We start from the raw sequence: 130187 nt of genomic DNA on the forward strand, positions 1-130187 counted from the left end.
AATGCCTTTGGAAGTCTTGCACCATTAAATAAGTATTTGCTAGAGGACATTTTCTAGTGATTTTTTTCCCCTCTTTTGAGTGATGGTATTGTATTTCCGGAGGGTTTTTTGTTGTTTTGTTTCTTTCTTTTTTTGGCTGCAGGCTTCCTTTACTCTGTATGATAAAATTAGGAAATGTTTAGGCTTCCAGGGTTACAACTGGATGAGTTGCAGGTTGGTGATAAAGATGTTCCTTTCCATTCTATAGAAATGGAAAGTAGAATTGGCGTTTCTGGAAGCGAAAGTGTTTGTGTAGTGTGTGTGTGTGTGTGTGTGTGGTTTGTTTTTGTTTCTTTTGTCTCTGCCAGACAATTGATTACACTGATAGTTCTGGAGAAAACCAACCCACACTTGAGAGTATCCCCATGCCCTGAGAGTGTCCTTTGGAATCCTGGTCTCTTCTAATCATACAGGCACAGATTGATGTGCCTCAGCTCTCCTCAGTGCTGCTAGTAGGAGCAAAACAGATCCCTTGCAATACCTGTGCACATTCGGTGGATAACAAAATAGTATATTTTTTATTTGAAAATTAAATTTTTGAGTTTTTTGCTATCCTCCTCTTCCACCAGAAGAGCCACTTAGAAGTAATGTGCAATCATTCTGCTATGATGGAAACTGCTAACTGAAAGTCTTTTATTTCCCCAGAGCACAGGGATCCCATCTCTGGTAGCTGAAGCCGATGTCACTCCCTCACTTGAAAGCTGCATCAATTTGTTTATAAATTGCTAACTGACTTTGATATGGGCCCTATTCTGAAAGTGAATGATAGGGGAAGCATCCAATGGTGGGAGTTTTCTCTGAACGTTTCCTGTCGACATTGATGCTGATTCATCTCCTGCCCTTTGCTACTGAAGAGCTTGTTTATCTGAGCTGCCAGACGCGTGTTGGTTGGCAGCATCCGCTGGACTCGTTTGAGTAGAAGTGTCAATGACTGATGCTGCTCATAACCTGTTCCCCAAGGACTCCTAACGTTGCGAAGTTCTGTCAAGCTGCACGCTGCCGCTGTTTACTTGGTGTGTGATCTGCTGATTATGAAACAATTAAGTACATGTCTTAAAGAGCTTTCGGTCACCTTGAGAAAAGAGCTACTGTTGACGTAAGATCCCTTTACTGAGATGCACTGGGAGAAGGCAGAGAACTTGAGGAGGAGGCGGGTAAGCCTGATAAGCTCTCAAAAGATGAAATACAGGTTTAGAATACTACCTCTGATAATCTGTTAGAATAAGTGTCATGTTAGCTCTCTATGTGGGGCTGCCTTACTTTTCCTAAAAGGCAGTGGTCTCCATGACCAACACTACACAATGAGTAGAACATGTATTACATGTATTAGCAAATTGGCAGGATCATAAGTGTGATTAATGTCATGTGGAAGTGCAGAGAAGTTGCTTTTTCAACACTTGTTTCCATCTTTGCTTTTCCATTTTAAGAGTGAGCTTTTTGTCAGTTGCTGGCTGTTGTCTAAATGGCATTGTACTTGCTTGTCCCCTGTTCGGTGGCTGCAAGCATGAAAATCTAAGAACTATTACTGACCTGATTACATTTTCCTGGATGTCTGTTCCTGCATTTCTATTATTTTTTCTTGAATTCTAATCTAGTGACTGACAGTAATGACAGGAAATGATTAGTGATTAGGACCATGTTGAGGATGTGTCACGTTCTTGTGTCTGTGACGGTGACATGCTGCTGGACAGCTCTCACACATCTCTTACTGTTTTCTAGTTGTTTCAACGATTGTTTTTTTTTTTTTTTTTGGTCTGCTTGTTTAGTTTCTTCAAAAAAGCCCCAGAAAACCAGCTGTTAACAAATTGATCCCAGGAAACAGTTTCCTCCTTAGCAGTTTCTCCTAAATCAGAGGTCCATAAAAATCTGCCCTGTCCACTGCACAATTTTTCAAGAACACTTGCTTCACAGAAATGAGAGGGATTTGGGCACTCTGCCTCAGCAGTGAGAGGGTCATTACTTCCTGATGTGTCTTACTGCAGACTGGGTCTGGTCCCAGGTGGATCTGGTTCCGGGTTCTCCTGAATTGCTGCTGTCAGTGACGAGCTCAGCTTTGCCTCAGGCCTGCTAGATGGGGATCTCTCTATTTAGAAAAGTTCTTCTGGGCTGTGCTGACACTCAGAAGGGATGTGATACGGTCCAAGTCCTCAAGCACGGTGCTGGAGCCCTGGCAGAGCATCTGCTCTGAGGGTTTTGAGGCTGCGTGTTAATGGCAGCGCGGTGCTCTCCCCGCGCAGGGCGTCCTCGCTCCGCGCTGCTTTGCCGCCCTCACCTTTCGCGGGTACCTGTGGCGCGGCCGCGCGGGGCAGTTTGGCGAGTGCAGGCCACACCTCCGCCTCTCCCCGCAGAAGCCGCAGCGCTACCGGGAGCAGCCTGTCCCGGGAGCCCGAAGCCACAGCCTGTACCGGGAGGCCGGCGCGGCCGCTGCTCCGGGGCACTGTCTATCTTGGCTGCTCCTCTGTCCAGCTTTCCCAGGTCCTTTCCTCCCATGCTCCATGAGTTGCTGCGAGGCCCGGTGCCACCCCGAGTGCTGCCTTTGCTGGCCGCTGTGCTCTTCCAAAGGAAGGAGAGGAGGGAGACGGGCTTCTTCCACCAGCGGGTAAGGTGAACCGTGGCACTTGCTGCGGGACCGCATTCCTTAGCGCTCTGCTTGCCAGCAGCTTCCTCCTGCCGCGTGTGTGGAAAACCAGCCGTGTGCTTGGCAATAACATACCAAAACGTGGCTTACGGGAGGAAATTCTGGGTAATGGTAGATTCCAAGTTTTTATTTGAGTTGGAGCCTGCGTGCGAGCGCAGAGGAGGTCTGTCCCTTTAGGTTTGGGGGAAGAGAATTAAACTAACTTTCTAGGGAGGCAGCACCTTACTGGCTTTTTTTCACTGGAAACAAAAATGTATGTTTTCTTTCAGAACATTCTCGATTACCATTCCTTCCCTCTTCACTGTTTACCTTAACCCTGCAATGCTTTAAAACATGACAAAGATTAACTACGATTTAAGCCCGTTGTGCTTATAATGTAGTACTGCCGCAGCAGATAAGGTAATGGTATGGTAATGCGTTGTGGTTATTCCCCTGTGGCTGGAACAGGGAGGAAGGGATTTGTGGGCAGCTCCGCTCACTGGAGGGCAGGAGCGAGGTGAGGGGACCAGGGCACCCTGACCCCTCTTTGCCTTGCTGCTTCCTCCCAGCGTTGAGAACCTTTTTCTACTGAAATCAGTGCATTTGAGAGGAGTCGTCTGCATCTATAGAGAGACCATAGCACTGACATGCCACTGTTTAAAGACAGTTATTCTGGGTTACAGTAAGGACTACTGGATTCTGTAACCTGCAATGTAGTCCCTGACTGCTGCATCAGCACCTTTGGCTTAGATGCAAGGTGCAGATAGTTGTGGTTTGTGGGTTTTTTTTTTTTTTTTTTTTTTTTTCATTCCCTCCTCTCTCTCCTCTCTCTTCTCTCTTCAGATCTACCCTCTTGAGCCCTGGAGAAAGGGCCTAAGACATAGTAAAGTAGAAATTGGTTGCTTGTATCTGTCCTGTGTGTACATCACAGACCACCAGCATATAGAGCTGCTGTTCCACTGGGAATTTCCCATAAGCATTTCTTGGCTACCTTTCCTTTGGGATCAGCTAAATCACACCTGATACTCCCATGCTTCGTTACTCTGCAAGTTTACCTTATCACGGGTTACAACACCACTCTGCCGTAGCTAAAATATAACTAGCAAAGGTAGGAGGGAAGGTTCTGGCATAACTGATAGCACAGGCTTGGGAGCAAAGTGAAACGCGTTGTGGTCTTATATGGCCCTTATGTACACCACACCTAGATATTTGGCTGTGTAATGACTGCCCACAGAGGACCTTTGGTTGGGGACCGTTGGAAAGGATTGCCTCTCCTGCCAGCACGTGAGTCCTCGCTGGGGCGTCTCGGGCAGCGAGAGGCTGTGCGGGCTGCAGGGCAGAGCCTTCGCGGCCTGCGCCTCCTTTGCTGGCGGTGTCCACAGCTGAGGCCATGGCGGAGGGCAGGTCGCGCTAGCAAAGGGTTGCTTGGGCGGTGGTGGAGGGGGGATCGCGCAGTTTTGCTCATCAACAGCCTGGAGGGCTGCAACACCCTTGAGCCGCTCGTTCAAACAGTCTTCAGGACTTTGAATTTCCCTGTGTAGCCCCTTTCCCAGCTTGGGGAGGTGAAGGGGGTGCGGGCAGACTTTGCCAGAGAAACTAGTGTCAGTGACTGAAGAAAACACGAGTGGTTAGGAAAGGCTCACCAAGGAAGAAAAATTACCCTTTGAGAAGTAGAGTTCCAGGTAAAATAAGTACAAAAGGCAAAAGTTTTGCTCCCAGAAACAAACAGGTCATCTTCAACATGTTAGTGTTGCAAATGAGCTCTTTAATGGTAATAATAATATAACTTCAACTTGTTTGCACAGCCTTATTGTGGCACCTGAGTGTGAGATCTTTGCATTAGCTTATCCATGTAATTTTGCCCGAAGGGATGCTTAACTTCATTGGGTGCTCAGGGTGCATAGCAGTCACTTAAGGTGAAGATGTACAGTCTAATATGCATGTCTCGGTTTTACCGTGCTCTTATTTTGCAAATACTAGCAAATATCTTAAAGCATTAAGAAATGAAGAGAGTTCTCCAAGTATGTGGCAGCTTTACCAAGGTTATGATCTGTCTTTATAAGCTAGGAAACATGGTTCCATTTATCAGGTAGAACCTGTTTGAGCAAAGTTCACCCTTTAGTTGTTTTATTTTAAATCCTACTTATGGATATGTAGGGCCTATTCGTTCTGCATAAGCATATATCCTATTGACTTTAGTTCTCAATAAATATCTAGCATATGTGAAAATTTAATTCTGTGGTCTCAGGTTAACCTCACAGGAAATGAGGAATGTACAGTTAGCAACCACTTATAAAAAGCATTTTTGAAATGTGTTTTCAGAATCTAACAGGGTTTGAGTTGGCCAGAACTGTGCCATAACTGATGGAGCAGAGGCAGGATCCCATTCAGTTCTAGTCTTGCACAGTACTGGGTCTCCAGTCTCTGCGCTACTTTGTGAGCCAATTTCTCTCGTCTTCCCCAGCACTTCTCCTGCTGTCATGATATTCTAGGATTGAGTCTTTTTTAGCTTTGCCTTAGAGCATTTAGGTATTAATATTACCTTCCAAAAATATTATCCTAGAAGCTTTCAAGAACAAGGATTACATTTGGATCTGTGCTGATTAAAGCAGCACACACAGTGCTAGTAGCAGTAACAGTCCAGAAAGGATGTAAATTTAAGGATAAAATATTTTCTTTCTCAAAGGGCCATGAAGTATGTATTGCTACAAGAGAAGGACCTTTGATTTTTTTTGTTGTTGTTGTTGTTGTTCCCTGCCGCCAACTTTTAAACTGTCTGTGCTCTTTAGCTCGTGCCACTCAGCTTCTTGGCACGTCTGCTGTTGCACAAATATATGTGTCCTTGGAACACTCTCTTAAACTATTCAAGTCATGCTGAAAATTATTTGGAGTGGCTTCAGCCTATTTATCCGTCAGCAGCAGGGAGTTACAAATTTATCTGTAATTAGAGGAAACCTTAAATAAGGGACTTTTTCTTTCTTTCTCTCTCTCTAAAGACTGAAGAGTTAGCCTAAGACATCACTCACTGATTTGCTGGAAGGGAGTTAAGTTTTGTTCTAGTCTCCTGTGGTATTGCTTTTATTCCAAAGCTGGGAGTTATTTATAGGTTATGTGGGGCCAGCTGGTCTGGTTCATATCTCTGCACCTTCCCTGACACTAGTGTGGTGTTAGAAGAGGCATTGAAGCTGAGCTGTGTTGAGTTTGTTCCTGTCTTTTCAGTGGGAGAAGCACCCTTACTACGACCTAACAGTGAAAGTTCTCCGTGCCAGAAACATCAGGGGTACAGATCTGTGTAAGTATTTAATCAAGGTGTTAAGAAAGCTGATATTCTGTTCAGTGAATGCCTGCAACACAAGTAGTACTGTTACGGGAACTTCGTATTGCTACACACAGTATATTGCCCTTATTTATATCTAAGAAAGAAACATGTCTCAAGAAATGGAATAGCGATGAAGATCTTGAAGTTAGTTCCCTTTTTCTTAAAATTTGAATTGTTCTGTCATCTAATACAGTATTAGATATTTGCAAATGAAAAGTGTTCAGGTAAAAGCTCTGTTTCCTGAAGTAAGTTCATGGCAAATGAACAGAAGGAAGTTCTTAAGGAACTAAATTGTGTGATGGTGAAAGAATGATTTTGCTTTGGGCCTGATACCACACAGTAATCTTTTCTGAAAAGAGAAGTTCTCCATATATTTCATACAGCAGTTCCCTTTTTACAGAGCTTTATGCTTTGGATGAAATTAAAAAAATATATATTAACATGTGGCAGTCAGTTTGCTGTTGTTTAAAGATATATTTGGTTCATTCTCCAAGCTTTTTCCTAAGTTCAGCTTTAATTTTACACACGTTAATGATTGCAACAAGAACCAGAAAGCGAAGAGCTTTTGGGAAAGGACACATTTGAGTAGAGTAGTTCTGAGATCTCTCTGCATCTTTGCTGCAGTGTCCAAGGCAGACTGCTATGTGGAACTGAAACTGCCCACTGCGTCTCCAGCGGTATCGCGAACTCAGGTTGTCGACAATTCGGATAACCCAGAATGGAACGAAACTTTCCAGTATCGAATCCACAGTGCTGTCAAGGTGAAGAGCCTGCTTTGGGGAGCTGGTTGGGCTATGTATATTTGCTTGCTCTTCATATTTCATTCAAAACCAAAGCATCTTTACCCTCAAAAACATTTCTTTTTAACTAAGATGGCTCTCAAAGTATTTTCAGTGGTACCAAACACTCTACCATACTTGTCCAGTGATAATGGCAGCGGTTTGTGACTTCATACTCTTTTGCAAATCACAGCTAGAAGAATTTTCTATGAATGTCCTTACAACTCAGAAAGAGAAGTTATGATATTACCTGATAGAGTTTGAGGAATTTGCCTGACAATGGAAACTGTTATTTCAGGTTTGCTTCTACTTCCACATTGTAGCTGTTGTCTTCTTGTAGCTGTACCTGCCCTAAGGTCCTATACAGTATGTAGCATGATCAGCTTATTAAGAAAAACAGGCGCTAGGCAAATTCACATCACTGCCACTTAGCAAGACTTGACCAAATGAACTATCGTCTCCAATGATGGAGGAGAAAAGCAAAGTTCAAACTCCTAGCCTGGGTCACATTACATCTGTATGCTGTCCCAGCAGGTTCTAATGAAGAAATTAAAAAAGTTTTCAGATTGTCAGCATTTTTGTTAAAATGAACATTAGAGGCAGAGGAGAGAAAACTTTAAAAAAAAAAAAAAAAAAAGAATATTTTAGCTTGGCACCATTGCTCTAAAAATTATTTTTGCTTTGCAAAGGGATATTTATTAACAAAAAATGTTTTTCCCCCACTGTTATACCTTTCTGTAATGATTTGATGGCCAGCCAAAGCGTTGTGTGTTTGCAATTTTCTTGCAGTTTGTCCAAAATTCCAGAGCATGCAAGTATCTTATTTCCCTGCAGGCTCTTGAGGCCTCAGCTTGACTCCAGCTTTGAGGCTACATCAGCACAGGTCTAAACTAAGCCTTGAGCGTGTCCTTGCTGCAGGGCTGTTGGGTGAGCTGTGTAGCTCCTGTCTGTTTCCATTAGTTGCCGTTGGGCTTTCCTGCGTGCGGAGGTGGTGCTGACAGGAAGCAAGGAGTCCTCACGCATCCCACCTGAGTCATGCTGCGGCAGCGCAAATTGCTGCTCCTTCCTCAGGCAAACCTGTGCAGGGCTGAGGTGCTGGAAGGCATCCCGTGCACGGCAGCTGGGGCAGCTCTCTTGTTTGGGCACTCAGGAAGGTTTTTAGCTAAACGTGGTTGTTTAGAGCATTTGTGCCCAAGGGTGCTGTAAGCCACGGAGGAAGCAGTGAACCCTCCTCAGAGATGGGAAATGGGAGATAAATATATATTTATATATTTATTAATGTATATATAACTTCCATTGCATCCAACCATCAAGGTTTTCTTTCATCATCATCTCTTATACAATGCTGTTTTTCTATTTGTTTTTAGAACATATTGGAATTGACCCTTTATGACAAGGACATCTTAGTTAGTGACGAGCTCACTACCGTGGTCTTCGATGTAGGGGGTATAAAGCCAGGCCAGCCCCTGCTTCGCACCTTCTGTTTGGACTCTGAGGTCAGTCCAAATCTCTTTTCAAAGTGAACTCTGAAAAGCTGTAGATCATTACAGAAATTGGACAGTACTTGAAGTGAATCTCTCAATTGCAGAGGTTTGGTGTCTCTTTGAAACCACTTTGAAAAACTGTCATTTTATGGGGAAGCTGTTATTGCATGTTGGTCCATTGGGTCTTGCATAGCTAATGCTGAATGGTATTTGGGTTCATATAGGCTGTGGCTTCTGCAGGGGCAATATAGTTGCTGAATGTCTGAATACCTCTTGTATTTGATCTGCCAGGAGGGATCCCAGGTCATTAGGAATTCAGGCTTCTTATCTGCTTGGATTTAAGTGTAAACAGGAAGCTGGACAATCCTGATCTGAAATCATAAATTCTCCCTAATTAGGGTAGTAGACTCTCACTTGGGTGTGTATGTCACTTGGGTACCTATATCGTTTGAGGCACTGACATAAGTATGTGTTGATTGCCCTGACTAGGCTGTAGAAGCTAGAAGGGAAAATCTTGCAACAGAAGATGACAGCATACGTGTGCGTGCGGTCATCTGAGATTATTCTACCATCCTAGTGATTTTGTCTTCTGTAGTTTCTTTGGATGTCCAGCTGAAGAAAACTTGGGATGACTGGTCTCTTTCAGAAGATGCTGAAACACCCTTGGAGTGGATTTTCTTTTTTTTCCTTTCCAGTAGGCAAGAAGGGTGTAAGCAAGGCTTAAAATGCAAAGCATTTGCAGTTAGCAGTCACTCTGGGGACTGAGGGCTTGCTTATTCATTTGATCATACCAGTTTGCAACAACGAATTCGCTTCCTGCAAAGGTTACGTCTCTGTTTAAGTTAAAAACCTAAGAATAGCTTATCTGATAGATGCTGTCTTCAGTTATGTTTAAACTGATCTGTGTGGGTGGCACTGGCACATATCAGCTGCTCTGAGCTCCTATGTCACCTGCTCATGGCCTGGTTACAAAATAGCGTATTTGACCGAGCTAAAGCCCTGTCATGAGTCGGATCATCTGAGCCTGCCTCAGACAGCCTACCCTTGTAGGCCTGGATTAAAGGTGAGGCAGTGCTGGGCTTTCTTGAGAAGTCTGGGCCTTGAGCAAGTGGGTTTGGAAGCAGGCTAACTGGTATGTGCTTAGGAGGGAGGTGTTAGTCATGCAGTGCTACAGATAATTTAAATAGTTTGTGAACATGGGAAGAGGCTCCGTGATATTTCGTCTTTCCACTAACTACGTCCAATTTCTAGAATACTAAATGTGGCCCTTAATCTGTTGCTGTGGAACTAGAAAGTGCACCCTTAGTAAGGAGAACAGTATCTATGATAGGTTTTTAACTGGAAGAAAGCTTAATCTGTTTGAAGAACTTGTTTTAATCATATTCAAGGTCAAAGATGACCCATGTCAAACTTGTGTTTTTAAAGGCTAATGAAGAGCTGGATGTAGAATTTTACGTGGAAAAACGGTGAGTTCTAATAAGGAGTTCAATGAACTTGTGCTTTGTGGATGTGTTGCCTTAACTATATGTTCTGTGCAGTGATAGTCTTGTCCTGTAGTAAGACATGCTACTGTCTTACTTTTTTTGTGCTTTTTTCTGAGTTGGTTCACCAAAGACTGATCACAAATGTCCTTAAAATTGCAATCACTAAAATTTTGGATTTTCTGAAGGAATTTGTTGGATTTTAGGGGAATGACAATGCTACAAAGGAACAACTTTGATGTTTTGAGATGAGCTAATTATTAAGTTGAAGAAAGCTTCCATAGTTAACCATGCAGAGCAGCCACCTGAGTAATATATGTGTATGATAGTCTGTCTAATCTCAACTTGTCCCTAGGTTATCAAAATAACTAAGAAGAGCTTATAGCACATGCTTAAAGTTGCAGGGGAATTTCTTCCTTCAGTAGTGATTTCTTTTTTTTTTTTTTTTCTTTGTGAAGGGGAATATTCTTAATGTTGGAGTATAATTTGCATAGATTTCTCTCACAATGAGGACCTTCCTTTTTTCCCTTGTTATTTGAGCAGTTAGTTTGTAAAGTAAGATGAGGCAAACTAAAACCACAACTGATTTATTTATCTTATTTTAACAGCTCGGATGCCCCTACCAAGATTCTGACCAATGGAGTCCTTGTGGTGAGTGTATACTAATCAGTTAGGTAACATACTGTAATTTACTTCTCAAAGCATTTTATTTTATTTTATTTTATTTTATTTTATTTTATTTTATTTTATTTTATTTTATTTTATTTTATTTTATTTTATTTTATTTTATTTTATTTTATTTTTTATTTTATTTTTTATTTTATTTTAAATTCATTTTTTATTTTTTAATTTAATTTTTTATTTTATTTTGAATTAACTTGAGAACTGCACTTCTGCCTCCCACATTGTTCCTGTATGGAACAATTATTTACAGTTTACGGTTTTTCTAACTTGTCACAAATTCTGTGTTTTGAAGTTAAGAACTAGTTACTGTTTTGAAGGCCTGATAAGTTAGGAGGGGTTGAGCTACTACAGTAGCTCAACAAAGATGTGAACTTGAACCTTGTAACCAGAGCTGCTTTCTTCTTTTTACAGGTTCATCCTTGCTTGTCTCTGCAGGGCACTCTCAAAAGAGAGGAAAAATCAAAAGAGAAGCAGCAAGGTAGGGCTGCCTGCAGAATTTAAGGCAGGTCTGCTTTTCGGCATATCTGCCCCTTGGGAGAGAGGGGAGACTCGATACTCTGGTTAGAAAGTGCATTTTTATTTGCTACCTACAAAGCTGACTTTTTAATTTTTAATATATTATTAACAGTTAATATAATATTAAAAATTAAAGCCAAATTAGTTCACTTCTGCAGGACACTACATGAGATAATCTCATGCATAAATTGCATGCTGGTTGAGATTGGGAGGGACTTCTCTAGATCTGATACAGACCCTGACTTGAGCAGGGTCAGCTAGAGCAGCTTGCTCAGAGCTGTTTCCAGGCAGGTTTTGAGTATTGCCAGTGATGGAGTTTCCACCTCTTTGGGCAACTTGTTCTGATGTTCAGCTACCATCGCAGTGAAGCTCTTTCTTATGTTCAAGTGGAGTTTTCTGTGTTTCAGTTTGTGCCTATTGCCTCTCATTCTGTCACTGGGCACTGGCAAGAATTCTTGAGAATGGCCTTGTCCTCTTTAACAGGTCCTAGCATATATTTATAAACATGGAAGCTTGAGGTTTTTTGCTTGTCTCCTTAGTCTCAGCTATATTTTTAATGATAGTATTTGATTTTCAACATACATTTAAATATTTCCTGTGATCCAAACTTCCAAGTTTAATGTCCATATTGCCACACAGGGAGCTGTGAGGTCAAGCTGTCTGTTCCAGGGGCATATGAGAAAGAGCTGCATATCCCTTGGGGACCTGACTGTGAGCAGGATTATGGAACCTCATTTGTCTTTCATGTGGACAAAGAAATGCATCCAGAATTGCAAGTGGAGCTGGAGCAAACCATATCTGTCCTACAGGTGAGTAGCTATACCAACAGCCACATTCAGCCACCCTGTCTTTGGTCCATAAGAATGTTCTGAAACATGAATTGGACTGGCTTAAGTTCATTGTAAGAACTCCAGATGTCTGGGACATGAGAGTTTGGTGTATTATTCAAGTAACTGGGCAGAGAACATGAGCTGAAGAGCAGAAATCTGGACTTCAGTAAGCAAAACTTCAGAGACTGGTAGTTGAAAACAGGGTAAAAGTCAACTACAGAGACAGACCCAGATGGCAAACCTGAACCAAACTGATGCTTGGTAGCAAGTAAAGCAAATTGCTTTAAACACTGGTATAGAGCCCAAGGGTCTTCATCTGACCATTTCGTTCTTGCTTGAGGGAGGAGGGAGACAAGAAAGTAGTAAAGTCACTTTTCCTATGCCCAATTACTTGTTACTGGCCCTTCAGGGAGAGCGTAATGGGCTGGGAGTGTTTGGGCTGATTCTGCTGTTTTCTTGCCAGTCGACAGCTGGCAAATAAGTAGTTCCTGGTTCTTATCCCTCTCCAGTGCTTGCTGTGAGAGGTGACAAGTTCTTGTTTGTTCAAGCGCTGCCTTGTCTCAAGGGGTGAGGTCTGTTGTGGATGTAAACGTTCCAGCTCAACTAGCAAGTTGTGGGGGTTTGAGTGTTTCCCTCTGTTGAGTGTTTTTTAACATTCCTTTTTTTTAGCCTAGAAATATGCATGCACCACTACTTTAGGAGAATTTAGTAGCCCAAGATGAGAGAAAAACTTCACGTTACCTGACTATAAACTTTCATTTGCTCTGTTTGTACATATGACTTTATTATTATTATTATTTATTTTTTATTTTCATGCCCATATTTGTCCATTAGATCTTTATCTCATTTTCTAATTTCTAATGTTTAGCACTCTGCCTTACTGGTATCTTCCCCAAATGCTGCTCTGAAGAAAGAATACTAGTTTCTTTGTGAGTTCTTTGACACAAATCACTACAACTATTGTGAGGAACGTTACATATTGGGAGACAAAAATTTGTGTGTTTAGCAGATACACATGCACACAAATATATTAAGAATAAATATGTGCATGCACATGTATGAGTGTATGTATATAAAAAATTAAAAACAGCTGTTGGAGCTTTATTAAAGTGATAGAAATAATTGCAGCAAAGATCTTGTAAGCAGAGAGCAGGAAGGGGGTCCAAGATCTCAATGGGTATCCAAGACTGTTTTGGAAAAGATTTAGTTATAATGATCGTCACAATGTGACTTTTTTAATCATATGACAGAAAACTGAGATGATATTTGTTTTATTTATTAGGATGGTGTGAACCCTGATATTGAGGAACATACTACAGCTCTGGGGCTGGGGACTGTACCGGTTAATTCCCTTCCTAATGGACAAAAAGTTGACAGAGCTGTTTCCCTAGGAGAGGTAATGTAAACATTCTGCATGTGCTTTAACATGCTTGGGATAGTTATTTTCACTACACTGCCTGTAGGCGTTTGGAAAGTTAAGCTTTACATCATTTTTAGGAGTGCTGTCTTGAAGATCTAGAACAAAACAATGAAATTGCGGTTCGTTAAAATGTTATTTTAATGGTCAGGACTTGGAAAATATAATGTTTTCCACCTTCCAAGCAAGCAATCAGGATGTGAAAGTAAAATATCAGATAAGGGGAGAAGCAAGAAGTTTTCACAAATATATATTTTTACCCTGCTTTTTGAGTAAGTATTTATTCACTGTTGTAGCTCTTGGAAGTATGAAGGAAATACCTTTCCCTTCAGTAGGCTGAAGGGAAAAGTGTTTCACAGATGTAGTTTTGTGGATGAGGCTGCTATTTTAGTTTAGTATGTGGTGACAATGTTGTAGGCTCACCTGTGAAGTTACTGTTGATTACTTCTTGACTACATCATTTGTTCTTTCTTTTCCCAGGGACAAAGTTTGGATATGAGTTTGAAAGCTGAAGAGATGTGAGTGAGAAGCTCCAAGACCTCTAAAAATTAGAAAAAGACCTTTACTCCTGTAGAGAAGGAGCTGCATGACTATTGTTGTTGTTCTAGACAGCTCCGTTGTCTCAGTCCCTGTTTTCTGGGCTTGATCTTGTTGGGTATTGGATTGGTGTCAGTCCTTCTGGCATGCGAACAAATTTTCTGTGTGTTCCTAATACTTGAAGTTTATTAATGTTATCATCATCCTGATATTGATGCTAATATTATAGCTTTATAGATGCAAGTAATTCTCAGAATATGCTTAGTGTTGTGCTAACAAACATGAAAGGGCAGCTCAGAGTGATAAGAGCTTGAATTATGAAACGAAGGAGGGTGAAAGAAGGGAATGGAAAGAAAAGAACAGCTCATAAAAGCAAGTGGGTGGCTAATGAGCTGATAGGGCCACTGTATATAAGCTCTTTACTTACTGGAAATCTCTTTCTCCTTTCTGCAAAATTCCTGAAGCTTAACTTGCATGACTGTTCGACATAAACTTTGCATTTAGATATTAAAGAAGTTAAAATAGGGAGGTGTTTCATTTTTTATTCCAAATGCTGCTGTTACTCTTTACTAGCGTATGTCTAAGTATTTTGAATGGTAGTCATCTAACAGTTTGATTCAGTGATTAAGTTCAGTGCTTAAAATGTGTGTTCACAGCAACTGCTTTTCTCTGGAAGTTACAAATCCTTCAGAAGTTCATAATTTTACCCTATTTTGATTTCTGCTTCAGGACTTGGGATCTTGATGTACGCCTGGGTTTTGATCTCTGTAAAGAGGAGAGAGAATTTTTAGACAAAAGGAAGAAAATAGTCTCCGAGGCCCTGAAGAAGGCACTTAACTTAAAAGAATTCCCTGCAAAAGATGAGGTATTGAGCCCAATACTTTACAGAGACTTGCAAAACTTGAGACTAGAGAGGCTTGGTTGATAACCAGTTAAACATTTTAGTATTCTCTATGTGTAACCAAAATAACTGTCCCTAGGCATGAAACGTACTCAGCAGGACCTGAGAAGCCTGCTGCAACATATTTCTTAAATTTTGAACTGCTTGATTTTTTTTTTTTTCAAAAAAAATTGAAATTTCGGGATGTGTGTTTGTATTTCCCAGAAGTTGAGTTACTGTATCTGGGGCCTGAACTCTGAACCAAGCAGGTGAAGTTACTTTCTGAATAGTTAAGTTGAAGTTCATTCCACAAGAGCAGAATCTAATTGATTATTTGAGGACACCGCATTGTTCCTAGGTAGCCTTATATCTTGCCCTGTGAACTTTAGGTGATGCTGTTTTGAGAATGATTTATTTTTTTTCTTTCTTGGTTCCAATGAGTGTACTCTATGGCACGCAATTAAATGCACGGGATAATTGAATGTCTAGGATAACAATTTCAATGAGAACCTTTCCTGTGACCATGCTGCTGTATTATAAAAAGCAACATATTTCAATAAAAATATAGTGAAATGAGTGCTGCCTGGAATCAAACCTCAGGCTATGTGGATAGAACTAATATTTTTCCGCTTCTTTATATAAGAATGAGTCTTAAAGAGGATTAGTTCTGTAGCTTCTTGGGGAGTTAGGCGTCTCTGCTGGTTGTTCCTGTGTTTGCTGCCCGCAGGTTCCAGTCGTGGCGGTGCTGGGGTCCGGGGGCGGCATGAGGGCGCTGACCTCGTTCTACGGCAGCCTGGCAGCCCTGCGGCAGCTGGGCCTTCTCGATGCCGTCACGTATCTGAGCGGCATTTCTGGCTCCACTTGGTAAGCTGCACTCAGTCTGGATTCCAGGAGGTTATAGGCAAATATGGCGATGTTCATGCAAGAACACGACCAAAACTGCATTTATGCTGTATATAGACAGTGAAGCGTTTTGCTTGTTCTCACCTGTGAATTCAGCTGAGGATCTCAGATATTCACTGCCACTTCTTAGCCCTACAGCTGTTGGCAAAGTTTATGCATATGCTGCTTTTGCAATTCTGGCAATTGAATTCCTGGAGCTTATTACATGAATAAAGCTGCTATGTGATGCCTGTAAACTAATTTCAAGTACATTCCACATTTCCTAGCCGTTTCCAAGAAAATAAACAAGGGTCATGTAAGTCACTGTAAACAAGTCTGTGCAGGCAGCTGTCTCACTGCCTTCCAAAATGTTGTGTGCAGCTGGATGGAGGAATAGCACCCACTTGCCTCTTGGGCAGGCTGGAGCAATGCGTTGCCATGTCAGGCATGGCCAGAGCATTTCAGCAACTCAACTCTCGGAGTGGTTAAAATCATTCTTTGCACTAGCATATGTTGTTTTTGTGATGTGCAACCTGACAGTGTCATCCTCACTTCTGGAGCTTTGCCTGTTAATCCAACTCCTACGTATGGAGTCCTTCTAACCTGCTGCCAGCCTTGTGATTTGGCTGTCCCTTTTGATTCAAAGCCACACTTTCAAACAAACTTCGTCAGCTGTTCATGAGGACAGCAAGTCTACAAAGTAGTGTTTCTCATTTAAGTAGAACTCTGTCCTCATGAGGCTATAGCCCTCATCACTGTATGCAGTAGCATCCTTGTTGTCTGCTTACCTTTGGGGTTATTGGTACCTGGAGTTTGATGAACCAGCTCATATGAGCTATCATATGATGTTTGGGGCATCCTTGAAAGGTCGGCTTGCCTCCAGGGTGAGGCTGTCTTATGGGTCTCGGGCTTTCTCCCACATTTTAGAATTCGGAGATCCGTTATTAAAGCCCCTGTATTCTCTACAGTGTTTTTTCTTGGAGCCGGGTTTCTCAAAGTTTTAGTTCACTGTTGCAGAAGTTAATAATATCCAGTTAGAATTCAGTGCTTACACAGATGTTAATACTGATGATCTTAATGTAATATTTTCAGGTGTTTATCTACATTGTATCAAGATCCTGACTGGTCACAGAAGGACCTTCAAGAGGCAATCAGCAGAGCTCAAGATACTGTGTCTAGCAGCAAAGGAGGGGCATTTTCCCCTGAGCGTCTGAAATACTATTTCCAGGAGCTGAATGCAATGGAGAGTAGCGGACGGAAAGTTTCCTTCACGGATTTGTGGGGCCTTATTGTGGAGTACTTCCTGCAGCAGAAGGTAAAGGAGTTCACATTTGGATGAGTACTGCTGTTTGCCTTCCAGGTGGGAGCTCTGCATACTCGCATGTTGTATGTCCAGCTTTGTGAACTGTTCTAGAAGGGAACGTATTACTGAATGTACAATGAGTTCTCACCAATTTTGGTTTCCCAATACTCTTCTCGAGGAAAGCATCTTGAAGTCTTCCTGAGCTCTTGAAAAGAGCTATGTAAAGAATCCAACAACTAAGTACTTATTTTGAATGACCGTTAAAAACAAATAGCTTTTGTACTGGGTGGGTTAAACCTTGAGAAAATGAGATGTTATTTTTGTAAAACTGTATTGCCGTTATGTTAGTTGAGATCAGTACTTGGAGAAGTGACTAGCTTGTTAATAACATCTGACATTCTAAATAAACAACTGCAGAAATATTCTGTCAGAATGTAACCATCTACATGGACAGAGGGAGGAAAAGGGACTTTGAATTGGCAGCACTGTTACAGTTGGAGATGCTAAGATGAGCCTCAGAATATCGGAGCATAGGGACAGCATTTGTCTCATGCAGTGTGCTTTTCCTTCCTTACTGGAACCAGGAAGACCCATCAAAGCTCTCTGATCAGCAAGAAGCAGTGAAGTGGGCCCAGAACCCCTATCCCATCTATGCAGCTGTCAATGTGAGACCCAATATGAGCAGTAGTGACTTTGCAGGTATGAACATGGCGGGCTTTGTATTATTGTTTTATTATTATTATTTTATTATTATTATTATTATTATTATTTTATTATTTAAAATATATAAATTCATTTCACCTATGTATTTTCAGTACCCTTTTGTTGAAACACAGTACTTGATGAACAAGTAGCTGGCAAAAGGAAATTTGGCTTAAGTAACAGATGGTTTGCACAAAAGTAATCAGACACTGATTGGTGCAGTGTTAGTATCTTGATCTGCAAATGCTTTCATCATATCTGTAAGTTTATAGCTTGGCCCCTCTACATGCTTTCCTTTCCCTGAAAGGAAAGTTCTTTATAAAAAATCTTTGTGTGAGTGAGAATTAAAATGTTTGGTCATTCAGTGTTGACATTCAAATAGTTAGGATCTTACACGTGTAGTTCCAGATACGTGATTTGTGTAGGATTCAGATAAAATGATGCCTTGGTAACCTTGCGGCAAGTATCATCAAAACTGTGGTGTGTAACAGTCTGGGTTTGTGCTGATTGTCCAACTGAAGTACAAAGTGAAGACTTCTGTTCCAGGACACTTGAAGTCTTAAGTATGAGGTGACAAGTGATGATAGATATAGTGAAAACACAAACTGTTATGTCTATTTATGTACCACTTCTTGTTTTTTCCTTTTATTTTGGAGGGTGTGTGTGTATGTTCAAGGAACAAGAATTTTAAAGCAGAACTGGAATATGATCAGTAAATATTTGTGGAAAGCTTTCAAGCATGAGGGGGCATTTCAAAAAGCAAATAATAAAGCCTGACAACAGGTCAAGTGAAATGTAAAATCAATAGTGTAATGGTTGTTGAGAGATAAGTAGTGTCATGAAAAGCTTTGAGAAGTGAAGTAGGTTTTTGTTTTTGATGTGATGGAAAAGGAAGCCATCAGAATGGTTGAAAGTGGAGGCGAAATAAGCAGGCAGGTGAAAAAGTGGCAGGAAAATCCATAGTGATAATGAAAAGTTGAGACTTTCTTTTTTGTTAGCCTTGTGTGAAATCACATGAGTATTCACACCTACATGTACTCTGAGGTAAATAAAGTTCTACTTATCTGTTGGCTCATTCTTAGAATGGTGCGAGTTCACTCCCTATGAAGTTGGGTTTCGCAAATATGGAGCCTTTATCCGAACAGAAGACTTTGACAGTGAGTTCTTCATGGGACGACTCATCCAAAAACGTCCAGAGCCCAGGATTTGTTTTCTGCAAGGTATGATCATACAGTGGTGAATGAAAGAGGGAAAATGAAAAGGAGTAATTACTGCCTTTGGGATTCATCAACTTAAATCTCTGCATTCTTGCAGAGAAGATCCTTTCATAAAGAATGTGAAGGGGAAAAAATCCAAACATTTCTCTAAAGGTTTAGATGCAAATTTATAGTATTATAGATGGATATTCTCAATCTCAGGCTTTAATGATGTCTAGTCGTTACTAATGTACAAAAGTCCAATGAGTGTGACAAGACTGACTCCAAAAACTAGTGCTTATGTTTTTATTATATTTGCAGGAGTTTTAAGTCAGCATTACTTGTGCATCATCCCATTCCATTCAGTTCTAATGGTGCTCACAGGGCTTAGGCTGTCCAATGTAGCATGCTGCTTCATTGTACATTATTAAGGTCTTTGCTCTTTATTCTTCACTGTCTGAAGTGTGTTTATTTATTTATTTATTTTTTTAATGATGATTTCTGCTTAACTTACACAAGGATAAGCTAACAAAAGATATTGGTAAAAAGACTGCTTAAGATTTTGGGAGAAGAATACTTTATAGGACCCGAACAGAAATAAGTTTAAGAGGGTGACTTTAGTGTTCAGTGTGAAGCTGAAACCAGTCAGATGTTGCTGAACAGAACATATGTGCCCACTTGAGATCCTTTCCCTCTACAATGATAAATTGCAGTACATTAAAATCAAGAAGGTTGGGGAAGGCTGTTGTTAACTTTAGAGTCCAGACAAATCATCCTGTGCTTAAAAATCGCTCTGCTTGAGGTAGTGTTGTTTTCAGTTAAACCTGATCTCAGAATGATGCTTAGGGTCCTTTGGTACTTACCTAAATACTTGTCCATAAGTGTGCTGTGGTTACCATATTAGATGTTAGTCTCTATGGCAGCCTAAAACTAGGGCCTTGGTTATGCCCTAGCAACAAATCAGTTCAAACATGCTGTGTTTTTAGTTTTTTTTTCCATTCCCTTGCTGATAGAAGAAGCTACCTTTTGTGTAGATGTTTATGCATTAGATTATTGCATCAAAAGGTATCCCTTGACCTACTCAATGTATAAACCCCAACATCACCTGGAGGAATAGAATAGCTACAAGTGGCAGTGGAGTTGCAGGACTTCCGCTGCACTGGTTGTGACAAGCCTTCTGAGAATTAAATTCTGTATTTCCCCTACAGGAATGTGGGGCAGTGCCTTTGCTGCAAGCTTGGATGATATCTGCCTCAAGGTGGTTGGTATAGGCCTGGGCTTTCTAGATTCTTTTAAAGATGTCATCAAAGTTGTAGGTAAGAACCTCCTTTTAAACAACTGGCTTTCAAGAACTTTCTGTGTTTAGAAGGGTTGTGTAAGTAACATGGCATCAGAATGTGCTGTGTAATTTTTAAGACTACCATGAAGAATCATTTTAGATAGCTCTTGTGTTGTCTATCCTTTCTTCTCATATATCTAGTGAGGAGGGTAATTGTCACTGTTCAGTACATTTTCTCTTCCTCTTTATTTTGTGTCTGTCCTTTGATGGCTATGAACTTGATAGCTCTGGGAGTCATGTTTTGATCAGAAACTGCAGTTCTGGGGTCTCCCTTGTGACAAAAGAAAAAGAAAAGCTGGACTGCTAATGATGAGGTGAAAAATAGAGTTTCAGTTCCATTGTTCATCCAGATTTGCAATCTCATCCAGAATTAATCCAGAATTTGTTCTCCACTTGTGTGGTGCCCCAGTAGCAGTGAAAGGGAAATGTATGAAAAACTGTTGCACCTAAGTCTCACCTCCTAGTAAGTTGTTGGGGGAGATTTTATTTTCCTCTGCTTTTGCAGCCTTACATGTGTGTTTTGTTTCCCCCTTCCCCAGCATTTCTGTTGCAACTTTAAATGCTGCTGTAAGGAGTGTTGATGCCTAATATCTTTATATGAAACAGAAGGGATGTTGTCATTTGATTAGAGGAGTGTCATTGTGTGGGATTGGAATTAATATGAACAGTGATTATTAGTAATGCTGTTCATTTTAAGTAGGGCACATAAATTATCCCACTATAAAATGTGCAACTGTTTTAAATGTCATTATAATACCTTTTTATAATGTCCAAATGATTTGAGGAAAAAAATCAGCCATAGGCCAACTGGTTGAACTTGCGAGTGGGGAAGAATCCATTTAAAATGCTTAAGCCGGATTATCATTTGTATTCTGTCCCCTTCCTTGGCCTCTATAGACGACTGCCGAAGATTCCATTTTCGTGATCCAACACGGCTGAAAACCCGCCTGGTCATACCCGGCGGCCCCTTGTTGCAAATGTTCCAGGATTTCTTCACATCCCGGGTCACATGTGGAGAAACCTTCAACTTCATGCAGGGATTGTATCTTCATAAAGATTACGTCAATGTGAAGAAGTTTGTAGCTTGGAGAGGTGAGTCTGTATCTGGAATATAAAATAGCATTAATATTCTGCAATAGGCAGGGTTGTAGAGCATGTATAAACTAGGCTTTGTTCTACTGAAGTTTGTAAATTTGCAGCTTTTCAAACCATAGCACAGAATTTGATCTACTATGTATCTTCTGTCTTATGAGGCAATCTCATCAGATTTTATAGGCCTGTAATCTGCTTTGCTTTCTGAATAATGAATGATCTATGTGTGTTGGTATAATCTCTTTTTTATAGCCCCCACATAGGATTCATTTGCTCCTTATAAGTAGAAGCATGTATTGAAGCACTGTAGTTACTTGCGTTATTTGGAGTGTCTTCCAGGCACTCATCTGGATGCATTTCCCAACCAGCTGACCCCCATGGAGGAGAGCCTGTATTTGGTGGATGGTGGTTTTTCTATCAACTCTCCATTTCCTTTGGTTCTTCAACCAGAAAGGGATGTGGATGTCATCTTGTCATTCAACTTTTCCTGGGAAGCTCCTTTTGAGGTGAGACATATAGCTGGGGATTATTAAATGAGGCACAGAATCATACTCATAATGACAATAGATCTGCTGTGATGTTGAATACACACCTATTCTAGAGAAAGTGTATTAAAATAAACTTATGTCTTTAAAATAGTTGTTGTACCATGCTTTCTATTGTGAATGTCATATGAGATTGAATGCGAGTAGTGTAATACTATTCAAAACCTTGACTTTGGAAGCCTAACTAGATCATGCTACCTAAAACAAGAATCTCTTTAGCTCATTAGATCCTGGTAACATAACTGCACTTTTTAAATTAAAAGTGACTTTTGATAACTTCCTTTATGTAAGCAAGTTATTTCTTGTATTTACAAGTTCTTTATTTTTAAATATAGGTAAGTCAAACTCAATGTATTTAGAGAAGCAAAACAAATGTTTCAGCTGCAAACTGACGATGTTTGGCAGCAGTGTTCCTCAGTTTTTACTCTTCATTCTTCTCTAACCAGAGTGGTTATGGGTTTTTTCTTTGTCTAGAAGGAGGATGTATATTTTTGTGTGTATGTGTTATTAAAAAAAATCATTTTGAGGGTAATAATTGAGGAATTTGAGGAATAATTTCATTTGAGGATTGTAGCTAGGTAACCTTAGAGGTGTTGTTGACGGTCAATTAAAAATATTTTTGCTTAATAACAGGTTTTAGAACTGACCCAGGAATATTGCAAGGAGCAGGAAATTCCTTTTCCAAAAATCCAATTGAGTGATGAAGACAAAAAGAAGCCAAAAGAGTGTTACATGTTTGTGGATGATAAGAATCCAAAGGCTCCCATTGTGCTTCATTTCCCGCTGGTGAACGACACCTTCCAGAAGTACAGAGCTCCAGGTAGGGGAACTGTTTGGTAAAAGTGCTGTGTTAAAATCTTCTGGGTATATTGACTGGGGAAATTTTGAGCACACTCAGTGTTCCTCATGTCCTCCTCCCTATTAGCATTCCCCTATAAATTATTAAATCATTACTTTTATTTAAGACAAATCAACCTCCATCATTTTTGGGGAAGAAGGAGTGGGAGAAGTAGTGGGAAATTGAAAGACTTCAGAACTGGAAGAATCAAAATAGGCAATATTTTGCTTCCTTCTGAACCCATTTCTGCCATGAGAGTTGTGTTTTTTTTTTTTTTTTTTTTTCCCCTCTCTCCTGATCCTCCTAAGGATAGGAGAGTGCTGTAAATCAGAGATTAATTCCTAAATTGATATGTTTACTAGGATATGAATAAACCATTACACAGCAAAGCACTGGGGGGCTCCATATTTATGCCAGATCACATAGCACAGTACTAAGGGGTCTGTGCCCTTAACAGTGTAAGGTCGAGTGATGAGGAAAACAATCATTGCTTCAGTTAACATGATTAATATAGGGTGTTAGGCCCACTTCTGTTAGACCAGAATACTAGATTGGGCTATAGAGTCGTATCTGCAGAGAAAATCCAATGCCCCGTTAGTCCCATGCTGGGAGAAAACAGCAGCCTGAAGAAAACCCTTGAGACACAGACAAGCACATGCAGGACTGTTCCACACAGGTGAGATGTAAGGTACGCTGTTTGATGGTAATGGTATTTAACACTTAAGACATTGACAGGTTCTGCCTCCCTTTTTTTGATGATGTGAAGTTATAGCTCAAGGCCGTGAGTTCTATAATAGCAACAAGCAAAATGACTTTAATAGGGAATTTTCAATTAGTTACAATTAAAAGCATGAAGAGGTTAAGATGTTCTCTTTAATATGCTAACTGAAGTCAGCTGAACTCAGAGTGCTAAAGTATCTTAAAATATCTTTTATTTTAGTGTAGGACAGCACTTCTAGGAAGAATTCATTTTTGTATTTCCTATTTTGAGTGTGATTAATCATGAACGCTCTGAAGGATTTATCACACTGAAAATGTTATTTAAACTTTAACACACAGGACTAGTGGAAACAGAAAGAGGAATAATACTTGATCTTCAGTTTCCAAGCACTTTAGAAGCTGAGATCTCTGAAGGGGAGCTGCAGGGAAACAGCTAAAGTTCAAGAGTTAGCTGTGATATCCTCTTTGCAGAACCTAACTTCAGTGGCAGTCTGAAGTGTGTTTTTATTTATTTATTTTTTATTACTACAGGAGTTAAACGTGAGTCAGAAGATGAGAAATCCTTTGGTGACTTTGTCATTGAGACAAAGGATTCTCCTTATCGTACACTGAATTTCACCTTCGAGCCATATGATTTCAACAGGCTGGTTGAAGTGAATCGCTACAATGTACTGAACAGCAAGGACACTCTCTTGAAAATCCTAAATCTGGCTCTGCAAAGGAAAAAGCTGAAGAAAGTCCTTAACACATGACTGGCTTCCTAGCTTAGGATCCAGGCTGTCTGCAATATACCAAAGCTGTGTGACTCAAGCCAAGATGTTGAAAACTAAAACCTGGAAACTCTTCTGGGAATTTGTCTGCATATGACACTGAAAATTCACTCCAGATATGTTTTTGCAAAAGCATCACTTAAGGGCTAACAGTGCAGCACTGATATTAGCATGTTTAAAAAAAAAGAAAAAAAAAAGAGAGAGAGAGAGCAGAGAATGATCTATCCCAGTATCTCATATTACAGTGACTGAGTGGCTAGGGAGGACTATGCAAGTGTCTAGAGATAATCTCCCAAACTCCAGTGATCAGAGAACGAAGGACCTCTTTTGTCAAAAATGGTGGTAACACTTGAGGAAACGCTGATTTCTTCCATAGCTTTGTCTGTCTTGCTTTTTGAACCTCTGTGATCATTTACATTACTTGTCAAGGAATTGCACAGACTACAATTATGCATTAAGAGAGTAAATGCCTCCTTTTACTTTCAACTTGCTACTTGCTTTTGTCCAAATACTTAAAAGACTGAATGGTCATTACTTATTTGGCCTAAAAAATAAAAAATAAAATAAAAAATAAAAAAGGTGGGGGCAAGTCATGGTTTTAAAGAGCTCTATAATATATTTTCCACTTTCGCTAAGGATGTCTTTTAGTCTTTAAAAGTTCAATACAAAGTAACTTTCTTGGTAAAACAGTAGTTCCTTTTTCATATATAGGAACTAAAGACATGTCAAGGGATAATTGTTTCTTCTTACAACTCGGTCATCACAAGCTGATGAAATGCTATTAGTCCCACAGTTTTTCATTCCCTGTGAAGAGGAAGGGAGAGTCTGAATTAGATTTAAGCTTGCAATTCAGCCAGATCATTGTTTAAGGAATGATTTTTTGCTGTTTCTGTATATATATATTTTAGAAACACTTATGTTCAACATAGGTGCACCTTATAAATGTGAATGAATAAAATGTCAGATGCTGCCATGTTGTGAGTCAGAATTTACCTCACTTTGCAGGAAGCTTGGAGGAAAGGACTCTGTTCTACAGGTGGAAGGTACCTAATAGGTATAAGGGCATGTGTGTGCCTGTTTGTTCTTTTTTGTCATAAGCAGGCACTGTTTACTTATGTAACTTCAACACAGACCTGCATGTATGTACTTTGCATTCAAAAAATTTAAGAAGTTTGTCTCTTTTCAAAACGACATAAGGACTTATGACCAGATACACTTCTTGAATGGAAACTTGTTGTATTTTAATAAAAATTTTGATAATGTGCTTTTTACAATATTTCTCAGACTTGTCTTAATATTTTTCCCTATTTTAATCAAAGGTAAGCAAAAAAAAATCATTGTAATATTATAGTGCATAGTTTATTTTATTAGCACTTAGAAGTCAGTGCAAGTGATAAGTGACATGTAACTTCCAAATTCATCTTGGACTGGTTACAAGACATCAGTAAAGCAGTCACCTTTTCATTGTGACACTGCCCTGTTTTGAAGAACTGTGACTCAAATACTTTTTTTTTTAATATTTGAAACAGTGACTTTATGGGTAGTTAAATTCCTAGATTTGTCTATTTGTCCTTGGTTTTCCTTTCAGCTGAAATAGGAGAAAGAACAAATTAATGTTAAAATTTTTCTTTATATCTGATGCTGGATACCTGTTTCCTTTGTTCGATTGGATATTTCGTACTTGATTTTAGCAATGTTTTAAAGCATGAGAAGACTGAATTTTCTTTTGTATGTTTTTCCATACAGGATGTTCAGGTGTTCTTGCTTCAGGCTTTTTTTCAGCATACAATTATGCTGGGCCTTTGAACATATATGGTACAATGGGCAGTTTCCTTTGTTCCTCCTGAATCTGAATTGAACTTCATGGTTTGATTACTTGCAGAATCTTGCTCAAGTTTCTGTCCTGATAGGAAATGCTTGGACGCTATGGAGGCAGACATGTACATGCATGCTATAAGATTGCTGTGCAATGGAGGAAAAAACTTCAAGTATCTTAACTCATTCAGCAGCCTTAATGAAGGGAAATTGGAGCATTTGAATAATCTTATCTTCAGGCTAATCCTGTGGAAAAAAGTAGGGTTTCTTATTCTGCTTTAGGAAGAAAGTACACGGAGAGAATTGTGGTTGCCACCTGTTATCCCCAGAGTGTTACCTGGGCTCTTTTCAGTTTTTCTTATCCCTCCTCTCTTCTGTCCCTTGGACTCTCTCTAATCTCCCAACAAAACCTGTACTTTGTGTAGTACCTACTATGGCCCAGTGTGGCCTCTGTCACTGCCGCTGCAACACTAATATATTGTAGGCAACTGCTAGTTTAGCTGATTTACTTCAGCTCCTGTGACTAGGCTGTTGAGGAGCTGGATATAGGATTTAGATCCTGGCAGCGCCATCTTGTTCCTCTATGAACAGCCTTTCATCTCTCAGCCTTTCTCCTTCCTTTGCAAATCCCTAAGCCTAAACCAGAGGCCGGCAGCGCTGTCAGGAGCCCAGGCCTGGCAGGCACCTGCCGGCTCCAACAGACGCCTGCGGCCGTTGGCCCGGGGCTGCCGCTGCTGTCCCTTGAGGACAGCGGCCTCGGGCTGGGAAACTCCTGAACCTGGCGGCCACACAGAGCCACCAGCGCTGTTGTGGTTGCAGGTTCAAGCCTGCCCCGGTAAGGCTCTTCTGTGGACTGTGTCTGCGAGGGACAGGGGGCCGCCATGGCAGCAGCACAAGGAGGGGAAGGGCTTGTGGTGTCCTGTGGTGGCTGAGGGGGCGTCGGCTGCCTTGTGGGGATCGGCTGTGTCTGTGTATATGTATACATTTTTCCTTTTCTTTTCTTTTCTTTTTTCCTTTTTTTTTTTTCTTTTTTTTTTTCAATGCAAGACTTTGCTCTGTGGTGGACTACTGGTAATTCCAGTTCGTCACTCTGAACTTTCATGAACTTGACTTTACCATCTGTGTAAGTGATAAGCCTTTAACTGAAGTTAGATTTACAGAACAATTTACATGCAAGACTGATAACGGCTATTCAGAAACTGTGTTTTTTCTCTTTACTACAATAAGCTTTTGTAACCTTCCGTAAAATAGTTTTTAAAGCATGGAGAGCAAACAAGGGAATAAAGTAACAGAATAACGCGTATCGTTGTGATAACCCAAGCAAAGCATGGCAGGCAGTCAGGACTTGAGGGTGGAGTGCTGAACTGTTGCTTTTTCTGTGGGAAACCACAGGTGATGATTTGCAAGTAGGGCTTGGCACCCGCTCCTCAAGTCATGGGTTTCTAGAGGGCGAGGAACGAAGCAGTGATCCAATCTGACATGTCCCATGGCGAGTTAGTGCGTATGCCTCAATTTCTCCCCCTGTTGCTTAAGTGCTCTGATAAAATGTCTATAAAAACATTCTTTATGGGTTCTATTAAATAGTATCCAAACACCTTATAATCAGAAATGCGTTTTTTTCTCGTAACTTTACTGTCTGCGGGTGAGGAGCTGAGATACATGTTTTGTAAATGAGGACAGGTCCACAAGAGTACAGCTGCAATACGCACTGTGCAGCAGTAGCATGGCATCACATGGCAAAATGTTGCTTGCATCCAGGAAACAGCATGTTTGCTTTAGCATGACACCATTTGGGGCTGGCTAGCTATGAATGTAAGCAGCTGAAAGCTAAGAGAAAAGTAAATCCTGAAAAATCATCAGGGAGTACATAAAGTTTTAAGAATTATTAAGGCATTAGGGAGGTGATGTGCAAAGGGAGGTATATGTGTTGAAGTGCCTCAAGATTAATGCTTTTCTTTAAATGAGGTGGTAGCAAAGTGAGGTGTCTCTGCATAGTATTAACTATTGCTTTAGGTTTTAAGTGACAGAATAGGGACAATATTTTAGGAAAATATTTTGCTGGAAGGAGCGAAGCACCTTGGTTTAAAAAAAAAAAGGGGGGGGGGTGGGGGGTGGGGTGGGGAGAGTAAAGTGTTCACAAACAGATGGAGCAGTCAGGGTCTTATACCCACTTCATCACTGGGTGAAACTGCAGCAGTGTTAAGGCATTGCTTAATATTTCTTTGCTTCTTCCTCAGGCCTAGAAGGTGGCTGGATGCAGTCCTGCATGTTGGGTGCTGTGCTGCGTAGCTGGGGCTCAGCCCGAATGCTCTCTGCTCTGGCTGCTGCCCTGTTGAAGAGTTCTCGGGCCGATGATGAGCAGGTAAAGCAACCGCAGCAGTTGCTGGCTGGGCACACAGCCTAAAGCTGTCTAGAGCTACAGGACGGGACCTGCAGGTGGTATGTTAAGCACAGATTTGAAAAAGCCTGCTGACATCAAGTGCCAAGTCCTGCGTTTTCTTGTGCGTTTGAAGTGCTGGGTCTGAAATCTGACTTTTCAGTACCAAGTACCTATTATTCATTAGAATATTCATTAAGCAAAAAGGAAAATTCATTTTGTTTTAATGATAGTGCAATACAAGTTCAATGTTATTTTTCAAAGCTGCAAGTTCTTTTTTTTTTCCTACCTTATTTCCCCGAATTTTCATATTAGAAGGAAATTTTGAAAATGTGTGATCTTTTATAGTTTTGCTCTTCAGGAAAAGATTTAAATGATTGAAAGTCATGTAACGTGTAACTCTAGGAAGCTTAGAGCACCCTAGATGGATGAATGTGTCTTCTGGAAGAGTTTGTCTGAAAATGTATACATTTCATATGTAATCTCCCAAGTGATGCTAAGTTATCAAAATACTTGCTCTGTCAAAACAGTTTTCCACATATATTAATCATATGCATGTTGGGGATCATGCAAATGTCAATTAATAGTTTTGTGCACATTCTGAGCTAAATCCATACAACCTTGATGTATCACACTGTATCTCCATACTTCAACATAACTAAACAAAAGCAATGGAAATCTGTGAGGAAACAAGAAAGCTTGCAGTACGTATGTAGGTAGAAAGTACATGTGAAATAGCTCAGTTCTGAGACAAGGATGAGGATGTTCATTTTGTTCATAATATTCATTCCAGGAATCTCAAGTCATTGTTTTTCTCAAGTGCTGAGATTTCTGGCACTATTTAAAAGGCAGATTGATACTGAATTTCCCTCTTGGGCTATTTGTTTTTTCAGAAGGAAACACATCCTTATTACAGTCTCACAGTGAAGATTCTCAAAGCAAGAAACATCCATGGCCTGGATCTCCGTAAGTCTTTGATCCAAGCTGCGCTCATTTGTGTTCTTGTTCTGCAGACAGCCAGTCTCCACTTCTGTGGCATGTGTTTGGGCTACTAAAGCAGTCATTCAAAAGATTGGTTCTAAGCTGTTTCGAGACTCATGAGCAGAAGAAAAATGTCATTTTAAAGCTTTTCATGAAATGTGGAAAACTCATTTCTATTCAGAAATTAATAGCCACAAAAATGGCAAGGTGAGAACTGTGGCTTCTGTTCGTGAGAACAAGATAAAGGTCTATTTAATTCACTTGTGCCAGAGAATGCAATTGATTCACACTGGGAGCACAAGCCCCTCACTTCATTGTGGCAGAATCACTTTTTAGAAAAGCTTTAAAAACTGTTTTGATATGAATTAAGTGAATTAACTTGTAACTTCAGGCTTTAACAACTCTATCTCACAGTTATGATTGCCCCTAACAAAAAAACAAGCATCCAAACTGCACCTTCAGGACCCTGTCTTTGCATAAGCAACCACCCTAATGTGGGGGCCTCTGCAAAGGATCTGTTGAAATTAATAAGAATATGGGTTTATTTTTTCCGTGGATGACTTTTTGAAAGCAATTCAGGTGAGGGAAATGGTAGCTTTTCTATGACTTTATCTGAAGCCTCTTTTCAAGTATTGGGCTTAGCTGATAAGATTGTTGTCATCAATAAACCTGGTATTGATACTACTGTATAAGTAAAATTCATTTTTAATGCTTTTTAATTTAAATAGAATTTAGAATATTCTAATATGCAAAATTCTGTTGTGTATGTCCAAAGATTGAAATGCTGAGGCAATGATGTAATCTTGCTAATGGGATATGATAAGCTATGAAGAAAGCAGTGACCTAATACAGTAAAAACTGCTCGTTGTTTGTCTTCCTTGCAGTGTCCAAGGCAAACTGCTACGTGGCAGTGGATCTTCCAACCGCATCTCCGGTCACTTCTCGAACAAGCCTTGTTTATAACTGCAGTGATCCAGAGTGGAATGAAACTTTTAACTATAAGATCCACAATGCTGTGAAGGTGCTTTTTTTTCTTTTCTTTTTTTTTCTTTTCTTTTTTTTTCTTTTTTCTTTTTTTTGTAAACCGGTCAGATGCTGCATGTAACGCTTGTCTGATCTCTGTGCTAAGTCAAGTCCTTCATTGGAGGAAGGTGTGGCTAGTTCTGCTGGTTTAGCAGGCTGAGCCGGCTCAATGCAGCGCAGGACGGACAGCAGAACCAGCACCAGGGAGGGAACAGAGCCCTGTTACAGGGTGCAACAGAAGGAGGGGTCAGACCCTTGGTGGCCTTCTGGTGTAGGTTAAGCCAGCTCTATGGAGCTCAGCGTTGGTAAAGGGCTCTGTAGTCTAGAAAAAGCATGGCCTGGGAAAATGCTGGTGCAGAGGGGGGAAGGTCTTGTTCTCTTAAGAATGCTATAGTTCGTAGCAGGCCAGGCAGAGAAATTTTTGCATTTTCCTCATTGGAATTTATTTATCAGTGATACAACATTATTTATGAAGAACTAACTACTTTGCAGTGTTGCACAAAATCTTCTTCATAGTATCACTCTAGTAGATGAAAGACATGTCTGGAACTGTACCCAAAAAATCTTAAACCAAGGAAGGTCTCCACCCAATCTTCCTTCCTTTCGCACAGAAGTGCTAGGTTTTTGCCAGTCTGGAAGATGCATTGGATTGTCTTGTCACTGTTTAAGAAGGACTCAATAAAACATAGTTTTAGCACGGTAAATTATACTTGAAAATAAATTAAGACCAATTATCTAGTCAGAATGCTTTCAGTTTGTGGCTATATTAGACTTTTTTTAGATCTATTTTCTATAGACTCTCAAGTTTTCTCCCATTACAGAATATCATGGAGTTCACCTTCTATGATGCAAACGTTGTGCTGAGAAGTCATGCTGCCTCCATTACTTTTGATGTGGCAAATATTGCACCAGGCCAGACTTTTAATCACACATTCGTGCTCAGTCACCAGGTGAGAATCTTCACCTGGTTTCTTAATAGTGAGCAAGGTAGAAAGCAATGTATAATCAGAACATGATATTGATATGACACAGCTATGACAAGGCAAATGGAATCCAGAGGTATATGAGACTGAGATATATTTCCAGTGCAAGAAAGGGAATATTAATGCCACATGGACAAAGCCCTGGTAAGATCTCTTGTGTGATACATACAAGATGAACTTGTAACAAATGTATGGATGAGGAGGTAGAGGAAAGGAAAACCTGACATTTGAAAGGACCCCAGATGACTGATACTTGTCACAGCAACAATTGAAAATGGACTTATCTTTTTACGAAAGCAGTCTGGATAAGAGACAAACTAAAAGGCCAGTTCAGACATGCAAGTAAATAGGTGTTAATTAACTAGGAATAAATTTAGGCAGAAAATGAGAAGAATGTTACACAGTTTTGTGGCACCTGTGAAAGACTTGACAATGGTTAGGCTAACTTAGTGTTAGGAATCTAAGCTAGAAGCTGATGAAGTGATGCAACAACTCATTATAGAATGCTATGTCAATTTTATTGAGCTATATTCCATTGGCTATGGAGTCTCATCCCTTTTACTGGAGTGAAGCTTAGAGATAAATATAACTGTCTCTTTAGAGAAATCGTGAAAATTTTGGATAGCATATAAAAATATGGAGGATGGAAAAAATGTTCAGAGGAAAGGAGTAGTTTTGCTCGGACACTTTCATGGAGGCAAGATATTCTGACAACAACTTGAGACATGGTGGGAACATGGGTATGCATGTAAATCAAACATGACACATCTGTCAGAACTGTCTGGACAGTTGTTGGTGAAAACCCAACGTAGGTTGGATAACAAAGCCAACGTGGAGAAGTCACTGTCCAGAAAATCCAACTCCTGGTGATGTCTCAAGCTATGAAATGTGTCTTCCGGTGTTTAGATGACCCATGTGTTTATCTCTCTCTGTCTCTAGGCAAATGAGAAGAATGAAGAGTTGGATGTAGAATTTTTCTTGGGAGAGAGGTGAGGAACCTGCAAAACGCTGTTGAATATAAGGGTATTTATGACCAAAACTGCAATTCATGGTGTACTACTTAGTTTACTTCCTATACAAAAAGAATGTGCTTGTGCATCTGCCCGTTCTGCTCCTTCCTTGCCAGAAGGTATAATTAAAGCACTGTTCTGGGAAAGCATGGTCCTGGCTGGCAAAGGAGCAGATCAGTGTACTCAGAAATGTCTCTTATCCATTCCATTTATATAATTCTATTTGAATATACCTAAAAAAAATTCTTCCTTTTCACATCTCTCTCTCCTGGTCAAATAACAGAAGAACTTGGTAAGTTGCACAAAATCAAGAGGCTACTTCTCTAAGCCATAAAAGATTTGCACAAAGATTTGTAAAAACAATCAAACAAAAAAACCAACCACAAACAGCCAGAATACAGCAAATTGTGAAAGAGAGGTAAGCACAGTATTGAAATTTAATCTCACTTATATTTACCCTTCATTTTCACAGCACAGATCCCCCCACTGAGGTCATCACTAATGGTGTTTTGGTGGTAAGATGTTGTTTATGCCCTAAAAGTGAATGTCTGTTGTATTGTGAAAGAGAGCGTATTGTACAGGAAGCTCTTTAGCATTGATACAGATGCCCACTCCTTTTATACCATAGCATCTTTCAAATACATAAAGAGACAGTGCCTTCTTGCAATGATTCCCAGTCCATTTTTCAACAGGATACTTGCTGTATTTATAATAATATGACATAGGTGAGACCTTGAGCTATGAGTGTAGTAACCTTATTAGCCTACTGCAAAAATAGGCTGCTATATTTAATGGAAGTGCCTTTAAATTATATTTACTATAAAGCTATTTCCTGAAAGTGTCTGAGCAAGTATCGCTAGAATGAGCTGCACCTCGGAGAAGTAGTTCTGTGTAGTTCCTGCATTAGGACATCTGGGATCTCTCTTAAAGGTCTTTTGAAAAGCTGCAAGTGTTTGCGATTGAGTGACATTCAAAAAATTATCTTAAAGAATGTGACATTGGTTAAAATTGGAAGCAAAACATGAAAATAAGAGATTGTAAAAAGGAACCTTAGAGGCAGTTGTGAGCACAGCAGTGTTACTGTTACACAGTAGGCATATACTGCAGGACCTAGGGGCAAACTGCTTGAAAACAGTATTTTTTCTCTCCTTGGGTATATCACTCAATAACTTACCATAGATAATAGTCTATGTGCAGTTGGAAAATCAACATAGCTCTATAATCAAAAGTTAAGGTCTTACAGCTCTTACTTTTAAAATAGGCTCATCCTTGCCTGTGTGTGCATGGCACTGTGGATAAAAGGGAGACAAGCCAGTGGTTAATACAGGGTAAGTCTACCCATGTCTTGTCATGCCCCATTCTCGAGCATCTGCATGTGGAACAATATGGGGGAGTCTACTTCCCTGGTTAGTAAGTTGTGTCTAAGGAGCAATTGCTGCTATCGGGAGTTGTATGTTGTAGTTTTCCCTGTCTGGTTTTGTACCCTTCACTGTGTCTGAATCTCTCAGAAAACTGCCAGGTTCACCTCTCCTTGCCTGGATCCTTTGAGCACTGGTCGTCTACCTCCTGTAGTGCTGAGTCAGAGGAGAAAAGGAAGATCCCTTTTGTCTTCCATGTGGACAGAGAAATCCACCCAAACCTGCTCTTGGATCTGCTGCAAACTACACCTGTGATAGAGGTGAGAAACTGCCTCCATGTTTCAAGTTTCTGTTGGAGCCAGGTTCCTGGCTCCTGAGAGCAAGCCTGTGTCCTGAAGAACATCTCCATTGGAGACTGCGGGTAGACAAATATTGTTAGAAGCAAAAATGACCCAGGGTCAATGCAGCCCTATCACTTCTCAAAAATATGTTACTAAATTGAAACTATTTATATCATCTCCTGCAGTCTTGCATTCTACTAGTTAATGGCAGCTTTCTATTGGTAAATTGTGGTATCTATATCATGTGCACCCATTGCAAGTTGAGATGATTCGTTCTGTTGCAGGTCAAACAATTCAGCAATTTCCTGGATAAATGTATGGGAAGAGAGGATTGTTTTGCTTGAAATGAATGGAAGTATTCTCTAACTTGAAATGAGAATGTCAGAGGTTGCATGCTCTTACAGGACACTTGCTGGAAGCTCACCAGCAACCTTGGAGTACTTTAATACCATTAATGCTGAACAGGATTTTGCTGTGATTGTGATGTGTGGCTGCAGTGGCTCAGACTTGAGTGTTATAGCTCAGCTCTAGTGGTGGCTGCACTGTTGGGGGCTCAGCAATGTTTAAGTTAGCTCATCTGAATGCGGATGAGTGGATGGCAACATGGAAACTTGTCTGATTTAAAACAAAAAGAGGAGCTATTTTTACATGTTTAACAGTGAGCGTAGAATTAAGACTGCCACAAGTTCAGTGTTGACAAATACACTTGATGGTGTTTGTACTCTGTAATGACGGGAAGATGCTTCAGTAAGTGGTAAATGTTTGGGTCTGAATTCAATATTTTGACTTGAAGGAAGGATGGAGTGAAGACTTGAAAATGCACAGTGAGCATTTAGGAATGGCATCCATACCTGTCTCCACATTTCCTCAGGGACAGGAACTGAAGTTTAGTGTTCTGGTAGGAAAGGTAAGGCTTTTTTTTCTATGTGTAGGAGTTTTGGCAGTAAAAAATGACAATAGCTTTTTGTTTTTCCAAGTTCGCTATTGTGCTTATTATTGTATTCTGAACTGAGCCTAGAGAATGAGCAATACAGAGATTGAATCCCAGCTCATTTTCCCTCCCACTTTCTTATTTTTTTTTTCCTCCTCTTTCCCCAAGATGTTTTGACAACATAATACAGCTCAGTACCAAACACAGAAACATGGCTCAGACACACAAGGGGAAAATGCATGGGTTTCTTCCTATCTCACTACTACTAGACTGAGACAAAAGCTTGGCTCTGGGCTTTTTAATACAGAACATGATGTTAAGTTGCTGAGCCTCCTATTTTCTTACAAGAAGCTATTAGGAACTTTTGTGAAACTATTTTTGTGGTGTGCTATTGCTCTTTTTCTAGGGACAAAGTGTGGATATGACTTTGAAGGTTGAAGAATGGTGAGTCAGTAAGACAGAAATTCCCGGAAAAAGTTTGGAAAACATATTCACTTCTTACAATAAATTTACTAGATTTTACAATCACTTCAGTTCAAAGTCGGGCAGAAAAAGGTTTTTGTGGAGTTGTTTCTCTTGTGAACCACTTCCACCTTACTATTTGAATGAGAGTTTAATTGAGTTATCATGTTTATTCTCACTGCAAAGAAAAGTGTTTTGACATCTTGGGATTGAGCTAAGGAATTTTTCATTACAAAAAAAAGTCCGTGACAGAAAAACTGTTTCCCTACCTCCCAACCCCTTGAGAAGTGAGGAACTTTTCTAAACAGCACTGAATCCTAATTCATTTCATTGTGTAGTTATTCATTATTAGTGTAGTACATTTATATATACATAAAATTATGTTAAATATTAGATTATATAATTGTATATATACACTGATATGTAACATATATAGGTATGCATGCTAACACAATACCGTGTTACAAAATGTACTAATGTAATATTATAAAGGGTGCTGTATGCCCTGTTATGCTCCGCCTGCTTTTCTTGAACACAGTTCTGAGGATCTCGATGTGCGCCTTGGTTTTAATCTCTGTAGAGGAGAACAACAATTTTTGGTCAGAAGGAAACAAAAATCTTCTAAAGCACTAAAGAAGATACTCAAGTTGTCAAAAGCGCCTTTGAAAAATGAGGTGTGTGGGTTTTTTTATGTTTTTTTTTTTTTTTTTTCCTCCAAAGATATCAGAAAACAGATAATTGATTAGCCTGTAATAGGGTCCAGGGACCATAGTAGAAAAATATTATGGTACTAATGAATTTCAGCTCAATGGGAACAGACTAATAATAGAAGCCCATTGTAGGAATGTTTGGGGTTTTTCTGTATTTCTGTTTTTTGTCTTTATTTTTGTTTCTCATAAGAGAAACTGTAAAAATGAACCTCAAGCCACAATGATGCTGGATACATATAGATCACTATATACACTACGTTATTTGCACGCCATGCTTCTCCCTGTCTTTCATTGCTCTTGTCATGTAGGTCCCAACAGTGGCAGTTGTGAGTTCAGGAGGTGGGATGAGAGCCATGACTGCTTTCTATGGCCACTTGTTAGGTCTCCAGGAGCTTTCTCTGTTGGATACTTTAACATATGTGTGTGGAATTTCAGGATCCACCTGGTAGGTATTATAGAATTTAGTTTGTGATAACTCTGTTTTGATCACCCTGGTAAGTACAGCCTATTTCCTAAGATATTTGCTTTTATTGGCGAGTGTGGTTCAGTGGTAAGCCTTTATGCATCTTTCATCATTGGCAAACTTAATGGTCATGGATATTTTACAAATGTTTCTGTGTACTAAGACGTATTTAGTGAGCTACTGAAGACCTATGTTCTTTAGGAGAATGTCACATTCCCTGAAAGTCAATGTTAACTTTTAAGACAGATGAGTGATGTACAATAAAACTGAGTATGACAGTAAATTCCTTTCAACCTTTGTAAACTGCCTTCATTTTGAGCCACTGATCGCAGTAAAACAAAAAAGCTACACATTTTTTTTTCCAGTCACAGTGTAGGGAGGTTATTTGTTAGATGATTTCTATCTTGTATGCAATTCACTGAAAATCTGGCGACTGTTACGCTAGGTGCTTGTGTAAACTCTACGAAGATCCTCACTGGTCCCACAAGGATCTGCAGGAGGCCATCAGGATCGCTCGGCAATTTGTGACCAGCAGCAAGGCGAGAGCTTTTTCCGCGGAACAGCTGGTGTATTATTTCCAGCAGTTATGGTTGTTGGAGAAGGAAGGACAGAATGTCACCCTGACGGATTTGTGGGGTCTCATAATAGAATATTTTTTGCATCAAAAGGTAATGAGTTATCTGTTTGAATTCAGTCTTCAGTCTCAAAGAAAAGCTGACTGATTTTTTTTTTTTCAGAGATGAAACATTTGCTTTGCAAAATAAATGAATGCCTGAAATATTAACGAAAGTGGTTAATATATTAGAAGAATCATAAAATATTCCATATTTTATATATTTAAAGCTTATATAGAGGAAGAAAATCTTCATGATATGATATCTTGATACCTAGAGGGACTCTTTGTACATCAGGCAATTATACATTGTTTTCTTTGGTTATCTTACTACTAGTAATGCCTGTGTCATATAGAATGCACCTCTTGGCTCTGATGGCCAAAAGCTGTGTCAAAGATTAAAAAAAAAAAAAAAAAAAGTGGGAAAAGTCAGATTGAAACGTTTCACTCTGTGATACCATTTAATTCAATTGCACAGCTGTTACTCTCTGTGCTTGAGTGCACAAGTTGCCTTTTGGTGAAAATATATTCAATTCTGCATCACGAATGATATTTTACTTTTTAAATTTATAATCTGTAGCTTAAGTTAGCTGTAAAATGCAATTTAACTTTTTGTGTTTTCGGTCACTTAAGTATTCATCACTTCCTTTGGCTAGTTCCTCGAAAGTTTCTCTCTTTTATGGTATGTCCAGGCAATTAAGTTATTGGAAAATTAGCTAAAAGAAGATTTCAGAATGCACAGGCTGCTTCGCAGCGTCAGTCCTTGTGAGTGTTTTTGCCATGATAAATGGACCCACCCCATAAAAGAGGGGTAGGTTTCTTAATCTGCTTCAGATGAAGTCACCTAGATGACATGCTTTAGCTCTCACAGAGGATTGCTCTGTGAACGTATATTTAAGCATATCCTGAGCCTGTGACCTTTGGGTAATTAACGATCAGACACCTCAGTCCTGTGATATTTTAAGAATGAGAGGGAACACCGATTTAAAAATGATATAATACATAGAAATAAGTTTTCTTGCTGTGACTAGGAGAACCCGCGGACACTATCTGACCAGCAGGCAGCTGTGAGGTGGGGACAGAACCCCTACCCCATCTATGCAGCTATCAATGTGAAGCCCAATGTGGATAGTAGCATGTTTGCAGGTATCTTCTTAAAATTTACAGATAATATTGTTTTACCTCAAGTTTTAAATATCTGTTGTTGTTCACAGGCTAAACTTACGGTGTTTCAGTACCCTAGTGTGTTGTTTTGCCAACCTATAGGGTTGAGGAGCAACAGTAATTATAAGTTTTTGTTTGTTTCTGAACATCTTAAAATCATGTCCTGATGAAATGAAAGTGGGGGAGATATTTCCATTTAATATTTGTCAGCTTTTTGGTCCCCCAAGCCACTTTCAATCAAGCAAATTGGTGTTCAGAATAGTGGTGCACTGAAGCTGTCACTACTAAACTTTGCTTTGATCTGTAACAAGTAGTTGAGTACTTGCTCTTCACCGTGTTCTAACTTTCCTAGTAATATCAAAATGCAGAGTTAGTGGGAAAGTCTTGAATGACTCTGATATCTCTTTTCAAGAAGCAGAATCCACTGCCATGGAAGATACAGGCTAGGAAATATTTTCTTGTATGTTAATTAAAGAATTTAACATATGATGACAAAGAGAACATTGCTGTGGAGGTCATGAGTAGCTCATCCTCACTAAATGTTTCCCATTGTAATAGGAAAAGAGTTTAAATTTGAGATAATGATCTTGATTAACTCTTTCCCAGAATGGTGCGAGTTCACACCCTATGAGTTTGGTATTCACAAGTATGGAGCTTTTATCCGCATGGAAGACTTTGGCAGTAAATTCTTTATGGGGCTGCTACGTGAGAAACGTCCAGAACCCAGGGTTTCCTTTTTGCAAGGTAGGATGTGAATCATGTGATATGCAACTACTTGATTTGGTATGAGTTAAAATAGATCTTCAAAATTGCACTTTTTCTTAACAGCTTTATGCATTGTTGCTACTAAAAGCAGCATGTGCTAATACTATTTCCAGCTTGCTTAACTGAACAAGGCTCCTGTTTGCATTAGGGTATTTGGTCATCTCCAGATTTTTATCCAGAACACAATGATTCTGATAAAAGAAAGATGTGTTTGTTTTGTAGGTAAAAAACTAGTTAGTACTTGGAATTTTCTTACTTTCATGAATTTCCTTTTTTTTTTTTTTTTCTTTTTTTTCAGGAATATGGTCAAGTGCATTTGCTGCAAACCTAGAGGAAATTTGGAAAGAGGTGGTTTCATCAAAAGTTGGCTTTATAGAATCTCTGAAAGCTGCCATAGAAAGCTTACGTAAAGATTCTTAAAATCATATGAAAAAGTCATGAAGTAGTCTTTTTATTCCAGCAAGTAGTCTGTTGTAATAGCATAACAGTATGCACCAAAAAAAGATGTAACAAGGATTTAAGAACTGCCCATTTAATAGATAGTTTTGTTTAATTTATAGAAATAATTTATAGAAAATAATAGTGCAAGGTATTGCTGATGGGAAATATAGACCCATACAACTCATACTCCAAGGATACAACTCATACTCCAAGGATATATTGTTCATTTAAGAATAAAAATGGAAAGTGGCCAATGCTATTACTATAAAGACTTAAAAAGTCTGCGTTGACTCAGCTGTAATGAAGTTGTGGATTGTAGCAATCCATGTTTTTAACATTTTAAGCTTAGATATTATCTAAGCTATCTAAGTCTCCATTGTGCCTAAAATACCAGATGTTGGGGTTAGGGGCAAAATGATTACAGGATTGTGAATTTGTCTCAAACCTTGTGCATTATTTTTACAGATGAGATTCATGGACATCAGTATCCAGATACTTCCCACTTTGAGACTCGGATGGTTATGCCAGAAGGAGCTATTTCAAGTTTATTTCAAGATTTCTCTAAGTATCGTTTTTCCTCTGGAGAAAATGTGAACTATATGCGTGGCTTGTATCTTCACAAGGACTACCTAAAAAACAAGGAGTTTGTAGCTTGGAAGGGTATGTAACACAGTATGAGCAGAAACCAAGGGATTCAGGACAGTAAGGAAGAGCATGTTGGCAGTTGCTAATACTATATGTATGCATCATCCAACAGTGTTCCTATGAAATCATGAAAAACTGAAACAGAATGGCCATAAAGGAAGCTCTTCCAACCATAGCTGTCATCTCAAACATGTTTCTAAAAAAAGTAGTCCGTATCACTAATGTTGAGGGAGCACCGTTTGCATGAATAAAATAAGTAAAAGCACATAGAAAAAAACACATAATTCAAATTCTGTCTTAACTTATATCTATAAAAGCTTATTCACAGTGTTGTCTTCAAGTTAAAACAGAATTTGAGCATATTTCAAGTGAAAACACCCTCATCATATTCATTATTGGTAAATCAGGATATGCGAAGGTAATCTGCTTTCATTAAAAGCTTTTTTTCACTTTTTGTTCTTGGGGCGTAAATTGATGTTTAAGTGAGCCTGACTCTCTGTGAAGAAGTCACTTAATACTTCCCCTTTAGTATTCCAGAATGATGTGAGGATGTAATAGTAAATGTATGAGTTACTCACATACTATGCTATTGAACGTATGCACTGGAATTGTCTTAATTCAGTTTGGTGGTGCGAAGGTAGGAGTGTCATACTTTATTTTGTTCTAAGTGCAGGGAAAGTATTTTGCATTCTTTCAGGTACTCAACTGGATGCACTCCCCAACCATTTAACACCTATGGAAGATAACCTATATCTGATAGATGGGAATTTTTCCATCAATTCTCCTTTTCCTTTAGTGCTTCATCAAGAACGAGACGTAGATGTCATCCTGTCTTTCAACTATTCTTGGGAAGCCCCATTTGAGGTGAGAAACAACTAAGCAGTTGCACAAAGATATGTTCCATCTGGGATATATCATATAAGAAGGAGAGATACTTGTTTTCTTCTGGCTGTTTGGTGATTTCAGTTCATTTTTCAATATACACAATAAAGTAGTCTCTTCATATGGAATTGCTGTGACATTTCTTTAAAATGTCACCTGAGGGAATATTAAATAAGCAGTTTAGAAATACCTGAAGGGATCATTTCTAAGCAGACTTCTTGTGCCAGTGCTTTTGCTGTACTTGAATATGTACCAATGATCAAGTTGTATATTATACAATAGCATAAAAAAGACATTTCAAAATAACACATATCATAACAAATGTTCTTGCATTGCATTACCTATGTAATCAGTTGAATCCCTTTCTATCCTAAATGTAATTTAGGATAACTCTGTAAACATGCAGATTATTGGCACTGTTAGACAAAGATTCAGTAGCACAAAAATATATTTTGTATAGCACAAAAGTCTCTCGAGCTAAAGAAAAGTTCTCTGAAAGCAGTGGCGAGTAATGTCGCTGTTAGTAAGATGTCCATTAGATTTTATTAGAACTTGGGCAATGGTCGCTTTGGCACAGCCAAGAAAAATGAGCTTGTATGTATGTACACTTATTTCACTAGTATTTAAAGTGTCTGGCCTAAGCTCAACCATCTTGGTGAAGATAATCTCTTTTCAACTGCCTGGGCTGTAGCAGTCACAAGACTTCAGGGTTTCTGGCACTGAGCACTTTCAGAAATAGGGATTTTACTTGGCTCTTTAGAGAACAGAAATTAATAAGAAAAATCTTTATTACCTCATTGTAGTTATTATAATATAGTAAAGAACCTTTCTTTCTTCTGAATTCAGGTACTCTATAAAACTGAGAAATACTGTGAAGAACGGGATATCCCCTTTCCACACATTGTTGTCAGTGAAAAAGATAAGCAGAACCCACAAGAGTGCTATATGTTTGTAGATGCTGAGAATCCCAAGGCTCCCATTGTACTTCACTTCCCACTAGTGAATAACACGTTCCAGAAATGCAAGGCACCAGGTAAAGGAGCCTGTCTGAGACTGTGTGATGCTACAACCACCTACAGGTGCCCAGCACCCTCTAAGGACTGGTCCTTTAGGGCTACAAAAACAAAACAGGGATTCACAAAGAGGATTGGATCTAGAGTGACAGAATATCTGTCCTTAGTGACTTAAGAAAATTTTTCCTGTGCAGCCTAAAACCATTATGTATATTATAAAAGGCACAGTTGATAAGCCCAGAGTTTGAAAAACAATTAAGTAAGAAGAGAGAGTTGACTGAGTTTCTTATGTGGTGACTAAGATATTTAACAAATAATCATTAAGATGTATAGGGAAAAAAAAGGAGCATCTGTGGTTGTGGGGGATGCATCACATATGACTGCGATTCTTAAAGATGGACAGTGTTTTCTTTGTTTCATAGGTTTTGCAATCTGTTAAAAAAGAAAAGTGAGCCTAGACAACTAATGGGACATACAAGTTAAATGCTGGTAGTGCTCACTCAAATTGAGGGGGGTGGGAATTAAGCATGATTCCCAAAACTAGTCAGTATCTTAATAATTTAGTAAAGAATATATAAATTCTTATGGATGACATCAAACTGAGAGGAGCTGTGAGCAGCTTGAAGGGCAAACAATCAAAACAAAACAATTATATTAAGCTGAAGAGAGTCCAAAATCACCAAGAAGACGTTCAATAAAAGCAGTGCAAAATCTATGAATGAAAAAATAAATTCGCAGGTAGAAAATGTAATAAAAAGGAAGAAAAAACTGAGTTACAGTAGGTCAAAACTGAATATAGTTCTGCATGATGCTATTGCCAAATGCCCCATATTTGAAGTGTTACTGGGAAAGCCATATTTCAAATAAAAAAAATATCCTGTTAACTTGGCACTGTTAAATTCTAAGCTTGAATTTTCTTTTCTTTTTCTGTTGTTTAAAAAAGATTCAAAGAGGAGATGAAGAGTAAGAATAAAACAGGAGTAGAATACCCTTAAGGAAAACTTGAAGGAATTTAGCCTATCTAGGCTAAAGATAAATAGGGTGTTGCTTAAAACAAAGTTGTTCATATTGGCTGTAGATATGGGGAGCATTTTTTAAGTCTAATCTATTCCCTATGATTGGAGCGTATGGAAAAAAAAAAATAAAGATCCATTTAATCTTATTAAAAACTTGTCTGCCCATGCTAACAAATCAGAGTCCACATTTTTAGACCTGTTTGGTGCCAATAAATGGTTTTAGTAGCTGTACATACTTACCAGTAGCACATGAAGATTTATGATAAAGAAGATATATGCAGAGGAGAGAATAGCTGTGTTTTCTTATGCATGTGTTGAAACAAAGAGTATTGTCATTTGCTTTTTCTCTTGGCAGGGGTAGTCCGTGAGACAGAAGAAGAGAAATTATCTGGAAATTTTGCTGTTGATGGGGAAACATCTCCTTATTATACTATGAATTTCACTTATGAACCTGTTGAATTTGATCAGCTGCTGGAGCTGTGTCGCTACAACATTATGAACAATAAGGATGCAATTTTTAAAGCTCTTGCTTTGGGATTGAAAAGAAAAGCACAAAAGAGCAAGGGGGAATAAGGGTGTTTTGCCTTTACTGTGAGGGATTGTAGAGTGTTAGGGAAAAATATTTGATGGGAAAAGGATTTGAAAGTATCTGGTTGTTTTGCTCTGTATTTTCTCAAACGCAGGATCTGTTAGTAAATTACAGGAAGTGGATGGTTCTTGAGTATGAACAAAACTTAAATAATTACATGAAAAGATACAAGCACTCAGTGTACTAGAACAAGTGAGTTTAAAGAAGTGATGGTTTTTAGTCCACAGCCGTACATAGATGTGAACAAACCTTTAGCATGACAGTTACATGAAGTTATTTTTCTCTCTATGAAATAACATAAGGGTGGCATCAGGATGTGCCAGGATAGGTGATAGAGATATAACAACTCAAACAAGGCAGGTTTGTGCTTTCTTTAAGGCTCTGTACAGTTTAATGTTGGAGTTCTTAAGTTTGAATACATTCTAATAGGACATGAACTGAAATTTTTTTTTTTGGTGGAATCTTCATTGCTTTTGTTATACCTACTCGTTAGGTGAAAGTAGCACAGATCTGTTAACGTATGCTGAAACGACACCATTTTGCTACATAGCAACATTTTAAAAAATTGTTTGATAATTAAAGACTCTATATTCACCATTCTCAAAAGCTGACATCTCTCCAACCCAAATGGAGTCAATCAGCTAGAGTGTTCTTGTCAGTGCTTCATGAATCTCTGTTTTTATAGGAGTTGCATCCCGGCTATTGCTGCCTTGTAGTTGCAGTAGTCTTTTGTGGAGTTAAAATGGCCTTGAGTTTGCAGGGCAGTGGCCAGTAGGAGATTTGAAAAAGACCAAAGTCACCCTGGTTTGGTTGGAGTGCTTTTTAAATAGTACATCTTGCTTTTATAAAAATAAGATTGATCTAAATGGGAAATACAAGGATTTTGTTTCTGCTACTTTAATGCTTTAAGACTTTTTTTTTCCCTTCCCAAGGAAGAGTATGCATAGCAGAAATGGTTGAAAAGTGGGTAAAAATAGTCAGAAACACTGCATAAACTAAGAAGTGTTTTGTTATTAATTTCTTTCTGGCTTAGTGATTCATAGTGTTGTCTGTAATTAAAGTAGGTACATTATTTTGGAGTCAAACCTCCCTCCCTGCCTGTCTGTCTCCGTAATACGCTGTTCTGACAATTTCCAGGAGTGATGCCTTGAATTTCTGGTTACTGATTTCAACACTGTTTTACAAGTACTGTAATTATTCTTCTCTTAAAAAAAGGTCGGCAGTATCTTTGAGTAAGTAATTAAATCTAACGTGCAACTTTCAGCTTTAAAACAAAAATATTGTTATATAACCCCACTGGAAAACAAACAAACAAACAAAAAAAAACAAGTCTTTATAAGAAGCATGTCATGGTTATTAACTTACCACACCTGACCACACAATTTTCTTTCTGCTTGACAGCAAATGAAATTAAAGCAGGCTTCTTACTGTGAGGTTTACTTCTTACTGACAAATTCTGCACCTTCAAGATACTTTCTATTTCCAGTGTCAAAAAAGTTCATGGAGGAAGTTTTCATGAGGAAGGCGGTAGGGGAGCAGCTTTGTGGTGGGTGAGACTGTATTTTATGAATGCTTTGTGAAGCATTATCTGCAGGAAGATGTAAAATTTAATGGTGCGTTGTATCTGTTGCCTTTTGAAGTTGTGGCATAACTTGTTTTTTTGCCCTTTGTCTCACCTTTCTGTTTCTTAAAAATTATTTACGTATGTATTTGAAACTCTTGCATACACCCATGGCAGTTTTTGACAGAAATGTCTATTTTTTGCTGCAGAGAGAAAGCATATTCTGTCTAATGGTTCTTCTGGCCTGAGAAGAGCCTGGATAAATTCCTCAGGAATGCTTCTGAGGATGGTCAGGGATATGTCAGCCAATTGCCACTCCACCACCATACCCAGGACTTCTGGAAGCATCTCCAGCTGCACAAGGACTGTTTGCAACATGGGGGAATTTTATAGGGAAAGGTAATAGTGACCATGTAGCAGCATCAGGTTTGATGCTTGTGCAGCTTGGGTTACAGTCAAGAGAGAAATCAAGATAAAAATTCTAAAGAAATTCTGCATTGATTTTTTTTTTCTGTGCACATGTGCATTCCTCTATAAAAATTTTTTAGACTATGGCTAATCCCAACTAGAGCTGACTTATCAGAGACATAGATTGATAGAGATCTTGTGGAAATAATTGGTTAGTAGAATGAGATTTTATTACCATCCCCCAGTGGAAAATACTATAGTATGTTCTTGCTTGTTCTAAATACTGGTGAACCCACTGCTGAGATACCTCAACCAGTTAACTTTGATTAACAGGGGTCCTCTCTCTGTCCAGTGATCATGAAATTGCTAGGTTCATGATTTAACAAATTCGCTGAGATTTGAGACCCGTGTAAATACTTTTTACTTCTATTCCTGGTGCTGTGTGCGCTCTCTTTCCCCACAGTTAGCCTCTAGGTGTCACTCTTTGAGAGGAGAATACAACAACCGTATTTGCCCTTGATTTTTTTTTGTTTCAGCGTTTCTCCAAGTGCTGCTTTTTGTTTGGAGGACTAACACTTCTGCCAGCCCAGAGCATTTCATTCAGATGCTCCTCCATGTGACAAACTATTTACATTCTCCCCAGTTTTGTACAGCTTAACTGCTTGGCAATCATGAGGAGGATCTGCCAGAAATGTGAAAATAATGAATCTGTGATGTCACACTGACTTCATTCAGCTCCACTTTAACCAAAATATGCTCAAGTATGATGTATAAAGATATATTTAATGTATAAAGAAAACAGGCACTTTCAAAATTGGATCAGTTTATTAGTCCAATGCACTGCTCAGGAAATTACATCGAAATGGCAAAATGCCACAATCCATTACAGTCCCACAGGAAATTATGAGCATAGCTGTGGTTTTGGGGAGCAAACCAGAGTTTGATTCGTAGGGTAAAAGGCACTTTGGGAATTCTCCGTGGTTTTTTTTTTTTTTTTTTTCTTTGCAAGGGAGGATCATAGGGCCCACCTGAATTTGTCTGAAATATTTCCTTAAGTCCTCCTTTTATGGCACACGTCACACTGGGATAAAACTGAAAGGCAAATTACTCCAGATTAGCTGCTTCCTTTTTTGATGGGACATAGTGGTGGTACATGGCACAACTTGCCGAGAATGCCATGCTGGCATTTGGGACCAACTGCTCTTTGTAATCAGACCCAATTCTTGTCTTTCCCAGGTTTAGCAAAGGTGTGCTTATAGTTGTGTCTCTGCATATTCTTTCTGTTCAGGATTTATTTGTAAATCATGTAAGAAAAGCAAATCCACATACCTCGGTCTATTTTTTCCCCTAGTTTTAATTTCTGCAGAGACTTAGGTGTAACTGCATTTGTCCCAAGCCCTAATTCCTTCTACTTCAGAAGCTGTAATTCTTCCTTTTGTGTTCATGTCAGGCCCCTGAATATGGCTGCTAGATTAATCATCTCGCTTGTAGGGTCTGCTGACAGAAGATCCCAACCAGTCTTTCACCCATGCATAAATGGACAAGTATTTGAATAGCTAGATCGTCATTACTTGGTGTTTGTTAGTACTTAAGATTCTCCTGCACCCCTACCAGTTGCCTGCTTTACCAATTGTATTCAGATACTTTCTAAACTAAAATGGGGTGGTGTCTGGAGCGAACTTATAGCCCTAGACAGCTAACTGAAGTGTCAGAGTGCAGGACAATACTCAGAGTTGCTGAGGAAAACTAGGCGCTTCTGAAGAGCTCTTCGGATTGTAAGTCTGCTCCCAAGGGAAGGCGTGAGCCTGTTTTTTGCCTTATGTAGTGAGGAGGACTTGGCTGCAGTTACGAGCTCAAACTCAGTTCTGCCTTTGCAAGAGAAGCTGTAGTCATTGCTGTCACTTGCATCAGCTCATCTCAGACTGGGATGAATTGCCTATGATATGACCAGAGAAGAATGAAGCAACTAACTTGTAAATGAGGCCCAACTTGGCGATGGGAGTGTGACTTTTTCTTCTTTACTCAACAAAGGCTTAAGTTGATGTGTATTAATTTGAAAGCATTATCATTGTCATAATTTTCTACTTTTAATGCCCAAATCTGTGAAAAAGAAACTTAGAGTAATTGCTCAAAACATTGTCCAAGATGCCTTGCCTTGATAGGAGGGCTGGATAAGTCACATGCTTCCACTTGAAAAGGTTGGAAGTCAGAATTTTTACGTCATAGCTTCACAAAGGGTTTTCTATCTCACTGAGAGCAAAGCTTTGAAATAAATAAAATATATATTTTTAATTTCAACTGTAATTTATCACTATTAAATAGCTGGTTTTAGTGACTTGAAAATAATAGTCAACTTCAGGTCCTATTTTAGTATGCTAACAGTAATACTAAATGCTTGGATTTGCTATCGTGTTTGGTGCTATTATAGAAAAAGTAATGTGAATTTATTCTAAAATAAGAAGTTAGTCTTGGTAATTTGAAATTCATGTTTTTATTCTGAAATATTTTCATACATAATTTTTGTTAAAATTCACCATGACTTTCTGATAACTTATCTTGAAGTAGTACTTTTACTGAAACATATTTCAATAAGAAAAGTTTTTCGTGGCTTGTTTTGCCCATAATATTCTTTATATAACATATAGTAGTATTTTATTTAAGTGTTTGCAGTTATATGTGAAAGTTAACCTCCATTTCATGGGCATAATTTGCAGAGAAGTGACAGTGAAAACCATTGCAATCTTATCGCTGTCTGTCAAAGCAACTTACGTGGCGTCACCAGAGCACAGAATTTGGAGGGCTGCAGAGGCCATAGTCATAGTAGAGAGCTGTAGTTGTGCTGTCTTTCTATCCCTCTCCAGTTTACATGAGGGGCTCAGCCTACACCTTTGTATGGGGTTACTCAAATCTGGCAGTGATGAATAGCTATTTTTGAGCTGTGTCTTTAACATGGAAGCAGCTGCTAAAAGAGCAACTTCTGGTTTATAATTCATTTTAGAAGCTAGTGGCTGGTGTATTACTGTTCTTTATCTTTCTCACTTGTGGAGATTTCACAGGCTTTCATACTACTAGAAGAAAAATTATTGGTTATTGACTCAAGTATCCTGTAATGCCAGTGAGCTTGTTTTAATACAATTTTTATGTTCTCTCCAGGATCCTCTTCTACCAGCTTAGTACTCCTTATGCCTTTGGGTTTAGCCTAAAATAAAAATGCTTGATATGTCTTATCCTTCCCCCTAAATCACTGCAGCTGTAAACGAAATCTTACACATGGCACGGAGAAAACACATTGTGCTTTTGAAATCAGTGGGAGGTGGAGCTACGAGTCAATTTATACCACTCTTGTTACCTGCTTCTGTTAGTTGGAAATTAGTGGGCTCAAGGAATACCTGCGAGCTGAGAGGCATATAGACTGGACTATTATACATTTGCCTTTTATGAAGACAGATACAAATGGAATCATCACCCTGTTCACCTCTGGTAAGAGAAAATCAGCATGAAGGTTGGGAGGATCTGCATGGCTGTTTTGGTTGTGGTTCACCAAGAGCAAAGGTTTAGGAAATTTTGCACTTTAAATGTCAAAGGGATCTGTAGCACATGGATTTGTTAGGATGAATAGCACATGGACAAGCTTAGTGCACAAATATTAGGACCTCTTATTATTGCCATGTTGAATGTAAATGAAAACTGAAAACCAAGAATTGTTGAGTCGTAGGCTTCCGCATTGACCCTTCTCTCGGTTTCCCCTCCCCAGGATCAGTTCATGCAACCAAATCTGCATGGGAAGACCGGAGTCTGGAGGAGGCATCAAGGAAGACCATCCAGTGCTGCAGACAAGGTACTATCTCAAGGGCAACATCTGGGTTGTGGGGCAGGGCTGCTGGGCACACACTTGAGCGATCTCTGTGCTGCCTGGAGTCTTCTTCAGCCTTTTCCATTTCTCCCTAGGCTTAAAAGTTATGGGAGTTGTTATTTTTAATGGTTAGTTAAGGGAGCATTTGTTTCTTCCATGAACATGTTCTCTAGAATGGAAAACATTCCCTCTGACTTCAGGCTTGGGAGGGTGAGAAACAAAATGAACTTATGGTTAAGATGCTGGACAAGGAACCAGGAGAGCTGGATTTTAGTCCTGACTTTACAGTGACCTCATTACCTGACCTTATTTGCATTTCATAAAACCCAAAGTTTAGCTGGATTTCATAAGGGCAGTGATTTAATTACATTTTTGTGAAAGCTATCTTTGTCATATTTCTTACTACTCTCTGGAAAAGTGCATTAAAGCTGCTATTTAAGATGGAAAAATATTATTTGCATTAATATGAAAATAGCTGGTGATTAAAGTATTTGTCTTCCTCTTTCCTGTGCTGTAGGGTAGATTTCATTAGTCGTATGCTAGTCCTTGGCTAAGTTAAACTTTTTTTCTCCTCATTGCTGTGCAGGCAGAAGTGCCTCACTTGTGCTGGCTCACTGTAAAAATTATAAGGATGAGAAATGTCCATAAAGCTGACCTGTGTAAGTATCACTGTATTCTTGGCACAATTCATTCCTTTCTCATGCCAAAACTGCTAGCAAGTCCATAGGTTATTTAGAAGGCCACCATAATCTCAACCCAATGCTCTTATAAGTGCTGCTGTCCTACAGCAGCATCTCAGGGTTCTAGGCTGAAGGAGTTGGCTGTTTGCTGTTTTTTAAATGATTTAGGCTCAATTATTCTGTTTTAGAAAACAATTTAAAATAACATCAACAAATTTTCTATATAGGGAAATAAGTCATCCTTCTTTTCACTGTTTCATATTTCCCATTCCCTAAATTTTTAATGTCCATTTATCCAGAGTCTGTGCATTTTCCTTTTGAAAACATCATATTTGTGAAAGATACGAGAAAAAAAAATCAATGGCTGTGTTTGATACTGCTGCATTTGTCTCTACTGTTTGGCTCTGGATGACTGATCATTACAATTGCAATCGGTCTCCAAATGGATAAAAGAAATAATAAAAAAACCTCCTGTTGTGATAATTACATACCTTTTTTGCTGATACAGTGACTCAAACCGATTGCTATGTGAAGCTATGGCTGCCAACAGCTTCATTTCAGGAAGCCCGGACAAGAACTGTGCGCAACTGCAAAAACCCTGTCTGGAACGAGACTTTCCGCTTTATTATACAGAGGGCAGTTAAGGTAAGGTTTACCCCAGGTTAGAAAGCTGAAGCTTCAGCTGTTGTGCTCCACCCTCAGCACTTGTGGTGCGAGCTGGGCTCTAGCAAGAGCATGCAAGTGGAGCAGTGCTGATGTTGGGGAGTCTTAGCTGCTGCACACCCAACTCTTTGAAGCACTACTGCAGCGGGGTTGCTTGACCTTCCTTCATCCTGATTTTTGCTCAGCAGGCTGAGTATTTTGCTGCTAGCCAATCCCAACACCTGCCTGAAAGATTTCTGTGCATTTTCCCAGTTTCCCCACTGGGGGAAGTTGCCAATACCCAGTTACAAATTACCAAATACCTGCTGTATGTTGATTAAATACTCTATGCTTTTTCCCACTGACTTTTTTTTTTTCTGAAGGGGAAAAAACTCTTCCTTTCCCTCATTGCCTCATCCCCCAGACAAGGCATCCCATGTAGGACATACAGTTCTCAAAGGCAAAAGAAACATTAGTGTGGGCAAGAGAATGAGCCTCAAAGTGGAGCTATGAAGTTTGAGGGCAACAGAAAGAGGGACAGATAGAGCAATAACTTGTAGCAGAGGGTTACAAACCTCCTGTCAGGGACTGACCTCTAGTGCTAACTTCTGCTGATATGCTGAAGTTTCTCAAGGTAGCAGTTTTGAAAGCACACTCAAATGTTCTTGGTTAGGAGAATGTGTAATCTCTACTTAATCAAGTGCATGTTACCATCATGCCTGTTACTCATGCACAGAGGGCTTTTTTGAGCTCTTACCATCAAATCTTCTGAGAACTACCCTTCTAGATCAGTACTTGACTTTCTAGTCTGGACGGGAGAACTTAACCTAAGCTAAGACCTGCTGAAGTAGTCTGGGCAACTGCACTCTTGCCTGCCAGCACTGAACCACACCTGGGCTGCATCTGAGCTAATTTTGGTGCTCTCTAGCCCTAGTTTTTGGATTTTGCATCCTTTGCTGACTCTCTTCTCAGAATAATCTGGAGCTGACAGTCTGTGATGAAGATACTTTCACACCAAATGACCAGCTTTTGACCGTTTGCTTTGATGTAGCTAAAATCCAGCCTGGAGAAAAAGTTTGCCTGGTTTTTGAATTGAATCCAGAGGTAAGAAATAAAAAAGACAAGAAAAAAATAGTTAGATAAGTAAAATAATACTACTGGTCAGAATTTTCTCCAAAGGTAGTATCCATGTTAAACACGGTACTTGTCCACTAGGACTATATTTAGAATAAGCTTATTAAAGATACGAAGTTAAATGCTCAGGTCTTAGGAGTAGCCGGAAGTAGTCACTTCTGTATTGTGTTTGGAGATAGATGCAAAAAGAATTTCTACCTGCTCTTTTTTTAATTAAATTAATGGAGGTTTGTCCTTAAAAACAACACAAAATCTGTACTCAGATTACTTTCTTTAAAATTTAACACATTCTCTCTTTAAAGGCTGTAGATAGTAATATGACTTCAGATCTTTTCCATAATTCTGTTCTGTTAATGCTTAACAGAAGCACATTTACTATTCTTAGGAGTTGCATATTTTCAGTTACTCTCTAGACCAACCTGTCAGGCTGGCTGAAAAAATTATTGCCTCTTCCTTATATTTTTACAACTTTGGAAAGAGAGTGTCTGCTAATCGCTCCACTAGAAAGCTAGTCCTTCCTTTACTAAGATTTTTCAGTATTCCTGCTCAGGCTGCCTGTGGCCTTGCCCAGGTGGGCATCACGTGACTGAGAGCACTTGAAGCCATCAAGCCATGAGCTGGCTCTGAGCTAGGTGTGCCCAACATGGACTTGCCCTGGGCTGCACAACCTTAATAATAGGCAGCGTTGCCACCATTGCCCATAATCACCATTTTCATCTGCTCGGGTATCTCAAAAGGAGGGGTGAGGAAGGGGAATTGGTAATGAGAGCTTGCTTCCTGCCATCCCTGTTGCCTGATGCATGGTCTAACAATTCTTTCTTCTGATTTGCTCCAGTCTTTCAGTCCCAAAAAAGAACTACCACCACCACCACCAAAAAACAAACAAACAAACAAAAAAACAACAACCCCCCCAAAAAAAACCCAGAACTTAAACAAACAAAAAATTATCTGTGTGTACACCAGAATAAAGAGGATGGGAGCATAATATCTGTCACATGGTGCCTATCTCATAGGTCAAGGTCTACGAAACATTTTTTGCTGCTATTTTGATAAAGCTGAAAGATTGATGAGTCTGGACAGCACAGATTTGTCAGGATCTGACATTAGATGAAATCCTCATTGCAGCTGTGTAAGGAGACTGCTTCTAAAATCCATCTCTACAAAAGTGCCTTGCTAAGGGGCACAAATTGTGGTCACTGCTCTTTCTCATAAAATAGAAGCTTTGGGGACAACCAGCAGGCAGCACAACTAGCTGCTTTAGTTCTCAAAGAAGTCACCTATGATTTCACATTTCTTGAGCTGAGCTAGTAAATACAAAAATACTCACTATCAGCTTTGCTTTAGTCATATTGTCAGATATAGCTCAGTTTTCACAGTCTCTTCACATTAACTTCACATGCTGTGCAGCCAAACTGAAAGGATGTTGGGCTGTAAAGGTTCATTTCTTGATATGAACAAAAAAGCTTTCCATGTGAAGCTTGTCAGAAAGAAAGATCGATATCTTCTACTACTAAGTACTAAGTACTGTTTTCCTCCCTGTGGGCAATGTAGGAGATATCCATGATATGTGGTTTTGGGTATGGTATTTCCTAAGCTGGTTGTGTTCCTCTTTGGAACCCAAGAGCTAGGAAATATCTGCAGTGAAGTAATTCAGAGAGTTATTCATTGCCTCTCGCATGCTATTTCCAGTTTTTCTCAAGCATGTTTCTCTGTCTACCTATTTATCCCTCTCTTTCTCTGTGTTCGTTGAGTTATGTCTCATCTCTACAATATATGAACAACAGGATTTTGCATCTTCTCCATGATGTTTTCCTTTGCTCCTTGAGGTGACAACTGAGTGTGTGTAAATGACAGAGCAATGTGGAGGTATTACACAAAATGGTGGCTAAAAAAGGCTCTTTTCATTTTAGATTATGTCGCAAAGAAAATAGGAATGGCAAAATTTTGTGGGAGAGGATTATATATATAAAAAAAGAGTTCCATCAAAGGCAAAAACTTACCTATTTATTTTCCTTTATAAAAAAAATCTGCTTTTCAGAATCAGGAAGAGCTGGAAGTGGAATTTTTACTGGAAAACATGTGAGTAAAACCTAAATGTTCTAGAATTTTTCATCCAAAAGGTTTTCATTTTAGAGAATGATAGTACAGCATTAGGGAGGTGTCTGCATGTACCTAGCCTCAGATAGCCCCTTCATTTCTCTTCCCCTTGTTCCTTTTCCATCATGAATCTGGTGAATTCCCTTATAGAGATGAAAGTTACTATTGCAGCTACTGCAATAGTTCCAGTTCCGGTTACTCTTTATAGCTGCAGGTGGATGTCCCTTTTATACCTCAGCCTTGGCAGAGGTGCTGCTCATCAGGGGAGCTGAGGAGGCAGGAGCATCTCTAGGAGTCTTGGGGCTGTGGTGCAGCCCTGAGCACAAGGCTGAGGTCAAAGATGGAAGTGCTAAAGGCACCTGGCATATAGAAAAACTGAGCTCAGGGAAGCTAAATATCAAGCAAATGCTACAAATCTGATTAATGATTGAAAAGATAATCCATCATGTACCAGCCCTTTAATCAGGCCTTTTTCTTTTTTGCTTTTCAGTCCAGATGTATCTGAAAACATCATTACTAATGGCGTACTAGTGGTAATCATTTTATTTCCTTTGCTTATGTTCTTGCAGTACAGAAGAATTGAGGGATATCCCTTAGGCATAGCCATTACTTCTTTTGAGATAAGGCACAAGTGTGACTTGAAACCTTTGAACTTGTTCATGTTTGTAGCCCATGTGGTGTTGGGAGAGCTTTGGGTTAGTGCTCTGCACGGTGTCAGTGAGCTGCCACTGATGAAAGGCCAGGAAACAAGGAAAAGAAGGAAATGCGGAAGTCGGTGTATCTAGTGTCACTGCAGATTTATTACTAAGGAAAGCAAGAATATCAGTCTTAGAGCTGAATGCTCTTTTCCCACCATCTCCAAAGTGCTGTACGACGCCCCTTTTCCTCCTTTGTGCATTGCTGCTCTTGAGAAGTTTCATCTTCAGCCTGCAGGCCTTAAAATACAGGGCCGTCTGTTGTTCCACAGAATTCACAAGTATCCCTCAGCTCACTCTGCTGTAGATAAAGGTTAAAACATGGGCTAGAAGGGGGAAAAAACCTTCTGTTTATTGCTGGGGATTTAATTATATTTAAATGTTAAAGGTCATATCCGCCATTGACCAGAATAGTTCTTCCAGCTTTATGGAAGCTGAGAATCAGACTCCCCCATTTACCTCATTTTCACAGGACATCATGGCCAAACCTGGGGCATCCACAGGACCTCTATATCTGCCATGAGGATCCTGAACTTCCCTGGGAGCAGTGACCAATGATTTTATTGCTTCTCTCTTCCAGTCTCGAGAAGTTTCCTGTGTGGAAGTACAGGTGGATGCAATTGAAACAAAGAACCTTTTCACAAGTGAGGTTATTGATTTAAATGATTTGTCACTATTTTGTATGCTATGAAAGATGCAGCTGACTGTAGAACATATGTGATCCCTTTTATTTTCTTCATATATTTACACTGGGAAACAGAAGTCCTGGTCTGAATTTGTGTTGACTGCCTTAAGCGGGAAACTTGGCTCAGGAATTTTTTGTTGTTATTTTCCAGTATCAGATTTTTCTGTGCTTTGCTCCTTGTCTTTAGAGAGAGATTTCACTTTCACAGTGAAAGGATCCTATGAAGGAAGGCAAGATGTTTCCTTGCGTCCTGATTCCAGCCAGCAATGCAGCAATACAGCCCTGTTCCACTACGTCAAGCACAGTCAACCCTGCCTGGAGATGACGCTACCTGAAAACAACTTTGTGTGTGGTGTATGTCTTTGTATAGAGGCAGTGCTAACAGCTCAAGTAACTTGTGGGAAGCATCATGAATTAGCCCTTATCTGATAGATTTGTAACTATGTGCTGTAAACCATCTTATAACAATCCTCTTTTGCTTTAATTTAGCATAGATTTGGTAAAACGGAAGGGGACGTAAGTAGTCCCCTGGTTGTGTCTCTGAACTCCGTGGACTTGCAAGAAAAAATAACAATAGCAAGGGTGAGTAGCCTTGGAAATTATTTAAATGGTAACTGTATCTGTGTGATGATATCTGGCTTCTTATTAAACATATACTTGCTGAGCTTGCTTAGTTCTTCTGATATTTGAAAATACAATTAGTGTTCAAGGAAAGAGTAGTACATTCAGAAATGCTGTTTTTTTTAAAGATACATTTAAAAAAACAAATGTAGTGATTATTATGTGCAAAAGGCCTGAGGATAGATCAAAGATATATTAGTATAGATCAGAATATTTGCTAATACTGTAAAAAAAAAAAAAAAAAAAAAAGGTCTCTACGGACTTTCAACTTCACTTTAAAATTGATGGTGTTTTTACTCTTGATTTTCAGGGTGAATCTTATGATGTGCTTGTGAGGGAAGAAGATGGGTAATTTTTTTTATTTCTTTTGAATGAATACTTAGGCCAGCTCCTATCCTTTCCTAGTGTGTTGAAAGGGTTAAGATTTAATAGATGAAAGGTTTACAGCTTAAACTAGCTCATTATGCAAGATGATGGAATAAAAGTTAAAAGTGATTTAACAGATTAAAATATTGCAAAATTTGATAGATGATTGATGTACTTTTGAATGAGTTCTTAGTTCAGTATAGGATAGGTGGTGGGTTATCATGGTATATAACACTGAAAATACTTCCCAGGGTTGCTGCTAAGAATTGCTCTGATAAGTAACCTTTATCTATAATTCCTATGGATTTTTGTGTAATGCATTTGTATCAGGCTTTTGACATCAGTGATCATTTGTCAGTCCTCTGCAGGTCATTTCCAATGAAACAGCAGGACACTCACGCACGGGATGACAAGCAGGGTTTTCTCTAAGGGCAACATTACCCTCTAGCGATTAATTAGCTCCACTGCAAGCAGCCATTGTCGGTGGAGGTGGTAAATGAGCCCTCCCCAGGAGTAGCCCTAGTAACTCAAGTTTTTCAAATTGCGGATGCACAAGAAGTTTGCAGTCGTGTAAGATATGAAGGCAAACATCTAAGAGACCTTTTCTGACTCACGTATTTGCAATGCGAGTTCCCAGCAGAGAACTGGTTTGTACTGAAGTTTCAGTAATTGCTTAGACTGTTGAGGCTGTTCAGCAAACACTTACACAGGAAGATATTGCTAAGAGGTGCCCAGATCTGCGGGCTCAGAATGATGCAGTTTTGAATTTAGTTATTATCTCTTGTTTTTCATCAGCTGAGGCTTTGATTCATTGCATTTCCTAATGACTACATGAAATAATTCAGGACACATTTCTGACATCTCTGCAGGAAGGTAGAAATACAGGACCTGTGATGGCTATGCACATGTTCTCATTTGCGACAAATTGTTGCATGTATGGAAACAGCCTTTCTGCAGCTTGGTTTATTGTGGCTGAGTTTGGCTGGTGTCTCAAGCAATAGCTGTAGAAATGGCTTGCAGCTAACGTTTATCCTGTATTCTGGCTCTACGCTCTAGATGTAAGGACTTGGATTTACGCTTGGGGTTTGATCTATGTGCAGAGGAGAAGGATTTCATCTGTAAAAGGAAGAAAGTTGTTGCTGCTGCTCTGAAAGAAGTTCTTCAGCTAGATGAAGGCTTGCAGGAGGATGAGGTGTGTGCGTCAGCCTTTGGCATTTGAAATATTCCATCCTACTTTGAATGAAGTGGGTGCAATATACTCGCATGTCTGCCCATATTTCTCTTCTACATCTTTTTGACTAAAATATACAGACCAGATTCTCACCTGTCTTGTCTCACCTCAACTTTTGGCATGGAGGGTGAAAGAGGAGCTCTCACAAGGTCTGTTACCCTCATTCTCTGCCAGTCCCTGGCACGAGTTGAAGCACCTGGTGCAGGACGTGAGCATGGTGAGAGCTCAGTGTGCAGGGGCTGCTGCAGTGGGAAGGGGGGAAGCGCCCTTGGCTCGCTGCAGTCACGGAGCACCCTTAATGGAGGGGCTGCTCTTGGGGCTTCCTGGATGCTCTCGTCACAGGAAGGCTCATGGTGAGGAATCACTAATGCTCAGAAACCTGGGCAGTCAAGTCAGCGAGATCAAGCACTTGTGGACTTAGATGCTGAGTAGGATAGGACTTCATTTTTTTCATCTCTGACTAAATAAAAATGTCTAGAACTCGTACTGGAATAGAAGAATAAGCTTCAAAGTTAACTGGAAAAGAAAAAGTGGGAGCAAGGGAAGGAACAAAAAAGTCTGTCAGGGTGGAGGTCAGAAAACACAGGCTTTAACTGGGGATTGCTGCAGGTGACTGAGGTGGATCCTCAGAGAAAGATAAAAGGGTTATGGAGCCATATGAATAATACTATAATAATAAATCTAAACCAACAACAAACCCAAAAGCAAGGAGAGATGGTGAAATGCAGTGAAGCTGAAATTAAAGGTAATAGCATGATACACCAAACATGATTCAATTTCTTTCAATTGAAACACCTACCTAAGTGCTCACATAAATGGGGTGAATTGAGTCCAAACCCCCCAGGTATTCAATGTTACTTTTTCTGAGTTCCAATCACTTATTTCCTCTGTTAATGCACAACTCTGCCTTTGTGTCCTGGCCAGGTGCCCGTGGTGGCAGTTGTCACCACAGCGGGGGGCATGCGGTCCATGACATCGATGTTTGGCAGCCTTTTGGCTCTCCAGGAGCTGGGTGTTTTGGACTGTGTTTCGTACCTCAGTGGTTTATCTGCCACAACATGGTAAGGAAAGTTGGGCTCCTGTTTGCTAGTTCATGGGAGCAGAGCAGAGCTCCCTGCCTGAGGGATGGCTACAGATGAATTGTGAGAGCTGCTGTAAGGATAACTGTGAGGGCCCTGCAGCCTTTACAGGAAAGGAAAGAAGAGAATAGCAAGCCTGAGTCACTATCAATATTGTCCTGCAATTCTATATTGTTGACAATCTCATCTGTAGTTATTTTGTGGCTTGGTTATATGCCTCTCTATAGTGACATATGTTTTACATTCTCTTGGGGGCTGTATTTATAAAATCAGTGCTTGGCACAGAGAATGGTGGGCAAATGTTTTTCTTTTTTTTTCTTTTTTTCTTTTTTTTTTCTTGATGAAGCTGCTGGAGTAACTATCTTCAGACAAAAGCTACCGCTTGAAGCAGGGCAATCAAAGGATAATTTTAATTAAAAATGTGCTAGGTTTTGGGTAGCTCTTTATTGCTGTTTTTTAAAATTTTGAAAAGAAACAAGATTTTGAATGTTTTCACGCAGGAAAACATTGTTGTGCAATCTAAATTCTGACTGAAGCTTTGAACAGCTCTCCCAGTGTGAAAGTTGGAGGGAGGCAGCCTCATGTAACTTGAAGCAAAGCTATTTAAATGTGTCTCACAACCCCATGAATTTGCACAAACTTCAATCCTGAACAACGGATTCTGTTTTTATCAGGACCATGGCAAAGTTATATGAAGACGCAAACTGGTCACAGAAGGATCTCAAAGGGACAATTGATGATATCAGGAGACACGTGAGCAGAAGCAAGCTGCACTATTTCTCACTGGATTATCTCAAGTACTATGAAAAGGAGATTTGTGAAAGAAAGCAAGAGGGACACAAAGTGTCTTTTACCGATCTGTGGGGACTCTTCGTTGACTCTATGTTACATAATGAGGTATTGTATATACATCCCTTTTTTCAGAGAAATTCTGATTTTTTTTTACCTATAAAATTCTGGATTCAGTTATGAGGAAAGGCCCAGTTGATATTAATACATGCTTTTGAATTAAAATATGTTTTTAGTTTGCCTGGAGATGCCTATACGTATATGTGTCTTTGTTCTTCATAAACAGGAAAATACTCATAAACTCTCTGATCAGCAACTGGCACTGAATCAGGGGCAGAATCCACTGCCTATATACCTGTCCCTCAATGTCAGAGATGACTTTAGCACTCTGGATTTTAAAGGTAATGATTTTTGTGTATGTTTTTGTACATATAAGAAGTTTCTTTTTAGGGTTGGATTAAGCTTCTTTTAATTATCTAAGATTCTTAAATATCATAAGCTTCTTTTAAAAGCTTTCTTTTAAATAATTTATTTCTTTTATTTCTCTATCTTAACATCTGGGTTCTGACTTGGAGGAAAAACAAGAGTCCAAATATTATAAGAGGTTTTCCTGTGTGAAGAAGCTGCCCTGCTGCTTGTGGCCTTAAGGTCGCTGCTGCTGCTGCTCTTTCTTCCTCCTCTCCAGTTGCTCCATGTGGCCTCTTTCACCTCCTTGTCTTGTTGCTCAAGGCAGCAGTACCCAAGAAAGCCATGAAGAGTGGCACAAAGAGTGGGCTAGAAGCAGGGAGAAAGGGAAGAAGTATGTGGGGGAATGATGATAGGCAGCAGCTATGAGCACCCAAGAGAGGTTTGAGAACCAGCAGTGTTATGAGGAGCCTGCCAGTTGTTGACCTTTTCTGTAGTATCATCTGGCCAAAACAGAACAGAATCTGCTCCTCTGCTTCCAGACTTGCAATCCAGTGTGTTCCCCCAGCATTTGGGAAGGTGTTTTTTCAGTATATACAAGTCTTTTGGGATTCACAAGGCAACAGTTACCAGCCTGAACAGTAGCTGGTGTTGCTGATGCTGAGCATTAACAATACCACAACTCGACTTGGGCCTTAACCACCTTTCAGCCTTAGTTTGGACTTTCAGCCTTAGTTTGGACTTTCAGCCTTAGTTTGGACTTTCAGCCTTAGTTTTTCCTTCTTACTGCTGAGTTGGATCTGAGCCCCGGGCTGAATGGGTTTTCTCAGGGCCATTGGAGGAGGTATAGTTAGCTTTTTGCCACACAACAGGGCACTTACTCTTTTCAAAATACGATTGTCTGTCACCAGCATGCTGAAGCAGCAGTTCTTATTCTGCTAGTTTTTGATTCTCAGATACTCTGAGCTTTTGACTTGTGTTCAAGTAGCTGCAGTAAGTCCTTGTTTTTGATGCTTTCTTTGCAGAGTGGGTGGAGTTCACACCGTTCGAGGTGGGTTTCCTTAAGTACGGAGCCTCCGTTCGGTCAGAGGATTTCGGTAGCGAGTTCTTCATGGGCCGCCTGATGAAGAAGATCCCAGAATCCAGGATCTGCTTTTTGGAAGGTGATTTATTTTCCTCAAAAAACCTCAACTTTGTAAACAGGTAGTTGACTACGAAGAGTGATCTTCTAATAGCTGCTGGTCTGCAAGTAGAAACAATGGAACTGGATAACTTGTCTGATTCAAGTTAAATCTCAAATATCCTAAAGTAGCAAAATGAATTTTAGAGGAGGCAAATTCCTAGGACAGATGCAATTAATTTGCTGGACTTCTTAAATTCTACTAAAACAGAACACAGTTAAAACCAGCTTTTGAAGTATTTATAATCAGCAGCTGACTTTATAAACTCCAAATGGTATTTTATTTGGTATTGATGCTCCAATTCTTAAAATAGCGTAAGTAAGAATAAGATTGGATGAGTATGGAGTTATGTGTAACTCCAGACACTGTGTAACACTTGGTCAGAGTGAGGCTGACCAAGTCCAACTCCAGAGCTATGCTCTAAAAGTGCCTAGTAGTTTTAAATAGAGTGTGTGTGTTTTTAGATATTATTATTGTTATTTTTATATTTCCAGGCACATGGAGTAATATATTTGCTTACAGTTTTATGGATGCTGTCCACCTGTCGGGTCATTCAGAGGACTTCTGGCACAGGTGGACCCGGGGCACTGAGCATGACATTGGTTAGTTATTTGGATTGCTTTACGTTTGCATCTGCCTTACACACACCTCTGAAATGCAAAGCCAGTTGGAGGGCATTTGATTTTGTATCTGGTTTCTGTCTCTGGCCAAGTCCTTGTGAGTGAAGGAAAAGCAGGGAAAAAAAAAGTACTGCTCTCCATACCAAATCCCTGGGGAGTTTTGTGCATGGCAGGAGGGTCATCAGGAGCCCTGTAGGGATGGAGTCACAGGATGCTGCTGTGAGACAGAGCCCTCCCGACCCCTACAAGCACAGCCAGCACAGCGGGCACGTGCTGCTTGTGGGTGTCACCCTCAGAGCATCTCCCGGGTGCAGGTTCCCCTCTGCTGTGAGTTCCACGAGCTGTGGCAGTCTGCTGGGTGCAGGGTGAAACCTTTCAGTTCTTCATCGGAGTTCTTTGTTGCTGGAATGGATTTGCTGAGCTTGTTAATCAGTACCTGCTTTAATTACCAAATATAGTGCTCAGGGATATCCTTGATGGGAGACAATCAGAAATTCAGAATTACTCTTCATTATGTTTAGTATTGGAGAGATGCTCTAAATAGCTGCAGATACAAACCCTCTTCTCATCCTCTCCACAGAGGAGCGACCTGCTCTGCCCAAAAGGTCCCATGAACAGATGACTTCCTTATCCATTCCCAAAGGTCGTCTTTCCAATACTCTCCGAGACTTGATGACAGGGAGGCCAGTGGTTTCAAACTATCATAATTTCCTCAAGGGCTTGCAGCTACATAATGAATACTTGGAAAATGATCGCTTCTGCATGTGGAAAGGTAAGGAGACCTTAAGACGTAAGGTATTTCAGATATATTTTGAAGGTGACTTGAGGGCTGATGCAAGCTGAGGCTAAATAGTAGATAAGATTTACTATTAAGGCAATTTTTTACTGAAGCTGTTATAAGCAGTTAAGTAATTGTTCATGCTGGGAAGCTGCCTATGAAGTTGGTTTTGTTGTGACCTGTATGGTTTACTTCTGGTCTTGTTTTTGTTGTGAAAAAGCAAGCATTGCAGACTTGCTTCAACTCTGCTCTTCCCGGGAAAACTCACAAAAGAGCCCACAGCTCCTGCTGAAGCTGAAATATTTAGCCACAAACAGATTTACACCAATTATCCAAATTATCATTTTGGATGAAGATAGCCTCAAAACTGCTCCCTTATACTGATCTCAGGGCTGACCTGTAGAGGCATGAGAAGACTAGTACAGAAAGAAAGTTGACAGCAATTACTTTCTTCCTTTGTTATGGTCATTTGAAAAGAAATGGACCTGTTCCTGCAGTCATTAATTACTGGTGTAAATTCTCTGACTTTCAGATACAATACTTGATTCTTCTCCAAGCCAGCTAAATGAAATGGATGACTACCTCAAGCTGGTAGATACAGCTTTCTTCATCAATACCAGCTGCCCACCTGTTTTGAGGCCAGAGAGAAAAGTGGATGTCATTTTGCATTTCAATTACAGCGGGGGATCACAGACCCTGGTAATGTTTTGTAGTAGTGATTCTTTGACTGCATTATCAGCAGCTGAATTATCATATTTCACTTTTCCAGAAAACGGTCTGATTTTTGTTCATATTGGTGATGCTATGCAACATTGTAAGTAAAATTGTTGCATTATCAGGGCTATTTTCCATGGCTTTCTGGAACACACTCAGGGCCACACATGAACACCCTCACGCACACACAAGTTTACCTATTCTGTGTATCTGTGGAGCTTTATGATTGTGATATCCAAGTTCCTTAATATTTCATTAAATAAGTTTTAAAAATGTAATTAATACATAATTTTGCATTTAATTTTTGCCTTTCTCTTCCATTTAGCTCTTTATGCTTACATAAGCCTCAGTCAGGTTTAGTGTTTTGCATGTTTGAAGAAACACTGAGGGGCTGTAAGATGGAAAATAGCATGATTTGTTTGCTGCAGGGTGTGAAAGACATTGATTTCTAGATACACAACAGAAATGCTCAATAACCTGTGGTCTGTGAGAAACTGCATTTAACCAAAATTTAATGATCCACATGATCTGCTGTCCCCCCTAATTTACAAAAATGTCCTGAATCTTATATGATTTTCGAATACAGTAATTTTGAAGTAGAAATATATCCTGTTAGGAAACAAACCACTAGTTCTGCACTCAGAAAGTTTCAAAAACACGGGGACAGGCTTGTTCCAGGGGATAAAAACCCGTATTTGGAAAACACGTAAAATAAGCACACATTTGCTTAATGCAAAAAAATATCAGTAGTAGGCTTGGCTAGCTTTCTTTCAACCTCTCCTTGTGCTGCATCTCTGTTCTTCCCTGATCCAGCCTCTGGAGCAGTTCTCCGAGTACTGCTCGGAGCAGGGCATCCCGTTTCCCCGGACGGAGCTGAGCGAGGACGAGCGGGAGCACCTGAGGGAGTGCTACCTGTTTGAGGACAACTCGGAGGCACCGATCTTGCTCCATTTCCCACTGGTGTGTGACACCTTCCAAAAATACAAGGCACCTAGTAAGTTATGAGCATTAATCATTTTGTGAGATTGACAGGTAACTTATCTATTAAATCCATCTCCCCTCTAAAATGAGGGACTAGCAAGCTTCTCAGTTGGCCGAGTTTCCATATTCACAGCCCTGATGTGTTGTTTGTCATATTGGCCAGCTAATCAGGGACTGAAGTAAAGAATTTCGAAATTAAACGCATGAACAGCTGTAGCTAGATATAAAACTCATCCGAAGTCTGGGATCATTTCCTTTCTTTTGATAATCAAGGATAGGAGCACCTGAAAAGTTGCATTCACTGGTAGCTTATATTAGCACTCAGTGGTCCTTTATAATGAGGTATTGCATTTATGTTGTTAATAAACTAGTACTTTTGTATTTCTTTAAAATGAAATTGAAAGATCTTTCAAACAGAATGTGCAGAAAACATAAAAGGCTGCAAGTTGCTTTTTCTGTGGTGTTTTGTTTTTCTTCCCCCAAAAGTTGCCAGTTTTCAGTTCAGCGATAAAATAAATTGTGATCCATTTTTTCTCTAGGAAAAATTACATGGTCAATTCCGTTTGAATTTATAGATACTTTCAAATGACTGCACTCCCATTTTCTTGCTCCCAATTTAGTATAAGCCAGGAAAGCTTACTCAAAAGCTGAACCAAATCCTATATACCACCCTATTGACAAGACCTCATGTAGTTCCATCATTTTTTCTTTTGACCAGTGGCATCTACTTAAAGTTCTGGAAATCTCAGCCAGCTTAAAGCAAACTATCCCCTTCCAGGAGCTTCCTGATGTCATTCTTTACCAGCTGGTAGATAGGACCAGTCATCTCAATTTACCCAATGGAATGCTTAATCTTGAATCTGAAAAACTGGAGTATACTCATGGAATTTCTATTTTTTGAGGGGAATGTATTTTCAAAGACAAAGTTCTTCTAATCAATTCTGTATCAAGGGCAATTGTGCCAAATTACTGAATTTTACTAGTGTGGCAGGTTTAGTGTCTACATCATAACTATATCTTGAGCCATCTTCCTGAGAGATTTAACCTTCTTGGGGCTGCTACTTTTGTTCTCCGTTGCATGGTATGAGTCTCCCAGCTCAGTTACATTGTTATGAATTTCACTGTTTTTGCTTCAGATGTGGAACGCAGTCCCATGGAAAAGGATCAGGGGCAAGTGAATGTGTCCAGTTGTGCTTTTCCGTACGGCACTGGTCTACTTACATATACTGAAGAAAACTTCAACAAGCTGTTGAACTTGTGCTGCTACAACGTCCTGAACAATAAACACTTAATTCTTCAGGCTTTACGAACTGCAGTAGAACGAAAGAAGCTATATAAAAGCTGTTCATTACCTTGATCATCTAAACTCTGTTAAAATATATTTTGACTAATGCCATCAGAAGGAGATATGTGAAAGTTTTGATATCTGACTAACAGTTAGATAACCAGAAAACATGAATCCATACAAAATGAACATCATCATCAGCTTGTTAAATGGAGAAAATCATGTATTTTAGTAAGTACTGTGTGTTGTGATTAGTGCTGGTTCTGCCATTAAAGTCACTGGCAAATTGTGATTCATTTCATAAAATTCACTCTAGTGCTGCAGCCAGTGGGAATGCAGTGTTGCTGATACACAGCTGATACACAGCAATATACTGATGAGGTTTCAACCTGAGAAAAGTCCATGCCATGTTTGGATGCAGCTCCTAATTCTACTTGGTCTTTGCCCTGCAGTCCAAAGTAGCAATGAAATAAAGTCTTCTCTTATGTCTCTGCTTTTGACAGTAGCAGGTGCCAAAAGATACCCAACGATACTGGCACCTGGAAAAAGAGGACTGATAATTGAAGAATGTTGTTGTAGATAGTACTCTTGGTTTTGTCAGTGTTTCATTGAATTTACCTGTTTGCCCTTGAACTGAGTTAAAATTTTTTGATCGACTACTCCAGGATGATCAATATCTAAAGAATAGTTTGATTTTTTTTTCCTGTGAGCTGTTTCATAAAAAACATCTGGCTTCATCCACTTCTGCTGAATTTCTCTCTGGACTATCATCTACCAAATGGATTTTGAAATCAAGAAAACAGTTAAGACTTGGAATTATATGCTTACTGTTTTTGGAGAAACAGTTGTCTACCCTTTGGCTATAACCTTATCTTCAGTGATTAATCTGCATGTTAGATGGTCATGGTAACAAAACTTGTGATGCCAGCTCTATTCACTTCTGCAACGTCAGGATTATCTAAAATGGTGTAGGTGCTTCTACAGCTTTATTCCCACTATCATCCAAGGCACAGTCAGGTGTGCTGAAGAGACTGTTTCACATCTGTTAGAGATAAAGGTCTGTTTAAGAAGATGCATGTAAGTGGTTAGTACAAGAACTTATGTGGTGTATAAATTGATACATGTACAGTGTAAGAGCTACTATTCAAATACTAAGTATCCATGCAAAATCTTATTAAAAAGTAGCAGTCTCTTGGATGCAATCATTGCAATGTGTTATTTTGTTAAGTTCCACAGTTTGCCTGCTGAGTTTATCTGGGAAGATACCTGTTTTTGAAAGCAGAGTGCATATGACTGGCATAACTGAGCTATTTACAAGTCTAAATGCCACTCTTGCAAATGCCATGGTATTTACGTACTAATACAGGTGGCAACCATTTGAAATTGTTTTGCTGGTGTGACTGGAATTCACTGTGTGCTTTATTTGTATTTTTATCAGTCCTTTCTGCTCCTTTGTTGCTATCTCATTTGTTACACTGATGTATGCTTAAAAAAATGCAGGCATCTCTCTGTTGCTCTCATTCATTCACTGAGATAGCGAAATCTTGTCCTTGCTCCCCTCACTTACTGTTGTCAGAAGGGAAATAGTCCCTGTCACCTAGTCTTGAAAACTCCTGTGTATTTAGTAGGAGATACCATCATGCTTTGTCACTTCTATGGCAGTTCTTTTTCTATGTATCTGTTCAAAATAACATATCCAAACTGACGTGCTGAGATAATTGCACCTGACAAGCTTTAGTGCAATATGAATCACACTGTGTAGAAGAAAATTGTCGCTGGCGGTAACCTGTGCCACTCTCTTCCTTACAGCATCAGGGTGGTCCTGGTCCTGTCCCACAACTCTCCCTCCCTCCCCCCCTCCACTTACTGATGAACATCTTATTTTTATTTTTTTTCTCCTCCCAACTCTGCCCCCTTAACCAGAATGCCAGCTTATTTCAGCTCCTTTTCTTGATCTTGCTCATAATTTGATGATCTGTCTCACCGGTGAGATGGCAGTAGTCTTCTGTGAGTGAAGTAGAAAAGGAAGATGTAATTTTAGCAGTTCAGTTATGTTTGTTCTTGTTTTAAAAATACTTTTTTTTTTTTTAAGTGTTTAAGTGTTTATCTTTATTATTAAGTATTTTTTAAGTATTGGTTGCTGGTGGTTGCAACACATGGCACTGGGCCCTGAAGTTTACTCATGCAAGGTGTGGCGATGTATGTGTTTGGCAGTGGATGCTGAGAACTAAGATGGCTTCAGAAAGGAGGGAGTTGTTTAAAAGAACGTGGGCCTGCTAAGTTAGCACCTGAAAATTTTCTTTGCTCAAATTGTCTAGTTAACATTAATATTTTGACTCAAAGGAAAGTCATGACAAATATCAGAGTTGGAGTAGTGTCTCCAAAGAGCCAATGTCGCACACAAGGATCATAGTGGCCCTGAGCGTTCTTCACAACGGACTCATTTGAATTCTTCTCTGGAGAATTAAAGGGAATTTTTCCTGTCTTATTAAAGTCAACATAAAAGTAGAGGTAAAGAGACATTTGTTCAAATGGCTTACCAACTACAAAGCAAAAAATACCAGAGGGAAGAAGTTTGGTATTAGCGATGCTATTTTATGTGGGAGGAGTTGCAGCAGGTGAATGTGGGCTGGATTTTCAAAATGATTTGGCAGTAGCATAACTGCTATTAAAGCTCAAGGTAGGTCAGCAACGATTTCTTTTCTTTGACAACGCTGGCTTGTGACCTGTCACACAAGCTCTGCCGAATGCGAGGGTGCTGCCCTGGCAGCAATTAGGTGTGCGTATAGTCGCAGGCAGGGCGCTCTCAAGTCTGTCTGTGGATGGAGTGTTACCCCCTTAATCACCTGGTGATGCGAGACAACCTCCTTGTATTCTGAGTGAGGCTGATTCAGTTCCCATTGCTATCAAGGCCCTTGATTTCTATAAAAGTCCTAGGCTGGGCATCAGTGCCACATTTATGCTAAAGCAATTACTACAAAGACTTCCCTGACTAATTAGCTGGCACAGAAAGGTGTTGGCATTCCTCATGTCTATTGGCTGACTGGATTAAGGAAGAGAAAAGGTTACTTCAACAGTTTGAGCTGTTGAATGAACCAGGAAAGGTCAGGAGGCCTCAGGTCTGTAGGAGGCCTTCTGTAGGAGCAATGGAGATTTGGTCAGATTTGGTCAGACTACTCAGGGCCCAGGGAGTAAGAAATAATGGTCCCGAGCTTCTGCTTTTTGGGAGAAGAGTTAGATTTGAAATTCTTCTTGCAAGAAAAGAGAAGCTAGGAATGCATATATCGAGAGATGTTGGGCTAATACTTCACTGATGACTTTTGGATGGGAAAAAACACTGAGTCCTTTCCTGTGAGAGAGGAGGAGGAGGGAGATCTTTATCTCTTTAGCTTTTCAAAACACTTAGGGACATGTGAAATAAATTTAATCAGATTTCTCAATAGCTCTTTGAAGACAAAAGTCTTTCCTCATATGTGTCATAATCAGAATAGTGCGTTATTGAAAAAGAAAGGAAAAAAAAGAAAAAAGAAAACAATCAAAAAATCCTGCCTCTATCCATACCTGTAATCTACCTCTCCAGTGACTGTGCAGTCTTATACCTATCATTCTTCAGGGTTCAGATTGGAATTGAAAGTCTCCCCCTGACTTAGAAATGGCAGGAAAATGGGATAAAAACTTTCAGATTATTTTTTCTTCAATCTGTGCCCCTCCACTCCTTTTCTGGAATATTTTGTGAATTTGTTTATTTCAAGAAGTTCTTTTTGTTAAAGAAGAAAGAAAATGATATACAATACTAAAAAAATAAATATTTTGACTTAAAGACTCATTTTTAATGCAGAATGCTTTATTTAGAGTAACGTTAATTTAAAAGTTATACTTAAATCTAAACTAGTTTCAGATGAAAAAAAGATTTTTTTTGCCTGAAAATATTCTTTTTTTTTTTTTTTTTTTTTTTTTTTTTTTTTTAAGATGATACCCTTTGGCAAAGGATATCCGTTTAGGCAGCATCCCACCAAAATCATGTTTTCATGTGCTTAGTGTAGCCCTCCTCTAATTTCCATTCAGGCACACCAATGACTGGAGGCCTTTTCCACTCATACCTTAGGCCGTGATGCTGTAAATCCTAGTACTCTTGAGAGCTGATTTCTTTTGGCCAAAAGAGGACTTCCATCTCTGTACTTAAGGCTGGACATCTCCACAAAATTGCGTGCAACACCTTGACTTTATGCTTCCTGCCTGTTGGAACAGGAAACAGTGGGTGAATGGAGTGGTTTCTCTGGAGTCTTAATGCACACCCCTCCAAGGATGATTTTTTGTGGAGTCCTCATTTGTATTGTGTTCTATTAGTGATACCAAATGCCAAGGACATTGCAGAATTGTTGAATACTGAAGAAAAGATATTTTGAAGATACTGCATATATCAACATATTGCGTATATCAATGTGAAGCTAAAATGCCAGACGTGTTAATGTGAAAGGTAGATTTTAATAGGGGTGTTGTCTGAAATTAGTTGCTGGCTAAAGCATCGCTGGCCAAAGTATAATCCTTCTAGACTGAAGTGCGTTGTAACAGGGAAGGAGATGGTGCTTTTGTGCCATGACAAACGTTGTTTTGTGCAGAGTTTATTGAGCTTGGTTCCACTGTGTAACTGGAATTTGACCGCTTGCTCTCTTGTGTCATTGGCTGAATGAAGTCCCTGTAGTTTTTGTAGCCTGCAGATTTTTATTTTATCTCATTTTAGTTAAGACTGAAAGAGACCTCAGGAGAGAGACCAAACATTCTTCCACTTGCATGACTAAAGTTGTGAATAAGCCACATTTCTATTTACGTTTAAGGTGTTTTAATAATGACCAACTCTTGTCATCACAAAGGCGGTACCAGTGTGCTTTTTCTCTTGCAAGAATATGAAATCTCCCATTAGTCATACATTTATGAAATCCTGGATTATCGTAAGGTGACAAAATATTTAAGTAGTATATGAGGTAATTGTAGGATGCTGGATGCACATGTCATTGCTACCTGCAACCCATTGAACTTAGATATGCAGTTGTCTCTGTATTATGCTGGGAAGCTAATACTTGCAAGAGGGTAGTTTAGATTAATTTTGACTGCCCCAAATCAGCAAGATATTTATATTTGTTCCATTTTGCTTTAAGACACAGATACAAAATTATGTTCATGTAGATGTGTGGTATAAAGTAAGTGGAGAGCAGAGAAAAATGAAGTTTTCATATTATTGTCTATTGCTCACAGTTGTAGAGATTTTGGGGTGTTCCCTAGTCAGTGTAAATTCTCTTTGCCTTCAAACATAAAAATAGGAGTGTAAGTAGCATGTATGTGTAGAACACTACTGGTTTGAAATTATCCGCTTTGGAAATATGATTACTAAAATTGACTGGTCTTGACATATGGCTCATTAGACATTGGGTAACTTCACCCATGAATTTACCCAATTCATGCTTGATAGTTGTCTTTGAAAGTTTTATTGACTTATGGAAGTTCTTTTCAAGAGAAAAACGTGGAAAAAGTGGCATGACACTTAACCTCTGAAGTAATAAACTTTTTGAAATATAATATCTAGGATTATATTTCTATCACTCAGCACCAGTGGGACAGGTTATAAAACCATGATTTCTTTGGAAACCTGTTCTTTGCAGACTCCTTGTCTCAGGAGCAAGTGATCAATTAAAGTTTGCTCAGTGATGACAAGTACATTGTGAGTGTTACCCACTTACGGTGCTTAGGTCTATCATTAGCTTAGTTCATGATGAAATACCATTGAGGTCATAATTCTAAATTTTCACAAATCTTCCAAGACTGTCTTCTAAAGTCTTTGCATAAGCAATGGTTAAGGGAAGACAACGTCGGCTACAAACAGGTGGTGAATGTGAGCAAGTGAAGAATTGTTATTTAGGGTCATGATTTGGTATGGAAATAGTGATATTTTTAGAAAAGGGAAACACCAGGAAAATATCCCGCAAGCAGGGTGCACTACAGGAAGAAGAAATGTTCCACATGGTGAAGTGCTATCTGTTTATGGATCTTAAAAGTAAAGTGGATGTATTGTAAGAGAATGTAAGGTCAGGGACACTCTTGCGTTGGCCACAGAGTAATTTGGGTGTTATGACCTGCTCTGTTTCACGGCAAGACATGGACAGAGTAATGAATCTGTCTGAATGAGGTGGGGATAGGGTTTCTCTGAGAGGCTTTCTCCAGGATGGTGTCTGTTGAGACAAGGAAAGGTGAGCTGAATAACCTAGTTGTTTTCATCTTATGTACAATATGTAGAATGTTTTACAGACATTTTTAACAAAAGCTAATTCCACTTAAAGTTTTAATATTGGCATTCTTCCAGGGAAGCAGTCTTCTTTCAAAAGCCGGAAAGACCAGTTTTACAAGAACCACAAGCAGATGATTCTCAGCTCTGACTGCTCCACCTGAATTGGCTCATAAACATTTAAAAGAGATAAATTAATAAAGCCAGGAAATGAAGGGAGATACTCTTGTCTTTGGGGCAGAGATGTCCATTGGAAATATCTTTTAGTCTTTCTTTCAAGGAATCTTTATCAAATACTGCAAGTTCTGATTACGTCTGACCCATTTGGCTTTGATTTCAGTTTGGATCCATTTCTATGGAAGTACCAGATCTATTGTATATTTTGGACATGTCTTATGAAAAATCATCACATGCACCTGGCAGACATTAACAGAGAAGAAACTGGCTTCTTAGTAAAAGGAGGATTTTATTCAAGCTGTGTTCCTTGGACAGCATTCTACCTCTTCCTATGTCCATAGTGTCTTTGGTACTGGTTTTTCTGGAGCAGGGTAGTGCACTGAGATAGCATTGTCTGTAGTTTGCAAGGCCACCCTCTTTACTGACATGAAGTGAAGTAGCCATCAACATGAATGAGACTGACTTGGAAAAGAGTGTAGGATGCAAAACCTGCTCCACCACGTGCTCTGTGGCCTGCTTGGATCAGCTGGTGCCCTCTTGTCATTGAGCAGCGAGGAGGGAAGAGGCAGCGGAGCCCGTGTGCGGCCTTGCAGCTGCACCCCTGCATGTCCACATGCCAGTTCAGGGCTCCTGTGATGCCCTGCAGTCCCAGGCAGTGGGTCAGAACAGCGAGGAGCCGGGGAGGTCATCAGGTGAGCTCAGGTGTTTCACAAACACAGTTGGCTTGTTAGGCTTGCTGTGAGAGCGAGCATATATGAGAGCCCTTTGAAGCAGATGCTTAGAGTGGATGAACCGATCTCCCGGCCCACGCAGCAGAGCACAACCCTGCCTCACCCCTCCACCCCCGGGCTCCCATCTCCTGCCTAGCTCCTCCCTTCCATGACATTGCATCTAAAATCAAACTGTAAGCTTTTCTGATTGGGGATTATGTTTTTATAGCTATACTGTAAATACCCACTGTTCTTTGGGTACGTGGTGAGGCTGCTGAGCGCAGCAGAGAAACACATCTTTAGAGCAGAATGGCTGCTGTGGACTGTAGCATAGCAATAAGTTAATTTACTTTGCCTCTCGGGCAAACAGCCCTCACTGAAGCGCATGCTGCTGCTCGAAGACTGCTAGAGATATTCAGGTTCCTTCTTTGGAAGGTGATATCTCTCCCCAATACGCTGCAGTGGTAGCGTCAAGACACACAGGGAGCTGTGAAATCATTAGCCACAAGTGCTTTTGGTATCCCTTGTGGTTTATCTGTGTTGCATAAATTAAAGGTTTTTCCTGCCAGTAAAATATGAATAGTATTTTCTAGAAAGCAATTTGGAGGCAGAAAGAGATTTTGATGTTCCCCTTGCCCCTTCTACCCCCAAATCACAGTAAGTAGAAAAGAAATTGCTCTTCATTTTGCTGACTAAATTGACTTGCTCTAATAGGCTGTAGGAAGCAGGGAGGGGATAGATTAATGACTGGAAATAAGGAAGAGGTGGAGCGGCTGAGCCTCGTCATAAAATCCGTATTCCTCCACCCCTAATCTGCATGAAGAGGTCCTGCCAGCTGAAGGACTCCGTATCTTTTCTCATTGGATTTACATGCAATCGGAGCTGCAATGGGATCGAATATAAGCTCAAATGAGGTAAGGCAAAGGAATCTGTAGCTGATAACTTAGTAAAAATGCCTGACAGTCCAGTTCAGTTGATCCCAGCAGACAATAAGCTATTTCAGGAATAGGGGCAGTCCATGGAGAGCAAGTTTGCTGCTCCTTGCATCCCGTGGTGCAAGGACTGTTCTTCTAGTCTAGCTTTTCATTGAACCTCATGACATGTCTGCATTTTGGAGCTGCTTACTGTGCTTTCTTAGCAAATGCTTCCTGTCAAGGAGACTAGAAGATGGCACAGAGTTGTTGTTATAGGGTGGAAGTATTAGTTATTGTTAATGTGTGTGGCTCTAAGTATGGTTTTGAATCCGAGATTTTTAAATGTCATCCTAAAATAAAAGTTGAAAACATTGTAGTTTAGTTTTGTCTTTTAACTCTTCCTCGTGTTGTTTTTTTTTTCTAGACTCTTAGCAACACCTCAGCGCAAGCAGTGAGAGCGGTAGGTAGTTATTAGACGGCCCTTCATTAAATGCTGTCCAGTGCTGAATATAGAGTGCAAGAAAATATGTTGGGAATTCAATGGCTTGGGGGAAAAACACCCTAGAATATTTCCTGAACACTGAAAGACTGAGCTACAACTTCAGCTACAGAGGTGAAATTACTGCCTTGTTTCTCAGTAAACTCTGTCAAGTCTGACCTCTGTTTCTGAGGCTTATGATGTCTCCAGTAACGGCTGCACTGTATCTGGGCATGTTCATATTTACCTTCCCTTCTTGTTTCTGGTTAGGTTTTCTTTGGATGAAACCCCCACTTCCTTTATGAATCATTGTTTCATAGGAAAGATGTGTTTAAGTAGATCTTTCAGTTATTTTTGCTGCTATTGTGTTTCTTGTAACTTTTCATTAGTGTGCTCTGTCATTGAATTTGCAATTTGCCTTGCAACACTGTGTTCAGAAGCACAATGTTGGGACAAGCAAAGCCATGCAATAAACATTCAAAGTTCTGTTTTTGGACACGCCTGATCTCATTAGCCTTGTAGGAGTGTGTGTGGTGCCAGATGAAAACCTTTCTTAGGGAACAGGAATGAGAAAAAGAGCTGAGGACCAACTCTTCATTCAGACAGCTGAGAACTTCAGGTAATTAGCAGGCACCCACATGAATGAGTATGTGGAGGACGAAAAATGTTAGGTGAGGTGTGATGATATTTTAAATGGTCTCAGTGCTGCCAGCAGCTGCTGCGGGCTCTCCAAGGAGGTGCAGGAGGAAGGTGAGCTCTCGCCCCTGCTTCAGTGATTCTTCGTTTCCCAGAGGGGTTTGCCCTGGGCTTTGGTTCTGCGTGGTGCTGCTGTGGGGATTGCTCTGGACGGGCCCTCCCCAAGAGGGGGAATTTGTCCCTGCCTTGTGGCAGCTTGTTGCTGTCCACAGGATCTAGTGTCCGGTTGTGTCCGGGAGCCCTTTGGGGCCTTCTTTGCTCAGCTGAAGTGAAATGCTCTGATACACCAAAGACTCTGCAGATTTTTTTCACAAGCATCTGTTAAAAATGATACTTCATGGCTCTGTGAACAGCCCCCAAATCCTAATCAAGTGTGGGGATATCATAAAAATTGTAATTGTCCCCCTGTAAGCTTAACCTGTGTTTAGAAAATCAAGTTCTGCTTACTTTTATTTCCCCTTAGTGCTTTCTTTCCATTGTCAAAGGGTTTCTAGGCACAAGATGTGGAACTGCAGTGATGGAGCTGCAAATATGAAGAAAAGAAAAATAATGTTTAAAAACTTCAGTCTGAAGCCACAGATTTTACATAGCATTCAGAAAGAAATGCCTCAGGAAAAAACTGCTGATTTTTTTTTTTCTGGTACAGCTCTAGTGAGTTCTACTGATTTAATAAGATCCAGGTAAAGGATACTTTAAAATGGATGAAATAAATACAAGGCATGTAGTACAAGGGAAGTGTTTTTTTATGCATCTTACCTTCTCTGAGGTGGCAGACGTGGTAAAGTAATGAAATCCTGCCTGAACTTGGGGCTCCAAAACTCTTTGAAGTTAATAGGTGCCATGTACCTGGCAGAGGTCAGATCCAGCTCTGTGGTTTGTGTATTACATTTCAATCAGCCTTTCTGACAGGAGTGTGTATTTTCTGCATTAATCCTCATGGTTTTTAAATTAATAGTAAGATTTTTTTTTTTTTAAGTACTAAGTAAAGAGTACCCTGGCCCAGAGATATTGGACATAATGTTTTACCTTGCTATGATCCTTTTTATATGCCTTGCTTCACTCTCTTCTCCTCATGAACAGAAATATTTCTATAAGAAGGCATTTGAAATATTGTAAGTCTGGAGTTTAGTCGTAATAAGGTCCAGTTAGGTAACTCTCATTCATATGGATGAGCACTTGCAGATGTGAACAGTTCCATCAGCTTCACTGGGAACAGATATGTGGGGATTGCCACAGGATTTAATTGGACTTTTATCTGACGTAGGTAGGACAGTGTGACCAATTCTTGTGTTTGTAATCTCGTATACTTAAATAGTTTCAGCAGTGGTTATTAAAATGCCTGGCTTGTGTTTCCGGTTTATGAGGTAGCAATCATGTCTCAGACAAAATAAACACAGAAGCTGAAAGTTGAAATGTCGCTAACGACTGACCTCAGAGGCTCCAGAACTGACTTACCTCTGATATGGTCATCATCAGATTAAAGGGAAAGACATAGAGTCATTCCTGCTAATAGCAGATGATCTAGTTTATGAGCCTTGCTACAGTTTTTATGAGAGACTTTGAGCAAGTCGCTGGGAGTGAGATCCATTCAAATGTTGGGATGTCTGGAAACTGGGAGCTGTGAGGCCTGACCTGGAGGTTCCCAGTGCAGGGATGGCATCTGCAACCTCATGTGAAGTGCTTTGGATTAATTTCATGTGTCGGAGTGGACCAAATATAAAACTAATGATAGGAAAAGGATCAGTAGATCTCTCAGGGACACTCAAGCGGTGGCTGTTGCTCCCTGTTCCTATGACTGCTCTTGTGTTTTGCCCTGTCCAACTGAGTGCCTTACAAAAGCAGTACGGGCAGTCTAGCTCCTGCATGGCTCTGTGTGTGATGTCTCTTTGTTATTATTGACTGGAAACTGTAATCTTTTTTTCCAAGAGAACTAAGTTGTTTCTTTCGAAGTGTGTTTGCCCAAGTTCTCCTTTGCAGCCACAGAGATGCTAGAGACAGCAGAGGAGGTAGAGGTGGGAAGCTCTCTTTGGGACAGTTGAAATGTCCCACCTGGAGTGCTCGTAACATGTACTCTCTAAAGCTGGGCCCCGCAGTGGCGTCTGGACAGGCTACTGATGCCTCCTTAGAGGCTCTTCTCCATCTCCACTTGTCAGAGTGCTATTCATTATTTCTGCTCATCCGTTATCAGAGTGGTTGAAACTTCATTAGTGAGGATGAGGATTAGCTTCACTGCACTGTGTTAGTGTCCAGTCACCTCAGGGTACGTTTGCTTAACACTGTGCCAGATATCGTCAAAATACAAATGGTCCTGCAAAATACAAATGGTCCTGCAAAATATGTGAAAGAAACAGTATTGAGGTACAGCTTATTAGCAAACATCAGTAGATAGTTTTCACTATCACTTCTATACAAGCACTTCATAAGCAATGTAATAAAAAATTATATTTGTGTCAAAACATTGTGTGTATTCACTTTTTTGTTAAGGCATAATATATCTATGAATACAAGCACGAGAGGGTTTAGAGGCAGAGTTAATACCTTTCATAGGTCAACTGGTGTAGATAGAGAACAGGCACAGTTCTAAAACAGAACCAGTAGATTTCAAAGCAGTTTTATATACATGTTAACGGATACTATATATAATAGCATATGTATATGTATGTGTGTACAGATGTTATAGTGAGACTGTTTATAAAAGGAAAGATGGTTCCTGTGAAACAGAAGAGATGCTATTGGAAGAAGAGAGGGAGAGAAAGGTGTTAAAGTAGTTTTCTTCAAGGCAAAAATTGGGAGAGCCTGAGGAATGTGAAAACATATTAGTATAGGCCATTGGAGTTGGAAGGTATTGTAGAATTTGGAGTTAATTCCCAGGTTCATCTCTGGAAAGCACTGGGGATCAGGGCTGAAGATCAGAGATGGCTTCAGAAATCCTTCATAAGAAATATTTCCTTGCTGCCAGCTCTGTTCTTTTAGGTAGTCTGTGGGAGTTTGCCCTGGTGTGTGATGGTCACACATTTCTACTCATACAATTACTGGGGTGGCATTTGGTGTTTCAGAGACACAATATTATATTCAAGGCAGTGAGAATATGAGACCTGGGGACACTGATGCATGTATTGCAGGGGTGTTTTCTGGGGTAAATGTGGAATGGTATTAGCAGGATCTAATATCTAACTGATCTCTGAGCTATTCACCCATTTTTTCCAAGTGCTCCAACTGGTTTGATAAGATTCTGGCTCAACCTTAGAAACCCTGTTTTATTTGTGCCCTTAGAACTTTATGGCTGCATCAGTCTATGGCTATAAACTGTAATACTCATACTTTTTTTTCTTTTTCCGTTTTTTTTTTGAATTATTGTGCAGAGACCAGTATCTCCTTTCAACTTATTCACTGTAAAAATACTAAGACTGAAGAACGTCCGGAAGGCAGACCTGTGTGAGTACTCCTGCAACGTTCACGTGTTTCTCTTTCCTTACAGCAGTGACAAATAAGAAACCTGAATTTTGCTACAGAATTGGAATAAAACATAGGAGATCTTGGATAAAAGATAGGAGAGGACTAATAATGCAAATGTAAAATCAGTAGTAGTAGTAGTTGGAGAGCTATGGAGTAACATAAATATAAGTACGTGCCTTCTCTTACAACTGAACAATCTGTAAATATGTAAGAAGAAATTATAGAATTCCAAAATATCGAACAATTTAAAAGTCAGGAAAAAAAAAAAACTACTGTTTTTTACTGTGAAAGCCTAAAAAATAATTTGAGGAATAGTGAGAGAAAGATGTCCACAACAGAGACTGCAAGGGAAATGTCATAGTCAGAGAAGTCTATGGAGTGCCAATGTTACTTTGTTGGGGAACTCCTTTCGACAACTCATGTTCTTTCTCCACCACCTAATGAGCATCAGCTTGTTGAATGAGTGTAGCAGCAAATTTAAAATGAATAACCTCGAAGAGAAGGGGGCTTGTAGTGGGTGGAAAGAGATTTTTTTTTGATGGATGGTCTCACCCAGCAAAAGAACTGGTTTCATGCCGAGTTTTGAAGAGTTTCTAGTCCAGTGGAGAGATTTAGAATGGTGAAGCCTCTGTGCAAAAGAGGCTGGAGAGGCATGAAAGAAAAAGGCTAAAGGAAAAAGTGCACAATATTTTTATCAAAATTATGCTGAAGGTAGCTCAAAATTGTTTTAGAAGACTGAATTTGAGGTAGCACATCATGGTCTCTAAGAAAATCAACCGTACATTTTATTTAAGGTACTAAGGGCTGTGTGTGTGTACATGTATACCTGTATGCATATTACATATATGTACACACATGCGATATATATGTGTATGTACATACTTCATAAGTGTAAGAACATATATATGTGTGTGTGTATGCACACACCTACCCATGCATGCTATGACCTCTAGAAGGTGTATATGTATTGAGATTTTTAACAATTTTGGTGGATCTAAGGGGTAGAGGGAAGCTGTATGTGAAGTTGAATTTTGTTTGTTGCTTAAAAGAAGATGATTAGATCTCCTAAAAATAATGCATACCAGCAAGAGTGTTTTTGTGTTTTTGAATGAATGCCCACTATCAGGGAACAAACCTCTGCTGCAGTCACTTGTGGTGTTCTGTGCTACTTGCTTCTCTATCTTTTGCAATATAATGCTGGTGTAATTCTTTATTGGATAACAATTGGATTTTACAACTTCATATAACCTGCTATGGTTTGCTGCATACTTTATTTACACTGTAATCTTAATACTTTTTTTTTTTACTCTAGAAATGACTGGTAAGCCAAATTCTTTTAAGATACTTAAAATATTATGATATTTCATTTTGGAAATGGAGTTTGATTAATTAGACAAAGTGAGAAAGCCTTATAGAATGTAAAGTTCTGGATTTCCTAGAGATTTAAAGGCTTGACTACAGATGCAGGAACATACGCTTAGTAGTGGGATTATAGTTGCATGTACTGACTGTTATTTCATGAAAAGCAAATGTTGAAATGTTTAAGTAGTGATTTCCATGACCCAAATGCATCATCTGAGCAGGCAGACACTGCAGTTGCACCTGCAAAAAGCGTGCACACGTCTGTGTGTGCATTTGTGTGCTGGAGCACGTTGATGGGGTATGTCTCAATTCATGGTGTTCATCCTTCTCTGAAACAAATTACTCACAATTGCTCCATACCACAGTGAATAATAAATAATTTCTTCCCAAAGCCTCCTGGTTTGTCTGCCGCAATTTAATACCTGACTTCCGTGTGCTCTGATCTTTACAAGCTTCTATATCTTTATCCCCTTCACATATAGTAAGTCCGGAATGTGGAGCTGGCTTCCCAGGGATTTTTTCAGGGTGATTTTGGCAGAGAGATTAGAAAATTCTCCAACAGAAGTATTTTCTCAATGGAATATTGATTTCCTGAGGATATTCAGTTTATGGCAAAAATATCCAGAATATTTGTCTGCAATGGGAAGGATATGGCAGACAGGCTTTACCTTTTCTGAGACTTTAAAATGGCATTTCCTCAAGACGCTAGTGTTTGCAACTGCACAAAAAAAATACTCCTTTTGAGGTTGGTTGTTATGGTCACAATATACTGCGTAGAATTCTGAGCTAATATTTTATTCCTCTGCTTCAGGTTTCCCACATTTTTCATTCAACTATGGTGTTTCCATTTTCAATGCTTTTTTTTTTTTAATTTTATTTTTTTTCTTATTAATAAAGTGTTTGCATTTATCTAAATTAATCTTTCTTAAATCTTTCTAAATTAATCCTTCTTTTCTTGTACTTTGTTTATTACTATTTAGTACTGGAAAATATATTTTTTAAATTATTCATCCCTACTGTCGTTCCAAAGTAAGATAATTATTATAGATTTAGGTATGTGCCAGGAAATCTAGACCATCTTTTGGACCCTGATATTGCCTGCGTTATGGGATCTTGGGCATGTCATTTGAGTTTTCTCTGTGTGCTTACTTCACAGTGTCAATGTAAGGATTAATTTATCAATGTGTATCAAACTCTTCGAAAAAAATTGAGGTTCTAGCATTAATCATTTACATTTTTATTTGCCTACACTGTGCTTCTGCAAATATCAACAATTTGGTCTTGCTTTTCTGCCTAGTGTGTGCTATGGGCATTTTCTGGGAGCATTTTCCTTCTCACAGTCATCACCAAGGTTTTATGGATTGTGATAGCATGATCGCCTCATGGTAAAGGCAAAACTTGTAGAAAAATCTAAATCTGTAGCCATTTATATATATGTATATATATAAAGAGTAAATAGACGAATAAAATAGTATTTAACACCATGTGATAACTTCGTTACAGGTTTTGAGCATGATGGAGGAATTAATTATGAGTTGAACTATTTGACTACTACTGACTCACAAGGTTCTTGTGAGAAATAGATGGCTGGTTAGCTAAGGTGAAACTGGGAGAATACGTCTTTCATTAAACATATGAGAAAAAATCTGTCTGTAGATAGGAACCTGTATGATACATATGTGAATCTTGCTCCCTGGAGGCAGTTCTTTAAAACATGGAAAAGTCAAAATATGGAAGAAGCTGGTGCCTTTGGTGGCACTTGTATCTTCCTCTCCCAGACTAGAGTGCGATGTGGGTTTTTACACTCTGCTGGTAGGACAGTAGGAAAGAGCAGGATGAGTAGATGGACCTGACACTGAATTTCTTTTCCCAAAAGATGCAAAAAAAAAAAAAAAAAAAAAAAAAAAAAAGTTGAAAATTGCATATTCTGATTTATGATAAGGAAAACCAACCTTTTTGGCTTTGACAGGAGTGCATGTACTGCATGAAGAATATATTTTTTTCCAATAAGAAGCAACATTTTAAAAGGGATATAAGTCTGACTGAAAGTATAAAAGTGGGAATGGGCATGATGTGCATGTGAAGGTGTTTTGTGTTTTCCAGTGAATGGCTTGTATTTACTCCTTAATCTCTATATTTTAGGAAGAAATCCCCTCTGTGTTATTCCCTGCCTTATTTGGATTTGATGTGCACACTGTGCAGAAGATGCGCATCTTTCACTCGATGTAGTGACTCTGGGTTTACCTTTTCTTCATGCAGTCACCCTGACAGATTGCTACGTGACACTGTGGCTACCTACTGCCTCGACTGAGAAGGTCCGGACCAGAACCATCAGGAACAGCAAGAACCCCGTCTGGAATGAGGCTTTCTGCTATAAGATTGATCGCCGAATCAAGGTAACGAAGACAAATGCTTTTCACCATTCACCATCACAGATAGTGAATAGATAATGCAAACTATACACTAAACCAAAAAGAATTTGATTAGTCTCCAAACACTTCAAGTGCTAAAGATTCCTCAGAAAATAAGGTCACTTGAATCCTACATGGTGTTTTTCTATTACACATATTTTTTATTTGAGCATAGCAGCAAGAAGCATATAAATTCTCTGCCGACTATGCCAATCCTGTCATATAAAACCCAAAATAAAGATCACATTAAAATCACAGTACATTGTAGTCTATCATTCCAACTCCTAGGGCCAAAATGACGTGAAACTACTTTATTTTCCTGCCATCTTGTCAGAGAAATGTTCCCTCCCCCTAATAAAATGAAGCTGCTGAGGTCTGTAGTAGACAGGCTCACTTCTATTTGTAGGCACGCTGATCACTAATGGGAAGCTTAATACTCCCAAATCATTCCCTTTCTTTTCTATTTTCCCTCTTATTCCCTAAAGCTGCAGACTAAACATGCTTTTTTCTTGAAATTTTTCTGCCATATGGAGCTCTTTAAAAGATTGCGCAGAAGTCTGAAAAATTCTTAACCCCATTTTGCAGAACGTGCTGGAAATAAAAGTCTGTGATGAGGACACGATCACCAGAGATGACGAGCTCTGCACAGTTCTCTTTGACATAGATAAGCTCACCGTAGGACGTACCGTTCGAGTGAAGTTTCAGCTGAATCCCCAGGTGAGCAATGAGATCAGTGAGAACTGACACTGCTTCTTTTTTATCATCTAAACATACCCTTGTACAGTGTTTCCTTATAGGAAAAATCTAGTTTTGTTTGTTTGTTGTTTAGGGCTAGGGTGGAACCTGTTAACAATTCAGGGTGGAATCACCTAGAAATAATTGCCGTGATGGCATCATTCAGGATATTTCTGGCATTGTTTGTTAGCTGTTGGTTTGAGTTCTGAATGCTCAGTCAGGAACATGAAAGTTGCCAATTTTCTACTACCGGGAATTTAATTCGGAGAAAGGATTGACTTAGCAAAATAGCCATTTTCCAAGATTCTGTGCTCATACAGTGCACCAAAATACTGACTTTTAGAAATTGATTTTTCAGTATCTGAAAGTTTAGTAATTTCAGATTATTTCTTTTTTGAAAATTATTTTATATTCAGGGAAGTGCTTTCCTAAATACATACTTTATAAATGATATGTAATAGGTGTGGTGACAGCTATTAACAGAAATGATATATCTTTTTCTTTTTTATTTTTTTCAGACACGTGAGGAGCTGCACGTGGAGTTCACACTGCAGAACACGTGAGTAGAATCCTAATTTTTATATAAACAACTGTTGTATTCAGTAGAAAAATAATCCAGAAAATTGGTTCATCTGCAATAGTGCTTTCTCTGGAGATCTATCTAGATATTTCCATTCAAGTCTTGTAAGTTGCTACTAGGCATTCCAGAATACACAGTTTTAGGTGTTAAATATCTGAAAATGTTATTTTTACCCAATTTGATTGTTACCTCCTGGACACCTACTTCATTGGGTGCTGTCTTTACCATTAGATTAATACATGACTACAGTATCGTAGGCTTGGTCTCAGCTCAGGGAGGAGCCATTCTGCATAAAGAAAGCCAAACCAAACCTCTGGCTGGGGGAGGAACCATTCTGCATAAGGAAAAGAGCAAAGATCTGTGTGGGGGCCTGAGGAAACCAGGAAAACTGGAGAAACAGCATCAGCTTCTCTTGGTAGGCTTGAGAGCTGCTGGTGGAGCTTGGGCTAACTTCAGCTAACTAACACTGTGCAGAAATCTGTTACTCTACTGAAGTCTGATGCAGAGTGATGAGTACTCCAGTCCATGCCCATGATATGCTTTGTGGCTCTGACAAAGTTATTTGGAAGGATTTCTGTTAGCAATCTGTTCCATGTTGTTAGACTGAAAATGTGCTGTTGGGACCTCTTTACAGCGTTTGGGATACTTCATAAGATCTAGCATGATAATATATTGGTGGAAAGTTTGAATAGTGTGTTTTTTCCTAACAGAAAGATGAATTAGGAATTGCTGGGGAAAAGGCAGTATCTCAGTGTTATGAACAGAGAAAGCTCTTCCAGGGTTCACAAGCAAAAACCTATCAAAGTTAACAAAGTTATCAAAATTGTAATAATCTCCTATTACAACTCCTGGGAAGTCCCCTGTATGAATGGTTTGTGCTGTTTATGCATCAAGACTGGCAAAAGGCTCTTTATCAGCAACATAAATGGTGCCTATCACAGCTTAAGGGTGTCCTGAAATCCAAAATGGTAATTGGGAATGGAGCTCCAGGAGATGTCTGACTAGTTTACAGTCCTTTTTTCCTCTGTAAGTTAGACTCGCAGGCTTATGGAGTAGGTGCCTATAGTTATATTCTTGGTAATCCTGCCTGTCGATGAAGGAGGTCCAGACGGGGTCTCTGGCTTGAGTCTTATGCATTGGTTGGCATGCTGGTATATGGAAATGAAGGCTGGAATCTGTCTCAGGATATGCAGGTGCTGATTCTGTGCCAAATGGTTCTGCTGGACCTTGCAGCTGGGTGCCTCTCATGGGGGCTCAATAGATAAATTTAGAGGTTTGGTAAATTCTTCATATTCCAAGCAAGGTTTTTACTGGCCTGAAGATGATTGTGGAAACCGTACAAATAAGGGCCCTTAACAGAAACATAGCCATGGGTCAGTAGCTATCTACGAATCCACGGGTCCATGCATGAGGAGACAACATTCCTGTATCATAAGGCAGGCAGGCCAGGGAATGTAACTGTAAGGGCTCCAGAAGGCCACAGATAAAGGAAGACTTCTTTAAGGAAGTGGGTTTCTTGAGATAGAAAGTGGATAAACATTTTCCCTCTCCTCTTGCTTGCTTTTCTTGCATATGTGTGTGAGTTGGTGCTGTTCTGCCCATCAGCCAAGTCTGGAATAAAGGTGCAAGTACAGCTGAGCTAACTAAAATTTGTTTTCCAGAGAACTTGTCATGGTCTGTGATTTTAGAGGAGATTGAGAGAAATCTTGTTTCTTCCTCAACATAGGAAGATATGACATAAGGAATAATAAAATAAAGAGTTTTAGGACTGAAATTAGAGACCATGACTTGCATCACTTGTAACAAGCTGGAGGGTCATGTACAGGTCTGAAAGCCTGAAGTAGATGAGATGGGTCACCAGAAAGCTATGTACCAACCCTGTCTCTTGGTTAAACTTCTTGGTTTAACTAGTGCAGCAGGTTTGGGCAAAGCAGCAGAGCCCAAGTAGCCAGACAGGAAATCTCACTGGTCCAGGAAGGTAAGCTCTGGAAATAATATCCACTTTGGAACAAGAGCTAGCTACGTCTCACACTGACAGGGATACCCAGATGGAGGATTTCAATCAGGGAAAAATGTGGGCATTGTACCGTGGAAAGGCAGAAGCGTGTTTCTGACTCGGGTTCCCTGTGAAGGTATCGAGCAGCTGTTACACTGGGAGAGATGAAATACGAAACTTCTTTGCTGGAGGGAAACTGAAGAAGTCAGGCTCTATAAATTGAGATTCCCCGTGACGAAAACTGGTTGCTGCGGAACCAAACCCAAAGAAGGGGCCACAGGAAGCCCTAGGGATCACTGCGAAAAAGGTCGCTTCAGAAAGAAATCACCAGAGATTTTGTGATCTGAGAAATAAAAAAGGTCGCTTCAGAAAGCAATCACCAGAGATTTTGTGATCTGAGAAGTAATTAGAAGACTCTTTAAGTTCCTCTTTCCATAACTCTAAAAGAAGCTATTTTAACAAATTAACCTCTCCTGAAGACCCTGCCGGGCTGGACAAGAGTTGACAGACATTAGGAGTAATATTGAGTGCAGGAGACCCAACCACAGTTCAAACAAGGAGGGGGGACAGTTTCTGCCAGTCCAGTACTGTGATGGCAGCAATGAGAACAGAATGTTTTCATAGGTGAATATTGTTTCTTCTCTGAAAATGTAATTATCATCCCCGTGACATTTTGCCCAATGCAGTTTACTCCTTTTTGCTTTGTCATCTTCAGTCTGGGTCCTACTGATTGCCACTTGGAAAACTTACTATTATCAGTCTAGTCTTCCTTTTCAGCACTTCACATATCAACATGAAGTGTAACTTCAGGCTAGGAGAGTGTCCTGGGTTGTGCTTAAAATTGTAGCATTGTTACTCCTGTATTTTCATAGAATCATAGAATACTTAAGGTTGGAAGGGACCTCTAGAGATCATCTAGTCCAACCCCCTGCACACGCAGGGTCACCTAGAGCATATGGCACAGGACTTGTTGACCTCGCTGCAAGGATTGTGTTTTGGGTTACTTTTACCAAAGTCAATTATAAATATTTGCTCCTAAATTACCCATAGGCTGTACAAAATTTGGTTCTTGCATTCATTGCAGTTATCTGGTGTTTAAAATGGAAGAAAACTGTCATTTGGTAGGTTTTCCACACCTGCACCATCTCTAGCTTTACCTCACCCTTATGCCATTGCCTGCAGTAACTACAAACGTACACCTCCCTTCTGCCACTACCTGTGGCAAGCTCTGGGAACCTGATATTTGATCTTACCAACACGGAGAGGAAGGCAGCCTCCTTCCTCCACGTGCCTTTCCACCAGCAACCGAGCCCAGGGATTGCAAACACCTGCCCAGGGTTTTTATAGGCCTATAACATGAGCCCAGCTGGCATGAGAGCTGCTGCCCTTGAGCAGCAGCGGCAGAATAGGTAAGTCTGTTGTATGCAGGTTGCTGATTTGTGTAATTCAGTGTTTTTATGTGTTATTTTGTGATTTTTTTTCCAATAGTAATGGGGGTCTCTCCCTTGTTTTTCCCCTGGTAGTGTCCAGAAGCAGAATGAGCCCTTACAAGTGGTTGAGGGCCCAGGATCCCGCTGGACTAGGTGGCTTCGCTCGCTCAACATCCCCCTTCCCTCTGACTTTTTCTGAAGCCCAGGCCCTAATATTAAGGGGCCACAAAGGGACTTCTAATGAACTGAAAGGTATTTTGAATTTCTCAAGGGAACTGGAGAGGTTCATGGGGGCCACGGTATTGCTGGCTCTGCTGATCATCTTTTTGGCCTCTTCCTATCTTTCAGATGTCCCAAGTTGAGGAGATTCATCTGAAATAATACCTAGAAGAATGAAGGACTATTCTCATACAACCTTTCATCTCAACCCCTGTTTCCCTTTTCTTTTCAAATGTGAAATTGTTTAAAACAAAGCCCACAACAAAAATGTAAATAGATGTATAAAAAGTTGTATAAAATTTAGTGTTAATTATTGAAATATGGCAAAAGCATGATTTTTAGAAAATAAAAATCTTTTTTTTTCTTTCTGTAGTTCTGCTGTATTCTTTTGAACTATTTCCTCTGTATTTATGGGGAGCAGCAGATCCTATTAGTAGTTAGGTTTGAGTTGAGGAAACTCTCAGAATGGGCTGAGGCTTGATCCATTTGGGGGTTAGTGTGCTCTGTACATGTGTGACAAGAAATCACGTAGCGTAAAGGAGTTCTTAAGGCAAAAGTTTTAAGTCAAGGAAGAGTATGGAGTTTCTTCTCTCTAGCCATGGCTGATTGACAGAGCTTCAGAGAAAGATGATCATTTTTCCTCTTCTTGAAAGAAGTGTGCATGTCGCTGGGGGCAGGATGGCAGCAGGAGAGGAAGATCCTTCTGGCCTGTGCCTTGACCAGGAGAAGCCCTGATACACAGGATAAGAGCTGTGACCACAGAGCAGGGAGTTACCAACAGCTGGGCTTCCTCATGGCAATAGCAGGGAGGCCGATACCACCTCAGCCATCAGTGCTTAATGTTTGTATCACCCTTGCCCTTTCCAGGAGCTTACCAAGATATCCTGTGCAATGGTGCAGGTTCTACAGTGTTCATCCCCCTGCCATGCCTTCAACCTTTTCATAATCAGTCTAACTTTCTACTTCACCATTATCAGTAACTCAAATAATACCGCACTGTCCTGGATCTTTACTTGTCTCTCTATAGAGACATCTTTTCCTGTCTTTCCACCTTCGTTTCACCAGTCTACACAGGTTGCAGTCTTTTAATATTCACCCATGCTGGATGGATATTATTATTAATTATTAATATGTTTTTTAATTAAGTGTTTGAGAGCTGTGATACCATGTGATATGTAATGCTACAATTTGTTGACTGTAAAAAAATAGATAAGTGCAGGAAATCTTGCGTGATAACTAGATCCTAGAGTTAGGAATACTGACTGCTTTTTGCCCAATCCTGCTAGATGTTCTTCGAACTCATTTTCAGTCAACTTTCAAAAACAGAAGATTCTACAAAATTCTTAGCTATCTCCTTCCAGATACCTTTGTCATTGCAAAGCCTTTTTTGAGTGTTCTTTGTGGTGTTTAGACAGTTAAATTTCTTATCTTAAAGGAGAATGTTGATTTGGAAATCGAGCTTCTGTTCATAAGACTGTTTATCAGATTTGGGATCTTTGTCTTGGAAACGTTTGAAAAGTTATTTTCCTGTGAGTTTATACTGAAGTGCCATAGTGTGGTCAATCTTCACATGAAATGTGAAATGGAAAACATTTAAAACTCTCAAGGCAGATGTAATAGTTTCCAGCTCTCCTTAAACTCAGTATGTTTCATTTCAAAGATCATTGCATGATGTAGTAAAACAAGTCTGAAATACCACAACAGAAGAAAAGGCCAGCTTCATATTCTAGCATGAGAGAGTGCGGGCCTCTTGGACCATGTGTTTGAATTTTTCATCCTAAAAGCCTTAAAGAATGTGTGAATGAGGACATATATTAAAATTGAAAGCATCAAAGTTGATGGGGGAAAGTGTGTAATGTGTTATCTCATAGACTTTTTTTTTTCTGAGTTATTCCACCCATTATATTGTATCTTCCATTTTATTTTTCAGTTCGGACTACCCTGATGCCATCATTACAAATGGAGTACTTGTGGTAATGTTCATTTGTTATCATCTTTCCTATGAAACATTCATGTTTTTAACTATGGAGTCCGCAAGCCAGTACTGTCAGCCACATTATTCTGCTGAGAAGAAGGGTCTGTAATTGGCGTTGAGGATCACCGGTTTCCTCTTGCTCTGGGGGAATGCCACTTCCTGCCAAAGGCAGACAATGATACAGCTATCAATTGTGCTGTGCCTCTGGGTTTCCTATCAATTATTTCTGTGTTATTCCCAGAACTAGCAGGAGATAATGAAGAAAGCGACAAAATGCTCATAAAACTCTTCCAGACGCTTGTTATTTGAATAGGTCTCACCCTCATGTCATTGTGCCTCACTTCCAAGTTGAAGCAGCTCATGAGTTGCTTCTCCTTACTTTCCAACCTGGAAAAACTACTGTGTCAGCATTATCATCATGTGATCCAAATAGATAATGATAGATAATAATATTACTCATTGATGAACTGGAGGGGTTGATGGAGAGGGGAATGACTCCCTCGCAGTGACATTCACACAATTCTTTGCTGTCATTTATCCTCTCTCCTGCAGGCACGTGAAGTTTCCTGTTTGGAGGTTCGAGTGGATTCAGGGAAGCTGAAGCTGCAAGACACAAGTGAGGTTATTGCTTCATTGGCCTTTTGTTTTTGTGTTGTGATTCAGTCATAACAGATGTTGAAAAATTAGTAATCTGTTAATTGTCCCATAATACTTAGTTTTACCATACCTCACCTTGCAGAAAGGTTATAATAGTCAGAAGTCAAAATATTTAAGTATTTTGTTCCCAGGCATATATATTTTATATGTATATATATATATATGTAAAATAAAACTATATATACTAGAACTAAAAATTTGAAAAAAAATTAGATATTGTGTTTTGCATGTTCAAAATTAATTAATTTGGATCTTTTAATACATTCCTGAACAGAATTCCTTTGGGATTGAGTTGTTTCACTTTTATTGGTATGATTATTATTGAGCAGTAGTGACAGAAAACACCTCTGCTTGCTTTCCACTTAGAAACATACGGCTATTGTAGTAAATATGGCATACAATAAAATGTAAAAGACTATATCAGAGCAGATTTACATCAAATAGATCAATCTCCCATTCCATGTGAATAATTCACAACTCCTTTAAGTTGGCACTCTAAATCTTGAATAATTTTATTCATTTAAAGCACCTACCAACATTCTGCAGTATTTCAGAAATTCCTAGGTATTAATATTTTATACAGCTGTTTTACATTAGACTGTCATCACCTTTAGACACACAAAATCTATTTAATCATCATGGTAAAGGAAAAACTATACAAAAATGCAGAGTGAAATTAGATTTTATTTATTGGCTATATCGTTTTGCTTGGAAAAGTTAAAATTCCTTTTCTTCCTATCTCTATATTTAGAGCAGGAACTTACACTTGTAGTGAAAGGATCCCATGAAGGAAGCCAGAAGATTTTGCTGGACTCTGAGCCCAGCCTTAGGATCATCACATTTCACTGTGTCATAAGTGACCAGACAAGGCTGGATATCATATTGCCAAAAGAGGTATGTTCCTCTTTTGTATGTTATCGTTAATGTTAATGAAATTTAAACACCAACCAGAACTAATCCTCTTTATGAGAGAAGTTCTAGAGATGACAAAATTCTCACTTTCGTTTATATCCCAACCACCTTCCACTTTGTTTCAGCTGACAGACAAAAATGAAACAGCAAAAAATTCAGTCCTTTCATTTCCTCTTCATTTGCTCCCTTTGCAGAAGAAAATAACAGTAGATGAGGTGAGTGCCGTGAACACTTTTAAATCAATTTCCAACATTCATTATGGTGATTTTTACCCTACTAGAAATCAGGCTATTGAATGAAAAAAAATCTGTGTAAAATTGTAGAATTGAAAATGTTTTAAAAAAATTAAAAAGTTGGTATATTAGATTTTAAGGAAGCAGAGGTTAATAGTCAGCATAATAACCTGAAAATCCTTTTAAAGCTGTGTTCTAAAATTAATTTTAAGTGTTTTCAGGGAATAAAGATGACTGACATAAGAATATGCATGCCAAAATTTCTTCTGAAATATTGAGGTAATTTTGCAGTAGCTAGTAAAAAAAAATCGGAGTACAAATCTAATTTCCTATCTTATCTTGTATATATTGGCATTGAAAGTGTGCTTTCATATGTAACTTTTTCTCTGAAATGAAGTAGCTCACCTGGTTCTTGGTGTTCCTTCTAAGTAAGGTGTCCTCCTAAGCTTTGAGATATCATAATGTGTAGGCTCTGGGTCCACTACCTGTCCCAAGCAGACAGGTTCTTTGGATGAGGAAGACCCTGGTTACAGAACAAGGAATGAGACTTTGGTCATCGAACCACAGTAATGTCCTTGCCTTTGAACGATCACTCGAGAAACTCCTCTCTTGCGGAATGAGTCTTGCCTGAATTTGAAGAAATGTTTCTAAATCTGGTGGTATTTAACTTTATTTTCTTGATTTCTAGGATCAATCCTTTGACTTGTTTTTGACAGCAAAAAAATGGTAAGACAGCCTCTTCTTGCCCTAGTGCCCAGGATTATTGTAAACTAGATACTTAGGCTTTTTATGTAGTCAGTGCAGAGAGAAAAATACTCCAAGATGGTGCTTTAACCTCTACTCAGATTGATATCTTAGGTAAGTCCAAGTGTAGGTGAAGTTCAGAGCATAGGGAAAAAATGCTCCTTGCTCAGTCTTAGGCCAGTAACAAACAGTAACATATTAAAAACCAAGACGATATTAAAATGTAAAGTCAAAAGAACATGGATATACATATGCAGAGAGTGAGATAGTGTTTTGGGGGAGTTTAAGCATCATTTTTCTTCATTTGACACTAAGATAAGATCATTCAACTTCAATCAAATGACCTTATTCTGCTTTCAAAATTGAACTATGGTGAAACGAATTTGCTGGAGGATCAGAAGTTTCTAGCATTAGCCCATGAAATACTTGTGTTTGTGAGCTGTTGATGGAAATAATGCTCAGAATAAAGTTTACAACCACCAGAGGGTGATGTGATCCAGGAGGTTTGAGCAGTTTTGAAAATGCGTTTTTCAGTAACAAGTGTATTTGTATTTTTGAGGGCACACAAACATGAATTTCCTTTCCTCTCCCTCTCTCCGCATTCGCGCCTTTCCCTTCCTTTTACCTTTTACATGCAAAATCTTTGCCTTGTGCTTCATGTTTCTCAAGGCATAAAACTTGGTGTGGGGAAAAATGGTGAGTTTTCTTATATATTTGTTGGATGAAACATGTAAATGCTTATTTTGGAAAACTTTTCTGTGCCCAGGTAAAAGGCACTAGAAATTGGTGAAGTTCCGAGAGAGCATAAGCACTTTTTCCATTCTGAATAATCCAGCCAGATCAGGGTTGTGGGTTAAAAATTCTTCCCCAAAGAAGATATCCTTGGAGGCATTCGAAACCTGACAGGGCTGACCGTGAGCAGCTGGCTCTAGCAGAGCCTGCTCAGAGCAAGGAGGTTGGACAACGTGGTCTCATGCTGTCCCCTCTAATCTTGACCCTTCTGCAATTTTGTCTACCTGTTCCAGTGCACATGTTGGCATGCCACCATGATACCTACTACATCTGGGGCTGTAATGTGTTCAGAACAACCATCAAAGGCCTGTACAAATAAAACACTGCACAGTAAATTCTATTCACTGAGCACGTCACTGCTCCCCAGGGCTACGTGCTTTTTGCACTTATGTTAAACAAGGACCAGCACCTCTGCGAAGCCTCGCAAGGTTTCACCAGAGGTGTGATCCTGTGGAGTCTGTCCTATAGCTCCTGCTCCTGATCACACTAGGAACTCCATTTTAAAAGAACATTAGTGAACTGACAACGTGAATTTTAAAACCTGATGACATCTCTTGAGTTTTCCAGAATGTCATGAAGGAAAAATGGAATGGATATTGAAAAATTACCTTTGAAATAACCCCTTTTGGGGGTATTTCTTTTGTCTTATCCTTGCGCCTATATTGAAAAGAAATTGAATAGACCTTGGGAACTTCTCTGCCTTCATTGCTGTTCCTTGCTGGTCATAGAAATACTGCTTTTTCTTCTGTTCTTTAATCAGTATGCAGAAATGGAAATAGCTTGATTGCAAATTATTTATGGAGCTAGCTGACTATCTTTCCTATGTCCCATGGTCTATTCCAGCTCAGGAGGCCTAGATGTGCGCTTGGGGTATAGCCTGTGCAGGGAAGAGCACAATTTCCTGTGGAAAAGGAAGAAATATGTTGCTGCTGCTCTGAAAAACGTTCTTCATCTGGAGGAAGATCTGAGGGACCATGAGGTAGGCCTGACTACAGTCCCTTGTAGCAGCTCCTCTCCAGTGCTTGGGGCCTGGCCCACAGATTGAAACCACAAATAAAAATAAATAGCCTAATTAGTCCTAACTAATTTAGTACTCAATCAAATTTAGGGTAAGACGACCTTTTAATTTTCATGATATGTGAAAAATATTTTCTTCACAGAAGCCAATTGACTTTTTGATTATTAATTGACTTTAAATCAATTGACTTTATGAATAGCAGGTCACTTGGAGAAATTAGAAGTCAATATCAAGAGAATTAAATATGTAAAAGGTCCAAACAGGTACATCTTTATACGCAGCATATACACATCCATGTGCTACCCAGAATGTTAAGGAAGTAAATGGTGTAATAGATTAGGAAATGACTGAGATAAGAATAGTCTCTTACGCTTGAAACTTGGTGGTGATGGGGGAAGCCTTATCAATGAGTGTGCTTCAGAGCATAGAGTAACTACTGTCCTAGGGTCAGGATTACCTGATTACAGGGTGTTGTGCATTCTTCTGAAACGTTACTCATTGTCAGAGCCAGAATCATGGATTTCCTAATCATCTCTGACAGCATAAATCCTGTATTTTTTACAATGGCTTCTAATATTACACTTTGAGAAGAATTCCAGGGTGATGAGGTTGATTTCCAATCATATTTTTAGTACATGGTCCCCCTTCCTGTTCTCCTTCATGCGAATAAAACATAAGCCCTGACTGTCCCCCCAGTTAGATGGTGGTCATAATAATCTTCTGTAATAATCACATCCTTCTTCAACAAGGTTGCATTATTGCTTGCTGTTTCTATGTGATATTTTCTATATAACTTTTTACATGATTTCTGTAATATTAAAAAAAAAAAAGATTGTTTCTGATATCTGCATGACTTTCACGAACTTTTTGCCTGGCTTTGTTGAAAAGGTGCCGGTGGTGGCAATTACGACGACTGGAGGTGGGACAAGATCATTAACAGCAATGTATGGCAGCCTACTGGGCCTCCAAAAACTGAACTTATTAGACTGCATTACCTACATCGCTGGTTTATCGGGGACCACGTGGTGAGAATGATCTGAACAAGATTTATATTTGTTCTCTCTGTTTGATAGTATTAATTGTACAGCACCTATTATATGGCACTTCCTATATGGAAGCATTTCCATTTTCCCCATCATATCTGTGTCCATCTAGAGCTCAGAAACAAAATGTATGAAGTAAGAATTTGATCATCCCATGCATCAACTGTTTTTGTCATCACATCAACACAGCCTGTGCCTGACATTTTCATGTAAATGCTCTATTACCTTTCATATTTTATCAATTATACTTTAGATTGAATTCAATGAATTTGTCTTTAGACTGGAAATTGAAGAAAGATGGGAAGAAGAATTTATGCCTGCCATTTTCTGGTGATTCTCACTTTCACTTTGGATGCAGTAGAGTGCATCTGCTTCTGGTAAAAGACGCATTTGGGACTAATGGAATTAATTGTTGTAAACAGTCCAAAGAATGATGCTGTGTTACAGGCCTCAGCCAGCTATGGCTAGTGTTGCTCATCCTAAACTGATGTTTTTTTCCCTCTGTGGGCATACATTAGATGCTCTCCTATGTGAAATATCTTTGAAACATTTAATCCTGCAGATTAACTACTACCATTCCTCCACAGTGCAGAGATGTGTTGCCAGACCTGTAGTGCACTAAAGCTAAGCTTTGATAGCCCAACTGATATGAACACAGATCACCAAAACTGCTTACCTTTGTCCACTTGAAAGCAAAGACAGTTTTTGCCAAACCAAACCTTAATTTCAGGTTTAAATTATTTGTCAAAGTTATTTTAACTTCTCTGCATGTATATGGAGATCTGATTATACCTAACTGTGTTATGATTACCAGGAGACAAATGGAATAATCAAGCTAGGGCATTCCGAAGACCCAAGCGACTTCTAGTTGTTTTTCTGTTATCCGTAGCAAATTATGGATGTCTGAAAAAAATACAGGACTAAAACAAACTTGTAGTGATTGTTCCCTAGAATACACCCCATCTTCCAAAAGGCTTGCTCATGACTTGTGTTGCCTTTGTTTTCAGTAGCTTTCTGTGGATCTTTTGCTCACAGACTACTCAAAGCTCTGTGAGGCTAGACCACCACATTAGTGCTCTTTCCTTATTTTCTTCTAATCCTTCCCAGGACAATGGCAAACTTATATGAAGATGCTAACTGGTCACAAAAATATATTGAGGAGGCAATCAAGGAAGCTCGCAAGCAAGTAACCAAATCAAAGCTTTGCTGTTTTTCTTTGGATTGTCTGAAGTACTACTACAATGACCTGATGGAGAGGATTAAAGAAGGACGTAAAACATCTTTCATAGACCTGTGGGGGCTTGTCATTGAATCTATGCTACACGACAAGGTATTAAATATTACTCCTTTTCCCCAAAAAGTGATGAACTTCTGTAACTATAAAGGAAAACAAAAACCCTGCGGCGAAACTCAGGACTACTAATGCAAATAATTAGTTTAGCAATAGCAATAGTTCAGCTGTATATTTGTATCCATGACTAAAATTCTACGCTTGCTCTAATGTGAGATTGGCTTGAACTGAAAGAGTCATGGCATTCCAGCTTCTTTAAAAAAAAGAAAATCCTGAAAAATCCTGAGGGGAAAAAAACTATTTCTAAATGTAAACAATTCACTTAATCACTTCAGACATCAGTTATCCTGAAGCATATTCAGGATAGAGGAAAAAAATCTTAATTGACTTCACTAGCATAACTGAAAATATGCATTTATATGGTGTCTTAGTTGCAGGTTTTGCATATGGAGATGGATCAAGCAGTAGGAAAGACCATTCTCTGCGTATGTTACCAAGGTTTAGGAAAGATATATATATATGTATATATATAATAGTGGTACTTTTAATATTACTGAAGTAGTGTCCTTCTGGCCTATGTTTATACAAGGAAGCTTTCTGCATGTACTTGCAACATATATTAAATTATGATAAATTCTGTTCCTTGAGCTCCAGCCAAGGAAAGTACTTTACCAAAAGGTAAGTTCATACTACTTTCTGGATCCTATTCTGATCCTTTCTGGATTCTTCAATAAATCTGCAATCAACCTCTGCATAGCTCAAAATCTGAGAACCCTTTTAGGGTAGCTGATGCTTATGGCACATGTCTGGCAAAACACATCTGATATTTCTGACTAAATTCCATAATTCACATTATATTATTCCAAATACAAGTTGTTTTTTTACCTCACTCCATTAACTGGTTTTTGTTTTTTGTTTTAAACCAGAAAGATGAACACAGACTCTCAGATCAACAGCAGGGAGTGGATAAGGGACAGAACCCATTGCCAATCTATGTGGCCATCAACCTCAAGTCCAGCTATAGTGCCCAGGCATTTAGAGGTAATGGTCATGACTAAGATTTCTTCATAGCTTTGTTATAGCTTAGACTAAGCCTTAGCTAGGACTTAGTGCACATAATCAGTTTCACTGATGCTTTCATTTTATTCACAGAAAAGCCTTTTAAAATTTAAAATAATTATGCATATCACTTTAAAAAAGAAAGAAAAAAAAAGGCAAACATATTTAGTCTTTGGAAGCTAAATTCTCAATATTGCCAGAAGTAAAAGTGTATTTACAGCACGGGAGATGCCAAGCTTAAAATTTATTCTGGTCACAAAAATGTTAGAAACCTTTTAATAAAACCAGTTCTCATGGTGATTTCATGTGGTCCTGTTTTGAACAATCACATTGAATGTTTGGATCCAGTGGCAGGAAAATCACTATCTCCCCTAGAGTTAATTTTCCCAGTATTTATTTATTATGAACAGTTCTCATGCAGACCAAAGGTTCTCTGCTATCAACAGAATTCATAATCTGGAGCCACCTTCCATTGATGTAAAAGAAAAATCTGTTCTTTCAACTCATTAGTACTGCAGACAATATTAATACAGGTATAGCTGGTTGCCGGTGTATTATGAGCTTATATTGTGTATTTCTTGAGATTTGTTCCTGTTCTCTAGTATTATTCTTTGTGGCAATAGTTACAACAAGATCAGTTTTGATGGTTCTGCTGCTATCACTATAGAGTGGCTGGAGTTCACTCCTTATGAAGTTGGTCTCTTGAAATATGGAGCATCTATTCGTGCAGAACATTTTGGAAGTGAATTCTTTATGGGAAGGCTGGTGAAGAGGCTCCCAGAGACTCGGATCTGCTACATGCAAGGTGACTATAAACTAGAGCCATGTCAAGTTACCCAGGAAGCAGCTGGTGCTAATAAATACGTGATCTATGATGGACTGCATTGGGAAGACATGGGCAAACAGGTTGAGCAGGTGTGAGTTTGCAATTAGTAAACACATGCAAGAACTATGCTCAAAGAGATATCTCTCCACACCAAAAGGAAGTATGCAAGTGGAAGGATTGAAGGTATGTATTAATTAAAATTCTTTCAAAACTACTCCATCAATCAATTTCTATATGCTCCTTCACATTGTAGGCATGTGGAGTAGTATATTTTCCATAGATGTAATGTATGTGTGGAATTTGGCTGTTGATTCAGAGGACTTCTGGAGTAGGTGGACCAGAGACAAAGTAAGAGATATTGGTAAGATATTCCTTTAATTATTTATGTATTTTAGTTATTTATGTATTCCTATTACGTAGGAATGTCTATGCCTGATTTAGAAGCAGCATTGCTTCTTTGGCCAAACTTTGAAACTCTGAAGGTTATATAAGAGGTTATATAGACAAAAGCAGTCTCCAGCAATTTCCAGGGGAGATATGAAGACAATTTTATACTAGGAACACATCTTAAGTGTCTAAGTTAGGAGAAAATCTTCCTTAGCTCCTAAAAGCTCTTCCCTGCAGAGCTCTTGCAGGGGTCTGTTCCTGAAAGAAGGCTATTTTATGTGTTCTCAGCTGTCTGTGGAGAAAGCTCTTTCTTGACATTGATTGCGCTGGGAGTCTGTGATGACTGGCCTCCTATATTAGGCAATTTATAAAGCTGGGTGATATTCACATATATTCTGAAGGTGCCCTGATCAAGGGCTAATGGAGTCTTTGTAGATATCTTGGGACTCGCATCACAACAGAAGTGGGTATTTTGGGGGGAAGCCTGGAAAATGAGATAATGCTTGTTCCCTGAAAACTTGGTGCTTGTGGATGGCGTGTCATTGAAATATGTAATATGCCTCTATTCTGTATTTTATAGGCCCTAAGGGCTGATAACTATGTTTGATGTACCTTTGGGGTGGATGTGGGTGCTATAGTTACTGCATTGTTTAAAATATTGTCCCAAACTGTCCTGAAGTTGTAACTTCTTTTTTCCTTCTTGCAGAGGAAGAACCCTTTCTGTCTGTGAATCCTTATGAGGTAGACACGTGTCTGCTCTCTCCCTCATGTGCTCTGTCTTCTGCTCTGCGAGATGTCCTAACAGGACGTCCAACCATTGCACAGTATCCCAATTTTCTGAGGGGCTTTCAAATGCACAGCAAGTACCTGGAGAGTGAAGGATTTTCTACCTGGAAAGGCACAGTAATACAAAATGGTTTTCTGAAGTGTTTTGAGGAGGTTTGCAATCCGTTTAGGATTTCCAGTAAGGAGGAAGAGATGAGACTGGTGTCTGAAAATCCAATTTTCTCTTCCCCAAGCAGAAGCTGTGTTTGAATTTCTGTCCATTTTGGGGGGCATGAGAAGGTGAAATTGAATTTGGCTGTCTGTGGTCTGCATTTCAGTGGCTGAGGTGACCTCAGCCTGGGGAGACATTAGGGAGCTCCCCTTCAGGGCCAAAGCTTGATGAGATGCCCGGGAAGGAAGGAAGGAACAAAAAGCTGTAATGGGTCAGTAAGTCCTGACTTACATTCCTGTAAGTCATGGGTGTCAGTAAATCACCAGAAGATAGTAGGGAAAATGCAGGGGCAGAATTCTCCATTCCTCCTTTAACTTTCTGCAGAGAGACAGTCAATTTCCTCTTCTATCTATTATGATAAGAATTAATCTGTATTTCAGACACAGTGATAGACTCTTTCCCAAATAAACTGATGGAAGCAGCAGATGATGCACTCTCCCTGGTTGATACAGGATTTTTCATCAATACCAGCTACCCACCACTCTTGAGGTCTGAGAGGAAAGTGGATGTCATCCTGCATTTAAATTACAGTGGAGGGTCACAGACATTGGTAAGAAAAGCCATGGTAGCTTTGAGGTATTTTTCCTTCAAGGTCTTTTCGTCTTAAATTTGTCAATTTAAACTACTAAACTTTCCAGTACTGAAATGGGAAGAATCAGATGTCTTCTCGTTTCCACCACAAGTGCAGCAGTTACGACTCTCTGTATCAGAAAGTCTGACTCAATAACAGCTGTCCTTCCCTCTAGCCCTCTGCCTGAACTAGGAGTCTGACACTGGATATTCTAAGACAAATTGTCAAGAGTGAATGATAAAGAAGAGTTTCACAAAATCATTCAGGGTTACAGAAATATTTGGTAGGATAGTGATCTGTTTTGGTTTGTTTTAACACTTTTTCCTCCACCAAACAGCTTAATGCTTTCTGCTATTCTGTACTCATGAAAAACAATATAAGGGATCGATGTTATTAAGTGATCATGAAATGCTTTTTATTTCTTAGTAACTAAGAAGCATATTAGAAGGCCCAAGAGTTTTTAAAGAGCTGATTGAGGAGTTACCTGGAACTCTGATACTGATTTTGGTTATACTTGAACTGAGAAGCTAACAAAATGATGTAAAGTCCTGGCAATATTTTAATACATTAAGAGGGAAAATCTCTTACTATCTCTGAACCTGTTTCTCTGATGCTAATCTTAGAGAAATGGACTGGCTCTTGTGAGGCTTGATTGTTAAAATACTAGAGCATTTTATGTCTGAAGAGAATAATACAAAAATGAACACAGGCATATAGTAAATAGAGCTGTTAATGAATTTAGTTTCTTTCATAGATAAAAAGTTGTGTGGTAAATAGGGAGTCATTAGCAAACAATCACAACCATGCAGAGGACAAAGATTGGGGCAGGGTAAATAATGAAGTCAAGACAACACAGGATAAGCTGGACTGACTGGATCCTTCTCCGTAATTTCTGTGTGTTTGTATGTATATATATATATTCCTTTCCCTTCTAAACTCATTAACAAAATACCTGTTAATTGAAATTATGAAATTGGTCCTATGGCTTTTGGTTCCTTTTTCAAGGAAAAAAAAGGAAACAAGGAAAGCCTCCAAGGGCTTTCTTCTTTCGCCTAAATAGGTGCAGAAAATAAGATAAACTGCAGTGTCTGATGGTGTTATGACCATTACTGTATGAAACTTAGGATGTTCCCAGAGGAATATTCCAACCTCAGGGTATTTGTATTCATTGCTAGTGTTTAGAAAATCCAGTTCTCTGGATATTCTAACTCTTATTTTATTTATTCTATTTTTTATTCATCCATCCAGCCTCTGGATCAGATTGCAAACTACATCTCGGGGCAGGGAATCCCATTTCCCAAAATTGAGATAAGTGAGGAAGACAGGGAAAACTTAAAGGAATGCTACGTGTTTGAAGACGCTGAAAGTCCACACGCTCCAACAGTGCTCTTTTTCCCCTTAGTAAATGACACCTTCAAGAAATACAAAGCTCCTGGTGAGTTATCTGTGGTTAGCAGCCTCAATAAAAAGCCACTGGCTTGGTACATCCTCTCCATTTCTAACGTGTCACTGTCAGTTCTGTCCTGCTTTCTAATGTCAGCTCTATCAGTCTCATCATTTACAAAATTAACTGCTCTCACTGTTTCAGCTTGTCTGAACTGGTGAAAACTCCAGAAGTTCTCAGTTTCTCTCTTGTTCAATATCTTATGCTCCTTTTGTGGCTGCTTTTCTGGCTTGGGTAACAAAAAATCACCTTGTCCAGGGAGAAGTGAGCAATTGCTTCTGCTGCTCCTGAACAGGGGTGTTCACATTTGCAGCCATTTGGATATCCACCAGTTGAAGAATATGATGTTAGGTTACTTTCCCATCCCTCTGGCAAACCCTCTCATTCCCCAAATATCCTCTTTCTACCTGCATTTACTTAAATGACTGATAAGAACCACACGCTACAACAGAATCTTACCATTGAACCTCTTTGTATTTTTTTTTTTCCTCAGGTGTGGAAAGAACTCCAGAGGAGATGCCTGAAGGCAATGTTGATGTCTCCAGTATCTTCTCCCCATTTACGACAAGGGAAGTGTGTTTCAGCGAAGACAATTTTGATAAACTGGTGAAACTGACTGCTTACAATGTCCTGAACAATGAAAACTTGATTATTCGAGCCTTGCGCATGGCAGTGGCACGGAGGAAGCAGAAGTATTAGTCACTGTCCCCTAGCCTTACCCTGCACACGATATTTCTTGGGTTGTCTGTTATCTTGAAATAAAAATGTTTGATGCTTGCCAGTGTTATTTGCTGTATAAATTGCATCACCATGAGGACTTGCTGGCCTCCACTCTATTTAAACAGCTGTTCAGATGAACAGATTGGGATTTACTACTGGTTTAATCCCAGATTTAAAGCAGTAAATTCAAGTTTAATTTTGCTAAGTTATTATTATACCAAATGATATGTATTTGTAAGTTGATATAGCATTGTCTGAAATATTAAATATGTAGTACATAAAAAAATATAAAAATAGTATTTTTATACATTTTTTTGTCTGGCAGAATGGCAGTTTCTTGAACTGGCATCTCTTGAGTAAAAGCCAATGTGTTGCTCTTGCGCTGAGAAGCTGTGATACCTGCAGAGACTGTGCACAGCAGCTCAGGAAGCGCTAGGGATTACCTGGCTATTGATAGCAAAAGACTCGTACTCTTGCTAAGGATTGCAGAGTCACCAGGGTGGAACTGGTGTTGAGGTTGCTCATAATCAGCTATGAACAATTTGTTTATATACTATTATAACCAAGTTCTAAGAAATATATATATATTTAATTTTTATATGTGTGTATATATATACACATACATTATAACAAAGTTATAAGAAATGGATGTGAAAGAAAGACTTTTGTCTTTTGGGAAAACAAACAAACAACCCCCCCCAAAAAAACCTAGCTGATTGCATGCAAAGCAACTTGAATGTTTTTCACCTAAGAGCCTATTCTTTGTGTTGTGCTACTGCTACACTTGGAAGGATGTGCTGTAACCCTGTTTCTAGGTGCAATATGACATGTTTAAATCTAGATTTGCAGTCCTGCTTTCTGTGAAGCAAATTTACTCTGTTTCAGTGTTTTAATTGTGATCTAGAAAAACTAGAATGACCTTGGATTGCTCTCCCAGGGCTAGTTTTGTTTTTACTCCCATTATTTCTAGTTTTTTTTTGTTTTTCTGGAAATAAAACAGCAGGATGGCAGCTATTTGTCTCGGTCCTCGTACAGAAGGAAAGTAATAGAAGGACAGAAAAAGAAACACACACACAAACACACACACACACAAACAAACAGCTGGACAGTGGGAGCCTAATTAGCAACCCTGCTTTTAATCAAGGTGAATTATCCCATCTTCTGACAGTGACTAATTGCTACGCTGACATAGCTGTACTGCATCCCAAGTGAGTTGTGGGTTGGATCTGCACTGTTTTCCTGGCCAGCACAAAACCGACCCGTAGATCATCCTGAAGTTCTTTCCGTTATCCTCCCTGATAACTTCAATATTTGCTATTTGAAAGAGGGCCCCTAAACTTTGCAGCAGGCATCTTGCATCAACCTTACCTTGAGACGTCCTCCTGCTCTTCAGATACCTGTTCATGCTACCACAGGCTGCACTAGCTCTTCCTGTCACAGGGTCACATTGGAAGCTCAGCCCCTTTTCTGCTTTCCCAGACTGTTTTTTCAGGTGATAATTCCTAGCGTATAGATTCAGCTTGCATGCCATATGTTTAGACATAAGTATATTTCCATTGTGCTAAAAGATCTGAATGAACCTGTTTTACTCTATGATGCAGCCCTATCTCCCTTATTATTGGTTTTGTGTAGCCACAAGTATATCTGGAGGATTTTTTATTATTATTTCCAGATTACTGATAAAAACACGCAATTGGATTACACCTGGCTGAGTCCTATTGGAAATATTTTCCTTTGAAGATATCTTCCTTTGGCTGCTGCTTTTTGAGATCTGTTAGATATCCTTACTTAATCTGTTTATTATTTGGCTAATATTTGTTGTGTCTAGTTCTGAAGAGTGCCTTTCTGTGCTAAACATCTTATTCAAATCGTATCATATGTGGTTCCCTTTACCAATTAATTTTCTTACTTCATTGTAAAGTGAAGATTATTTTATGAACACAATTTCCCATTACGTAGTCATAACAGTGAGGATGATGCTCTATTTTTAGTGCTCCCCTACTCTGTTTCTCTCTTGTGAATGCACTGGTACTCAGTTTGTGAGAAGATGGATGCAGGGACCACCTCACCTGATCCTAGAAGTGACCAGCACAGTGAGGCATTATAAATAGCAGGGCAACATAAAGAATAATTAATACTAACTTCACATGTCACCCTCCCAAATATACTTTCTTTGAGAGCAGCTATTGCAAACTTATTTTAGATGCACAAAGAAAAAACTTATGGGAAAGTGAATGAGATTTAAAACTTTTGCCTTTACCATGGGAACTCTTACAATCTTGCATGTGGCAAGAGAGCTGTTTCATGTAATATTTTTCACTGGAGAGACTCCCTGACTGAAACAAGAAATATTTATTAAAAAAACATTTAGAGATTGCTTTCATCTGAAGTTGATCTCTCCTGAATGTGACTACCATCTTACAATGAGAAAAAACATAAATTTATAAACTCTTCCAGGTAGGTTGATAGAACTCTTCCAGATAGGTTCCCTCCTGGGGGAGGCGGGGTGCAGCTCCCCCGTCTTGCTCTAAATCGGGCAGCACAGCAGCTGTAACCAAGTTTATGGGATTCCCTGGGTCACCACATTCACAGAACATGTTTGTTTGTTTGTATCCTATTTCTGTAAAAATAACTGTGAAAGAGCTTGTTTTCCTGCCTTCCTGTGTGAAAATAAATGTCAAAATCGTAATTGGTATTTTCTACCCTGCAAAGACCTTGTTTCTTGGCAGAGACTGCTTACTGCCTGTGAACAAGATGGAAGCTGGGATGGGAAGAACTGTCTTTTGGTTGAGTCTGAAAACCAAGATCCTCTAGACAACAAAAAGCTACAAAAATGCCTTTGTGAGCACCCTGGTTTGTGCGAATGTCCTTGCCCGAGGATCGCCTGGTTGCCTGTGGCTGAGCAGCCGGGTGCACTGCGCATGAGAGGCTGTAGGTCGCTGACCCTCCAGTGCACAAAAGCCCGAGAGAAGCACCAGAAATGCTTTAAAACACCCACAAAAGCCCCGGGGAGGGAAGGTGCCTCAATGAAACTCTCCCTACAGCAGCGAAGAAGTCCCTCCTGCCCCGGGCGCACGGTGAGGAGGAGGAGGAGGAAGATGATGATGATGATGAGGAGGGTGTTGAGCAAGCGCTGGCCACGGGGCGAGGCGGGTCCTGCGTGAGGCACGAGCACCTGCCCGGCCCCTGCCGGCAGCTTAAAGCGTGAGGAGCTGCCTCGCGGACGCCCCGGCCTCCTCCGCCGCGTTGTGCCCACCAGGACCACCATGGGGGCGTTCTACAGCCGGAGCCAGGTAAGGGACGGGGCCCTGCGGTGAGGCCTGTGGTCAGCCGGGCTCGGCCCTCGTGGCACAGGGAAGGATGTGGGAAGCCTGGTTATTCCTGTACCGTCATCCCCAGGAAGACCTCTCCTTCCACTCTGGCAGCAGGACGTGGCTTTTGCCGGGGTTTTGCGCCTCCTTTGTGTTTTCAGGCTGATGAACGCCAGGGCTTTAATGCTACAGAGCTTAATTATATTTTGAAAATTCCCAATTAAAAAAAAAAAAAAGTATCTTGTTAAACACTGCTGTGTTCTTCTATCCACTTAGGTTAGGCAAGTAACTTGCTGAGGGGAAATAGAGGTGTCGTTTGTGTCCATGAGGAAATTCTAATTGGGAAACTAATAGGGACAGCCAGAAAACAAAAATATTAAAGATGAATGCTTTTAGAAACTGAGGTGTTTGGAGGGCATGAAGGAATGAATGGTGACATGATCATTGATATATTTAAATATTAAACGGCAGATTTATTGCAGTGGTATTCCCTGCTCTCTAGGCAGTATGCCTGAGCTGTCTCTTATGAATATGTTTGTTCTACTGTTGCACAGTTTTGCTCTTTTTAAAATACCTTATTTTTGTTTTGACAATTCAGAATATTAAAAATGCAGACTTTCCTCTTTTTTATTCCTTAAAAAGAAAATTACCAAGGGAGCATGCTGCTTCACCCTCAGCCCCAGTACTTTTGATCAAGCCCCATAGGAGGCTGGTGAAAGGAAACCTGTTTCTTGACAGGGTTGTCAAATGCTTTTTGATAACCACCTATATTTAGGTGGCTTCCCAAGGTTTCCAGGACACTTTCCTGTGACCTCTGCCCAAGGGAAGATTGGATGAGCTGAATTATTCTGTGGGGAAAAAATAACAGATTTGTTGCTTTCATTCCCTGCTTTTGAGAAGTTTTGGGGAAGCTTGGTATTGCCTCCGAAAGATGGGCTATACCCATCTTTCCTCAGGTCCTCACTGTCTGTGTGCCAGTTCTGCTCTACATCAAGCATAACAATGGAGTTATAAATGGCAATAAAGCATCTAATGAGCTGTATCATTACATCACAGTTTGGTTACTAATTCCTGCCCTGCTAGATTGTCTGCTTTGCATTGTGAAATACAGTAGATATATATAACATCCTTTGAATTTACACAGACCTAGATGAATGCTGTTTTTTCTTAATAATACAACAAGGCTCACTGTCATATATTTCTCTGATTAGGCTGCAAATGTCCTTCATCACCCTCAACTTAAGGGTTTCCACAGACTTCCTCTCAATGGAAAGTGAAGGGCATCAGAGGTTTGGTCTATGACTGGAAGCACGTTTTAAGTCTGTGGTCATGCCTAGCTGTGAGCCTTCAGGGATGAAGGAGAAAATGATGTACAAGGAATGTGTTAGATGATTAGTATTGAAACATTTAACCAATACGATCACTAACTGTGTTTCTGTTCTTTCTCTTTGCATATTAATTACACAAATTTTGTTCAACAGACAGAGCCTTCTCCATGCAACTTGCTCACTGTGAAAGTTATGCAGATGAGAAATGCCAGGAAAGCAGACTTGTGTGAGTATCTTGTATTGCTTGCTCTTCGGTCATCCACATGCTCATGAAGCTACTGGGAATTTAATCGAGTGTCACAAATACCACAGAATACTTCTATAAGGAGAAAGTGAGTAAGTGAATGAGTGAAAGAGACACAGGAGATGCATGGCTGTGGTTTGCTGAAAATGAAGTTTCATGGTTAGATGATATTAACTGTTCTTAGATTTTTGCAAGAGTAACTATGGGGACCAGCCACTAGTTCTAGTCCAAAAGATATCTGCACAGAATGCATATAACACAGATTGAGGTTTACATAAGGAAATGTGAAACAAAGAAAAGCTATTTATTTTCAGGAATTGTTGCAATAAGAAGGCTAGATGGGGGAAGTTTATAGGTTTTATCTTAGTTATGCCTGTTATTTGCATCACTGGCAATGATACTGAATATTTTCTGTGAGCTCAGGACTGCTCGTTTCTGCTTACCAGTCCAATGCACATCTCTCAGACTACACTGCTGCTAAAGTAATTGCTTGAATAACAGAGACACATTTAAAAACATAGCAATAGCAGACACAGCACAGGCTTTCAATTTTTGGCTTATGCTGTTAAACATAGGTTGGATATTACCTGCGAAATAGAGCAACAAATATTTTATGACGAACATTTGTAAGCTATTGCCAATTATTTGAAATGATAATATCAACCAAAACATTGAGAAAAAGATTACAGACAAAACAAAGATAATACTTGTAAAGGGAATATTTTACTTTTGGGTACCTTCATCATATAGGGGAAAAAAAATCCTGAAGACAGATGTCAAATATGGAGAAAATAGCAACAGTCTTTTGTTGTAAAATGGCTCCCCTGTATTGCAGGGCAACTAGTCTTGTGATATCCACATAAAAATATTAGGAGATTTGCAGATTGGGATCACAGACTGAGAGCAAGTCGCCTTTAAGTGAAGAAAATGCTCTAGCTGGATCAAAGTGTGTCTAGTTAAGATATAGTAAGGGCAGGATAAGTATAGTAGGGGTAGTTACGCTTTTGCCTTTATCGGTCACATGCGCACAATTCTCTATTGCTCTGGAGCAATATTGCTGCTGGAGTTGAGGACTTCTCCCCTGCTCACTCCACCCCATTTGCCTTTGTCCCCAGCACTTTGTATCTGGACCTTTCAAAATTCATAGTAGTCACTGCCTCGCATACACTTAATTGCTGGCTCAAGCTTAGATTGCTAGCTGTTTAACTCCAGTGGCATTTGCCTTTTGCTGAGCACAAAATCTGCCAGGTGCACTTATTGATGTATTAGTGCCATTTCTGATCTCACCTGAGAATTTGGTACTTGTTTATGCTCTCTGCATTCCCCTTTGCACTGAGCACACCCATGTCCCTGTCCAGCTCATCCGCTCTGCCACTGTTCCTGGGCCTGCAAATGCTTGCTGGTTCCCAGAGATGGGTGTGCATCCCATCTGCATCCTGGATCCCTAATGCCCTGAGATTTGGATGTGCACCAGTCCAACCCACCCTTCAGCTGGGTGTCTTAGGCAGAGAATTTCAAATTTCCTGCTTGGCCTGTTACAGCCCTTGTAGCCTACAGCATGTAGTTCAGCTACAGAGCTCCTCACAATGTTATGGATGCCAGAAGTTCATGTGGGTTCAAGACAGACACTGGACAAGTTCACAGAAAGGAAATGTGATGAAGGTTGGCTTAGGCAGCCTCTCAACCTTAAGTTGTGAAGGCTGAAGGAGCGTCATATGAGGCTTGCCCTCTCCTTAAACTCTTCCTGGACATCCACCGAGTGTGGGGCCATGTTCTCCTTACAACGTTGCTGTCCCTCCTAGATGAGATCCACGATCCTTCCCTCAGAGGAACATTAGGTCTAGTGCAGTGGCTGATTTTACGTTCTGCATCGTGAGCCTTTTGGAAGTGCTGGGGAACACGAGATCCAGTAGTGTGTATAATCCTTTGACGGGGACTTTTCTCCTTGATGGGATGCCTTGATATGTTCACTCAGCAGTCTGGTAACAGCCTCTGGCACACGTTATAAAAAACTGAATGATTCTTGGATACCTATTTGGAAACATTTGCCTGTTGTAATCTTTGAATCCTCCTAAGGTTTATCCCAGGAAATAATTAAAAATATTCTTTAGTATTTGCTCAGGGCAAAAGAGTAGGACTTCTGGGGGGTTGTTTGTTTTTTACATCCTTGTGGAAAGAAGATTATTTTTACTTAGGCTTGTTAATTTTGGAAACTTTCAGGTTTTCGAACTTTTATATTATATTCATTCTATTTTGGATGCAGTATTTTATAACATTATATAGTATATTTTGTATAAATACTAGAAACATAATTTTATAGCATTGAAATAGCAGTTCTGCTCTGTATAAGCTCAATACATGGAAAGGTTTGAGATGCTAAAATAAAATGGAGGCAGTGAAATACATTATTTCTTTCAGGAATGATTGTCCAATGTGATGCTTATTACAGGAGCCCACAGACTTCCTCCGCTGTTTTCTTCTCGCACTGTTGCTATTGTTTCTTTGTTGTTTTATTACTTACTTCACCATGATATTTAAGCACTTGCAGTTACAAACCAGAACCCTATTGTTCTAGGTGCTGCTTGAAAACTAATCATAAAACAAGAGGATATGTACTGATAAAGTATGGCAAGGAAGAAAAAAAAAACTATTAAGTGATGGAAATTAATGTCATATGTTGTCTGGAGGCAGGAACTAATATTCCAGGACTGAATGAATTTTGATAATCTTACTGTGAAGGACTTTAAAAATGAAATTTATTTCCACAGGTGTAGCACATATTCTTATAAAAAAATAAGTTATAATCTAAAGTAATAAGTAATAATCTAAATTGTCTACTAAATTACACTCTGGAAAACAACATCGCCCTCCCGAACCATATCTCTACATAGCAGCCAGGGTATCTGAGGAGGAAGAAAAATGCTTTTGTCAGTAGATAATGATAGTTTGCATTTCATGGGATGGGAAGTTCCAGTTGGGAGGTGACATGATCAAGGCGATGATGTGGGAGAACTGGGTTTGAGACCACATACTTGTTTTGAATCCTTTCAGCACAATAAGAAAAACTATATCTATATCTTGGCTGTCATGAGAAAATCCACCCCCGACAGGACTAGTGGAGCCTCAAGTGACAGACAAACTGGAGGTCATGCTTGTTAGCACCAAAAAAAAAAAAAAAAAAAAAAAAAAAAGGAGGTAATTGGGCATTGAAATTTTTGGTTTAACCTTGCTGAATTTGAGCTGCCTGTGGTGTTTCTGTTGTTGTCTAGGTTGTTATGCAGTACTCCAGCTATGGCATTTTTTAGCATGGGTCATATTGCTGTCGGGCTTTCCAATGGTAAAACGCAATTAAGATCCAGTCCTGCTGCCATCCTGGAAGCTAATTAGAAACTTAGTGTAATAGCTGGGTGAAGAGATCATGCTCTCATTAAATACGTGCTGCCCCACCTGCTTTGGGCAGGATGTTGCCCAACGGTGATACCACAGCCGACACTGCCGGCATGTGGGATGGCTGTTCACACGCCACGGACAAGAGGAGGGACATAGGGTACTGTTGTAAAGTCCTTCTACATCCATCACTCTTCAGCACAATCACTCTTCTTCTGTAGTTAGATTTTTTTACACTTATGTATCAGGATAATGATGATTTACATGCCAATGGCTAGTAATGGGTATCTTGTACACGTACTTGAAGAGTGACCAGCTACTGAGTAGCAGTGTTTAAATTTGCATGTACCTAGAGTTGATCTGGTAAAATATGAGGCTTGAGGTATCCTATAAATGTAAAACAAGATTCTTAGGTGCTGTCAGGTGCATCTTTCATAACACCTGGAGATATTGCATAGATGAGAGGTAGTGGAGTTTCATGCGATGCCCCTGAAGTACAAAAAGCATCGTCAAACACGTTGCACAGAAGGGAGCAGGGCAGCATGCTTGTTTGGTGACTGCAACAGAAGTCATCCAGAGGAACTCAGAGATCTAATGAGAAATAAGAGCTCTGACTCCTTCCTGACAAGTGGTCATTTCTCAAACGTATAAGCTATTTTATTATAGCAGGCAATTATCACAGAGATGTCTAAGCTCAATCACAAAAAAAAAAAGTGGTGCACTTGTGGAATAATTTTTGTTCTGCACAACAGATGTAGCCCCATGGCAGAGCAAACAAAGCATGTATTTGGGGAATGTCAGTAAAATAAACTTTGGATGACTGTAAGTCTTTCCACTGTCACCTTCTGGTCCTCCTCCTGGTGGTGACAGCAGCTAACAGCAATTTGTGCTCCTGTGAATCTGGAGTTTCCAGTAGTCAGGAAAGATGTTCTTAGGGACATTTCCTGTACACACAAGTTTAGGAGGTACCAAAAGTGTTAGAAAGTGATTTCTATGTGTTTATTTTTTATGGTTTATATGACTTTTATAATATACTGAGTTTCACGATTCCCTTCAACTGATGAAGTTATTCCTATTTCAGAAATACAGGAGAAACAAAGCTGGCTTAAGTCTTAGGGAAGTCAGAAAGCAAAACAAAACTGGCTTCATTAATCCTTTAGTTTCATGTAAAGAAACGAGTAATTTACTCAACATTTCACAAAGTCAGGTTAACCAGGAAAACTTTGACTTCAAATATACAGGAAAACCTGAATAGGACGAGGCTGCCTGAAGCCAGGTGTTGCCCAATGGCTGGAACACTCGAGTTGCAAGGAGAGGAGCTGTATAATAGAGCTAATAGAGCGATCGGCATTTACTCATAAAATACCCTCCACCCCCAGTCTATTTAGCACTTCCACAGGTACTCACTCATCCATAGCTGGTAGACTGTGTTTGGCAGAGTAGTCATCGCTGAGTTTTGTGTGGGGGTGCAACGGATTAGTTCATCTTATGATTCATGTTCACCTTCTGTTTCTCAATGGCTGGCAAAAACTATTCACAGATTGTTTTGACCTCAAAATGAAAGTGCTCATTGATGAAGTGCTAACCACTACTTCATCCTGAAACCTTGGTCTTGAACATCTCTTGCATCTGGTGGAATGCAGGCAGGGAGTAAAATTTTGCAGCCCACCTCTTCATCTGGGTAAGGAAAAATGAAAATTCCAAAGCAGCCCTCCATAGCACCTAGAAACATTCAAATTTGTAAGTCAGCTTTATGGCCTGAATATACCTCTAATCAACATGACAAGATGAAAGCAATGCCATCTTGTGCAAAGAAGCAGCTGCCATCTTCCTCTGTTCGGGGAAACACAGACAAGCTTTCGCTTGCACATCAAATGTTGCAAACACTATTATTGCTCTCTTGGGCCAAGGCATAGAGATAGAGGTGAAAATAGTTACATTACTCAGTATTATTTACACAGCTTTGCTGGCTAAAACTATCCCTCAGGACAGCTGCTTCTCGAAGTAAATGTACCACAGTCAAACTGTTCAACATTTTGATACCTTTCTTACATGTGTTCATTTTAATCCATTTAAGAGGGGATTTAGTATAATTTACTTTCTCCACAGAAATGTGTATATCTTTTCATCTTGATAAGCTTTACAGCGTGTGTAGGGGTGTGTTGGTGCTTCCTTCTTCAACTTTCCAAATGGGAAAACATGGAGACAAAGGAGCCCTGACAGAAGACCTGCCATCTGCGACAGCAATGTGACTTCATGGGAGCCATCAGCGCAAGGCATTCCAGCTGAAGCTAGGGTGGGAAACTCGCTGTGCTAGGAAAAGGAAAGGATACTCAAAAAGTAGACTAGGCAGAAGCTCCAGCTTGAGAGCCATAAACATATTCAGGAATTTCCCTGCCTGCCTGTGGAAGGCCCAGTGTGTTAGGAAGGCGATTCTGGCAGCACCAGTTCCAATTGCAAAAGTTTGCAGTTCCCTTTTCCCAAAGGAAGCTGAGGAGTTCTCTGTGTGTCTCCAATGTGTGTGTGCATGCCTGTGGGTGTACAAATGATTTTTCAATGCTTTTCAGCTCTCTGAAGCTTGATACAAATAGACAGACTGACTATCTCTTTGGAAAGGAGTGTAATGCAAGCTTGTATTGAATACTTGCTATTTTTCCAGCAATTAAAAGAATGTAATTCTCAAAGATAAAGAACTGTCTTGCATTTATAGTGAGTAAAGCTGTTTGTTTATCACTGACTTGATAGCACCTTATGTAGCACCCTGGACTACATTGTGCGTACTGTCCTGCACACAGAGCTTAAAAATTAGGTCAGTGCAACATCTGCTGGAAAACTAAATGTCACTCACTGGTTCTTTGCTTTCCCACCTTTCCTGTCTCACGCAGTCACCCAGTCTGATTGCTACGTGAGCTTGAGCCTGCCGACAGCTTCGGTGCAGCAGTTCCGTACCAAGACGGTCCGTAACAGCAAGAACCCAACGTGGAACGAAACCTTCCACTTCACCATCCAGAGCCAGGTCAAGGTAGGAACGGTGCCTCTCATGCTGTGCTTGCCGTTCACTCTGTAGGTGCTTTCTGAGCACTGGGCTGCACATGGCTACTGAGATGCTTCTTTCCCTGCGCAGAAGTAAGCCTTTCTACTGGATACCAGATGTAATGTATGGCCCTTCCATACGTTGTCTCTCTGAATTCACTTGCAAAATATTCACACTAAGTGCAGTTGTTTAACTTTTTAAACAGCTGATGGGGCTTGTAGAGGGCAACTGCAAGATCTCTGTTTTATTGTTTCTTTTGTTTTCATTCTTGAATTTCTTTCTTCAATTCCTCCAGCTAAAATGATCTATTTGTAGAATTTTGTTTGTTAAAACTTACATATAACTTTTGTTTGTTTTGTTTTCTTTTTGTTCCCAGAATATTCTGGAGCTGAAAGTCTGTGATGAGGACAGCACAACTCAAGATGACCATCTCCTTACTGTTTTCTTTGATGTCTCCAAAATCCAGCTTGGAGAAAATATTCAGCTGTGTTTCCAGTTGAATCCACAGGTGTGGAGAAAAATCAAAGACATAACTAAAAGGGTGTAACAAAGTGAGGTAGTGGTTATTTCAGCTTTTCTCTCACTGTTGTACTTGCCTTTCTTATTGTCCTTTCAGCCCCATGAGTGTATTCATCAGTTTCAGAGGTTGTGTGAAACATTTGTCTTTACAATAAATTTTGGAACATTTTTCCATAGAGGGAGTTGGCCAACAGTATTGGGTATAGATATGCCTTGTTGCCATCTTTGATGCCAAAATGTTGAGAATTTACCTCAAAAATTTTAGATGTTCCTTTCCAACTAGAGCTGGTGGTTCAGAGAAAAGTACTGAGGAAAAGAAGATTTGGCCTACTTGGTGTAAACTACTATAAACAGCTAAACAACTACTATACTGGATTCAGCATGGCTAAGCCTAAAGACAACGAAAACCATTGCATATGCAGTAAAAAGAGGTGGATCCTACTTTAGAGGAGGTCCATGAACAGCACAGATTCCTGCACCCTGAAGGATACGATTTTCTGGCAAAATCAATGCCCAGTAATTTTGTTTATTTTCTTTCCCAGGGAGAAGAGGAACTGGAGGTTCAGTTCATACTGGAGAGCAGGTGAGTAAAGTCAAATACGTGACTACTGGAATTGGTATGTCAGAGACAAGATGTTACAGATACAAGACTTACGTGCATACTTGTGCCCGCCTAATACTGTTACAGTTTTAATGAAATGGGAGGCATCCCCTGAGTGCTCAGGGAATGAATACTTGTGCCTGACATTTAACAGCAAAGCAGCTGTCAGTGCGTGGCATGGGTTTATTCATCCTGGACATTCAGATACACTGATAAGCAAGCATGGACACTGACTGAAGTGGAGAAATGTCTCCAGAATGCTGCCCTTGCATAGGCCATATTGGGCATCCTACACAGAAGAAAGTTTTAAATCTTCTCTTTTTCCTTACTGTGTGGTCACGGATATTCATTTTGCTATAAAAATATGGGAAAGTCATATTCTGAATTTGTTTTAGTTGTGGGAATAAATTAAAAAAAATCTTTTTACTGTATTTCTATGCTGACTATACAGTTAAAGGAGAGAATGGGCATTAAAACAGGCTTAGTGCTGCTGCTGATTTTTAAGATAAATGGTAATATATTTTCCTTTTTTATTAATGGCATATGCTTCTAGCTGTAGCACCCCAGGTCTGAATCTGACCCATATGGGGCAATTGTGTAATTTTGCCATCTCTGTGTAACTCTGCTCCCAATGTGTCTCAAAAAGGATGTTGTCAAATATAGTGAGGAGCTTTTATGTTTAGCAGGTCTCCAGAAACAGAGCAGCCTGGGTTTTAAATTCAGGCTGCATGTGAGAGGCAAATTGGACTGAATATACAGCTAGAGTTTCTCAGGCTGTTTGCTTGTGTCATCCATCCAAAGACTTTTAAAAATAAAGAGATGGAAATAATAATGAAGAGTGTTTTTTTTTCTTTTTTTTTAAAAAAAGAATAGTTAAGAATCAATCATTTTTGTTTTGTCTTTCAGTCCAGATCCCCCTGAAAACATTACTACCAATGGAGTCCTAGTGGTAATTGCTCTCCCGTTCCCCTTTTCCCGCTGCGCCGCGGTGCTCGTTTCCTAGCCCGTACTGCGGACGCGAGGCCCTCGCTCCGTGCCAGGGGCTCGGGTGACCCTGCGAGGCCCTTCCGTGGCCACCAGCTGGTGTGGGGCTTGGCAAGGTGCCCAGCGTGGCCGGGGCGGTGCGAGCCTTCCTCTCCTCCTGTCTTCCTCTCTTGCAGTCCCGGGAGGTCTCCTGCCTGGATGTGCAGGTGAACGGTGGAAGGCTGAGGAAGGAGGATCCAGGTTTGTATTTCACTGCCTCGCAGATTAAGACTGCAGGCCACTTTATAGCAAAAGGCATTCAAGTTTTTACCTTTGCCGACCCTGTTTTTAAATTATTTTAAATTCAAGAGAAATTCCTACTGAGTTCAAAGAACTCTAGAGATGGGCCTAACTGATTAAAATATATTGATTATTGCAGAATAGAGGGTGAAGTCATCGTTTGCTTTCCATACAAGATGCTTCCTGCTATAATAACATCTTGTCAGATGCTTATAACTTTACAGAATATTTATCCAGAAAATTGAAATCTTCTGAACCCTTAACTGGAGTTAATCCTTTTTGTTCCTTGATATTTATCGGTTCAGAGACCAAGAAAATAGGCAAGATGAGGACCGAGGGCTATATGGCCAACAGAAATATCACTAGACATCATTTTTGTAAAAGTGCTAGATAGAAATTATATATAAAAAGAATCACATGTTAAAATAAAGGTAAAGATAATGCAGGGGATCTGATTTTTACTGATTTCAAAGGAAACTGTGTCCTGCTGTGGAAAAAAAAAGTCTGCTATAGGGAAAAAAAGTAAAATAATCTATAAATAGTTCTGTAATGAATAGAGCAGAGATCTCAACAGTAACAAGTAACAGCAGTAACAACAGCAGGGATATTATACTCACTAGAGCAGTCACTATACAGCACTCAGATAAGTGAATATATCTTATAATCTGGATACCAAAATGAAGTTGTTACTTAAGAAAAAGGTATATTACTTTGATGTGCAAGCCAAGGAGGGTCATTTTTATAACGTTAACTGCTTTTATTTTGAAGAACTTCAGTTTGAAGGTCCTTTGTAGCCCACAGCATGGATTATTTGCAGCCTGTGCTGATGAAGCTTAAATCCTGCTGAGTTCAATGCGTATTGGTGGAGTTGGGACACTTGCTAGAGGGAGAACCAGTTGATGTTTTGATGCAGCTATGAAGAACATGTAGTAATAGGCAGTGTCTACTATTAGCTTATAAAGTGGCAAAGATTGTGCGAGTGTGACAGTGTTTGTTCTATCATTTCTCCAGAAAGAAAGTTTGCCTTTACTGTGGATGGTTCCTACGAAGGAACCCAGATCCACACCCTGAGCTCCTGCCTTTGCCCGACTTCTCCTGCCAGATTCCACTATATCAAGTACAATCAATCAGCCTTAAATGTGGCCCTGCCACGGCGGAGACGGCTCAGCAGGGTATGTGACAGAGCTACGATGTCCATGGCTGTTTGCTGTATGTGTCTGCAGAGAGCTGTAAGGCCTGTATGTGTGCAGGTCTGTGTGTATGCAGGGAATTAGTATGTATATGTGTGCAAAGGCTTTTGCCTCCCCCTCCGTTCTGTATAACAATTAACTTCCCTCATTATTTTTAAACTTTTTTTTCCAGTCCATATCAAGTCAAAATGAAAGGGAAATGAATGAATCTGTGACTCTAGCTCTGACGTCGCTTCCTATACAAGAGAAAATAACAGTAGCAGAGGTGAGAACCTCTCTTTCTCAGTAAAAATCAGTGGAGAACACTTCCAGTTCTGTGTGTGATATGATGATATTTACATCAACTCCAGTCAGCCATGACGTATTCTACAGTATAGGGTATGAATGACACTCTGTGCCAACCCAACTATACTTTTTTTTAAAAAAAAATTATTTCCTGTGTGGTTCCAGGCATGCACATAAACTCTGTTCTGAATTTAAACTAAGTAATCTCCTCAGGATATTTCTTTGATGCTCCTCAATACAGTATGTGAGCTAACATTAATGAATAGGACATTTAAGTAATTTAATCTATGAAACCTTTAGATGACCTAAATCCACGTGACATCAGGTTCTATTCGGCTCACGTTGCATTGGAGCCCATTGCCCATCTCATAGCCCGAATCCCCGCAGGCCAGGCTCTGCTGCTGATGGCAATGCTAGTAAAACTCAACCCATGGATGGACTGGAGGGGATTAGCAGTGTGAGGATGCTTACGCTGTTTGTGTTGTGATTTTCAGGAGAGGACGTTTGACTTGTATGCAAAGGCAAGTGAATGGTAAGTGGGTCTCTCACAAGGCCTAATCCTATAATTGAGACGACTGCGCAGCCCGTGCGAAGTCAGGAGGGGGCTGTGCACACTGGGCTGTAAACTCAGCTGTGTTAATCCTTTGATTACAGGCTTTTGTTAGCCCAGTTCTTCTTTTCCAGCGATGGAGGGTTAAATCACGATTCCCTTTTCCCTCCAGTTTCCGAACTGTTAGCGCAGAAGATAGATCTTGCTGTGTGTGCACTACCAGGCCTGCAGACAGAGAGAACAGGCCCACACAGAAATTGCATTTCTGTATAGCGCCAAGTGAAACCAAGGCACTAGCCAAGGCACTAGCTGCCATCCTCATCCATCCAGCATCTACTGCCAGTGATTCCCTGCTATATGCATGTATATGTATGGTAGATGCTGTTGAAATCTGAAAGATCAATTACATGATCAGACAAAAGAAACTGCCTGAAATGCTTCTCATTTTAGTAAACGTTTAGCCAGTACATGTCTCACCCTGCATTTATTTAGGACTGTGATATTACTTTTTTCCCATTTTTCACACTGCACTATGCAGTCTGTGACTCAGCTGGGACTACCTACAGCAAGTTATAATACATAATATTTTTGCCCTGGTCTCAGGACTCAGGGTCTGTTTTACAGGCCGAGAAATCTAGACGCCCGCCTGGGGTTCGACCTGTGTGCAGATGAGCAGAACTTCCTGCAGAACCGTAAGCAGGTGGTTGCTGCTGCGCTGAAGGAGCTCCTTCACCTGGAAGAAGACCTGCAAGAGCACGAGGTCACTGGGAAAGGCACCGTTGAGGGGATTTTTCTCTCTGCTTTCCCTTGGGCCAGGAGATGAGAGCAGGCACATTCTTCCCCTGTGAACCCCCTCCATTTGGATGAGGAACGAGGTCCTCTGTCAACAACTCCTTTTGCCAAATGCTGTTTGCACCCAGTGTGATCTCAGCCTTAAAGGCTGCTGGTCTGTCTGAATGGGAAAATTCTGTTTTCAGCTTGACTTTCAAGCAATTAATCATTTAAAAGAACTTCAAATCAACAAATTTGGCCTATGTTATGTTTTTTTCCAAAAAACCTTTCTAAAAGTTGCAGTACCTTTCACTGTATTCTACAGGGATGTCAAGCAACTTAAGTTATTTATAAGCATTCCATATTATTTATGGAGCAATGTCACTTTTCCTGTAATCTACATATTTTGTTTTACCAGCATCCAGATCTTTCTATTAATGGTTTTCTTCCCTTCCCTTCCCTTCCCTTCCCTTCCCGTCCCTTCCCTTCATCCCTCAGTGTCACTTTTCAACCTGTGCTTTCTGCCTTTTTTTTGCCTTGAGCAGGTGCCTGTAGTGGCTGTGACTACAGCAGGATGTGGGATAAGAGCGCTCACTGCCATGTATGGCAGCATTTTGGGTCTTCAAAAGTTGAATGTTCTGGACTGTGTTTCATACATCAGTGGCTCATCTGGCACAACATGGTGAGAAGTGATTTTGTAAAGAGTTTATCTGCAGGAATATGCACTTGGAAATTCAATACTCTTTCATGGGAACCAGAAGCTCACAGTTGTGATTAGGTTCTCCGTTCATATGCAGCTACACAGACACACACACAGATGCACACAGATGTCTGTGTGTCTGTGTTTCTATACACAATTTTAGGTATTTTGTGGATCTTGTTACATTAAGCAAAACCCATGCTTTGTCTAAGATTTTAGATCTCAGCAAGTGAAAAGCAGTCTGTTGAGATACTGCTGCTGTCTATGGCCTTTAAATGCTAGGATCAGCCGTAAAAAACATATAGTAAATACATCATATATTCCATGTCATTTACATAATTTATCCGTAATTAAATGAGGAGATTTTATTGGACATTTGAAAATTATTCCTATGGAAAATGAGTCTTTATGGTTTTGGGACAGAAACAGTATAGATAGTTGGTAGAGCTGCATGCTTTGGGATCAGTTCGTTTTAATTGGCTACCTTTAGACCTGTATCTCTGTTCAAGGTAAGCTCAAAGGAAAGGTGTGATTTAAAGATTAAAGAAAAAAGGAAAAAAAGAAGTGCCAAAATTTCTCTCATGAATTTCAAAATAATCAGCTTCATTTGTTTTCCCTTCGCATTTTATTTCCTGCCTGCAGGACTATGACCAAATTGTATGAAGATGCTGATTGGTCACGTAAAGATCTTGGAGAAGTAATAACTGAAGCTCGGAAGCAAGCAGCCAAATGCAAGATGGGATCTTTCTGTTTAAGAAGTCTGAGGAACTACTACAAAGAGTTGAGCCAGAGGACCCAAGCAGGACACATGACATCTTTCATTGATTTGTGGGGACTTATAATCGAATCCATGTTAAATGATGGGGTAATGACTATACATATTTGCTCTCAGAAGTTTGGTGACCTTTGTGGCCACCAGCAGAAATTAAAAACCTAGGAAGAGGCAGAAGGATAGTAACATTTTAGAGATCTGTGCACAGCGAAATTCTATATGGTTGGCCGGAAATCAGTACCTGACGTGTGGGTAGAACATCCCCTTATTTGCATTAATAACTAGGGGACACAGAGTGTCTATCTAGGTAGAAATTTATATAAATGATATCCCACATTCAAATGCTGTAGTAAGTTAATGGAAGGGATTATCAGTTAAACTGTTTTTTTCTTATTTTTTTTTTCCAAATCCAGAAATGCCACCACAGGCTTTCTGACCAGCGACGGGCAGTGAATCAGGGCCAGAACCCGCTGCCCATCTACCTTGCTCTCAATGTCAAGGACAAAGTTACCACCAAAGATTTTAGAGGTAATGTTTCAATTCAAGGAAGAGAGGCTCATGCCTAAGGAGATACAATCTGAGTACAGATCCTACCCTTGCTCTAAGCCCAAAAAAGTCTTATGAAGAGATAATAGTGGGATGCTATAGAACAGATATAGCAGTAGTTTGCTTTTTTTTTTTTTTCTACCTCTTTTTGGTTAGATTGACTGACATGTAAGTCTAGATGTTTAGATGGTATCTTCAGACTAAACACACTGCAGATCCGTGGGCCTGTGAAAGAAGGGCAATCCTAGGAGTCCTTAAAGAAATTGATTCCCTAAAGCTTTGTTGCATTCATGCAATTTATGTTTTTCATGGTCAACTAATGGCAGTAAAAGCAATAGAAGCTACACTGCACTTGAGTTCACCTCCCACAGGAAGCATTTTTCACTTCCTAGATAAAAAGGAATCTAAATTTATTTTTTTTCCTTAGCCACTAAATTGTTTCTTCACCAGCTTGGAGAAAGTGTGACAGCTGATTAAATTTTCAGCTGGATCTGAGAGGTGGCTCTGTCAGTAGAGTTTGCTTAGTATATGTAAGCTTGCCTGCAAAAGCTGCAGCCTGAGGGGTTTATTCAGTGTCTATTTACTTCATAACTTTTAGCAGCCATGTCTTCTTGGCTCCTGGAGCTAACTTTGTGATTGTGTTGGCAGAGTGGGTGGAGTTCACACCGTACGAGGTGGGATTCCTGAAATATGGAGCCTTCATTCGGGCAGAGGATTTTGGCAGTCAGTTCTTCATGGGTCGCCTGATGAAGAAGCTCCCTGAATCCCGCATCTGCTTCATGCAAGGTGACTCACTGCTCTGAGGAAATGAAATATATGTCTGAGCTTATGCAAAAATTGGAGAGAAATGTTAAAAAAAAAAAGTTACAATTGCTGTGGAAGGAGCAAAAGACAGTTCAGTAAAGCACCTCAGTACACTTTATTATACTTGTACTTTCTAGGAATGTGGAGTAGTATCTTCTCTAAAAACCTCCTGGATGCCTGGCATGCAGCTGACAATTCAGAGGATTTCTGGCGCAGATGGACACAAGACAAAGTGACTGAAATAGGTAAAACTGAAGTACCCTTTGCCTTAAAGCATCCCTTTTCTGGTAACTATACACACTTCTCATCCTCTGAGTTCTTCTGTCAGTCCCATGCCCTCAGCTTTGGGACAGAGGAGGCACTACGAAAAATAAGTGACTCAGAAAACCCACGCCAAACTCAAGACTGCTTTTTAAAAGTCAAAATATTTAATTTACATCTGAAACATTTACATTTTTCTTTTCAATAAAATCTTTGAATTACAAATTTAACCTAAATGAAATTCCAAAAGCATTAACCCACATATATATATTTATATAATATAAATATATATAAAGGGATTTTTTTCTGGGTTTTGTTTGCCTGGAAAAGTAAATTAATGTGGGCCCAAGTTATTTTATTTCATAAGAAAAGTGATCCTTCAATTCTGACATGAATTAAGACTTTAGAAAAAAAAGTTTATTTTATATTAATATAAATTTTACACAAAAGATAATTTATATATAATATTAATGTATATCATTATATATATCATTAGTTTTATTTTGTATGTAATTTATAAATAATAAACTATATATATTTATATGTATATTTAACATAAACAGAATTTACAATTTGTCAAGGAATTCACTGGAATTCATTGCAGACTGTAGAGAAATATAATGCCTATTAGAGAAATATAATACCTGCAACACGGGTATTTAAACAAATAAGATAACATATTTAGATACAATGACACCCTTTTCAAATACTTTATCTTTCCTGCTTTGCAGAAATTGGAAAAAATATTCTTATGGATCCAGAAGAACATCCAGAAATTATGTGCAAAAGCAATAAATTATTCTGTGAACCTGACAGTATGGCAGTACAGTTTAGGGTTACTCTCACTTCTTATTTCAATTATTTTTGTAGTCCTAGATCAAAAGTGATTTGCTGACTATTGCTGATACTCATCAGTGTTTTGATTCAACCCTCAAAGTGATGGTTCAGAGGTTGAAATACCTGTTTGCTACTGGTACAGAAAATGGCCCTTTCTCACCTTATTGCCTGGCATCCTCTTAATTATGATGATAATTTAACTGCACAAAATTTATGCCATATATTTTAGAGGAACAACCAGACTTGCCTGAGAAACCCTACGAGATGGCAACGTGCATGTACACTCCTGCAAGTGGCCTCTCCACAGCCCTCCGGGATATTCTAACGGATCGTCCCGCCGTGTCAAAATATCACAATTTCCTGAGGGGCTTCCAGATGCACAACGAGTACATCCAGCATGAGCAGTTCTCTAAATGGAAAGGTAAAGCAGATGATTTTTGTTAATTGCTGAGAAAAGGGGAGGAAGGGTGAAGGAACACTTTAGCTCTTTCAGTAATACAGCTGTTTGATTAATGTTTCAACTGTGTGGTACTGCAAGTCTGTACTGGGATGAAGAACACTGAGGATACAATCCAGGGTAAAATACCATCAGACTGTTGAAAACCATACTCTTTTATAAGGCAATGGTAGGCTCTAAAAGAAAGCATTACCATAAAGCAAAAAGAAAATCCTGCATGGGAGGGAAATTCACCTTCCTTTTGCTTTCTAACCAGACAGATGTCTTTCTGCAATTTGCTAATAACTGCAAATACTCTACTCTTTTAGACACCTCGCTAGACATGTCCCCTAATGATCTGAGAGGCAATTCAGAGCACCTGGAATTGGTAGATTCTGCTTTCTTCTTTGAAACTAGCTGCCCACCACTTATGAGACCAGAGAGGAAAGTGGATGTGATCTTGCACCTAAATTATACTGGTGGATCCCAAACCTTGGTAAGAGCACTCAAATTTTCTTGGCTTAAAAAAAGACTTTGTTTTTTTAGCATTTAAATAGGCATCTTTTTTTTTTTTTTTTTAGTACAACTAAGTAACATGGTGTTTCCAAGAGAAGCAGGGGAACTCAGAGAGAGGAAAATATCTGTTTTTTTTTTTTTCCTTAAATTGCTTTTGAAATAGCCCTAAGTGGAATGATAGGAGCACTGTGCTTCAGTAGTGAGGTACAGAGTAGCATAGTGAGCTTATGGTTGAGTTGCAATTTCTATTACAGTTTTATATAACATATTAAAGAAAAAATTTAGCTGCAAAAATGTTGGCTGCAATTGAGCTGCTAACTTGAACCTGCATTTTCTTTAAACATAAAAAAAAATGTCCTTTTATTTGTGAATGTGGTTTCTTGGCTGTTCAAAAACAAACATTTGAGTGAAGAAGCCCTTCACTTTTATTAAAAAAATGAATAAATAAAACTTCCCTCTTTCTATAGAGACCTAGTAGCAAGAGGTCAAATGTATTCACTATCTTTACCAAAATCTGAATAGGTTAAAATTGATATATAGGCTTTCAAACTGGTAGTCAACTCAGGTAGCACCGCATAAAAACACATATCTGCACTTCTATTTGGGCTACCGTTGCTCCCGTTCTTGCCTGCTTTACTGCAGTGTGTGTGATTTTGTGCAACTGGGAATTAATTTCTGGATTTCAAAAGCAGCTTGATCTTTGTAGCTTTTTCATTTCTTATTAATTTTTCACTCTTGTTTGGCTGTGACCCAGCCTCTGGAACAGGCCTGTAGATACTTCTCCGAGCAGGGACTTCCATTTCCCAAAGTTGTGATGCAGGAAGATGAGAAGAAGAATCTGAAGGAGTGCTACATGTTTGATGATACCGAGACCCCAGGCGCTCCGATACTGCTTTATTTCCCATTGGTGAATGACAGCTTCCAAAGATTTGTAGCACCTGGTAAGTTAGCAATATTCAGCTATCTTAATGATCCAATTAACTTTTTCTACTCTCTGAGTGCTTTTTTTTTATCCTAATGCATTTTTTTCCCTTTGATTGCTTGTCTCTACTAATAAATTCATTGCAAAACAGGATGACACAAACTATTTGCAAAATCAGGTCAAATCTGGCGTATAATTTTAGATATTAGTCTTAGTACAATTCAGTGAAAGAGGAAATATGTTCATTAAGTAGAGGAGTAGGAACTAATTTCCTCTTGAGATCTCCAAGAGTTTACTTTATGATTTAGCACACAGCTTATTTTTCAGGTTATGTATTTGTACGACATAGCTAGATTTAGGGAAAATTATAGTATAAAATGGTTCTGTAGGTGGCTACTGTGCTTCCTACTTGGGCTGTTCATCATATTGAATGCAATTCCTGAGAAATCAAAGCCAGAGTATGTTATCTAAGGACTTCTTAAACACTGTCACAATGTCCTTTTGAACCAGTATTTTCACTGGATGAGAAACTGCTTTTGTTCATACGATAATTTCCAAAGCTACTAACATTCTGCTTCCTCCTCTACATCTCTTCATTCTTATATGTCCCTGTAGCATATGAGTTTATGAGCAGTATATATATATTGCTCAAAAATCTGTGGAGTGAGACTTGAAGCATCTGTAAACACTCACAGAATGACATGCTGTGACTAATACTGGAAGGTGTGAATTTCAGTGGAATCTCTTTTAGTACCACTTTCTTTTTTTGTTTCTTTGGTTTTTTGGCTTGTTGAAAAGTAGATTTTTCAGACATAATGTGGCACATATCTTCACAGCAACCACAGTTGTGCTCTCTCTATTCATGACAAAGTCTATCAGAGTGCAATAGTTTCATGGGACAGTGCAAACATCTCAGCAGTGAACTTTACTGCCTCTTTGCCCTCAACAGGCATGGCACGCAGTGCTGCGGAAATGGACCAGGGCAAGGTTGATATCTCCAGTTTCTGCTCTCCATACTCCACTCGGGAGGTCTCGCTGAAAGCAGATGATTTCAACAAGCTCCTGAAGCTGACTAATTACAACATCATGAATAACGAGAGCGTGATCCTGCAGGCCTTGCGCACAGCAGTGGCACGGAAGAAACAAGCTCAGAGCCAGCAAGTGTCACAGGCGCAGCCTCCTGCTTGAACTGCACTTCTCCTCTCTCACTTCTTTCCATCCCAGTTTATCAGGACAGGGCAGAATGACTTGTGAAATGCATTACCTAATTAAAGGTTCTTGGTGGGTGCCATCTCTTTCTATCAAAGTAGCCTTTCCAGTGAAGATGGCTTGAAGTATTTACTTAAAAGTCATATGATTCAGCTTAGCGAGCAGTTGCTTTTTGATCATTAATTTCAATATTGAATGGACCAGTCTGTGTTCTTAACCATGGCTCACTGTGATGCACAAAATGCAAATATTCGGCTGTGTGTGGTAAGAAAATAGTTTTAACTTCTTCCTTGCAATCTTTTATTGTCTTGGTGCCTAGCATTCTTCTATCTGCAAAATGTTGTGTCACTTCACTGGGACCTTTGATAGTAAATCCATGAAGTTGTCTTCAAGTGCAGAAAGTGGTGATCGTATTGTATCAATTAAAATAATTTTATTTGTTTTTAAATAACCTGAATTAAATGAAGGTCTATCTTTAAAAAAGTTCTTCTTCCCAGGTGTTTTTTCGTCATGAGTTGCCATGTCTTAGCAAGGATATTAAATATTTCAAACTTTTGTCATGCTGGATGACAGGAGTGTATGGGTGGTGGACTTTCGTTCTTCAGGGACATCTGATTAATTAAATTAAGCATATAGATTTGTTTCAAAGGACCGTTGCCATTTCTGCTCACAGTCCACGGTGTTCTGTCTCATCCCACATGTGTGCAAGCTGCAGGTACTGATATGAAGAGCAACATTGCTTCAGCAATTCCAGAACTTTTTCTATGTAGTGAATCTAAATAATACTGAAACAGATAACGTATGAGAAGGTATTGCAAGTTGTATTGTGATTGCACACAAAGAAGCGCACTGAAGAAATGGAATAAGATACCAACAGTCTGTTCACAGTATTGCAGTTTTTAAATAAATATATAATGTAAAATATAGCTGCTTGGTATGTTGCTACATATTAGGATGGTATGATCATCACAGTCTATTGTTTGGCCAATGCACTCAAGCAGTGGCTTTGGGGAAAAATCTGATTCACATATCATAGTGCAAAACATAACAGCACTGGAATGTCAATGTTATTACTGAAGAACAGCAGAAGAGACCGTGAAAACGTTTCCTGGGGATGTACTAAGTGATGTATGTGCACATCTGATGGATAAAGGTGGACTTGGTAAAGAAAACATGGGTAACAGGTAGCACATCAGATCAGTTTTGTAACTCAGGAAACAATCGTATTTCATTCCCAAGAAGTCTACCTCCCCTTTGGACAGTTCTTCAGATAGTGTTAAGAATATTAACTTGTGGAGTAAAGAAAAAAAAAAAAAGATTGGAAGATAGGCTTTTTTTCTCCAATTTTAGAAAAGGATAAAAGAATCTACTTAAACATGATAAAAGTGAAGAAAAGTCCAGCACAGCTACAAGTCTAACTTAGCTAGAGGATTACTGGAGGATGACAGATAGTCTTTTCTAGAACTAGATCTGGTTAAGTGAGCTTTTAGCTCACTTTTTGGTGGCAGACTTACAGAAACATTATGAAAAGATACAGCAAGAGTTGGCAGGTGGGAATTTGCTGAGCTCTGGCCAGGACAATACTCACAGGAGTCCTTCACCTCCTTGTGTAGCCTGGCCTAAGGGAAACAGGCAATAACTACAGATTAGTCTTTTCTCTCCACACATTTCCCAGCAAGGAGTGTAGATAATTTCAACCTGTCTGCTGCTTTACCTGAAACTTGCTCCCGAGCTCAAAATAAGATATCCCAACTGTCAAGTGGGTGTCATCACTGAATTCTTAATGCCTGACAGACTGTTGTCATGTTTGTCAAAGTGACTCCTGTTATTGCAAAAATCTGAGTATTGCATCAGCTTTAACAACCCTGTGGGCTCACTTGCGTATGCAGGTTCAGTTTCAGTTTTTGACTGTTGCTTTTTGTTGGGGACTGTTTTGTCAGGATTTTGTCCTGTTAGCTACTCTGCTTGAATTAGTCTCTGGACTTTCTTGTAGTCAGCACGTTTTCCTGTCTGGTGTTAGCAGTTTCAGGCTGATCAGAAAACAAGCATTCCTTAGAAAAGGGAAACTTCTTCAAGGATCCGTACTACACTCTGGTCCCCTTTTTGAATATCCCTTATCAGAGACACATCCTAAAATCAGACAATTTGAATAGAGTCAGAACTGGTAGCTTCTCAAACACTGCTGTTGTATTTTGGGTCACCTTAGTAGCAGCATCACTTGGACTCAATTTCCTGTATGTTTTAGATGTTTTGTAGTCTTGGGTGCCTGCGGACCTGCTGCTAAATCCTCCTTTCTCAGACTGAGACCCAGACTGGGGTGTAAGACTAGAGTTTCCTCCAGCTTGATGCAGTCCAACCCTAACTGTGCAGGAAACTCCAATAGTGTCTTAAGAGTTCACCTTGTGCAAGAAAGGTGACAGAGGTGTGGAGGTTGGTCCACTTTCCTTCTTTCTTTGAGGTAGTCAAGAGATACTTGCTTCTCAGCTGTCTTTTGGAGGATGCCTTCCTTTCCCTTCCTCCCTCCCCATGTCAACCAGGCTCTGCTCAGTGGTGTTCACCTAGAGGGTTTTCTTTTCCTGTAGACAGACATCATCTTTCCAAGGTCTTGGTACCATAGTCCTTCATTGTTAAGCCAAACGTTCTCAAGGGAGATTCCCAGGAACCATCAATTGAGCCAGTATGGAAGCTAGCAGAACAGTCTGGGTTTATCCATTTCTAACTATTATTATTGTTATTATTATTATTATTTTGGGACAAATAGCCAAGGCTGCTTGTCCAGTCTGGGATCTTTTTTTTCCCCCAGAACAACACTAACACAGGAACATTATTATCCTGTGTCATTTCAGAAACATCTCTTTAATCAGAGGTGATAAGTGTAGTTTCCTATCCCAAATGAATGACTTGACAACTAAAGTTGTGTGCATGCTGCCTTATACTCTGTGGCATACAGACCTCTGCATAGTGTGCTTGTCCTTCTCTTCTTACTCATAGCATTAAGAATTCTGAAATACAAATGTATTGCAATAGGCCAAGGAGGATTTAGTCCCCTCTTCTGATGATTGGCTGGCTGAGACTTAGAGTAGCAATTTTTCAGGCTTCTTCCTGAGAGAGAAGGAAGTTACGCCTTGGCTTCATTATACTTGACTTTCAAATTATTTTGTCAGATTTTCCGTAAAGTTCTGCCCATAGAATTTTAGTTGGTTTATCCCTTTATTGAGGCTGGTAATGCTTGTTTCTTACTACATAGCGTAGGTGACATGGTTTTGTGCAGGAGCTCTCAGTACAGGGGAATTGAAGTAAAGAGGATTGAAAGGATGTTAATGTGATGCTGAAGGCCTGTCGCCAGGCAGAATGGTTTTGATTGTTCAGTGAAAAGTCATAAGTCCAGAACTGGCTGTTTTTCATCATGCATTTTCCTCATGTGTACAAGGGGAAGACAGTGTATGAACTGTGAGAACATAGCATCACTTCCAGCAGTTAGTTCCCAGTAAGTCACTTCGTATGGATGGGTGAGAGAGGAGGGCAGTGGATGTTGTCTATCTTCACTTCAGCAAGACTTCTGACACAATCTTCCGTAACATCCCCATGGGGAAGCTCAGGAAGTGCGGGTTAGATGAGTGGGCAGTGAGGCGGATTGAGAACTGGCTGGATGGCAGAGCTCAAAGAATTGTGATAAATGGTGCTGAGTCTAGTTGGAGGCCTGTGGCCAGTGGTGTCACCTAGGGGTCAGTGTTAGACCTGTGCAGCTCAACTTATTCATCAATGACTTGGATAGGGGCACAGAGCGCACCCTCAGCGAGTTTGCAGATGATGCCAAACCGGAGTGGCCGACACTCACAAGCGCTGTGTGGCCTTTCAGAGGGACCTAGACAGGATGGAGAGTTGGGCAGAGAGGAACCTCATGAGGTCCCACAAGTACAAGTGCAGGGTCCTGCACCTGGGGAGGAATAACCCCAGGCAACAGTACTGATTAGGGGTTGACCTGCTGGAAAGCAGCTCGGCAGAGAGGGATTTGGGAGTCCTGGTTGAAAAAAAGTGAACCATGAGTCAGCAATGTGGCCTCATGGCCAAGAAGGCCAGTGGGATCCTGGCCTGCATCAGGAGGAGCGTTGCCAGCAGGTCGAGGGAGGGGATCCTGCCCCTCTGCTCAGCTCTGGTGAGGCCACACCTAGAGTATTGGGTGCAGTTCTGGGCTCCCCAGTACAGGGGCGACGTGGAACTTCTTGTAAGGTTCTGTCGTGGAGTGACGAAGATCATTAAGGGACTGTCTTATGAGGGAAGACTAAGTGAGCTAGGCCTGTTTAGCCTAGAAAAGAGAAGATTGTGAGGGGATCTTATCAACATGTACAAATATCTGAGGGGAGAATGTAAAAAGGATGGGGTCAAACTGTTCTTGGTGGTGGCCGGTGACAGAACAAGGTGTAATGAGTACCAATTGAAACACAGGAAGTTTCATCTCCATATGAGGAAGAACGTCTTTGCTATGAAGGTGACAGAGCACTGGAACAGAGAGGTTGTGGAGTCTGCTTCTCTGGAGATCTTCAAACCTCAACTGAATGTGACCCTGTGCCACGTGTGCTAGGTGTGGTGCTCTGGGTGTCCCTGCTTGAGCAGGGAAGTTGGACTAGATGATATCTAGAGATCCCTTCCAACCTCAAGCATTCTGTGATATCTGAGACATCTGGGCAGGTTAGTGATAAGATCTGTGGAAGGGGCTGTTCACTTGCTAATCTGCTGTTGCACAATTCTCTGATAGGAAAGGAAAAGAGTTTGTGTTATTGTTAGATCATTTTTAATGACATTGAACATACAGACAATAACATTTGAAGAGAATCAATGCTTCAAATTGCCTTTTTTCTTCTATGATCACATTTTTTGCTTGTTAGAGGGTTTTGAAAGCAGGAGAAAATTACAGCCAAACTGATAAATAAAGCCAGTAACCTCCCTCTTCCCACAAAGGAAAATATAGAAAAAAAATGTGGTTGAAGTGAATTTTTTTTTTTTTTTTTTGCAGTCATTTTGGCTGTTAACTGGACTGGTACAGAGCCGCTGTTTTTCTCCATACTGCATGTAACTGCAATTACTTCCTCTGATTTGGGAATCTTTTAGCCTACAAGGTCACAGGTGTCCCTGCATAAGCAGTATGTATTATCACGCTCATCACCCTTTGCTAATAACTCTTAGTAGTTCGGTGTGTACAGTCTCCCTCCAACACAAACCTGTGTGGAGCTGGT

At 39.7% G+C, this 130187-nt stretch overlaps 4 protein-coding genes and 1 pseudogene across 5 annotated transcripts; all 5 read left to right on the forward strand.

Moving 5' to 3' along the window:
• The first annotated feature begins 2527 nt into the window (after positions 1-2527).
• Positions 2528-24031, forward strand: LOC104572321 (cytosolic phospholipase A2 zeta). The gene is made up of 20 exons (XM_088520483.1): positions 2528-2638; positions 5876-5948; positions 6600-6736; positions 8122-8250; positions 9664-9704; positions 10328-10370; positions 10815-10881; positions 11559-11728; positions 13032-13145; positions 13647-13684; positions 14433-14568; positions 15311-15447; positions 16558-16780; positions 17353-17467; positions 18553-18690; positions 19875-19982; positions 20903-21097; positions 21437-21603; positions 22276-22462; positions 23732-24031. The coding sequence occupies exons 1-20, from the start codon at positions 2528-2530 to the stop codon at positions 23950-23952; spliced, it is 2550 nt and encodes an 849-aa protein (XP_088376609.1). The 3' UTR covers positions 23953-24031.
• A 4020-nt stretch (positions 24032-28051) lies between these two features.
• LOC104572320 (cytosolic phospholipase A2 zeta-like) lies at positions 28052-43536 on the forward strand. Its single transcript, XM_088520476.1, has 20 exons — positions 28052-28147; positions 29056-29128; positions 30028-30164; positions 30988-31116; positions 32089-32138; positions 32632-32674; positions 33421-33487; positions 33668-33837; positions 34652-34765; positions 35196-35233; positions 35790-35925; positions 36270-36406; positions 36870-37092; positions 38069-38183; positions 38808-38945; positions 39265-39372; positions 39873-40067; positions 40750-40916; positions 41781-41967; positions 43319-43536. Exons 1-20 carry the CDS (start codon positions 28052-28054, stop codon positions 43534-43536), a joined length of 2541 nt encoding a protein of 846 aa, XP_088376602.1.
• Positions 43537-48974: 5438 nt separating this feature from the next.
• On the forward strand, positions 48975-65465 carry LOC104572319 (cytosolic phospholipase A2 epsilon-like; annotated as a pseudogene).
• A 7943-nt stretch (positions 65466-73408) lies between these two features.
• On the forward strand, positions 73409-101496 carry LOC104572318 (cytosolic phospholipase A2 epsilon). Of its 2 annotated transcripts, none has more exons than XM_088520479.1 (21): positions 73409-73435; positions 73860-73895; positions 77972-78044; positions 81687-81823; positions 82424-82555; positions 83092-83132; positions 88729-88771; positions 89326-89394; positions 90187-90324; positions 90468-90557; positions 91264-91301; positions 92955-93090; positions 94018-94154; positions 95280-95502; positions 96390-96504; positions 97190-97327; positions 97602-97709; positions 98442-98633; positions 99113-99282; positions 100552-100738; positions 101241-101496. In XM_088520479.1, exons 1-21 carry the CDS (start codon positions 73409-73411, stop codon positions 101444-101446), a joined length of 2436 nt encoding a protein of 811 aa, XP_088376605.1. In that variant the 3' UTR covers positions 101447-101496. The 2 variants fall into 2 exon arrangements, with proteins under 2 accessions (XP_088376605.1, XP_088376604.1); XM_088520478.1 differs by having other exon boundaries at positions 89326-89389; positions 90182-90324.
• A 3237-nt stretch (positions 101497-104733) lies between these two features.
• LOC104571877 (cytosolic phospholipase A2 epsilon) lies at positions 104734-124932 on the forward strand. Its single transcript, XM_088520480.1, has 20 exons — positions 104734-104760; positions 106260-106332; positions 112623-112759; positions 113148-113279; positions 113833-113873; positions 114798-114840; positions 115052-115115; positions 116166-116326; positions 116517-116609; positions 117124-117161; positions 117783-117939; positions 118496-118632; positions 119293-119515; positions 119836-119950; positions 120617-120754; positions 120910-121017; positions 122100-122291; positions 122636-122802; positions 123577-123763; positions 124694-124932. Exons 1-20 carry the CDS (start codon positions 104734-104736, stop codon positions 124930-124932), a joined length of 2472 nt encoding a protein of 823 aa, XP_088376606.1.
• Positions 124933-130187: the final 5255 nt, after the last annotated feature.

The sequence above is a fragment of the Tinamus guttatus genome, unplaced genomic scaffold (assembly GCF_059628265.1).
Source record: "Tinamus guttatus ecotype Peru unplaced genomic scaffold, ASM5962826v1 Tinamus_guttatus_pri_ptg000089l, whole genome shotgun sequence".
In the NCBI taxonomy this organism is placed as follows: Eukaryota; Metazoa; Chordata; class Aves; order Tinamiformes; family Tinamidae; genus Tinamus; species Tinamus guttatus.

What these genes read in the sequence shown, in the direction of transcription:
- LOC104572321 (XM_088520483.1), top strand. Translation starts at nt 2,528, where the DNA reads ATGCTCCATGAGTTGCTGCGAGGCCCGGTGCCACCCCGAGTGCTGCCT. An exon ending in CGGGCTTCTTCCACCAGCGG is followed by an intron (nt 2,639 to 5,875) that starts GTAAGGTGAACC and finishes CTGTCTTTTCAG; the next exon opens with TGGGAGAAGCACCCTTACTA. An exon ending in GAATTTTACGTGGAAAAACG is followed by an intron (nt 9,705 to 10,327) that starts GTGAGTTCTAAT and finishes TTATTTTAACAG; the next exon opens with CTCGGATGCCCCTACCAAGA.
- LOC104572320 (XM_088520476.1), top strand. Translation starts at nt 28,052, where the DNA reads ATGTTGGGTGCTGTGCTGCGTAGCTGGGGCTCAGCCCGAATGCTCTCT. An exon ending in TCACTAATGGTGTTTTGGTG is followed by an intron (nt 32,675 to 33,420) that starts GTAAGATGTTGT and finishes CTTTTAAAATAG; the next exon opens with GCTCATCCTTGCCTGTGTGT. An exon ending in CCAGAAATGCAAGGCACCAG is followed by an intron (nt 41,968 to 43,318) that starts GTAAAGGAGCCT and finishes TTCTCTTGGCAG; the next exon opens with GGGTAGTCCGTGAGACAGAA.
- LOC104572318 (XM_088520479.1), top strand. Translation starts at nt 73,409, where the DNA reads ATGGGATCGAATATAAGCTCAAATGAG. An exon ending in AGTTTCAGCTGAATCCCCAG is followed by an intron (nt 82,556 to 83,091) that starts GTGAGCAATGAG and finishes TATTTTTTTCAG; the next exon opens with ACACGTGAGGAGCTGCACGT. An exon ending in AGGATTTTCTACCTGGAAAG is followed by an intron (nt 98,634 to 99,112) that starts GCACAGTAATAC and finishes TCTGTATTTCAG; the next exon opens with ACACAGTGATAGACTCTTTC.
- LOC104571877 (XM_088520480.1), top strand. Translation starts at nt 104,734, where the DNA reads ATGGGGGCGTTCTACAGCCGGAGCCAG. An exon ending in TGCCAGGAAAGCAGACTTGT is followed by an intron (nt 106,333 to 112,622) that starts GTGAGTATCTTG and finishes TGTCTCACGCAG; the next exon opens with TCACCCAGTCTGATTGCTAC. An exon ending in GCAGTTCTCTAAATGGAAAG is followed by an intron (nt 122,292 to 122,635) that starts GTAAAGCAGATG and finishes CTACTCTTTTAG; the next exon opens with ACACCTCGCTAGACATGTCC.